Here is a 144179-nt window from a genome sequence, read left to right as displayed (position 1 = left end):
TTTTAGCCTTGTACTCCTGTCAAACTTGAGATATTATAGCAAGTAACCAGTGCCGCCATTCCAGGAACAAGCGTACCAGTGGACCAGTGTGGCAACATGCTTGTTCTACTTTTGCTTTTCAGCATGTCCAACATGCTCAAGGGGAGTGCACTTGGTGATAGTAAGGAGACATGTGGGTCATTCTCATGCCAAGCTTCATCGTCATTTATTTAATTAATGTTGTTTCAAATTCTGGCCCCTGGTCCAAAGGGAGCTTGCAGGCAACCTATAATGTACACACAACGATTTCTGCAATTGCACTTGCTCTCTCTGGGGTATGCCTGCACATAACTGGTGTGGAGATGTTATGACAAGTATATTTTATACTCCATTGTGGTGCAGCTCCAGGGTCAGAAAGTAAAGGGCGAGCAGGCACATCCATCCAAATCTCTGTACATGATATAGATACACCAGATGGATTGTTGACTTCAATATGATACAGTGGGTGCAGGTCAAGCAATACTCCACCATGACCAGGGACAGCATGGACCAACAGAGATGGGTCTTGATTAGATCGTAGGTGAGATCAGTTGCAAGGTGGCTGGACATAAGGCTTATGGATTGTGGCTAGGTGATGCTGAAAAGGGAACACCAAGTGACGTATACATCAAAATGGTGTTTGTATCTCCTTGAACAAAACACCCACTTTAATGAGTATCATGTTCAAATTCTTGGCAAATGCACATTGGTTAGTATTGTACTGGTGGTTGGATTGCCCCTTAGTACTGTTCTCCTTGGTGCGCAACTCTGCATCCATGCTGGAGTCAGGTAACAGGGCATGATGTAATTCAATGCAGTTCAGGTGTTGGAGATCCAGATTGTGACATCACACTGTCCCTTAGGAATCCCAGCAGCAATCCCTCCAAGGCAATCAATCAACCTTGCTTGATCTATATTGAAGAATGCCATACTAATGCACACTGCTGCTGCTGAGATGTTGTTCCAATCCTTAAGGTATTCTGTCTTCTGAGTAGGTGGCCAACTGGCCAAAGTAGTGGCTGTCCTTTTTGCTGATGCCAAGTCCATTGGAATGTGGCTAGGGATCCTGATATGCCTCGGGCATGATTGTGAACTCTTAGAAATTGAGGGGTCAGGTGAAGGTGGTATTTTCTCTATCTCTGTGGGCCATCAGGCTCTTGTAATTGTTGCTTCTTTCATTCAACACAGTAGACCACTGGCTACCAACCTGACAATCTAGTGACTCATTGGAAAGCAGGGTGGTATACTGATCAGAAATAATTTGTAATTCCTGTAATAGTTGAAGCACAGCTACAAATTGTTGTTTGTTGTTTTTCGTGTGGGATGCAAACATTGATGGGGTGTACAGGCTGCGTAACTCCCTGATCCCCCTTGCTATCATCTGCTCCCCCAGTTAGCTCCTCATGTGTTTGTCATAAATAGGTGTTAGACACGTTGAGCTCTCACAAACTGGGTGTTCTGGTTCAGCCTGATGTAGTGATCCACTGCGTGTGCTTTACCAATATTCAAGTCTCAAGTGAAGAAAATGTCAGCCCTCAAAGCAACTGCTTCCACAAGAGATACTCTCTCTCTCTCTCTCTCTCTCTCTCTCTCTCTCTCTCTCTCTCTCTCTCTCTCTCTCTCTCTCTCTCTCTCTCTCTTTCTCTCTCTTTGTCTCTCCTCTGCCCCCCCTCTCTCTCTCTCTCTCTCCCTCTCCCTTGCCCTCTCTCTCTTTCTTTCCAGCAATAAGAAATCAGTTGAGCAGCTGAGAGTTAAAAGGTTGTGTGGGGGTTGGAAACACAAAGTCAGTGAGATATAATGGTGCTTCCTACCCCAATATGCATATATGTTTGGATCAGAGGTTAGTAACTTGGACATTGATGTCCTTCAGCCTGCTTCTGGTATCAGTGATGAGTGTTCTCTGCACCAAAAGACTTCCCATAATGTCTCTACCCTTAGTGCCTCCATTACAAGTCTTCACAGCGTTTGGTGTTCTCTGAGGTGTTCAGGCACCATCAGAATATGTCAGGTGCCATGATGACTTGACCATAGCTGAGATTGGTCCTTTCCTGGTGGACCTTCAGGCAGGTGTTGTGTTTTTGCGTCTCTTCAGAGGAAGGTCTGTTTGCAAGCAGAGTCTGTCGTCAATTTCCTGTGTACTGTGGGCAGGCCATCTCCCTGAAAAGGCGTCCCAGAGTGTCTAACCATGCATAATTTAAACAGATGACACTGGATATTGATTCTTCGTGGTGCACACCAATGCCAGTGTGTTTAAGGTTTGGATTCATGAGTGTGACCAATAGGGCCATGTTAAAATGTACTTGAAGATCGAGAATTTATCTGCATGCATCATCACTGAATCCATTGTTAAGCACTCTAGTGGCTTTAAAGGCAGGTCCACTAGATATTGCAGTAGCATGACTAACATGTTATGGTTATATGTGACCCACTGGGAGGCTCAGGGTGGAGCCAATGAGCATGTCTGGAATTTTGCTGCTGCTGCACAGAGTGTTATTCAACTTTGTGCTAGTCGCTGGTCTGATGTTGTTCTAACAGATCTACTGGAGATGCTCTAGTGTTGGTCTTGTCTGTGTTGTCTTCTAGTGCTTGATGGACTTGGCTCCAGGATTGTAGTGTTGCTCTTGGAAGGTGTCAGCTTTCTTGGAGCCTACATGTGATCCAGAGGATTCACGTATTTTTTCTTCACAATCACTTTGGGGATTACAACAGTGTAAAGGCTCTAGATGGTTCCAGGCTGCTGGACTGGGATGCTGACTTCTCAGAGTGATGCTCTCCCTCTCAATGGTGGGTAGAATGGCTATCTTGCCAACACCTGTGCAGACCTGCTATGATGGTAGTGTGCAGGTTAGCATGGGTACAAGTCTCTGGCTCCTGAGCTTGGTGGTAAAATGGGTGCTCCCACTCTCTGGATGGCAGTGCAGCACCACAGCCTCAATCCATTGTCTGCAAAGGGTTCTCACAGAATGTTTTCTAGTACTTCCTCTTCTTTATGAGCTGTTGGAATTCTTTCAACTGTCATTTGTGTGACTCAGGTGGCTCATAAGTTGATATAACCATTCTTCTTAGGTAGGATTATAGATGTGATCTCAGACCCCCAGGTGAAGCAATGAAAGTGTATCTGTAATAGCACACTCTGTGCTCATTGCACACAAAGTGACACGTGTCCTCCTGAACTGGGATGCACCCACCACGTTACACTTTCCAATTGACAGATGCTAGGGTGTTTGTAAAAGCAAGAATCTCATCAGTGGTAGCATAATGTGGGACCTATCTCACCACATTGCCGACCTCTGAGTTGAGTTCCAGAGCTTGCACCCGCTGCTGGACACAGCACTGTGCTGTGATGTGGAACAGAAGTGGTAAAATTCATAACAAAAATGGAAAACAAATAAAGAAATGTAAGTGGCACATCACTGTGTAAATTGGAGACCCATTATCTAACGTCCATCCCTCTAAGTGCAACGAATAGTCCTTTAATGGATATCATGCCAGAGGAGGAACTAGTAAAACGGCGCTCTGTGTGACACCCAGTGACAGTAGCCTGTATCGTAGTAATGCTACAGTACACATATTGCACCACTTGTAGGGCGTTCCTGAGTTCTTAACTTCCCATTGACAAGGGCAAAGTATGTTAGGACTTCTAATGGCAAAGAAAGGGCTTGGTGTACATGATAATCAAACTGCCTTCACCTGAAATGGGAGAATGGCACAACCGCTAGCGTGCTCCCTTCACACATACACAATTTGATTGAGAACACAAGTGCTATTGAGCATGCAAAAAGAAATATACTCGACTCCAGCTTAGACCATAAACATGCCCCTTGAATATTTGATTTTCTTTTTGAGTATTTCAAAACCTCCGGGTAACACATAAGCTGCTCAGACTCACAATGCGAGGCACTAACTTCACAGCAATATAAGAAGAAAGATCTATGCGATAAGAGAGCATCTTTCGATGGCATACATGTTTTCATTAAAAGAAATGGCTATAACTAATAGTGAACTATACAAATGATTACATTTTAGTGTTATATATTGATTAACTGTACCACCCATTGCCTGGTTCTTTTGCTGAAATGCACATGGGGGTCTGCTATAGCCTTCTGTATGTTTTATTTTTATCATAACTTTCTGTTTTTGAAAAATAGCTAAATTGGCAGTCTCCCAAAAACGGCTATTCTGAGAGCACAGGGCTGGTCCCCGCTCCAACCCTGTGCAGGGTGAATGAGTGGGGTTGGTCAAAAGTCACCATCGCCGGTACACCGGAGACCGGTATGCAGACTGTGTATCCTAACTTCCTATTTTTGGAAAAGTCGTACAATTGGCAATCTCCCGAAATCGCTTATACTGATAGCACAGGTCCAGAACCCACCTTGTGCAGGGATGAGTGGGTGTGATTGGTCAGACTTCACAATCGCCAGTACACCCCAGACTAGTATGCCAACCTTTGGCCAAAATGTGAGCCCACCAGTTGTTAAGGGGCTGGAGCCAACGCCCAACATACAAATACACTTTCACAAATTACATGGCCACGGTAGTGGCCATGTAGTTATGGTTAAGTTGCTGTTTCCATAGGAAGAGCACTTTTTGGGCGGCTCATAACTTCGCTCTCCCTGGACGAATCCTCACCAACCTTTTCAAAAAAAGTATTTGTGTCACTCTGAATTATTTTGCAAAGTTTGGTGAGGATTCGTCCAGGGGGACCAAAGTTAAAGGGGGGGTCCCAAAACTTTTTTTTTCCCATAGACATAATGGGAAAAAACTTTGCTCACGCCTACAGCCCAAACCGCTGGACGGATTTACACCAAATATGCAGCAGGAGCGGCGGCTTGGTCCCAAAAGCGTGCTTTGCTTTATTTGGTGTAGATCCGTCCAGTAGTTTTAAAAAAAAATGACAAAAATGTAAGTGAAAAAAATTAGTGATATCTGTGTTCGCTTCGCGGACACACTTCCCTGTTCGCTCCGCGGACAGGACGGTGATTGGGCAAGCAGCTTGTGTGATGACCGCGGACATCTGACGTGCTCTCTCATTTGATGCGTGAAAGCGTGCAGTGCGTCTGGCTTCAGAGACGCCCGCCATCTTTGTTCCTCGCATGAGAGGCTTTGTATCCCGCCTGCACAGTAAGTCCCCCACCCCCGCTCATGCCTGTGTCGGTCTCCTGTTCCTCCCACCCCTGCTCATTTCCGTGTGTCTTTCTCCCTCCCGCCCACCCCCCGCTCCTGTCCGTGTGTCTGTGTGTCTTTCTCCCTCCCGCCCACCCCCCGCTCATGTCCGTGTGTCTTTCTCCGTCCCGCCCACCCCCGCTCATGTCCATGTGTCTTTCTCCCTCCCGCCCACCCCCGCTCATTCCCCGCTCGTGCCCCGCTCATCTCTACCACCCCCCACCCCCCGCTCATGCCCCGTGTGTCTCTCCCACCCCCCGTGTGTCTCTCCCACCCCCCGCTCATGTCCGTGTGTCTCTCCCCACCCGTCGCTCACACCCCGCTCGTGTCCGTGTGTCTCTCCCCACCCGCCGCCCACCCCCGCTCATGTCCGTTTGTCTCTCCCCACCCGCCGCCCACCCCCCGCTCATGTCCGTGTGTCTCTCCCCACCAGCCGCCCACCCCCCGCTCATGTCCGTGCGTCTCTCCACACCCGCCGCCCACCCCCGCTCATGTCCGTGTGTCTCTCCCCAACCCCCGCTCATGTCCCGTGTGTCTCTCTCCCTCCCCCCACCCCCGCTCATGCCCTGTGTTTCTCTCTCCCCTTCCCCCCACCCCCTGCTCATGCCCCGTGTGTCTCTCTCCCTCCCCCCCACCCCCGCTCATGCCCCGTGTGCCTCTCTCCCTCCCCCCACCCCCGCTCATGTCCTGTGTGTCTCTCCCCCTCCCGCCCACCCCCCGCTCATGGCCCGTGTGTCTCTCCCCGCCCGCCGACCCCCCGCTCCTGCCCCGTGTGTCTCTCTCCCTCCCCCCACCCCCGCTCATGCCCCATGTGTCTCTCTCCCTCCCCTCCACCCCGCTCATGCCCCGTATCTCTCTCCCCTTCCCCCCATCCCCCGCTCATGCCTCGTGTGTCTCTCTCCCTACCCCCTACCCCCGCTCTTGCCCGTGTGTCTGTCTCCCTCCCTCCCCCCCACCCCTGCTCTTGCCCTGTGTGTCTTTCCCCCTCCCGCCCACCCCCGCTCTTGCCCCGTGTCTCTTTCCACCTCCCGCCCACCCCCGCTCTTGCCCCATGTCTCTTTCCCCCTCCCGCCCACCCCCGCTCTTGCCCGTGTCTCTTTCCCCCTCCCGCCCACCCCCGGTCTTGCCCCGTGTCTCTTTCCCCCTCCCGCCCACCCCCACTCTTGCCCCGTGTCTCTTTCCCCCTCCCGCCCACCCCCGCTCTTGCCCCATGTCTCTTTCCCCCTCCCGCCCACCCCCGCTCTTGACCCATGTCTCTTTCCCCCTCCCGCCCACCCCTGCTCTTGCCCCGTATCTTTTCCCCTCCTGCCCCCGCTCTTGCCCCGTGTCTCTCCCCCTCCCACCCACCCCCGCTCATGCCCTGTGTGTCTCTCCCCCTCCCGATCACCCCCCGCTCATGTCCCGTGTGTCTCCCCCTCCCGCTCATGCCCCGTGTGTCTCTTTGTCACCCCCCCACCCCCGCTCATGCCCCGTGTGTCTCTCTGCCTCCCCCAGCCCCCGCTCATGCCCCGTGTGTCTCTCTCCCTCCCCCCACCACCGCTCATGCCCCGTGTAGCTCTCTCCCTCCCGCCCACCCCCGTTCATGCCCCGTGTGTCTTTCTCTGTCTCTCGCCCACCCCCCGCTCATGCCTCGTGTGTCTCTCTCCCTCCCCCACCCCCGCTCATGCCCCGTGTCTCTCTCCCCTTCCCCCCACCCCCCGCTCATGCCCCGTGTCTGTCTTCTGTTCCCCCTGCTCATGCCCTGTGTCTGTCTCCTGTTCTCCCCACCCCCCGCTCATGCCCCGTGTCTGTCTCCTGTTGCCCCCACCCATGCCCCTTGTCTGTCTCCTGTACCCCCCACTCCGCGCTCATGCCCCGTGTCTCTCTCCTGTTGCCCCTCAACCCCCCGCTTATGCCCCTGTCTGTCTCCTGTTGCCTCCCCCCCTGCTCATGCCCCGTGTCTGTCTCCTGTTCTCCCCACACCCGCTCATGCCCCGAGTCTGTCTCCTGTCCCCCCCCACCCCTCGCTCATGCCCCGTGTCTGTCTCCTGTTCTCCCCACCCCCGCTCATGCCCCGTGTCTGTCTCCTGTTGCCCCCACCCATGCCCCGTGTCTGTCTCCTGTACCCCCAACTCCGCGCTCATGCCCCATGTCTCTCTCCTGTTGCCCCCCACCCCCCCGCTCATGCCCCGTGTCTGTCTCCTGTTGCCCCCCACCCCCCCGCTCATGCCCGTGTCTGTCTCCTGTTCTCCCCACCCCCGCTCATGCCCTGTATCTGTCTCCTGTTCCCCCCATCCCCTGCTCATGCCCCTTGTCTGTCTCCTGTTGCCCCCCACCCCCCGCTCATGCCCCGTGTCTCCCTCGTGTTTCCCCCACCCCCCGCTCATGCCCCTTGTCTCTCTCCTTTCCCCCCCACCCCCGCTCATGTCCCGTGTGTGCCTTGTACCCCCCGCTCATGCCCCGTGTCTCCCTCGTGTTCCTCCCCACCCCCCGCTCATACCCCCGTGTCTCCCTCATGTCCCTCCCCACCCGTGCTCATGCCCCATGTCTCTCTCGTGTTCCCCCCACCACCGCTCATGCCCCCTGTTTCCTTCCTTTTCCCCCCACCCCCTGCTCATGCCCCATTTGTACCCTGTTCCCTCTCACCCCCCGCTCATGCCCATGTGTCTCCCATGTTCCCCCCCCAGCCCCCGCTCATGCCCTGTTGTGTTCTTTATACACCCCGCCTTCCCTTTCCATGGTGGCCATCTTGGTAAAAGATTTTCCTTCCTAAACCGTGATGCCGCAGGCGTCCGGTGTAGGAAGGAAAATCTTTTTGTTTTTTTTACCACCCGGCGTTCGACTTTGAGGACATAAGATGTTAGTGGTCTTCATCTATTGAAAAGGATGTTATGGTGACGTTGCACTAATAAAAACCTTTAACATTTAGTTAAAAAAAATGTTACAGGGACGTTATGGTTAAGTTGCACTAATAAAAACCTATGAAATTCAATGAAAAAACTTTGTTAAAGGGACGTTATGGTTCCAAGTAAAACCGAAAAACCCTTGAAATTCACCAGTTATGGTAAGCTAACTAACCATAACTCGCGCCACCACCGTGCACTGCTAAGACTAACACCCAGGACATCAAAGATGACATCACAAATTAATTCACTTTACTATAACCTACATGTTTTTGTACTGACACATATACCCGTTAGTAACACTTAGAATAAACCCTCCTCCTTCTAGAAACATCAATCACAGCATGTTCTTATTTCGTCTGACCAGACTTTATATAGATGCGCGGGAAAACTCAGTTGATTCTTGTTTTTTGCGTCTTGAATAACTAAACAAATTCGACGTGGTTGAAACAGTTATAATTCGTGAGGTTCAAGTTTTTCTACAAGAGTTTCATCCTTGCCAAGTCACTTTGGAGCAAAATAGCGCTGACATACAATTTAACACGACTGTATTAATGTACACAAGGCCTCATAGCCAATGTAATATTTCAGTTTCTTCTTCTTATTTCGACCTATAAATGCTTGGTTTTCTAGGCTTCTTTTAAACACCACACAAGCAGAAAAGCAGAGACATATACGTGTCTATAAGCAAGCGTGTCTCTTCATTCAATTGGTGCAAGGTACATATTGTTTGTTTTTATAAAAAAAAAATCGAACATAAAAAAACGACAAATGCCCAACAAATGTCAGTTGAACACTCAAGAGAAAAATATCGTAGCCGAAATAGTGATGATTTTGTTTGCCCTTTAAAAAGCTGATATTTTATGATGAATAATGTTCACAAACGTTCTAATTTACGACGAGTCAGATTTGCAACATCTGATGAAATAAAATATGAATATTTCCTAGGCAGGATGTTACCTCGGAAAGGCCAGTCTATGTGACTAGTGACCGTGTGACAGAGAGGGTGATTGACAAACTATTGTTCACTCAGTGGAAGTAAAGTGGGTGCTGGTGAATAGTCATTGCAACGTCAGTGGAAAGTCATGTTATACTGCAAAAATACACTTTGCACAGTTCCATAAATCAGGTTTTGTGTCGGCAGTGAAAAGTCACTTTTCAGCAGTGCAAAGTCACTTTAAACCACGCAAAAAAATCCATGAATCTGGCCTATAGTCTCCTAAATAATAGGCAAATATGTATGTTTGCATCTTATGTGGAAGTTAATTTGTGGAATGCTATGTACTAGCTCCTTGTTCTATAGTATTAGCTTCTGGTTACTAGTCATTGCTGGATACCAAGCAGCTGCTTTAAGCTCCTGCTTATCCATTCTTAATTTTGATCCCTGATTTCCCTAACACATTTTCATGATGTCTTTGCCCACATTATATTTAGTTTAGTTTATTTGCTTATATACCATGCCAAACCCGGAGGGATCTGGGCGCTTGTACATGCTTGTACAACAATAGCTACAAGAAGCTGATAATTCAAGATATCAGGACAGGTGAAGACAAAAAGGAGAAATGGTAGGAGAAGTGAATTAGACTTGTGTTACAGATCAAGGCACAGAAATAAAAGAGTCATACGTCATAACTGTGTGGTATTCTTGTCCAGTGCAGGTGATACAATGGCTGAGGGTGGATGCCAGGGCAAATGTATAGAGAACATGGAAAGGTGTCAAGGCTGTGGTCATTCTTGTCTGGTGGTTTAGGTTGTCATCAGGAGGGCGCAGTGTGGCATTCACTGGATTGGGAAAAGAGCCATCATTTTACCTTGGCTGCCTGCACTGGGAAGCTGGATCCTCCAACTTTGGAAATCTTAAATTTAGAGATATTGAGGCAATGGACATAGTTGGCTGTGGTAGGTCTAATGGATTCCGTTCTGGAGAATTTGTCGACCAGGTACCTAGGTGCTGCATTATTCAAGCACTTGTTAGTGATCATCACGGTTATAAAAGTGACCCTATCTTGTATAGTGAGCCAATTGGAGCTCTGTCGGGTTTGTGAGATGTGGTAGGTCTTGGGAATGTTTTGGGAAGCTCTGAGGGCATTGTTATGCAATACTTGTGACGTGTGTAAGTTTCTCTGACTAGTGCTTAAGTATAGAGTATTGCAGTATTCCAATTTGGAGAGTATCAGAGCTCTTGACAGGGTGATGCATATATTAGTGGCTAGGAAAGGTCTGTACACATTTATTAGTTTGGAGGTGTAGGCAGTTGATGATGCAGTTACGCTTACTTGTCTGTGGAGCCAAAAGGAGGAGTCCATGTAGAATCCTAGAGTTTTTGCATCTTTATCAAATTTGATGTTGTTTCCATCAATGTTGAAAGAGAAATATTGAGGACCTAACTTATTAAGTCACTGTTTAGAGCGGACGAGCATAAGCTCAACCTTGTCATGATTTAAACAGAGAACATGCTTGGCCATCTAGGCTTGGATTTTGCTGAAGATTTCATTTAGGTGTATTGAGTCTGAGTGGTAGGAGCCAGAGAGTGTGATCAGTATATGCCAGTATAAAAAAGGTTTTCATGCTGGCTGTGGCCATACATTTCAATTCTGGCTGCACAATATATGCCACTATTTGGATATAAGAACATGCTCATGTTTTCTTTCCACAAAATGCCAGTAATGACACGATAGGAACAAATGTTTACACTTGTTCCACGCATAAAAGGCAGTCACCCACTTAAGAACATGCTCCAGTTAGCTGTACCACTAAAAATGCCATGCCCAAATTGGCTGCATCAAAATGCCAGTCTAGCAACGTAATAACACATTGGGTGCTTCCTTTATCAAAGATGCCCAACACAAAATGCCATGTCACAGTAAGAAATTACTAGACTGCCTGGACCAAAATGCCAGTCTAGCTACCTAATAACAATTATCAAGCTTACTCTATCAAATATGCCCAATACAAAATGGCATACAACTGTAAGAAATGGACAGACCAGTCGCATTACAATGCCAGACTAGCTACATAATAACAGTCATCGTCCTTGCTTTATTATTGATTTACAGGAACAAATGCAATGCTTGCACCCTAGCCCCTGTGCACCTCACACAGACATGATCAATTTGAGTCATGGTATTTTTTACCAGGCATCTATCATTAATGCCCACTACAAAAGCGCAGTGCTTGATCCCTATGCCCCCCAGTGCCTCACGTGCACACAATGTGATTGTGGTCATGTGAGGCATTGGGAGGTGAGGAGGGTTCAGGGGTTCAGCATAGTATGTTTAACTAGGCATCTATCATGACCCCTCCCCCTCCAGCACCTCGCACAGGGAGCTGTTTTTGGCCAGTGGGAAAACAATTGTGCAAGAACAGCTTTTTATAAATGTAGTTGTTACAAAACCCTTTTCCACCACACACACTAAAATCAGCTCCCTGGCCCTGCACACACACGTGCACACACACACAACATTAACACACAGCATGCACTTGTTCATTCACATAAACACATCCTCATACATTTGCTAATTACACACTACACGCGCATACATGGATACACATTTAAATTAACATACACTTTGCCCCAATCCTGAAGTTGTCCCCTAGCCCTCCAGCTCTCGCAAAGCATTAACAGGAACCAGGAAGCAAAGAGCACTTCCTGATTCCTGCACATGCACGCAAGAGCTATAGCACTGATAACAAAGGGTCACCACTCTGTATGTGTGCGGAGGCAGAGAGCACACCCGCGCAGAAACAAACATGCAACTCCCCAACCAGTACTCCCAACTGGCCAATCAAGGATGCGGAAGCATAACGCCCCCGGCTGTGGATGGCCCATTGGACAAGCACCTCTCAGGAACAGAACTATCAAACAGAAACCGCTTTGCCCTTTGACAGGTCAAGACAGCCCAGGAGTGCTTGAGAGTGCTCAGTGTTTAAACAGGGCTTGCTCCTCAGCTCCTTCATAATAGGCGAGGGTGCCGGATGGTTGGTGTCGCCTCGCCCATCATTGATAAGCCACTACTGGCACATCCTCAATGAATCTATGCATTGTGTCAGTGGGGCGGGAGATGAAATACTGTTGACTTTGCAGTCATGTACATGAACTGCACTGTTGGTAAGGCAGTGATTTGTAGCATATTGAGGGATCCATACTAGGGTAGCTCAGATTGTTAAGTGACTGTTGCTGAAATGTCATACATTTTAAACTGGCTGTTAATCTAATGACTTTTTTCAATTCCTTACAAAAAAAGTACTATAAAATGTGTTCGACCAGGGGATGGGTTGGGCTAGTAGCTTGCTCTAAATACAGGGCAAAGGAATTTCTACCGCTGTAGTGAAAATCAAAAGATGACACCCATGAGCCTGCAGTTTAGTTTCCTAATAACTACTGTCATCACATTAGAATAATATTTTTGTGATTAAGCAGCTTGACAAGCATATAACATGTTTAGCAATATACCCTGTGATTAAAATACAAAGGAAGGGGCACAGAAATCAGAGGGTATTTGTGTGATAGTCAGAGAAATTAAACACAGTTTAAAGAAAACTAGTGAATGTAAGTTAAGGAAGCATGTTTCAGTTTGAAAATGCCTTTTTTTCTATGAAAATGTAAGCTAACCATTTTGAAAATAAAAATATGCCCAGCATGTAGGAAGCCTGCATTTAACAGTGAAGGCCCCACCCCAGTGACCTTCATGGCCCATTGATTGCCGTGGTGTTGCTTTCAGGCGAGGAGAAAGGGCACGGGCTACGCAAACAAAGTACCCGGAAACGCATGAATGATGGCTGGGCAAAGGAGCATCTGTATGACTCCTGGAAAGAGTTATTTGCCAGAGGGTGAGGCCGGTCATCCATTACGGGGGCAACGCAGCAAACATGGGGGCAATTGCCCCCAATCCGCCCCTCAATGGACGTCTATGGAGTCACCACGATAAAAGTCTAAAATTGCCAAGGCGTATCAGAGACCCAGGATCGGAGAGTATCCTGTTGTGCCTCCAACATGGCTATTCAGACCTTAGTCGATGAAAAAGGGCAGTGGTGTGGGTGAAATGCAACAGAGGGAAAGGAGAAACGCACATGAATGATTTGTACAGGTGAGAAAGGGAACGGGCATATGGCTGGACATGTTGATACTCTTCCTGCTTAATGGGCCAGTGTGGTTTAGGGCTTCAGTGTAACTTAGGGCTTCTGAGAACGGGTATACCCATGGGTGCATGCTCTAGTGCTTACAGGAATGTAGTGTCATGAGTTAAATAGTCCTCAGATTGTTTTGTGCGTCTAAATCTAAATGCCATGCTATTGAGTGCCGTGGATATGACAATAGTGAGGCCTTTCGATGCTCTGCCTGTCCTCGAAAATGAGCTGTGCCCACGACAAAGGCATGTGTAGGCCAGTGGATCTCTGATCATTAAAATCATAGTTGCCTTCAACTCTCTATTACCAAGACACACCAACACAGTGATTAGTGTCCAGATAAGCAAATGAAGGCAATGCTAGGTAATTCTGTAGTCCTCCGAGGAAAGCATGCTTAATTATTTGAAAACTTGCGAAGAAAATGTCCCAGTTCCGATTATGCATTTTTAAAACCTAATCCATCAATTTCAAGACTAAACAGACCCCGATGTTCTAATTAACTGCGGGGAGGCATTACCGCGCATGGTCCAGCATCAGCCTCACTGCAAATGCTCAACACAAAACTTTGCTAAATATGCTATTACCAATTTCAATTTTCCCTAAATGCTGTAGCAATGGTAATCAATCTAAAAAGCACATGGAAAGCAATTTCAGCTGACGTTTGTGCATGGAAACTTTTTTTCATGCAGGCAAAAAGAAACAAATAAGATGCTAAACCATCATTCTTATATTCACTTGATGGATGGATGGCTAAAGTGTGGCAGTGTATAAAAGATATCCTGGAAGCAAACATTTGAGGTGCATAAATAAAATGCACTGTTTAGATAACATTTCACAGATGTATTTTGTTTACACACTATTGTGTTTTCCAATTAAACATGTACTCCATTGTAATTGCTTTTCATCCATTGCATAATTGAGAGGTAACATGTAGGGGATATTCTGCCAAAAGCAGAACGTTTTTAATTTGGAGAATAAAATTGCTTACTTATTTCGAAAATATGTATCCTGAATGCACATTGATAGTGACCCAGTCATATGGTTGGCAAGACTCACTGGTGTAGTGAGGAAACAAGGCTGGGGAAGGCATATTTATGACAGATCAGAGGCATGTGTCTATAAATTATCTGGTAGTATATATTAAATTGCAGTACATTTATAAAATGAAAGCTATCCATGCAAGAGAAATACTTAAAAAAAGAATGAAACATCTATTGTTTATTGCCAAAATGTTTCATATCTCCTCGGAAAAGAGCAATTAAATCACAATAAGCGGTCCCATGGGATGGCACCCACGCAGGACAACCACGTGTGTGCTCCGTAACCATACCGGGGCAGAACAGATACACATTTGCATATCAGTCTGGCACACTCGCCACCATGCCACTTCCATTCAGGAGATTCTAGTCCAGTCCGGGTTTTAACTCTGGATTTTTTAGCTAATAGTCCTGAGCCTATAATGCAGAAATGCAAGACTACAAGTCCCCAAATGAAAAGTTAAAACTAAGAATGGACTACTAGCTCTGGAAGGGAATGGGACTCGCTTGCATGTATCTGGACAGACACCATAAGGACGCTCAAGCCCGAAAGTGCCTGACTGTGGTCCTCTGTCCTCTGAACAGGAGTCCCAACATCATCTAAGACGTGTGTCTGTCTTGTTAGGGGAAAAGGACATAATAAACTGCTCTTCGCTATGGTGGCCACTTAGGAAGTGAACTTTGCCTTTCATTTTAGTTTTGGCCGTATCACTAAACATAGAATTGTATTGTTTTTCTTTGTAGCTCGGTCTGCAGCATTCTGCTCATTCATTCTATTTTTGTGAAGCTGCAGATTGCTGTTTTCATATTTTATTTTGAGAAGGTGGATAAAACACTGCTAATCCGTGAAATCAGGAATACCAACCAGAATAATATAATGGTCGATGGCATGCAAACATGTAGCAACTTGGGCACAAAGCGTTGACTTAATTTCCTTTACTGGTTTGGGGTAAATCGATCCACTAGTTTTTACAGACATGGGGTTGCCCCTCCTGCTCCTTAAAAACTTTATATACATATATATTGATGTCCTGGGTGTTAGTGTTAGCAGTACACGGTGGCGTGAGTTATGCTTGCTTATCTTACCATAACTGCCGAATTTCAGGGGGTTTTCGGTTTTAATTTGAACCATAACGTCCCTTTAACTAAGTTTTTTCATTGAATTTCATATGTTTTTAGTAGCGCAACTTAACCATAACGTCCCTTTAACAAAGTTTTTTCACTGAATTTCATAGGTTTTTAGTAGCACAACTTAACCATAATATCCCTGACTTCATATACATGTAACATAGAACATACTAACCCCCTCGTGGTGATTTTCATGTCCGTGGACTACCGCCATGTCCGCGGACATATCAAAAATCTGAGCATGGTGAATGTAAATTTAAATATTGTGCCCCATTTCCCCTTTGAAGATGGCTCTGAAAAGAGCCGTTTTTTTTGTTTTTTTTACAGATGCTTGACAGACACCTGTTATTTTGTATTTTTTTTCTTGTTTTTTTTTCTTACTTTACTCCTAAAATCTTTACATAACCTTCTCCAAAGCAACCCTTACATTCCAAAATAGAAAGGCATTTCCTGTAAAAGATAAAGAAATGCCATCTTCTTTAAAATTAACAGCATTACTGGCATCAATATTCTCATTGTTACAGAAGAACATACCAGCTCTAAGCATGAAGGCACACATGCCTCGGTTGAGGACACACCTAGCAATGTTTTGCTGAGGACAAAAAACTGAACTATTGTCCCATATTGCCCTAGGTAGTAATCCAGAAAAAATTACTTTGGCATTTGGAAGGATCTTCATTACGGCTTGAACCAAGCATTCCAAATCAGCCAACAAAGTAGGGGCACTGACGTTGCCCAAATGGAAAGCACCATAGTGCAAAACTAACACATGCGGACTGTGCATCGTGGCCATATCCTCACAAACTTGTACAATTCCCTGTACATTGCAATCAGGCACAGTGCTCCACACCACCTCCACTCCTTTCACATAAAAGTTCTTTGCAACATGCCTGCATTCAGCGTACTGCTGTAAACCATGCACAAACATATCTCCGAGCACCAACACCCTGACTTTCTCCACTTCTGCCATCTTCACCACACACAGTCTCTTTCAACACAAATCCACAACCGGGACATCTGATTGGCTGATCCGTACAGTCTTCTTTCCATGTTGGATTTCCTGGAAAAACCCGGATGTAGCATGCCCTGTCCACGAACAGCCGCCGTGTCCGCGGACGGCGTCCACTTTACTCTCTGTGCCATTCCCTCATTGCATACAGCTAAGCAATCACACAATACGAATAACGTCCTCAGAACACCCCCATTTTGTGAATTTTCGAACATTTCAGGACAATTATCATTTCATTATTCAACATATTAACATTACAAATATTATACTTTCATCTTGTACTCTGCACACAATGCTATGTTTCTCCATTAGTAGCTCAGTATACTAGATAGAACCCCATAATACAATGCTATTTATATCAATGCATCGTTCAAAGCACTAATAACGGTATGATATTTATTGCAATATCCTTGACACTTTTTTTCGCAACATTATAATAAAAATCCCTAGTACACAAATTCCATGAAAAGTACATACACATGTGATGTCATCAGTGATTTCATCAATGACATTTGCGATGTCATCTTTGATGTCCTGGGTGTTAGTCTTAGCAGTGCACGGTGGTTATTTTTCATAGCTTACCATAACTTGTGATTTTCAGGGGTCTTTCGGCTGTACTTAAAACCATAACGTCCTTTAAAGAAACTTTTTTAATATCACGCAAAAAATATACAAACATGGCGTGCAAAAACCAACTTCTACACATGGCTTTACACAGAATGTTGCAAAGTAAGAATTTATGCTCGTTCACAGTGAAGGTCAGCTGCTTCCATTTTTTTCTCGGGCCCCGGAGAGGCTCACGAAGCGGACTATAAGGTTGTATTGTGTTTTGACCTTGACAGACAGAGATTGTGATGAAAGACTTCTCTTGAAGGAGTGCTAAAACATAAGAGAAGATAAGGATGAAATTTATGAAACAAAACCACTTTTATATATTATATCACTATGCGAAAGATCGTTGGCACACGCAGAGTCGTATTTTGGGACTGCACCACTCGTAGACAATGGAAATTGCAATTGTACTGTAAGTAACCCTTTAGATTATTTTATACCAAATATAATTACAATAGCGTAGCATTAAAGAGCGCTTAAGTTGAACTTGTTCGTTGAAAGTGGCATAATGTTTTCTACCGCGCATTATCACCGCCAAATTGATCCCCTGTTGTTTAGAGGGCTCTGAAAAAGGCAGATGACACAGGGTGGGTTAATACAAATAATTTAACCGGTCTATAGGCGGTCAAGCACTCTACTCGCTGTGCAACTTCACTGTAGCCTGTCAAATGGCACAGCGAGTACAATGCTCGCTTTGACATCCGTGCACAGCTTACTAATGCAAGTTCGAATCCCGGCAAGGCCAAACTCAGCCTTTCATCCTTCCGTGGTCGATAAATGAGCACCACACACCGTGGTTAATAATAAGCACCGCTTAGATACCTCACGGTTCTTAGCGCTATATGAATGGGAAAATATTATTATTTTATTATTAACATACTCCGTTGCACTATCTTCGATAGCAAATATTTTCACGCCCTAATAAATAAAATGATGATTTTTAATGAAGATCGGCTGGTGAGACTAATTTATGTTTTTTAAAACAGGTATGTGGCCCCATTTTGCCTATGTCACGATTTACAGACTCCAGCGGACGGGTTCTTCAACTGCCAGGTCCAGGTCCAAATATGCAACTTCATGACTCTCACCATTTTATGGGACAATCGCCAAGGACCAATATGCACTTATGCAGTACTAGCGGCTACAAACAACATACCAACCAATAGGGTGGTGTAATGGCTCGTTTTTGGAGCAACCTTCCGATTATCAGAGCGACCATTTACTGCTGCTTTTATCATAAACCAACAGCCTATCTACCGCAAAGGAACAACGCATGGCTCCAAATAAACTTTTGCTGATCGACAGCAGAGACAATAGCAAATCGCTGAATATTCACTAAACATTTCATGTGAAATAAATGTACTTTACCAAATGTACAATCCTGCTGTTTACTTTTAAACCACAGTTTCATATTCCGAATTGTGGCGCACTGAGTTGTAAGCTGATCTAACACCCTCTGTACCGCAAAGGAACATTGCGTGCCTCAACATGAAATTTTGCGGATCGACAACAAAGACAAATGCAAATTGCTGAATATTCTCTAAACATTTGATGTCAAATAAATGTACTTTACAAAATTTACAATCTTGCTGTTTGCTTTTAAATCACTGTTTCATATTCCGAATTGTGGCGCGCTGTGTTGTGACATAATGTGTTGTCCTCCGGGTTCTGTGTAAAGTCACTTAGGACTGGAGAGGACTGGGCGCGTTTGATGACGCACCCTGTAACATCACGGAGAGAGGCAGGGAATATGAATGCTTTGATAATATCAGGCTTAGGGGCGGGAGATATGATTTAGTGTCGCAAAAGCAAGTCAGCCAGGTCAATAGCGCCAGTCATAGGATTATCACATAATGTCAGCGCACACCAGCCGGATTTATCGTTTCTTTAGTGGACAAAAAGTCGGTTGACGCCCATAGGAAATTGTACTATTAGCGGACAAAAGGAGTGGTCTTAAAACACTTTCACCCTGACAACGAACAATACAAACAACGTTCTCAGAACACCCCCATTTTGTGTAATTGCAACCATTTCTGGACACCGTGAGTGTTCTTAGAACACATTCAACTAGACAGATTACAATACGGACAGCGTCCTGAAGACACCCCCAGTTTGTGTATTTACGAACAATTAAGTACACCGCGAGTTTTCATAGCTAATTTTTACCTTCCTTGCGAACAAAAATGACACATACTCCGTCCTCTAAACACCCCACCATTTAGTTTATTTACAAAATGTCAGAACAGTCGTGTTCTCCGCGGACAAATCGAACGCAACAAAAACGTCTAGCACATAAAAAAACAAAACATTGTACCTATCTCATACTCCCCCACCCTCCCCAAACACTCTTACACACCAACACAGGGCACTAAATAAAAATTTTTATCCACGTTTTACCGCGCTGTACGTGGTCGACGGCGAATACAAGATGGTGGGCGCCACAGAAAATCTGACACGCTCCACGCCCCTTGCCGTCCAATCAGCGAACACGTCACATGTCCGCTGACATGACGCAAGGCCATGGGCCAATCGGGGTGCTGTCCGCGGAGCGAACAGGGAAGTCTGTCCGCGAAGCGAACACAGATATCACTAATTTTTTTGCCATACATTTTGGGCATTTTTTAAAAAAACTACTGGATGGGTTTACACCAAATTTGCTAAAGCACGCTTTCGGGACCAGGCCGCCGCTCCTGCCCCTTTGAAGTTGGCTCTGAAAAGAGCCGTTTTTTTTGGTTTTTTTACAGATGCTTGACAGACACCTGTTATTTTGTATTTTTTTTCTTGTTTTTTTTTCTTACTTTACTCCTAAAATCTTTACATAACCTCTCCAAAGCAACCCTTACATTCCAAAATAGAAAGGCATTTCCTGTAAAAGATAAAGAAATGCCATCTTCTTTAAAATTAACAGCATTACTGGCATCAATATTCTCATTGTTACAGAAGAACATACCAGCTCTAAGCATGAAGGCACACATGCCTCGGTTGAGGACACACCTAGCAATGTTTTGCTGAGGACAAAAAACTGAACTATTGTCCCATATTGCCCTGGGTAGTAATCCAGAAAAAATTACTTTGGCATTTAGAAGGATCTTCATTACGGCTTGAACCAAGCATTCCAAATCAGCCAACAAAGTAGGGGCACTGACGTTGCCCAAATGGAAAGCACCATAGTGCAAAACTAACACATGCGGACTGTGCATCGTGGCCATATCCTCACAAACTTGTACAATTCCCTGTACATTGCAATCAGGCACAGTGCTCCACACCACCTCCACTCCTTTCACATAAAAGTTCTTTGCAACATGCCTGCATTCAGCGTACTGCTGTAAACCATGCACAAACATATCTCCGAGCACCAACACCCTGACTTTCTCCACTTCTGCCATCTTCACCACACACAGTCTCTTTCAACACAAATCCACAACCTCGACATCTGATTGGCTGATCCGTAGAGTCTTCTTTCCATGTTGGATTTCCTGGAAAAACCCGGATGTAGCATGCCCTGTCCACGAACAGCCGCCGTGTCCGCGGACGGCGTCCACTTTACTCTCTGTGCCATTCCCTCATTGCATACAGCTAAGCAATCACACAATACGAATAACGTCCTCAGAACACCCCCATTTTGTGAATTTTCGAACATTTCAGGACAATTATCATTTCATTATTCAACATATTAACATTACAAATATTATACTTTCATCTTGTACTCTGCACACAATGCTATGTTTCTCCATTAGTAGCTCAGTATACTAGATAGAACCCCATAATACAATGCTATTTATATCAATGCATCGTTCAAAGCACTAATAACGGTATGATATTTATTGCAATATCCTTGACACTTTTTTCGCAACATTATAATAAAAATCCCTAGTACACAAATTCCATGAAAAGTACATACACATGTGATGTCATCAGTGATTTCATCAATGACATTTGCGATGTCATCTTTGATGTCCTGGGTGTTAGTCTTAGCAGTGCACGGTGGTTATTTTTCATAGCTTACCATAACTTGTGATTTTCAGGGGTCTTTCGGCTGTACTTAAAACCATAACGTCCTTTAAAGAAACTTTTTTTAATATCACGCAAAAAATATACAAACATGGCGTGCAAAAACCAACTTCTACACATAGCTTTACACAGAATGTTGCAAAGTAAGAATTTATGCTCGTTCACAGTGAAGGTCAGCTGCTTCCATTTTTTTCTCGGGCCCCGGAGAGGCTCACGAAGCGGACTATAAGGTTGTATTGTGTTTTGACCTTGACAGACAGAGATTGTGATGAAAGACTTCTCTTGAAGGAGTGCTAAAACGTAAGAGAAGATAAGGATGAAATTTATGAAACGAAACCACTTTTATATATTATATCACTATGCGAAAGATCGTTGGCACACGCAGAGTCGTATTTTGGGACTGCACCACTCGTAGACAATGGAAATTGCAATTGTACTGTAAGTAACCCTTTAGATTATTTTATACCAAATATAATTACAATAGCGTAGCATTAAAGACCGCTCAAGTTGAACTTGTTCGTTGAAAGTGGCATAATGTTTTCTACCGCGCACTATCACCGCCGAGTTGATCCCCTGTTGTTTAGAGGGCTCTGAAAAAGGCAGATGACACAGGGTGGGTTAATACAAATAATTTAACCGGTCTATAGGCGGTCAAGCACTCTACTCGCTGTGCCACTTCACTGTAGCCTGTCAAATGGCACAGCGAGTACAATGCTCGCTTTGACATCTGTGCACAGCTTACTAATGCAAGTTCGAATCCCGGCAAGGCCAAACTCAGCCTTTCATCCTTCCGTGGTCGATAAATGAGCACCACACACCGTGGTTAATAATAAGCACCGCTTAGATACCTCACGGTTCTTAGCGCTATATGAATGGGAAAATATTATTATTTTATTATTAACATACTCCGTTGCACTATCTTCGATAGCAAATATTTTCACGCCCTAATAAATAAAATGATGATTTTTAATGAAGATCGGCTGGTGAGACTAATTTATGTTTTTTAAAACAGGTATGTGGCCCCATTTTGCCTATGTCACGATTTACAGACTCCAGCGGACGGGGTCTTCAACTGCCAGGTCCAGGTCCAAATATGCAACTTCATGACTCTCACCATTTTATGGGACAATCGCCAAGGACCAATATGCCCTTATGCAGTACTAGCGGCTACAAACAACATACCAACCAATAGGGTGGTCTAATGGCTCATTTTTGGAGCAACCTTCCGATTATCAGAGCGACCATTTACTGCTTTTATCATAAACCAACAGCCTATCTACCGCAAAGGAACAACGCGTGGCTCCAAATAAACTTTTGCTGATCGACAGCAGAGACAATAGCAAATCGCTGAATATTCACTAAACATTTGATGTCAAATAAATGTACTTTACAAAATTTACAATCTTGCTGTTTGCTTTTAAATCACTGTTTCATATTCCGAATTGTGGCGCGCTGTGTTGTGACATAATGTGTTGTCCTCCGGGTTCTGTGTAAAGTCACTTAGGAGTGGAGAGGACTGGGCGCGTTTGATGACGCACCCTGTAACATCACGGAGAGAGGCAGGGAATATGAATGCTTTGATAATATCAGGCTTAGGGGCGGGAGATATGATTTAGTGTCGCAAAAGCAAGTCAGCCAGGTCAATAGCGCCAGTCATAGGATTATCACATAATGTCAGCGCACACCAGCCGGATTTATCGTTTCTTTAGTGGACAAAAAGTCGGTTGACGCCCATAGGAAATTGTACTATTAACGGACAAAAGGAGTGGTCTTAAAACACTTTCACCCTGACAACGAACAATACAAACAACGTTCTCAGAACACCCCCATTTTGTGTAATTGCAACCATTTCTGGACACCGTGAGTGTTCTTAGAACACATTCAACTAGACAGATTACAATACGGACAGCGTCCTGAAGACACCCCCAGTTTGTGTATTTACGAACAATTAAGTACACCGCGAGTTTTCATAGCTAATTTTTACCTTCCTTGCGAACAAAAATGACACATACTCCGTCCTCTAAACACCCCACCATTTCGTTTATTTACAAAATGTCAGAACAGTTGTGTTCTCCGCGGACAAATCGAACGCAACAAAAACGTCTAGCACATAAAAAAACAAAACATTGTACCTATCTCATACTCCCCCACCCTCCCCAAACACTCTTACACACCAACACAGGGCACTAAATAAAATTTTTTATCCACGTTTCACCGCGCTGTACGTGGTCGACAGCGAATACAAGATGGTGGGCGCCACAGAAAATCTGACGCGCTCCACGCCCCTTGCCGTCCAATCAGCGAACACGTCACATGTCCGCGGACATGACGCAAGGCCATGGGCCAATCGGGGTGCTGTCCGCGGAGCGAACAGGGAAGTCTGTCCGCGAAGCGAACACAGATATCACTAATTTTTTTGCCATACATTTTGGGCATTTTTTAAAAAAACTACTGGATGGGTTTACACCAAATTTGCTAAAGCACGCTTTCGGGACCAGGCCGCCGCTCCTGCCGCAAAGTTGGTGTAAATCCGTCCAGCGGTTCGGGCTGTAGCCGTGCGCAAAGTTTTTTCCCATTCAGTCTATGGGAAAAAAAAAAGTTTTGGGACCCCCCCTATAAATTTCCCCCCCCTGGACGAATCCTCACCAAACTTTGCAAAAAAATTCAGAGTGGGCCCTATACTTTCTTTGCAAAGTTTGGTGAGGATTCGTCCAGTGGGAGCGAAGTTTTAAGCCGCCCAAAAAGTGCTCTTCCTATGGAAACACCAACTTAACCATAACTACATTGCCACTACCGTGGCCATGTAATATCAGGCTGCAGAAATGAGAAGCAGCCACTTGTTTTTTGTCCCTGCAAGTAAGATTTTGGTTAAACTCCAACTTTTAACAGTGAACCTTACAAAGGACAACCATCAACACATTTGTTTTTGTATTCTTGATACACAATTAAGACATTTTATTTAACTTGTGAAATACCCCCATGTTCAAAATAAAAGTGTCATTAGCATTCATCCTCAGGAAAGGATTCTTACTTTTGGGTTGGTAAATTAAACCCCATGAAAAACTGGTAAAGGCAAAAGCAACTCCTATCATGTGTTTTTTCTTCACAAAGGAGAATAGCTTGGTCCAGAAATAAGCAAAACAAACCAGGCACAAGTGAAAATTAAGCACTAAAATGTATGTGAAGCACAATGTAGGAAATGAAGCAGACAGGTCAACCACAAGTGAAATACAATTGTAGGAGAGGACTATATGTAATAGGTCAGGTCTTCTTGCAGTTCACAGGTTCCAGAGGTCTGTGTATTCACTTATCTGGAGGCAGAACAGGGTTAACCGTGTCTAGGTTTCTTTTTGTAAAGGCTTGGAACGAACCGTTCAACAATTTGTGCCCCAATGTATGTATGTATTTATTTATGTATGTATTTATTTATGTGTGTATTGTGTGCTTGTTAGGCACTTATACCGGAAGTAAATACTGTTTCAAAGAGCCCACAGGGCAACGAGGAGGGGACAAAGGGATGTGAACCAATTAAACAATGAATACAATGAAATGCATAAAGAAATATTAAATACAGTGGGTGGAGGGCGAACCTACTATGCCTGAATAGTGCTGAAAACCTCATAAAAATGGGACTAGTTTTTAAAGGACATGTCTAGGGAGAAAAACATAATCAGGTAACATAAACCAATGCTTTCAAAAGAAAGACTAATCATGTGGCAGTTTAGCATTGACCCAGAGGTATAAAACGGGGGGAAAAGTGGCAGTAAAAGCCAAAGACCCGGAGGAAGTAGGCATGCATTCAACCACACCATACAAATATAGGGAGACTGCAATTAGGAAGGAGGCAAAACAAGTATTCCCAGTTTTGCAATGTGCTCTGGCAAAGATGTGCCAGAGTTTCTACCTCAAGAGCAGGTGGCGGATGGCACAGGTACTATACACAAAAGCAAATACCAGAAAGAAGGGATGAGGTTGGGTCCCTTCCTTAAGAAATTCAAGAGGAACCAGAACCTTATCAACAAGGTGAGACTATCGTCATCATGAAAAGGACCCATAATGAGGGAGGGAGAAATACCCATTATTGTCAAGAGTGTTAAGTAGAGAATAAGGGGTTATTGAGAGACATATGAGGAATCTGAGAAAACAAAAGGTCATAGAGAAATCTAAAATAAGTTTGAGAGAACTAACTCGACATCATGGAGAGAAATTTGAGAACCCCCAGAGAATCAAAGGTTGTGGAGTGAATTAGCAACCTTGATGTGCTAAGAAATACAAGTGGCAACAAAAAGGACCAAAGTACCTGTGTCAACTAAAGATCCTGTCGAAGACAGAACCATGCATGCTCCAGATGGGGATTGTCCAGGAAGGTATCTGATATTTGTTTGAGTTCTACAATAGAGATACACTTTCCCGGTCACAGGTGTGACCACTTTTGGGAGACTCTCATGAAGCTAAAGGGCCTATAAGAAACAAGTTTGGAACTTTCTTTTGCCCATTAACTTTGGTATTTCTTTGGAAATAATAAGGTCTCCTTGAAGGGATAGGCTCATATGGGTAGGTTGACAACTTGTATGTTAAACAATTTCATCACCTTGAGAAACACAATTTAATGTATCCCATTCTTAAGACTAGTTTGTTAATTATTTATTTTTTATAGAGTATGTTCCTAAGCATGTGTCCAATCTAAGACCTTTTATTGCCAGCATTAATAAAAGTTACTAAAACATATTGGTGTTGTACATTGTCTCATTTCTTGGCATTCACAAACGTGACGTTAGAAGAGGGATTTGAGCATTTTGATATAACAGGACTTACCAAACACTATATAAGAATGTTCAAGTTCACCATTACCCACTGGCCAAATTACCTCTTTGAGCCACTGTAGGTTCTCCTGAACTCAACCTCTTTAATACAGAGGAGGTAACCATTGCAGCTTGTGGTGGGATAAAAAACAGAACTGGGCTTCAGATAAAATTACCAACAGCCATTTATGGGAGGATTTCACCAAAATCCACTTTAGCCCTGGAGCAGTCAGTATATGCAAAGGCTAGGCCTATAGAGAGGTATTATTGATTAGAATTACACATTCTTGTGTCTAATGATGGGCATGATGACTATATCATTGATGTTAGAGACCCTATAGCCCAGCTAATTTGTGAGCCCAAAAATAGCAGAGGTTACCTCTCATAAATACTATCTGAGAGGCCATGTAAAGTTCAGATATACCACAATATTGCTTTACCTGAGGCCAGCCTCAATTTATCATCCCATATCTTAATCTGATATAAATATGTTTGGATCAATTTGGACTTGGATAAAATTGGATTAACAGGACTATCCGACCTATGCATGAGCGCAGAGCATGCCTTCACTCCCCTGAATTCTCCAGAGCAAAGAACACTTCCAAGAAAGTCGTGATTGTCAGCAGACCACAGAGGTGATGATACATGTATATGCTAATTGGTGGGACTCTGTGTTTGAGACGAGCTCACCAGCACCTGGAAGTCCAGTCTGCGTGCTGATAGACGTAGGTGGAAAAGTACTGATGGAGGTTAGACTGCCAACCAATTGTAGGGGACCATGTAATTAAGGGTCCTATAGTTTGTAGAACCAATGGGACGTTGTGTATTTAGTGAGTTTCATAGTGGCCATTTTGAAGGGAGGGCTTAGTTGCCCCTCCTGATTTTAAGAAACCAATTATTCTCACTCACTGTCCCATATTAGTATAGAACGTATACTTAAATATTCCCTTTGACCCTATCACTTTCTTCAATAGGTTTTTGTAGTTTGCCACGTAGGATGGTGTTAGTAAAATGCAGGATGACATCATAAATGACGATTGTTTGCTATAAAAGAATGTTTTTTTTTAATAATGTGCTGAGACATCCGTTGATGTCCGTTGTACTCTCTGTTTTGGATAATTGATATTAATACAGTTATCTTTTTGCCAACTACCTTAGTCATTTCGATTATTGATGAATGAATAAAGTCTGCATCCCCATCGATCTCAAGGGGATTGCTACTCATCTTAAAGGGCTGGAGATCTCCCAGTTCATATCGTATAAGGCTGCCCAAATCTTGGTCTCGAATTCACCCAATCTTCCATATCTCCCAATTCAAACCTGACATCCCCAATCGCTTTCAGAGGAAGACTACTACTGCACCCCCCTATTGACACTCAATCCAGTCCGGAATATGAGGTGGCCGGTATATGTGACTCTCACTACTACAAAGGACAACTTCAGTTTTTAATCGACTGGAAGGGACATGCTCCATTCGAACGCACTTGGGAACCTGCTTCCATGTACATGCTACAGCATGCATCCGACGTTTCCATCGATCATGTCCTTGGAAACCTGGTCCTAATCCCTCACAAGGGTTGCATACTGTCACACTTCGCTATTCTTTATGGAATATGTGGACACTGCGGAAATAGACCATTTCCCGCATTCCAACAAGGCCTCCAATAGGTCTGCGTATTGCTTTCACATTCCGCAGTCTAGCGGTTTTAGAAAATGGCCACCATGGCTCCATCCATAATTCCTTTAAAAATCACACTAAATGTAGCAACCAGTGCGTTGCTAAAAGATTGACTCTTTGCCTCGCAGCCCGTCAACCAGACTGAGTAAGTGCATGTTCTTTCTGTTCTTTCTTCCGTCCTTATCCTTCCCACCTCTCTTTTTTCAATTTCCTCTCTTCCTACTCCCATTCTCTTCGCCTTCTCAGTCCACTCGCACCGCAACCATTTAGTGCTTGAAATATCAGTTTCTACGTTTCCATTATCTTTGGGTACAATTTATCTCTTTAGGCTATTGCCTTATCGATGAAGTCGCGCCACTGTGTAAACTTTCACCAGAAGCATATTTCAATATAAATATGCGTACCCTTATTTCCACTTGCTAAATGTGTTACCATTTACTCTGCTATTCCGTTGCTTGTTAATACGGAATGGTGGTAGTAACATTCACAGCAATATCCTTCTTCTCAACATGTGCATCAGTGCTTCTAAGGCTTCCTATACAAAATGTGCATCAATCACCAAAGGCATCTCTCGCAACATTTACAGCAGCTACCTCCTACACAATACGTGCATCAGCCACAAAAGGCATTTCTGGCAACACGTGCAGCAGTGACTTTCATGCAACACGTGCATCAGTTTAATGCAACACATGCATCTTTGTCCTCTACCTCAACACATGCTTCATTAAACATGTATATCCGTGTTCGTTCCAGCAAACACATGCATCTTGCTTCTGTTGGAAATGTGAGGAAAGACTACCTCTGGTAAGAGTTCTGTTGTACCACTTATCATTGTAAATGCTCATCTTGCAAATGTACTGCTATTGAACTGGATTGATATTCTAATTAAACTTTCGGCCTTCTCCTTCTCCTTCTCCTCCGATGTGCATTATGTGTTCCATTAGAAAAATCATCACCTACCAAGACAATCCTGTATTCTATAGAGTCTGCTGCCATCACACTTGGTCATCTCTTACTGGAAGCCAGTCCCTACCTTCATGGGTTTTCTTCCCCAGGAGGGTTCCCCTGGCCTTACCTCTGCCCCAGTCACACTATCTCAGGGCCATAAGTGAGGTCTGGAAGGCTCCCCTTTTATCGACATCTCTTTGCCTGCAGGTAATCTTTCAGTAAACCATTGCAAATCTGAATGTTATTTGGAAAGCACTCTTAAATTTCATAACATGACCGTCCGCTCCTATTCAAAAGGGAAGATGTAATTTCTGGCCAATTTACCTTCGGATCATAACATTTGTCCTGATATTCATTCTATTTACGAATCTTGTATCATCAAAAAGAGATGATATAGTTAAATTGCCCCTGCATAGCAAATCCACATTAACTACAGGACACTCACTCGACCGATTAATTTTGAACCCAAAAGTATTTAGGTTTGCACATTCTGAATATACTAAATTCTGCATCAGTCTGTAACCAAAATAAAGTAAACAACAATCTGTTTTTTTTATTTTATTTTTTTATTTGTTATTGGCTTATACAAGCCTTTAAAAAAACCAAACAAAAGCTATACACTACAAAGTCAACCTTGTACATTCACTGTCTGTGGCTTCAAGACATTTTTTGCTCTCGTCCTAGAACAAGGTTAGTGCAAATGTCAATTTTTGGTTCTCTCCAAGGAACATCATATGCCACCACTCTTCTGCATTTGTCATTGGCAATCCTGCCATCAGTGGGCCAAGTCATCTCGTTCTTTGTGTTCGGAGTGAAGGGAAAAATAGAACAAGGTGTTTAGTCATTTCTTCACTGGATTCATAAAAACCTGCAATTTACATTCCTCTTGTCCACAGAAGCCCAATTCTTAGTTCTTTCTTTGGTCTTAATCAGATTTACACAAAAGCGCATGTATGAAGATCTTCTCTTGTTGTCAGGAAATAGGGCTAGATAGTTTTGTAGACTATTGTACGCTCTAGCTTCACTAGGTTTGTCTTTCATTAGTTTCTCTGCCCTTCTTTCTTCACCAGTTAGAATCCAATCTAGTTCCCAGATCTTTTTCTTCACCCGATCTGGATTTTCTTGAAGTATTTTTAAGTCTGTTTCATACATTATAAGCATCTCCTCGCATCTTTTACTCCACAACGATAGTAGGCACTCTGGATTGCCACTAAACAACGATCTGTTTTCCCTCGGTCAGGGAATTGCACTCACTCAGACTTGGGATCTCAGAAAATATTGTTAAATCATTACTGGGGTTTAAACAGACTGGGAAATTATCGCCCAGTGTGCTGTAGACCACTTGATTTTTTTTGTACCAGTTTGATCTAAGCCGGCAATATGCTCTTGATAAACTAGGGCCTTATTAGGTATTATTAAATTAGAATTTCGCAGGGTCATACGTTCATCAACATTCTTTATAACATCTACTTCTGGCCTGCCTTAATTAGGCAATAAGCCCTGAAGTGGCAATGCCCCCCTGGAAGGGGATTATTGCTATCAGTACCCCGGCCTGTAAGACAGGGGTACTAAAAGCATTTTCTTTCTGTTCCCGAAATGCTTCAGCATTTCGGAACAGAAAAATAAAAGTAAAAAATATGGCCACCGGGAACGGGAAAACAAAGGCAGCCATTGATAAAAGTAAACAAAAAAATGGCTGCCATGGAAACCGGAGAAAGGTCTGCATGTAGCCCCTTCTCTCTTTCCATGGTGGCCATTAAAAAAAGTTTTTAAAAAATGGCTGCCATGGAAAGGGGTGAAGGGACATGTTGTTGTCCCTTCTTCCTTTCCATGACGGCCTGTTGGAGCTCGGGCGATGATGCACTGGAGAAAGAAGTGTTCCCAGTGCATCCGCTCCTGAAATGGACTGAAAAGAAGGTAAGTGGGGGTTGGGGGCAGGGAGTGAATTCTGTGGATGGGGAGGAGGGCAGGGAGAGGGGGAAGACCACACTTACCTCATTCCACAACAGGGGAAGATGGTGGCCTCCAGCTGTGAGGCGGCTAAGAGTGGGGGGATTACTGCTGGTAATGCCCCCATTCCGGGCCTCTTCATTGGCTGAGAGGCTGCCACCTCCCTGCCGGGTACTATATACTATAAGGTTTATTACTTTCAAAACTAGGAAGGCTGGGTTGGTCACTCGTTCCAACTTCCCTTTCAAAAGCCTGATGGATGGACACATTAGTAAGAATATCCCTCCTTTTCCTATCACCATGTGAAATCTCACTAGGGTAATAGGCCCTCAGATTTTCTGGCTTGTACAGCTTGTTTTAAAAGCCTCATTTCGGGAGAGAACACTCGAAAAAGGCTGCTTAATCAAACAGTGTCCAGACATTTGGCCAAAAAAGAAAGTTCGACAGGACAAATGGTCGACACCATTTGGTTGAAAGCCAAATGGTCGAATTTTTTTTAATTTATATATATATTTTTTAGGTTTTCGTTTAGGGAAAAAAAGGGTTGTTTAGAAAAAAAAGGGAGTTGGGGGGACCCCCCCAAAAAAAAAAAAAAAGTGAAAATACAAAAAATAATTATTCGACCATTTGGCTTTCGACCAAATGGTGTCAACCATTTGTCCTGTCAACCTTTTTTTTCGACCAAATGTCTGGTAACCTAATCAAACAGCACCCAGCCATATTATGAAAACTATGTGGAACAATTAATGGCTCATTGGACAGAGACGGGACAGAATCATTGGTTGCCTTTAAAATAGATGGGGGAGCAGTGGGCATTAAGCTAGCGATTTTAGACAATGGTTGCACATAACATTCCCCTCCTCAAAACAAACCTATTTAGCGTCTGTTTGTATCCCTATATCCATTTTAGTAATAATACTTTGTTAAAAAAATCCACCTCCTCTACCCAAGGGTGGACACATATGCTCAGAAAAATGTAGGCTTTCAGCACTTACAACTTCTCGATTCAAAATTGCACTACTTATGCATTCCTCAATAATCAAGGCCATTACTGGAGGAACTTGTTTTCCCCCCGTTTGAGCCATTTTCATGGACTGCAATCGTAAGGTTTTTTAAAAATTTGGGGGAAGAGACACTTCTACTTTTTACACATTTTTGATTTTTGGACTTCTTCTGTCTACACCCAAATTGGTTGATGTTAATACCATTTGTTCCCATCCCCTCAGTAGATGTTGTTATTATAACACTTTTGGGTAAAACAGGAAGAGCCCCAGCATTCATATCTTCAATAATCAACTAAACCTCCTCATGTACAACAACAAAATCAGTTAACAGAGAATTAACTGATGTCAACTTCACATGATTCATCACAAATTAATATGGGGGCGTTATTATGGGCATTTGGACCTAATTCACCAGGAGGGCACACAATAACAGGATCAAATCTGGAAATAGTTTGCCCCAAATTCAATCCCAGATCTTCCACTTTAACATTAATTGCACTTAACATCATGGCATGAGCCTTTACTTTGCTCCAAATGTTATTGTATAGATTGACAAAAGAACTCAGCACCATATTAACTGCAGACACCGTGGGTGACGTAAGACGTTTGCGCTCATCAACCTCCATTAACATATGAGGAATAGCACCCTCATTCTGGAAATCATTCTTGTCCTAGGGTTTTAGGGATACATCATTTCCTGCATCTTGTTCCCAAAAATGAGTCATCAGTAGGAGACTCAATGAAGTACGCGTCACAAGTTTGGTGAACCACGCGCTCTGCTTGCTACACAGCATTCCATTACCTCAAATCACTGAGTCTGCATACTCAATGATGCTTAAATCATTCAAGTCATTAATTTGCATGCAATCCAGTGTGGTGATCCCTCTTATTGGTACATCAGATTTAATTTCAGTACTAGTGCCTGAAGACCTAGGAAAATAGTCAGTAATCATCTGACCAGCTGCAGGTGATGAGATTGGCTGAAGTATAGATTTCTGCACCTTGAAATTCATGTTTAAAGATTGAGACCTTCTTCCTTTAGAGCGAGACTCGATTCAATGTGCAGTTAAGCCTAAAGCCACGGACCGGGCATTGAGCACTGCCTTTGATCACCAAGGTCATGCATAACGACAGCAACAATTTCCTCTTCTTGATGAGACGGAGCATTTGCTTTTACAAAATCACATAGTGAGTCACTGAGATTAAGACCTAAAGGAGCACCACTTGTAGAAACTCCCAGCTGATTAAGGCAGGTGGGTCCAACTGGCTTCTCAAACCAGTGTAAAAGCCCTTCAGAGGTAGAGTCTCTGTGTATTGTTGGTACGGAATTAAAACATATAAAAATAAGTATGAATGTGGAATCCACTGTCAACATCCTACTGGTATATAGACCGCCAACTCCCGCTGCAGACTTCCCCACTCATTTTTGTACTCTCTTACTGCCTAACCTTAAACTGGATACCAATTTTGTGGTTCTGGGCAATTTTAAATACTGGTTGGGCTGTGCTGAAGATATCTAAGCCTCTAAGCTGGAAGATCCTGTGTCTGGGTTTTGAGAAACTTGTCAGAATCCAGACTCATAACAAGGGGAACACATTAGATTGGGTTGCCACTGATAACATTAAAATAACAGATCTAGCAGTTTTATCCTGCCCTGGTCAAATCACGTGTTTGTTCATTTTACAATAGTTAGTGATAAACCTCTTAGGACTAGAGTAAAAGAGAAAAAAGAGAAAAATAACATCTTAGTAAGGAACTTTAAGAAATTAACCCCAAAGGCCATGAAACCATGGCTCTTGCCTTTGGCTATTGAGAATACTAAAATAGAGACAGCAGAAGATATTATTAATCTAAATACGCAATCCCTACAGGAAGCTACTAATACCCTAGAACCTCTCAAAACCAAACAGATAGTTGAAAAAAAGGTAATGATTGGTTTACCCCCAAACGTATAAAATAGAAAGCAATCAAAATTAAATATGTTCATTTCTGGGGATGATCTCAGGACATCCCAAGCAAGGAGGCATATAAGACAGCTGTGAAGGATTATAAAATAACAATCATATCTGCCAAGTAAGATATGATTAATGATAGGATATATGAATCCCATTCTGAGGCCAAAGAACTCTTTAAAATATTGAGAGAGTTGGAAACACATTACCAGAAGAGTACTACTACACTGGTGAAAGATGGCACGTGGTGTACTTCAATTCAAGATGCCATGTGGTGTAAGCCAAATCGGATTAAGAAAGATATTGAGTTAAAAAGGCAAATATCAACATGGTAACTGACGTTTGTGATTTGGTGATGCCAGTGCAAAAACCACTGCATCACCAATTTAATATAACTTCTGTTTATGAATTTGCACTGGCAAATATTATTGACCACTTTAAACCTATGAGTTGCAAGGGGGACCCCTGCCAGAAATGATGATAAAGTCATGTTCACCTATCCTGATCAATGCCTTATGTAAATTTGTTAATGCCTCCTTTGCCGAAAACCATGTGCTTGCAGGGATTAACAATGCCTAGATTACTCCACATTTAAAGAAACCCGGACTGTGTCCTAACACAGCAGTCAATTACTAGCCTATTGCTAACACACATTTTTTTAAAAAAAAATGTATATTGTGTGGCTTACATCCAGGTAGCCGCTCACTTGAATGAACACATGATTTTAAACAAATGGCAGTCAGGTTTTAGGCTAGGCCATGGTATGGAAACAGCGCTTTTGGACCTTAACTCCTGACTATTGGATTCAATGGCTAAAGGTTGAGGAACCTTACTCATGCTGCTGGATTTGTCTGCAGCCTTCGACCTGGTGGAACATGCACTATGATACTTTGTAAGCACTGACCTGGTCTTCAATATGGTCAGCAGCTGAAGCAGAGCTGACAGCCCAGAAGGCTCTTGAGAGCCTTCAATCACAGAAGTCTGGGGAACCCTCCGGGACACCAGCAAGGGAAAAAACCCTCTGTGGACTAAAAACCTGGTGGTCAGTCAAATAGTCGGAAAAAAAAGTCGAATAAAATGTCTAAAAAAAAATATCGAAAAAAAAGTTGAATGTATTATTTTTTATTTATATGTATTTTTTGGGTTTGGTCAGTAAAAAAAAGGGGTAAAATAAAAAAAAATAGAAAAAAGGGGGGTAGGGGAGAACCCCCTCATTTCAAAGAAAAAAAAGTATTGAAAAAGAAATTCGACTTTTTTGTGACTTTTTTTTCTATATTTTGACTTTCAACATTATTTTTTTCGACTAAATGACTATAAACCTAAAAGCCCTTGCAGAGTTTTAGTAGCCTTTTGATCGTAGCAGCAGGAAGGAATCTGGAGCTCGGAGGAAGTTGAGGAACAGATCAGGAGAAGAAGAGGAATATTCACGTGAATCCAAGGTAAGTGGAATTACGGGAAGTGATGGTAAGTGGAAGCCAGAAAGGAGAAATGGGAGAACGAGGAGGGAAACCTGTGAGAAGGCTGAAAGGGATGAGAAGGGAGGAGAATGCCGCGACCGGAGCAGCACAGGCTCCGTAACCAAGGAAAGAAAAAAGGAATACAGGTTAAATAGCATCAAAGCTCACAAAAACATGAAACAACGCATCAGTTTACCATTCCTCTCACCTTATGAAGTGGTGCTGTTTCCTACTTCTGCCATCACTGCCAGTAGTAGTGGGGCGCCATCTTGCGAGAAGCCTAGTCCCTTGCTTGAGATTCCAAAAGAAGGAGCAACTCGTCACCATCTTGGATGTAATACTGTATAACATGAATGGTATCTTTTGCACTTATGCCACAAGGACCAGTTTTAACGGGGGGGTGTTTCCTGACACATTACTGGTCACCAGGTTGAAGGAAGTTGCCCACTTCCCAGATAATTCTCTGCTCTAGGTCACTTCTTTTCTGAGTGATAGATGGTGCAGGGTGTGCATTAGGGACTCTCAGGCCATACCAGTGCAGTTGGCATTTGGTGTTCCACAAGGAGCTTGCCTGTCTCCCTCTCCATACAATGTTTTTACGGTACAGCTTTTTAATCTTCTTGAGAAAAAAGGTGTGGCTTTCACGAACTATGCCGTTGACACACAATGTGTCATCCTGCTAACAGGTATATACTTGGAGGATGAAAGTACTATCAGCAAGTTTTATGACCTCATTCAGACTTGAATGATACAGAATGGGCTAGCACTGAATAAGGAAAAAAGTGAACTGATGGTAATGCTTTTTGAGCTATCCAAGGTATTTCCAGTAAAAGTTCACCATTGCACATGTCCCAGACAATGTCCCTGCCGATATACAAACTTTTTAGAACGTTTTGAGCCGTTTCTTGGTGTCCGATGTGTTCGCGACCAACGCGGGTGTCCGTGAAGTGCGCACCTGCACCCCTATAAAAGGCCACACCCCAGAGCTGATCCTCATTCTGCTTTTGGAGTTCCAAGATTTACAACAGGACAATTGTGCAGGTTGCTGTTCTTGGTTCCAGGTTCCTGGTTATTAACCTTCCGATCGCATCCCAAATTGCTTCTGCTGCTACTGCCTCGGCATCAGCACCCCCACCCCCTCCACCACCACCACGTCCCCAAGGGGGAGAATGCAGAGGAGAGGGATGAAGAGGATGAGGTAGTGGAAGTCCATACTACTAGCACTCATCATGAGTCTTGGGTTTGGTGGTTATTTACCACTGTTGATGCAAAGGAAAAAGCTGATGTGAGCAAGGTGATCTGCACTCAGTGCCACATGGTGCTGAGTCATGGCAAGCCTGGTTTGTATAGCTATGGTACTACATCAATGAAGCAACACCTAAAGTCATTCCACAATCGGGCTATTCGTAAGGTTGTACCTTGCGATGAACCTAGTAGGTTGAGTTCCTCTGAAGCACGCTCTGTTTCCGCTCCTGTCACCACAAAAGACACTCCTGTGGGAAAGTGCATCCCTCCAGCTGCCTCACAGGCCATCCATGATGCTGTTGACCCTTACCTTTCGAAGGTCACAATATTGTGCATGTACTGCGACGCAGTACTCTGCAGGGGAGAGAACCTTCAGTGTGCTTTCAAGACTGTGGTCAAGGAACATGAGAAGGTCTGTGACCTACCTCAATAAGGCCCACCCTACATCTTCTTCTTTCCACCTGCCCTTTCTTGTCCCCATGGTTGGTGTCCCTTCTTTACCGTCCTTTCCCCTCCATTCCTTGTGTGTCGTGTTTAAAAAAAAATACATATATATATATATATATATATATATATATATAAATATATATATATATATATATATATATATATATATATATATTAAACAGAAGAGAGGCCACGGACCTCCCTCTCCGTGGACCCAGTGAAATCCTGCAATCCCAAAGGGAAGAGAAAAAATATATAAAGCTCACACGGAATAATAGGAAGTTATTTTAATGATGAAAAACTGCACATAATGTGCAGAGCAGACGGCTGGGGATACAGCAAAACAAACAGGGGCAGGACGCCTAGGGCACGGCCCGCTTACAACGTGTTTCACGCTCGACTGAGCGTTTCATCACGTAACACAACCAAGGACAAAGACACAGTTAAAAAAAACATGTAGTCCATCATCTATGTCAATTGGGATAGAGGTGCTTCCAGTGACTGGTTCAATGGCGGCCATGTTGAAAGGGAGAGTCGGATCTTAGCCAACAATGTGACAATTATATCTCTCTCTTTAAATAAAGAGCAAAAGTACCCCCAATAAGCAAATGATCAAATTCCAAAAGAATAGTCATATGAGCCAAATCCCTTGCACCCCAATTTCCGACATGTGTTACTGGTTAAAAACAAGACATCACAATACATATTTGATGATTAAATGAGTGCATAGTGCCCTTGCATAAATCAGATTGCATTTTATAAGAATCAGTCAGTCAATTGTAAAACAGGCTAAAAAGCCACATAATACCTTGTACAATATGGCTTTGTGCAAAGACGCAAAATAGCAGCATAAGTATGTACAATATGGCTTTGTGCAAACAAGCAAAATAGCAACATAAGTATGTGCAGGATTGCATATATCATATTGCATCTTATAAGAATCAGTCAATCAATTGTAAAACAGGCTAAAAGGCAACATAATATCATGTACAATATGGCTTTGTGCAAACACGCAAAATAGCAGCAAAAGTATGTACAATATGGCTTTGTGCAAACAAGCAAAATAGCAGCATAAGTATGTGCAGGATGGCAAACATTGCATCACATTCCTAACAATGATATGTGCAAAAAGAGCAGCATTTCAGTTCCGGTGGCTGGGTGCCTGCCAGTAGATCATAGGTAAACCATAGATCTTGTATAGAAATTGGAGCACGAAAGCATGTACAATATGATCAGAAACACAGTCCTGATAATAAAATACAGGGCAACAATAATGTATACAGATCAATCAAAGAACATTTCATACTCTAGTCAATATTGACATAAAGTGCAAGTGCAAGCAAATCAAGAGCAGCATGAAAATGTGCAAATAGGCAAAGTCACGTAGGCAACCACAATTAGCAGCAGTCTGGCAGGAAAATTGGCAGATTGTATTGTGAGTCCCATAGATGTAAACTTTTATAAGCCTGACTGAATACCTGAACTGAAGAAAACTAATTTGGAATAACCATATACTAGACGCACGAAAAAATGTATTGTAATCAAGAAAAACAACCAAAGAAACCAAGTAACCAAGGTGGAGAGGGTGACATAGAGCAACATGTTATTGAACACCAGAGACTACAACAGAAAAATAAACAAAATGTGCCAAATGTCCTCCTAGGTCGTGGATACAGCAGCTTAAAAACAAAATAAAAGCCAATCCCAATTACAAACCATAATGGTAATGTAGCCACCATAGTGGTAAAGAGAAAGGGTGAAACTTGAACACAGGTCAGGGACTAATCAGTGAAATGAAAACAGCATTTTTATCCCAAAGAAGAAACGATTATATATAATGAAAAACACAATCCCGTCAACTAAATATAATAAAAGCGGATTAATAGAGGAAGGAAAACCAATCCAAAAAACTGTTAGGGGTAAATACTCTCTTATGTACCTAAAAACGTATAAAGCTCCTCGTCGAGATTGTGTCCATTGGGGAACTTGGTGTCCAAATCCAAAATGATTTTGGAACTCTGAACTCTGTCTTAGTTTTAACACGCGATCTCCACCTCTGGGATGGATCAGAATGTGTGCCACAGCAAAGAATTTAAGGAGAGAGAGGTCATTGTAATGTTCTTGCTTAAAGTGCTTGGCCATAGGGTATGCAGGATCTGAATTTTTAATTGCCCTAAGGTGCTGCAATATTCTGAGCTTAAGCTTACATGTGGTACTCCCGACATACCATCTCATGCAGGGACATGAAAGAACATAAACCACAAAGGCAGTATCACAGTTCATTGAATACTTGATTAACTGGTTACATTGGGTGACCGGATGTAAAAAGGATTTACATGCAGTGGCATGAGCACAGGCCTTACATTTAAAACATTTAGTAAAGCCTATGGGAGATTCCATCAATGATTTCATGAGATAAGGATAGGTGTTAATAGGTGACAAAAAACTGGAAACTAGTTTATCCCTGAGCGAGGGTACACGTTTGTACGTGATGGTTGGACGTTTGGAAAGTAAAGGGCATAAGTCTTTGTCAATGATGAGAACCCGCCAATGTCGCTCTATGATTTTGCGGATATAATTGGAGGCATTGTCAAATGTGACAATCAGTCGGGGTTCATCATTGACGGCAGTTCTAGCAGGCTTAATGCCGTACAATAAACGGTCCCTGCATAGTCCGCATGCTTTGGTATAGGCCATTTCTATGATTCTGCGCTCATAGCCTTGCTTGACAAAGTCTGGAGCCGCCAAGGCACAATGATGGTCAAAGGATGCTAGATCTGTACAATTCCTGCCATATCTGATGAATTCACCATATGGAATACTACGTTTACATGACGTAGGATGACAACTTGTTGCATGTAAGGGCAGACCGGTATTTGAGAGTTTTTTGTATAGTGCTGTATGAAAGCCAGATCTTTCAAGGGTCCCAACTATATCTAGATAGACAAATTCAGTCATGCTGTTACACTCTGTGAAACTCAGATTAGACATGTTAGTATTGATATGTTTCACAAATGATTGCCACTCAACTTCGGTCCCCTTCCATATGACAAAAACATCGTCAATATATCGCCACCAGGCGACACTATGTGTGGCAAAGCTAAATGCAAGTAGATCGCTAAGAAAAGTGGCCTCCCACCATCCCATTGTCAGGTTTGCATAGGATGGGGCAAAAGTACTGCCCATGGCGGTGCCCCTTACCTGACGGAAAAAGGAACCCTCGAACAAAAAAACATTGTTATTTAGACAGAAAGACAGCATTTCAAGGATCATGGAACTGTGACTGTGAAAATTCAATGAATGGGTATCAAGGAAATATTTGCAAGCACCCATACCAACTTGGTGGTCAATGGAGATATAAAGGGAGACAACATCAAGGGTTGCTAAAAGCAGACCATCCTCCCAGGGTATGTTAGAAATATGTTGCAAAAAGTCCTTAGTATCCCGCAAATAAGAGGGTAGAACTGACACAAGAGGAAATAAGGTTTCGTCAACAAACTGGGCCAAATGCTCGAGGAGAGAACCACACAGAGTAACAATAGGTCTCCCCGGTGGATGAATAAGAGATTTGTGAGTTTTGGGTAAAAAATAGATAGTAGGTATAGTGAAACAGGATGGAACCAAAAATTTAACAAAATCCTCATCTATCAGGCCAATGTCAACCCATTTAGTACACATATTTTTGAGTTCAGACTTTTTGTCACCAAAAGGATTTTTTGAAAGTTGGGCATAGCATAGTCGATCCTTGAGTTGATGATTGGCCTCCGCCACATAATGTACATAATATATATATATATAGCCTTTCACGGTTTAAAAATAGAAGTGACAAATATTAGTGCAGGGCCCTGTGCTCATTTTTTGGGAGTGCTGCCCTATCAGAACCACTGCACCTTTCTATGGGAGTAATTGGTGGCTCTTAAAAGAGCCTTTTGGTGCTGTTTTGTTGTGTTTCATGAACTTCAAATGGTCAACACCTACTGCAAAATGGATTGCTGTAAATCCAAAAAAGGTTGCAATGCATTTTGTATATTTCGCAGAAAAATCTGCTATACTTCATCTCTGCGAAAAATGTATGTACTATAAAACATAATGTTTTCATTCTGAAAAGAGGACATACCAACATCTCTCAAAAAGGCACAAACAGCCTTGTTAACATTGTGCTTGGTTTCTACATTTGGAGTTTGTATACATGTCCATGACTTTCCCAAGTCCTTCTTTCATTGCAAATTGCAAAGGGATTCCAGACACATGTCCTAAACTGTTCCCCCCACAATGAATAATAATGTCTGGATGACGCTGTTTCACCAAAGAAGCACAGAGAGGTACTAAATCCACCCACTTCATTTCACGCACTCCATGCCAGTTCAATTCCACATGAGAGAATCCAAGATGTGCAGCCACTCCACAGCGATATGCATGCACCTCCAACCAATTTATCCATGAATCTCCCAAAATCCAAACAATCTGCTTTCTGAAACACACAGCCATAGATATCTGCTCTTCTCTCAGGAAAAAAACCTACTGACAAACTCTCTCCTTACACAACACACCCAGTAAATCTTATTAACCAATCCCTTGCACTTCTCAGTCTCATTTGCATGCCTCTCAACCCCAAAATCCCTGTATGTAATACGCCCTGTAGGTGTCTGCAGACAAATGGAAAAATATGAACGTGAGGAATGCAAATTTAAATAGTGTGCCCCATTTCCCCTTTGAGGTTGGCTCTGCAAAGAGCCTTTTTGTTTTTTTTTGCAGATGCTTCAGAAACACCTTTTAGTTTGTATTTTTGTATCTTTCTTATTTTCCTCCAAAAATCTTCACATTAGCTTCTCCAAAGCAACCCTTATGTTCCAAAACAGCGTGGCATTTCCCATAACAGATAAAGAAATGCCATCTTCTTTAAAATAAACAACATTACCAGATTCAATGTTCTCATTATTACCAAAGAACATACCAGCTCTAAGCATGAAAGCAAACATGCCTCGGTTGATTGCACACCTAGCAATATTTTGCTGAGGACAAAAAACAAAACAATTTTCCCATATTGCCCTAGGTACAAAACAAGAAAAAAAAACCTTGCCATTTGGAAGTATTTTCATTACTGCCTGAACCAAATGTTCCAAATCTGCCAACAAAGTAGGGGCACAGACTAAGCCCAAATGCAAAGCACCACAATGCAAAACAACTACATGTGGACTGTTCACCCTGCTCATATCTCCACAAACTTGTACAATTCTCTGCACATTAAAACCAGGCACAGTGCTCCACACCACCTTCACTCCTTTAACATCAGAATTGTTTACCACATTCCTGCATTTAGCATACTGCTTCAAACCATGCTCAAACATATCTCCAACCACCAACACCCTGACTTTCTCCACCTCTGCCATCTTCACTACACACTGCCTCTTTCAATACAAACCACAACCTCAACATCTGATTGGCTGATCTCTACAGTCCCTTTTCCATGCTGGATTTGCTGAGAAACCCCAGATGTGGCACGCCCAGTCCACGGACAACCGCAGTGACTGCAGAGCACGTAACACTGGGGCACCCCTTCTACCCTTTCCGCATCATCCTCTCCACCATTTCCTCATTGGCTACTGTTAGGCAGTCACACAATCATCCACCAATCACATCCAAGAACTCTACATCTAACTCTATCATCACAGATCAGCACTTTAGCTGTACTATTGATCACTATCTGTACAATTCGGCTGTGACTGCAAAGGACGTATTAACAACAACTACAATAAAACTCCCCAAGATTTCTACTTACAGATTCATGCACATCCACATGCATGAACACAGACTACAGGTATGAATATTTTCTACATAATACATGTACAGCTCTTCTAGGAATTCAATACATCCCTGGAGCATTGCGCAATGGCAACGTGTGCGCCTTGGAAGCAAGACGACACGAAGCAACACAGGATCGATCTCCGGGTCCGTGCTTAGAAACCTCTGGGTGTTTAAGCCCGTTATAAATACGCAACTAAGACAAAATAATTACACAACTAAAAAACAAACAATTCCTGTAACAGTGCCCCGATGCCCGCGGGCTGTGTGAGCGCTTTAAAAATGTTAAATACAATAAATAAAAATATAAACAGAGTAACTGCCTCTCACATGTATAAACTGTAAAATGAACTTGCTGTCACTTCTCCCATCTGCTATGATGAAGTGTCAATTGCAAACCTTTCTGCTCTCCAATTTTATTTACACACACACCTATCCAAAAAAAAAAAGATTTCATATTATAAGATGGGAGATATAACAGTATAATTATGAAAAAGAATGTCCAGTGTGTTATAAAATGACACACAGCCAGGATGAGTAAATGCATCTTCGTTAAAGCACACACACAGACAATATCATTAGAAAGGCTTCCAGCTCAAACAACACCAAAGCCTCTTTATGAAAATCTTCTGCTTTATTTTCCACACCTTCACACATGCATACATTGCATGCTATTCTGTACAGTACGAAAACACTAGTACTACAAATACAAAAAAAAACAACGCCTACATTATCAAAAGTGCTATAAACACGCATATTCACTAACTTCTTTCTTTTACAATTGCAGTGAAGACCACTCTCCTGAAAAGCAGCAGCGTCTAAAGTACGAACAAGGACTTAGAAGAAACCTACTCTATCCATACAAAAAAGTAAGTACAATACTAACAAAATGTTCTAACTGTTATTCACACACACTAGCATTTTATTATTTTAGAACAAACAAGTGTATTAACCCTTTACCATTAGATGTAGTATTAGTTCTTCCGCTTACCAGTTGCATACTTTATATTGTGATCTGAAGCCCAGTATAGTAACACACAAATACAAGAATAGCCTTCCCAACTTGATGTAGCTGCCCATTGCACAATCACACAGCTCCACAATCATCCTTACCATCATACTCAGACAATCATGCTCAAAGCACGCATACACTGCACAACAGCCCATCCCACACTTTCTTTTTTTTCCAACAGACCCCAAAGAATGCCTACCAAAAATAAACTAATGATCCATCTCTAGCAGATTTTGTACAAAAAGTTCAAACAAAACAGCCAATACAGTCATTAAGCGAAACAAAACAAGCTTCCAGTACAGAAACTTTCCCTCCTCTATCAAAATGTAAAACAAAACAGAAAGTGATTAACAAGACTTCAGCTACCACTACTGCTAACACTGCAGCTATACATCTTGATGTAGTGACAAGTAACCATACCAAAAAAAGTATTTTACAAGAAATGTTCCGCCACAGAGTCCTTCAGAACCTTATAAAAACAGGAGACAAATCAGGCACAACCCTTAAAAACTACCGTAGAAAATGAATCCTAGAAGCTCTCATAGACAGTGCAATCCTTCTTAAAAGGAAGTTATTTATTTTAGTTTTAAACAAAATGAAACCACTAACAAACTAACTATTAAACTACAAAAAAAGACTTCTCAATAAACAGAACATCAACAAAAATAGCTTCTTAAACATCTGTGGAGGTGAATGGGGTCACACCACGAGCACAGAACCATATTTTAATGAAGAAGCATATAAACAAAAGCAAACAAACCCAATGCCATAATAGCAGTGGACGAGGGTATGAAAAACGTAACACCATTATGGAACAAAAAACTCTGCTCACACAAATATCCCCAGAAAACTCATTATCACCTCTCCATTCTACTGAACCAAAACGTCTAGTATATAAATGGCCGTGCACATCAATGTGTAACATTGCAAAAAATCTTTCAAATCTTTACGCCAGTTCCTCAATCAGTATGTAAAAAGCAAAGACAAATTCAAAATGAAACTACTACAAAATATGGATGCCTGTCCAGTGTGCAAATACACAGGACTACAAGGACATTCATTTGCCTGCATTTCAGGACCAATTTGCAAAAGCTCCTTCCATCATAACAAAATGATATCAACACATCATTCAAGAAATCTGGTCCATAAACTCTACTATGCTAAAAGTCCTGCTTTAGCACTAGCCAATTTAAATAACAATCTTCTACATGGCACAGCTAAACAACTACTCGAAGAAATAGAGCATATCCAGAGAAAATATTTTGGAAGTGAAAACCACTTACAAAATGCAATAGCTTTATAACAAACTAGCAACTACTGTACAAATAGCAACCTTCTATTCAACACATACAAAAAGAAATAATAAAGTTTAAAAGTACCTCCGCTGAAGTGCCTAACAATGTGTGTGTGTGTTGCGGCAGGACTTTTTTGTAAAAGTAGCGCAAAAACTGTAGACATAATGTACAAAATAGTAGACAATGAAGATTCCAAATGGTTCCAATTAGCTCTCTAGCTTATAGCAGAAAACAAATACGGCATTACTGACCCCTTAATACTTGCAATTACTGCACTGCAAAAATTGATAACAACCAAACACCTCCACGTGCTATCACAAATAACTTACAATTAATACCACTACCAAAATCCCTGCAACAACTAAATTTATGTGAGAGCATCATAATTGAAACAGTGCACCCATTTCAAGCAATAATACACCTTAAACCAAAAACAGCAAAATTACCTCCCTCTGAATTAGTGAAAGGCATTTGTGGCAAAGTAGTTTATTTACCATTAGATCTCAAAGAAAATGTACACACTCTAGCAGTGCAATAGCCAATAGATCAATATTTAATTTTCTTAGTAAATGGCATACCTATAAAAGACAAAAACATTTGGCAACAACTCGTGGACTTACATAAAGTTAGACAAGCCCTGCAATATCTAAACAACAACAATGATTTAAAAAAAAGAATTAATATTGAAGAAAAACTGAGAGAAACCATTGAAATGATTCAAGAATTACAAGAAACTGGTCAATTTCAACTTTTAAATCCTGTACAGAATCTAATATTTTAGACCATCATACAATTCATCCTTTACACTCTAAAGACACTATAGATGATGCACTGGAAACATACCAAATGCTACAAGCCAAAGGATCGCCAATCATCATATGGGAAAAAAGTATAGTAGCACAGGCCTTTCCTCTACACTTTTCTAATGAAAAAGGAGGAAGGTACGATGATAGATTCACACAGATAACAGCATCACAATATCGCTCTTTACGAATGTATTCGGACGACCCCAGATTCAGAAAAAATGTGGAATACATATTCCACCTTCTCTTTGAAAGTGAACGAGCAACTCTATGCTATGGAGTTGCACACACATTAAAATCAGGTACCCATTTTTAAAATATGTCAGCTACGCAATTATTACAAAAAGTGCATGGTAAAAAAGAATACTAGTTCCGACGTCACAGAGATGTACGCTGTATGATAAGAAACCTTGGCCCACCTACTTGGTTTGTTACATTAAGTTGTGCAGAATATGCATGGGAAGAGTTACACGATTTCTTATGCATAGCAAACAAAAACAAAACAAACATAGATATAAAAACACCAGGAGAACTTTGCACTCTAGATCCTGTAAATGCATCAAGATAGTTCCATCATTGCTTCATTGCTATGCAACACTTTATTTGTAATAAGACTGTTCCTCCCCTCTGAGTTAATTTTTGAGAAAAGAATACCAAGCCAGAGGAGCACCACACATCCAAATGCTATTATGGATTAAAGATGCTCTTAAATTTGGTCAAGACAGTGATGCCACTGTTTTACAGTTTATCCAAAAATATGTCACTTGTGAAATTCCATCAGAAGCAACAAATAGTGACCTTCATGCTTACATTTTACAATTTCAAAGACACAAATGTGGGAAATATTGTAGTTGCAAATACAAAAACAAATACAAAAACAAAGGGAAATACTACACCAGTGCTTATTAGGTTTCCCTAGACCAGTTACAGAAACAGGTGAAGTGAACAACTTCATGTCTTCAATTAGACATAGTGCTAAAGGTAAATCACCTAAGAACACATATTACATAAAAAGAACAGAAGAAGCAAAATATATCGATGATTACAATACAATTGTTGCCCTCTTATGGAATGCAAACATAGATGTGCAGTACATTGCAGGCAATTCCACTGCAGTTGCACAATATGTTACAGCCTACTTAACCAAAGCAGAAAAAACAGAACTTCAAGACTGGAATTACCTATCATCGGACAAAACACTGTCTTAGAAATTGTAGAGCTTAGGCATAAAAATGTTCTCTTATAGAGAATGTGGCTGCTATGAAGCTGCAGACCATTAAACTGGTACTGCCTTGTATGGACAATCTTACAATATAGTATGGATAGGTCTTGGTCCTGCTAAATCTAGAAAAAGACATTTTGAAAAAAAAATACTAGACACACATTACCCAAACAGGAGAACCACTCTGGAAACCATGTGTCTCTACCATGTAGCCCAAAACTTCACATACAAAATAATATTAAACCAGATGAAAAGAAAGGTAGATACAGAGTTGTAAATTGTGACAGCAGCTTACTGAAACTTACCAAAACACAGGTTAATTAATCATATCAAATTGTCATTAAAAACTCCTCAACATAAAGAACTGTATTACATGTCCATGCTACAACTTTTTAAACCATGGAGAAAAGAAGAAGAGTTACTGGATACATAGGACTCCTATGAAGACACTTTCAAAGCAAATGAAAGCACTATGACAGACATAAACTTCACACAGTACCAAACAAAGTTGCACAATGAACAGCAACACGAAGAAGAACTCCAGGCCCAACTACAAGTGGACACTCCCGACAGTAGTATACCTTCTGTAACAGGAAGCCAAGAACCACTTGGATAGCCACTAATAGCAAATGAGGCTGAATTTTCCATGACAGAAGTAGAAAACACCATGTGTGAGTATAAACAAGCTACAGAAGACTTTGCTGTACTGAAATCACAACTGAACAATGAGCAGTGTAGCATTTTCCAAGAAATAACAAAACAAATTAAACATGGTGTGCAACATGAAACTAAAAACTGTACCTGCCAAGACTACAAAACCATTACTGCTATATGTGAGTGGTGAAGCTGGTTCAGGCAAAACATTCTTAATCAAAATTGTCAGCAAGTTCCTCAACAATTGACAAACAACAAACTGTCAGCTGTTGTAACTGCCCCACAGGTTTAGCTGCCGACAACATAGGCAATGTAACTTTACACCGATTACTACTACTTCCAGTAGAACACCAAAACAAATTAGACTATTACAAACTTTCCACAGAAGCTGCAATGGAACTACGTAGAGTTTTAAAACAAATGAAAATGCTGCTAATAGATGAGGTGAGCATGGTCTCAAACCTAATGTTGGCTTTGATTCACCTCACATTACAAGAGGTCCTCAAAAAAGAGCTCTTTGCAGGAAACCACATTATTGTTTTCGGAGATTTTCTTCAATTCACACCAGTGAAAGCTGAACCTATTTTTAAAAACTAATGCACAAACTGTGCTGTAAAACTCTTGTAAGCATAGGAAATGTCAACCTTTGTCAACATTTCCAATACAGAGAATTAACAGAAAACATGTGCCAGTCTGCAGACCTCACATACGCCTCCATTTTAAAAAGTATTAGAGATGATGTACTATCTCAAGAAGCACAATCAATATTAAAAACCAGGCACATCAATGAACTCTATGGCCATAACTCATGTGCTACTGATGTCATGGAAAAATGTGCACACAAAAATGTCAAGTGTATGTCCTGGATGCCAACTCTTTCAAGCTGTTCATAATTCAATGAAACAATGTTGAAAAAAGAAATGCAACCAATAATTGAAATTTGCTCCACAGATAAACTGGACGTACATAGTATGACACTACCCAGGTGTCAACAAGCCAAAACAAGACTAAATACCTTAGAAAACTCTATCTCCAACACAGCTGGTTTGGAGAAAATATGAAAATTATCTTTAAACTGTAGAATAATTCTTAAACTTTACCTTGACGTGGAGCAAGGACTAGTTAATGGCACAGGCATCAACACGTCCACCACAGGAAGGCAGGCGTAACCGTCCCCGCGCACAGGATAAAAGTGCATGCAAACAACAAACAAGTATATACAGCTACAATGAATGCACCATTTGTCGCAGCACTGATCGTGGGACACCGCAGGAGGAGGAGAATAGCCAGTGCCTGCATCCCCCCCCCTCCCCCAGACTAGCATTTTTGGGAAGCATGACGACCAGGTCTATGGCAGGTATAGGTTTCCACCTTGTATCATCCTAGACCTGGTCAGGGAGCAGACTACTACCATAGTGGGGGGGTCTCACAAAATACGCAGTCACGCTGCCTACACCAGGTGTTGGGAATCATGACTGCGTGCCCCTCAGTCCGCAGGCACATATACATGCCCAGAACACTCACAGAAAGGCAGGCCATGGTCCAGGACTTTTATAGGGTAGCACACTTCCCCAAAGTGCTTGGTGCCATAGATTGCACTCATGTGGCCCTATGTCCGCCTAGGGCCACTGAGCACATCTATCGAAACCGCAAGCACTGGCATTCCATCAATGTGCTGGTCTTATGAGATACAAAGGGAATCATCACCTCTGTCTCTGAAAACTACCCTGGCTCCACCCATGACAGTTTCATATACAGAATGTCCGCCCTGAGCCGGGCCCTGGAAGCTGGGCAGCATGGTGACACATGGCTACTAGGTGAGTACAAATGCCTGTTCACATGCATGCATGTAACACACAGACAAATACACAAACCCTAATAATCACAACCATTATCACCACCCCAGGGGACAGTGCCTACCCTCTGAGCAACCACATGATGACGCCAATCCAGAACCCCACCACACCACCCCAGGTAAGATACAACGCTGCACATATTGCAACCAGGGACATAGTGGAGCGCTCATTCGGAGTGCTCAAGTCACGCTTCTGCTCCCTTGACCGCTAAGGCGGGCAGCTACCATATGCCCCCACAGTACTGTGCAGGATCATTTTGGCAGTATCTGTCCTGCCTAATGTTGCAACACGGCAGGGTGTACCGGTGGACATGGTTGTGCCCCCAAATCCCCAACCACAGGCACAGGCGCTGCCCATGGGAGGGGATAGGGCACGTGGCGAGGCAGCCCGGACCTGGCTTGTGGCCACATTTTTCACCTAAACTTCCACCCCAGCGGAGTGCAGACAGGCCTGGCACATACCAGGTGACAATCGGTGATGACAAAGAGACAGTCACTGTCACAACCTTACCACCCTGAGAATGTTGCCATGCAAGTGCTACATTGTGTGCATCCCTAGCTACTTAAACCTTAACAATCCTGTGTGACCAAAAGGAACACATGCAAGATGTGTATCACACACCCCCGCAAAACAGCCCATGACAATCCTTGGTATATCACCCAAACCCTCCCAACCCCCATCACCCTTGTCTCCTACACATTGACATGGCAGGCAATACCAAAAGGCCAACACATGACCAATAAGATCCAAAGTGACATGTGATAAATGGAAAGTGGCTCCAGACAATGACGCCTGACATGGAATCACATGAAATGACTGACCAACAACCTCCCACACATACCAAGTAATACACAAATGCATTTCACCAGTCGTGGCATGAACATAACACTGAATGCCTGTTCACATGCACATTGGACAAGGCAAAATCCCTACTCCTGAACCAGTGTGCTGTGTGTGTCTCCTGCAATGTGTGTAAATAGGGTCCAGCCCCTCAGAGGCCACCTTGACTGGCAAAAAAAAAAAAAAATCGCAGAGAACTCCAAGGAAACAAACCCACAAACCATGGAAAAAGCCTGTAGGCAATCAACAACACTGGAAGAGTCTCCAGTTGATGACTTGAAGTAACAGAAAATGTCCAAGCACAATGATAAAACAACCAAGGTAGCACAGTTCAACAATGCCACAACAGGGTGGGTACCATGTTCGATACAAAATATACAATGATGATGCACCAACTGATGGGTAGTGTCACAGCTCCGGTGTCCAGGCGCAGGAGTGGCACAAACCCACCACCCCCTCCGTGGTCTGGGCGCCTGCAAGGTCAAACTTACACAGGCCTCTGAGTCCCCGGTGGGGAAGGAGGGCCAGGGATATGTTGTTTGGACAGGCATTGGTATTCAGGATAACCGGAAAGAGGGGCAGGAGAGGGGGGTAGGATTGTCAAGGGAAAGTAGGGAAAATACAAAATACAACTATTCACAATAACACATGCTCAATCAGACAAAACATGTTCATCATGCCCATTGTACCAAATGAGTCAAATGCAAGCCAAAGAGAGACTTATCTCCGAGGTGAGTGCTGGCCTCCTACCTGTGCACACTCAGGTCCGGTAACAGGAGCAGTTCAATGCTGCAAAGAGAGTGTGAGTTACTAATCTGTGTGTGTCTACAACACAGACACACAACACCCCAAATGCCCCAAAGTATGTGACTTCTCCACAAACAAACACTCTTGTCTCCTGCTTTGTACCCATACATTAGCTTGCCCCCGTGAAGGTCCATACACTGTCATTGCAGTAAAGCAGGCCCACCTGGGCGCGTGGCAAATGGAAGGCCAATGCATCAAGAATCACACATCATACAATGGTCCCTGGGTGAGCAGCTAGACGTGTATAGCGAGGTGCGACTCCAGTACAAGTTGTGTTCTGGAATCTGCAGATTGAAATAGGTAGTGCACATGGCAATTTGCACATGTAAATGATATGCACTGCACACGAGTGGGTGCCTCGCTGGGTGTCCCTGTGCGCTGCTTCATTTACTGGCTAGGAATGCTACTGCGCCAATGAATCTGCTTCTATGGAGCAGGGTGGACCGGAGGATATGTGCGCCAGCCCCTGCGTGTGCCCCTGACAACTTGGTAAGCAACTTGCCATTTGTCCCCCAAAGCATTTTAGCTGTACTGTGCGCTTCAACAACAATATCTGTCCTAGTTCCCCATCAGTGGCGCTACTTAGCATGCATGTGCAAGTGGCCTGGTGGAAGCTTGGCTGCGGTGTGGCCCCCTTTTGATGCTCACCTTGCCTGGAGCTCCTGGAAACACGTCTGCTTTTGTTGGCCGTCTGAGCACAAGCCCTGTGGCACTGCTTGCGCACACATGTGCATGTCTGCCCCACCGAACGTGGCCATCTGTATGTCGAACAATGGCCCATGTCTGCTGGCAAAGGTGGTCTGGAGACTCATTCTCCTGCAGAAAGGGCACAAAACATATAATTAACACAGGAAAGTTCCCTGTGTGTGTCTCTTCATGCTGGTTGTGACTGGGCCATGTCAGACACCTACATCAGAATTCCTCCCACTATCAGTGTGACTTTGACAGGCAAAGGGTGCCGGCCACTGTCTACAGCATGAAGTGCATGAAGCACATGTACAGGAAATAAAATAAACATACAGCACAATGTATGTCAATTAATGGACACATCAATCATGAACCCACCCTATTCTAATGCAGATATGCTGTGGATAAAACCCCCACAATCCCCACTAGGGGTGTTAACACAAGTAGCATAGCAGCAGACAGGTCACAGAAATGACAGTCCAAAGCCCTTGTGTAAATGACTGTAACACCGAACCATCCTTGCGAGCCCATGGATAAGGGAAGCAGGAGTGGCCTATATGAGTCAGGACCCCAAGCTGCAAACACATTCACAAGACAAGCTTGAAGGGCCCAGCTGGAACAGACAGTGATGCTTTCAAAATCCACAAAGAACCACACTGTCACATGAACGCACAATAGACAAGCAATTTTAAACGGTATTAACTAATTAAACTAACTATAAAAAAGCTACATTACCTAATTAAACTTCCTATCAAAAACAATGTTAACTAACTAAAATAAATGAAAAATCAAAAATGGCCACATACGACCCAGGGGGGCACCCAGGAGGGGGGAGGTACAGGGTGCAGCTCAACACCCACATGCGATGATGTTGAGTCAAAAAATAAACCTCCATGAGCTCAACGCCTGCACAGCCCGGTCTGTGTGGGAGATGTCTCGTTGCCTGAGTCAGCCTCTTCCTGAAAAGGTAGACGTGGTACAGGAAACTGACCACGCCTAGGCACAGCTTGCCTCTCGTCGGCAGCAAGTCTACCGGACGGGTGATCCTGGTTCTGTGCGGTGATGACACGTAGGTCAGCATGCAGAACCTCTCGTGATACGCATGCTTCCTGGTGCAAGGTAGCACGTGTAACACAGAGTTCTTCCTGCGTGGCCTGGCTCGACAACCGATGCACCTCCCGGTAAGCATATAGCTCAGCCGAGATGGTACACTCAAGCTGCACAAACCTCTCCTCTGACCGCTCCATCTGGGACATCAAGAGGATACCCAGAGTGGATCTGAGGGATTCATACTCAGCCCTCAGAGCCTCCATGTGTGCCTCTGCATGAGCAGCAATTGCTTGATGCAAAGACAATATTTCAGCCTGGCGTGCCCTGTCTGAGGCCGCCATGCCCAGCCTGAGCAAGCAGGCCGTGGACTGTGTCGCCCGCTGCTGGAGAAGCATCTGCCTACCAGGGGGGAGCACGGATTGGGCCACATGCTCCATGCTCTTAGCAATGTTTTCTATAGCTGCCCCCTGGAGTTCTGAATTGGCAGTCATGTCTTGCTCTAACTCAGTATACCTCAGTGACGCGTGGCCATCGCGTTACTGGGCTTGACACCTGCGGGTCCCAAGGACCAGCCGTCCTTGTCGGGTTGGCACCGCCCGCGCCTGCAGGACTATATGCCCCCGTTGACGTGATGTCCCAGGAACATCAGCGACTGGTGTGGAGGGTGACCCTGCATCCCGATCCACCACAGGCGGATGTCCCACCACCATCTGGGCCCTCAGTGCAGGTGTTGCGGACAAAGGAGCATCCACATCAGAATCACTGACCCCAGATGAATGGACGAGATGCACATCCAACTCGACATTGTCGTCAGAGTGAACGTCCGGGCTTGACTCATTGCCTGCCACAGACAAGATGGTCTGTAACACATGTGGGTTTTCACGGTCTACCATCCCACGACCCCCACTTGTGCCGGGTTGCTGGTGTGATAGCAAACCTGTGTCTGACATGGCAACACCATCCTCTGGCTCCATTGCGTCATCATCTGGAAAGTGGAGAAAATTCAAATTAGTAAACATTTCAGAAGCACATAACACACACACAGACATCACACAGACTGACAACACATGAAGCACACATGTCACACACAAATGTGAACCTGGCATGCATGCAAGGTCACTTTGACATAGCATCAGGGACTAGGCATGTAGAACGGTGTAACATGGCTCAGAAGTGGGTTGATGCAGTGCAGGACATGTGTACGTTATCCACTATCTACATGAACAAGTACATCATGATGTGCATCAATAGACTTGAAGGCAGTGCAAGGGCAAGTCCAGGCATCACGTGCAATGTGCATGCAATGTGTTGCATGGATACAAGCAAACCCCCCCCCAAGTGAAAATTTAGGGATGCATTGCATGGCAGCGAAAGGGCGACCAGAGACATGTGCATTGGCAGACAGTGCTGTCTAGCATCAATTGCATCATCTGAGTCAACTGACAACACAGCAGATCATGATGGGACAGAAAGCAGGATATATGATGACCCCTCAGTAGTATAGACATGTGTGCAGAAGCCCCTACATCAGTTGAACAGAGTCAGTGTGCCTGAAACGGGGGGAGACTGTGACACCCTAAACATGTGTGTGGTGCAGGACTGAGCCAGAGTGGGCATGGAATGGATGATCAAAAGCAAAGAAATGTAGGTCATCCTGGACACGTATTACAATGATCATCCAGTCAAGGACACATATGGGCATGCATGGAATACACATGGAGCATGAATGGGAAATCATGTGCCAACGGAGCATCTGGAATCTGCACAGTCTAAGTGAGACAACCGGCATGAAGTGCAGAGGATGTACACCACTGCATGTGTCTGGCAGGTTGGCTGGTGGAAGTTTGCCTGTACACAGGAGTCTTGAACAGGTCATTGCAGTACACCAACGTGATGCACACCTGTGCAATGTTGAAATTGGGGCACAGGCTTGGTGGAGGGGCGAGGGAGCATGTCTACATGGAGTACCCGCATGCATGCAGAGGACACATGCACGTCAGTCATGCAATGACATAGTCCCAGTGCTGAGAGGAAACACACCCCAGGCTACATGCAGAAGGGCCATTGAGCTGGAACATGGACTGTAGGGGCAGCTGGGTGACTAGCATGTGATTAGGGTGCAAGTGTAGTAGTGAGGACAGTCCCCGTCTGCTCTAAATGTCCACTATCCTGCACAGCAGGCACATATCATAGAAGCACTGCATTATTTGCACATGAGAACCGTGTACACCTGACATGATGTGGCAGTCAAGCACAACACATCACACAAGCAAAACACACATGTCGTCGACCAACAGGCAACAACACTCACTGGACGGGGCATCAAAGTCCGGCATCTCTCCCATTCCTTCGACCAATTCTGTTGGTATGAACTCCGCAACGAGTGCCTCGTGCGTAGTGAGGTCTTTCTCCTCAGGTGCTGGCCCACCGCCAGTCACCAGAGTCATGTTGTAATTTGAGGCACGTTTTGCTTTAGTGCTGCATTTGAGGTAATTCCAACGCTTTTTGCACTCTTGCGCTGTGCGCACCTCATGGCTGAATGCACTCACATCATCCGCAACTTGCTTCCAGTGGGTATTACGATGGGCAGCCGTAGTTTGACAATTCGTCCCCACTAGCATGTCATGGTTGTGTTCCTGCACGTAGTCCACGAGGACGTCCAGTTCCTGTTTGCAGAAAGGCTTCTTCCTCGACGTGCTGGAGGCTGTAGCTGTGTCTGGTGTCCCAGCCTCTACTGCTGGTGCAACCTTCCTCCTCTTGGACGCTGGTCTGGACCCTGGCTGGCAAATGCCCCCCTGATCAGTATGGGCAGTGTCGCTGGTGGAATGAGCCGAGGGAGTGGCAGGTGGAACATGGAATGAACCCCTGACTTGCATCAGTGGCTGCTGGGTGCCCTGGAATAGACCCTGCACAGCAACATCCGCAGTGCCAGGGTCATTGACCGGGACTGTCCTGGTTGGTAGACTCACAACCGGGGTTGTGTCGGCTGCATCTGCCCCTGCACTTGCCAACAACTTGCTGGTCGGGGCAGCAGATGACATTGCTGCCCCAGGTGCTGCCCCAGGGACACGTGCCTCGGTCAGGGCAGCCCTGCGTGCACCTACGGTGTGCCTCCTGACCACCTGGAATTCTTTCATGGACTCTTCAAGTGCCAACGCAGCATGCACTGGCAGACCCTGAGCCTGGGTGGTGGTGTCCACAGCTGCACCTGCAGCTACCACTACCCTTGGTCCCGTGGCAGTCGATGAAACAGACTGCCGGGTCACATGGGCGCCAGTGTCAGATGCAAGAACTGCATCTCCTGGAGCCGCAGGGGGTGGTGGCATGACTGCACCAACATGTGGCAGAACATCGTGCCGAGCTGGTGCACCCCTGCCTCTTCCCCCTATGCAGCCACCCGCAGTGGGAAAAATAGCGTTCGCAACTCACCGTCAGACTAGCGTGATAATGAAAACCACGCATAGACAATACCCCCGCCAAAAGAATAGATACGTCCTTGATCCGCTGTGAAGTTGCGATGGCACGCAAAACAACACGAAGTAGCAACACACACGTCGGTCTCCATGAAAGGCACGTTCAGCAAACTGCCGGGACACGCTCACCTTTAACCTGTGCTGAGGGAGACACGTTCACGTCATTTCTCTTATGCGCTTAGGCCCTTTCCTCGGATCACACACATTCACACGCGGACGTGTCTTTTTTTCACGTGCTGATTAACTATGCACCCATCACAAGGGGAACACCCGCGCGTAACGTTACAGATGCACTTACGCGCTAAGGGCCTTTCCTCAAATTACACGCTGACGTGCCGTTTTTTCATGTGCCAAATCACTCTGTATCAAGCTGGCCACGTGACAACACACGGAAGACCACGCTCCTGCCAGAAGGCCATTTTCCTGCCCCCCAGAGCCCCGAGCAGTCTCCCACAAGCCATCTGCTGCTGCCTGCCTGCCTGCTGCCACCGTGCCCTGCCATTTGGTACCTGCACATCTGCCATCTGCAGGGGTCCAGTTGCAGTGACCACCCGTGCTGGAACAGAACTCCCGACTGGTGTTCCATCACTCCACAGCCCAGCCCCAGGACCCAGTTGCCCACCCACACCTGCCTCGGGGTTTGCCATGTCCGACACAACACCTTCCGGCACCAGTGGCAACCCCCAGCCAGAGAGGCAGAGGGCTGCCAGCTTCACTTCCGAAGAAGTTGGCTTCCTGGTGGAGCGAGTCCTGGGGCAGTATGATGCCCTCTTCACACCATTGCGTGCCGACAAGGAATGGCAGAGGAGGATCTGGCTGGTAATAGTGGGTGCCATCAACGCGGAAGGGGTGGCACCCCACAACCTGAAACACATCCAGAGTGCTGGGAGGACTACAAGTTCAGGACCCTCAAGAAGGCCCGGCGCCTCTTAGAGGCAGAGGATTCAGTGGGGTGCCGGGGCCAGCTTACCAACCAGCAGATGAGGGTCCTGGAGCACATTCGCCCAGTGCTTCGCCACCAGATCCTCAGGATGCAGGCCCGTCTGGAGTCAAGCGTTAAGTGGCCATGCATTGCTGTGTGAAACAGGGCATGTTGCAGTGTGCTGGTAGTCAGCTACTTGCCTGTATGTGTGACATTGGCCATGTATGGATGTGTGTGTGCAGGGACATCATGGTGCTGCATGTGAGACCAGTCATGCGTGAATCACATGGATGGTGCATATGTTACAATGCTACATGCGGGGCAACATGCAGAATGCACACATGAATGCATGCCTGTCTCTGTTGTTGAACATGGATGGGGTGTGAGAGATGGGTGCTGCTGTCAAGGACATGTATGGTGTACATGTCTATGTGTCTGAGCAGCATGTGTGTGACTTGTAAACGCCATGGATGCATGACACATGTCGTTGACTATGTTGTGATTCACTGAGGCAGCCTAGTCATCCTTGTCTCCACTGTGTCTGGGGTGTACGAGGCCAGATGGATGAAACTACAGTGATGTGTGTGCATGTGATCAGTATGAGCCATGATGCATGTGAGTTTCGAACCACCATCATATGTTTCAGCAGTTCTTTGGACATGAATGCAAATGTTCTTTTCATGTGCCATGCCTGTTACTGCATGTGTGTTGCCTGCACTGACCCATCTGTTGTGGAGGTACATGATGGAAGTGACGTTTGACAGTGCCACTCATGTGCTATTGCTTCCTGTCTAGGGGACTATTGTACAGTACCCTGTTGCTTGTGTTCTATGTCTCCATCTACACTGTGGCGAGTGAAGAAGAGGGTGGAGAAGCCGCTGTGGAGCAAAGCAGCGGGGATGCCTCCACCGGCCGGCGACACAAGCCCAGTCACCCTCCCAGGAATTACCATCATCCAGGAGCAAGGGGGCTGGTGCCACGTCTGCCACTACGGCTGCAGCAGAAGGGGTGGGTCAGGCCCCACAGGGGCTTGCAATGGCAGAAGACGGTGTGGAGACGTCCAGGTTGGTGGTTTCCACAGATGAGGAGGAGGCCGCTACTGAGCCGCACATGGGGCCTGGTGGGGGTGGTACCACTGGTGAAAGTGGTGCAGTCCAGGGGCAGGAGGCAGCACAGGTCACCCCAGCAACTGGACCCCAGCAGTTGGAGGATGTGCCGGCAGCATCGGGCAGGGCACGTGCACGACGGCGCCAGTGGATTCCATCAGCCTGGATGCCGTCATGCTGGCAGAGGCAGTTGCATCAGAGGCAGTGGCAGGCTCAACGTGGGAGGCATCATGGTTTAGGGCCATCAACATCTGAGGGGCAGGCATCGGCCGGAGGGCAGGAGGACCCTGAAATGGGTGTGTCTTCTGTGTGGCAGCGGTTAGGCCAGTGGATAGAAGCAGCGGGCGGAGGAGGCACTGCTCACAATGGTCAGGACGGAGAACTCCATGCGCAGGGTGCTGAGGCGGGCTGAGTGCCTCGAGGGAATTCGCAGGGAGTTGGAGGTGGACCTGGCGTTATCCCTGCAAGACCTCGGGGCCAGCGAACAGGCCTGCCTCCAGGACGTTGAACAGGAGTTTGATGATGCCCTGGCCCGGGAAATCAACAAGTGAGCCGTGGGACTTGTCCGCCGCCATTCCATATAGTTAGTTAGTGTTAGGTTTCATTTATGTTTTTCTTTCATTTTGGGCACTTGGACTATGCCCCACCTTCTTGTAGATAGTTCTTTATTAGGTAGTCTTTTTTGAAGGTTTCATTTCAATAGTAGGACCCTGGATTTGTTATCTGTATACAGTTGAACAGTGGATTTATCATAATTTCTTTTTTTTATTTCACCATGGAGCAATGGATTTTACTTATTTCTTTCACTTTGGATTTACTATGTTGGACTGAGACTTTGGACACATTTTCATTTGGATTTATTTGAATTCTGATTTCATATATTTTTTTCATTTTGGGACATGCTGCATTTTATTTCTTGTTCCATTAATGTGTGTTTTCATTTAATTCCCTTCATTTTGTGTTCAATACATTTTTGTTTCATACTTCAATGTGTGGTATTCTCTCATTGGTTTCATGCATTTCACGATGTGGGTTTTCAATTTCACTGTCATCCATTGTGATGTGTGTGACGGACATGTGTTTATGTACATACTTGCCATTTGGGTTGCATCATGTAATGGGCATTTCAATGTGGGGTGGATGGAATACTTGGTTGGTTCTTTGGGCAAGGGTGGCGTGCAGTGGAATTTGGGTGGTCGTAAGGCCCATGATTATGGATCATGATGACGTGTTGGGGGGACATGAGTCGGGGCCTGCTGGCAGGTGCCCCCCACTGCTGGCTGGGTGGGAGTGCAGGGGGACATGAGTCGGGGCCTGCTGGCAGGTGCCCGTCACTGCTGGGTGGGTGGGAGTGCAGGGGGACATGAGTCTGGGCCTGCTGGCAGGTGCCCATCACTGCTGGGTGGGTGGGGGTGCAGGGGGACCTGAATCAGTGCTCACTAGGGCTTGGTGAGATGTGGGCTGGCTGGGGGGCATGCCCAGGGTGGATGGGCTACCTGCGGGACATGGCCAGGGCCGATGGGCTGCCCGTGGGGCATGGCAAGGGGTGCAGGGTAATCCCCTGTGGTGTGGGGTGCCTGCAGGGCCTGGGGATGGGGGAGAGGGCACACCTGGGAAGACCCCCACGGCCAATTCACGTGTGAAACTCCTCGCGCATCCCTCAGAATACATGTACCCCTCTCGCGCTAGAGAAATCGCATGTGGAACTCCCCGCGCATCCCCAGAAATACATGTACTTCGCTCGCGCAGCAAAATCACATGTGAAACTCCCTGCGCACCCCTCAGAATACACGTACCCGCTCGCCCAGTGAAATCGCATTTGAAAATCCCTGCGTACCCCCAGAAATACACATACCCCGCTCGCCCAGCAAAATCGCATGTGAAACTCCCCACGCACCTCTCAGAATTCATGTACCCCGCTCGCCCAGTGAAATTGTGTGTGAAACTCCCTGCGCACCCCCAGAAATAAACGTACCCCACTCCCCCAGTGAAATTGCATAGGAAACTCCCTGCGCACCCCTCAGAATACACGTACCCTGCTCGCCCAGCGAAATCGCATGTGAAACTCCCCGTGCACCCCCAGAAATACACGTACCCAGCTCGGCCAGCGAAATCGTGTGTGAAACTCCTCGCGCACCCCCAGAAATACACGTAACCCACTCACCCAACGAAATCGCGTTTGAAACTCCCCGCGCATCCCCAGAAATACACATACCCTGCTCGCCCAGTGAAATCGCGTGTGAAACTACCAGCGCACCCACACAAATACACATACCCCGCTCGCCCAGCGAAATCGTGTGTGAAACTCCTCGCGCACCCCCAGAAATACACGTAACCCACTCACCCAACGAAATCGCGTTTGAAACTCCCTGCGCATCCCCAGAAATACACATACCCTGCTCGCCCAGCGAAATCGCGTGTGAAACTACCAGCGCACCCACACAAATACACATACCCCGCTCGCCCCGTGAAATCGTTTGTGAAACTCCCCGTGCACCCCCAGAAATACACGTACCCCGCTCGACCAGCGAAATCGCATGTGAAACTCCCTGCGCACCCCAGGAATACATGCATGCAGCCCACCCTCAACATTCCCCACAGGCAGCCCATCACCCCAGTGCATGCCCCACTGGCTGCCCACACCACAGAGTTTTACATGCGATTTCGCTAGCGCAAGAGGGGTACGTGTATTCTGAGGAGTGCGCAGGGAGTTTGCCACACGTTTTTGTGGTTGGGGGGCTGTATGCTGGTCCACTGGCATTTGCGCCATGTACTGGATTTGTGCGCTGTTTATGGTGCACAGGGCAGGGCTGGGGACGTAGCTGGCGCTGCTGCAGGGTCGCTGCGCCACTCTGCGCCACTGCTGGTTTTGGATGTTAAAATCCATGAATATGCCGTGCGCTGAAATGGGTTTTGGCGCACGCAGCTGGCGCAGACTGCCGCACGCGCACACTGTGTGCCAGCCGCGTGCGCCACTTGTGCACCGAATTCTATGAATTACCCCACAGTCTTTAAAGAAGGCATGAGCTATCTAGCACTATCACACTTACGTACAATTGACAGGCTATTTCTAATCAACTTTGATGCAAGTAAAGTAAATGCAGATATTCCATGCATTCTAGAATACAATAGGTTGTGTTCACTCTACACCCCCATCAAAAACGTATCCTGTTCCACAAAAAGCAAAACATTGTAAAAAAAAACTACTTCAAACTGAAACGATACAGGATATCACTGCAATTCATCTAAAGAAAAAAAAAAAAACTAATACTTCATTAAGTACTACAACCAAAGAAGAATCTACTGGTCAAAGTAACTCAACTACTTCTTCAAAGAAGCAACACACACTCCGAACAAATGACTTTGACACAGAACTGTCAGGTCCAATCACATTTTCAAATACAACTGCTGTAAATTTCTACGCAAATGTAGCAATAAATATTCTATTCCAATTGCCACCAATTATTGAGAACATTTACTTACAGAGTACAGACCAATTGTGTTTGCAAATGTTGGTCCTTCATAAAAATGCAACCAACAATCCTGACAACACGTAAGGTTTTCATGGAATAAGACAAGAATTGGACTACAGTAATGGAATGGTCAAATTCACTATAAACTCACAAGAAGATCCACAAGAATTCCTAATGTACTTACTAGAAGTACTGGAAAACAAAAACATACCTATAAATGAAATCTTCCAAATTTCATACATGTGGAAACATACATGCACTCTCTGCAGCCATGTGGCACAGGAACAAGTCCCTAATAAACGTTTTGTGTATCTATCCATACCTAACTGTGAATCCATTCCATTTCAACAACTTGTCCAAAATGCAAACCATGGCAGATTATGTAATACCTGCAATTCAGATAATCGCTCCACCTTACAAATACAGACACATGGTAAATACATAATAGTAATGCTTTTATGTTACAATGCAGATGGTACCAAAAACAACAGTAAGCTGACTGGATTCACACACGGTCAAGTATCACTTGGTAAGAAAACATTCACAACAATAGGTATAATGTACCACGCAGGAGCCACAACCAATGCAGGTCACTACACTGCATATATGAAAAAGAATTATGGATGGTTTGAATGTAATGATTGTACCATTACTCTAAAACAGAGATTACCAGCAAATCTTGTAAATGTTTGCTTAATATTCTTAAAACCAAAATTTAATATGTAATCTGTGTATGAACATAAGCAAAACTTCAACTTCAAAACTGTGCACAGTTAAAATACGCCAACATGTATCTAACTGCCCCAAGATTCTGCAACAAGCAAACACATAAATAAATCCACTAAAATGTAACAAGAAATACACAGTTAGAATACGCCAACAGGTATCTAACTGCCCCAAGACTCTGCAACAAGCAAACAGATAAATAAATACCACTAAAATCAAACATGTATCTAACTGCCCCAAGATTCTGCAACAAGCAAACACATAAATAAATCCACTAAAATGTAACAAGAAATATACAGTTAGAATACGCCAACAGGTATCGAACTGCTCCAAAAAATCTGCAACAACCCAACATATACATGAATAGCATAAAAGTAGAAATAAACTATTAGAATACGCCAACAGGTATCTAATTGCCCCAACAATCTGCAACACGCCAACAGATAGAAGATTAGCAAAAAACAAGAAATACACAGTAAATCAATGAAAGAAATATATTGTACCACAACATAGAAGTGTTTTTTTTTTTTTAATCCAGCATGGATTTTTTTCCCACAGACCCAATGATTTAGAAAACAAACACAGAAACTGAGCAAATTGCACAGTACACTGGTTTGAACTATAGTACTTGCAAAGTACTAAATATGAGGGTAAATAAAAATACAGAAATGTCTATTATGCATTGCAATTACTCATTATGAACTACCTATTCATATGATTTATTCTTTTATCACAGAGATCGAAAAAGTATGTCTGGTCCAGTTACCCATGTCATAAAAAACTGCATATAACCACAAAAAACTCAACCAGTAAGTACAATGGACTCACAAACAACGCTGCATGACACACCCATTGAAGCAAACACATAACCATAAACCACATTCCAAAATGTTTGTTTCCATGAGTGTCTTATGCTGCACCACTTGTTTCCAAACACTACAACCTTGACTGCATAGGCTAGCCAAAACTTTTCATACAGCCCTAACAAAGGAAACAGTAAGTATATAATAATTAAACTCACAAACACAGCAACATAATGCAGCCATGCAAACAAACACCTCACCAATATATACAATCCAAAATGCCTAGAGTCTTCAATATCTGAACGCAATCTAACAAACAAACAAACACACATCATCTCTCTATCCTATAAACACTATCACACTACTACCACGCAGTACTCACATTTTGTAATATATATTCCCTAAGGAGCCCACATAACACAATCAAAATGTTTGGTAGCATATGTGTGTCATGCTGCGGTGGTTGTGGCCAGGGCCTAGAGTCTTGACTGTGGTGTGTGGGCTGGTTATAGGGGAAGTTAATTACAATCAATGCTCTACTAACAACCCAAAACCAACATCATACTAAAGTAAAATAGCTAGTAGTGCATTTATTATGTCCGCGGACAGCCGCGAAGACCGCGGACATGGCGAACACATTAGGGTCACCTGCCACCTAAACAAATACAATATTTGACCCATCTCTTTCTCCCCAACCGTCCCCAAGCACTCCTGCACACCAACACACTCCCCAAAATTGCATTTTGCCTCTTTTTGCCGCTGCTTTCTGATCCAAGATGGTGTGCGCATCGAAACAATGTGACGCACATCACGCTTCACGCCTCACTCCAGCCAATCGGCAGATACATTGCGTGTCCGCAGACATTACGCAAGCCGATTAGCCAATCAGTGCCTTGTCCGCGGAGCGAACAGGGAAGTGGGTCCACAGGCACACATAGATATCACAAATTATTTTGCCTTACGTTTTGGTCATTTAAAAAAAAACTAGTGGACAGATTTACACCAAATTAACAAAAGCATGCTTCGGGACTAAGCTGCCTCAGCTTTCACAAATTTGGTGGAAATCCACTACACGGCCACTGCCGTGGGCCGTGTAATATATATATATATATCTATTTCGCAAAAATGATCACACAATGAACTTGTGTGCCAATAGGTAATGGGATGAAAGGATTGGAGATTTTGTGTAATATGGCATAGATATTATATTTACATTTTTGTGATTATGTTACAATTTAAACATGTATTTAAATTTTACACTGTGTCCGTGAATAAATCCATTCTTTTGGGTAACACAAAAAGTTCACTGCCCTATAGTTAAGATGAGTCAGAGTTACATAGAAAATCAAAAAAATGAATCATTAATAACTTTTGACTCAAGTGACAGAGTTGGCCGAAAATGTGCAGACATTTATCTGCCCCCTGCTCTCCCAGACTGGAAAGTTTAGGAAAGATTCTTTAAAAAATAGACCAGTTTTAAAGAAAACAAAAATGATTGCACTTATCACCTAGTCCCATTCATTTCCCCAAAGACAAAAAAAGGTCACTGGACAGGTTTGGACCATGTTTAATACAATTTGGGCATGAAGAATTGACTGCCAATCCATTTTTGCTTTGTGGTTATTCTGTCTAGTTCCCTTTTATATAATTTGATGGAGAAAGGGTTGCCCCTTTCTCAAAAAAAATATATATTTATCTGCCCGGTTACATTGCGTATATGCTTGTTTAGGGTGTTTAAATTGTACAGCCACCATCTTTTTTTCCTCGATGCGAGTTATAGCTGCAGTTATACACCAGTTAACACCCCAGGTCATAGAAAAGTAAAGTGCATAGCCATTTGCAGGTCAAATAACATACACATGCTGTTAGGCTAGATGTGGGGGGAGGCAAGAGGACACCAAGTGATATATGGGAGTTGAAGGTGAGCTAGGGACCAAATATGCAACATGAGGCTCAAACATTTTTCACATTACCTTGGGTATAACAGGGGATATAACTACAGCTAACCGTCATTTCAACTAAAACAAAGTCACAGAACAGACGAGTGTTGGGGAAATGGGAGAGGGCAGGAGAGGTGAGGAGGCCCTTAGGGGGTGAGGGAGCAGGACAGAAAATCACTTATTTTTGTTGTTGCCATTTTTTCCAGAAAACTGCAGGTATAATGACTCCAAATAACAGACGGTATCTGTTTCTTTGTAATGTACCCACGGTTGTCAAAAATAAAAGATATACAAACAAGAAAATTATATATTTTCGCAGCTACACTGATGTCTGTTAGGGAGAATTCTCTTATAAGGCTAATTTCCCAAACCTATTGAGTCTCCCAGCAGCTTTGCTGGATTTTTGGGGTTTGTTTTTTTCTCCTGCTAAGAGTGAGACTCTTTTCCTCCCACTCTTAGGCATGATTTGAGTGTCTTTGACTCTTTGTGTGCTTATGGGCTATGGGGTTTTCTTTGTACTCCATAGGGTGTCATCTATTTTTTATGTGTGTGTTACACAGCACCCTCAGTGCAGTAGCACAGGGGTGTCATAGTGACCCCCAAACATAGACTCCATAACCTGGGACTGACTATTGTCTGCCAGGGCATGTAAAGTCACCATTGACTTTACTAGTCCTAAATTGTGAACAGAACCAGTACACACCATCATATTGTGGAAGTACTGGAAGGGGTTTATTATATTGCCCCTGGGTCTGTTTTCAAGGGGGCACTGTCCAGTCCCCCCTTGTCGAGTTTCTGGCTGGTGGCAGTGGTTACCACGCAAAATATTCCACCGGAATATTCTCTATGTGATTTTTCCGTTGATTTTAAACGCACCACGTTTTGGTGCAATGTTAAAGATACCGCTGGTGTATTTATTTAATATTAAATTCACGGTAGGGTCTTTTTGCCAGAACTCTTTTCTAAAATGGCGTTCATGTCCGTCTCTGTAACTCTGACCATGGTCAAGCCCATTGTTCAACCTTTTGGCTGGCTTCTCCACAGAAGCCCTCCAAATGGTGCCTCTCTTTCTGGGTTCCACAGGATGGGTGGGGAGGGGATTTGGCACCCTGGACTGCGTTGCCTTAGCAACTCAAGTCACACTCTGTTTTGATTGGGCCAGTGGTGAGCCGCCCATCTCACCACTTAGCATGTTTGAGTGACAGCTAGGCTGTAGAATGGGGGTTTTTCTGCATAAAAGCAGGGCCTTTGGGACTGGAACTTCAGAAGTCGCCACAGGACCTAAGAATCCAAAGAGGGAAGAAGCTGAGCCATCTGCAATGACGACACCACCGGTGGAGCCCTGCTCCAACAACCTCACCACTTTCTCGACGACAAGAGAAGATCTTCTGCTGGACGAGTCTTCTTCCTCTGAGCTTGTGGGACCAACCAGTTTGCCCTTTTCACCTTCCAAAGACGTCTCTTAGTCGAATCGCCCGTGCCAAGCACCCCGGCGGCCGGTTAGCCAAGCTTCACCACTTTGACCGTGAATAAAAGGAACGCTCCTTTTATTGACGAACTCCGCGGCTGGTTTCATCCCTTTTCAGTGCTCGACTCCATGTTTCCTCCTCGACGAGAACCTCTCTTCCCCTGATCGAAAAAATGAACTGCAACCACTGCCAGGAACAACTGCCGCCACTGGAGCTTCCTCTCTCTTTAAGGTACTGTGTCCCGCCTGGCCTCGCTTTCTTTGGTTTGCCCAAGGTGACCCTTAAATCCTTGGCTTTCCAACTGGGTTGGCCCCAGACCTTCTAACTTTACCTTCTTGAATCGCCCCAACCTCTTTTGAACATTCTGCAAAGACTTTTAGTGCATTTTAAACGTGTGATTCTGGGCACATTTCGCTTTGTTCCATTTAAAGTGGGTCTGGCCTATGAACTTTGACTCTACAGTGTATACTGCCTTTATTCCCTTGCTGAGAACTCCTAAAAGTGCTGGGACCTGTTTTATTTCTATGCTCTGCCTTTTTCTCTCCCTTTAACTTAACTATTGGAGTGCCATCTAGGTTACGCGCTTACATCTGTTTTAACAAATCGTGGTGTTTTAACTCTGACTTGTCTAATAGTTATCAAGGGAGGGGTGTATACTTTACCTGACTGTGTTTTAACTTGCTTTTGATTTAGAGTGCTAGTATATTGCCTAAAGTGTGTTTTAAATAAATAATTATATACTTTTTATACAAAGCTCTGGTCAGTGTTTGTTTGCTCTACTGTGTTTTTAGCCCTATTGTGTATATTATATATACTGCCCTACTCTTCTTGAGAGCGGTCTGATTGCTCAGCCACAGCTACCAGGTAAATCTGGGTAGTGCAGACTGCTACCAATTGGGTTTACTGCTTACTCCTGTAGTCTTAAGCGTTTTGCTGTGTTCCCCAAGGGAACTGCACAGGATTCTGCCTAACAATGTCAGGGGTGAAACATATTCAGCCATCGTCTAAGGCGATGGACAGTGGCTTGGTAGAGTTTTAAACGGCTGAGGCCTGGTAGTATCGAAAAATATAAATTGGGCATGGTCGAAGGCCATGGCTAATGGAACATTACTGTTAAAAAAGTAGAGAGTAGGCACTGCCAAAGGTCACAGTGTCAAAAACAAATTAAGAGTGGGTATCACTTAAGAACATTACTAGGGAGCAAGGATTGATTTAAACGATACAGTGTGCACAGCCTCAGGCCATGGCCGAAGGCCCAGTCAGTGGCCAGTTCGTTTTTTCAAATATACAATGGGCATGGCCACTGCACATGACCATAGGCCCTGTCCAATGGTGCCCAAAAAAATAGAGTGGTGCTAAAAAAGTAACATTAGGTATGGCACCAAAACTATACATTGGGCATGGTCGAAGGCTGTGGCCAAAGTCCATGGCCAGTTGCGTGAACAAATGTACAGTGGGCATGGAAATAAACTATGGTATAAAAAAATCTTGATAAATCAAGTAAACTTAATGCAACAAAACCCTTGAAATTCTGTTCTTTGGAAAACTCAGAATCGGCTTAACTGGGTGTGTTCCAGTTGCAAAGCCCAAGAGTACTGTAACAAACATGAAGGTGTCTCACCCGCTAGTCCCCGGGGATCTGTTAGCCAGGTGGCCGGGACATGGCCATCGCTATTGGATCCAGTTTCTGGGGTTGGGCCAGAGCAGGAGGATCACAGGGATGAGGGGTCTTAGGGAAGTGGAAGTGTGACACTGAAGGGTGAGATGTGGTATCCCTTGCTTGATACCTAATATCAGGGGTGCCTCATTAACCTACAGCTTTACTGGCTTCATCCTCCTTAGTTGTAATCCTCAATTTTCCTGTTTCAATCCTAGGTCTCCTCGAGAGCCCTCCCTGCTGACCCTTTGTTGAGCTGGTTGTGCAACCATCACAGCCACCTGGATTTCTCGACCAGCCACTTCACCTAGACCACACTCTGAGCAGTCAGGTAGGCTCTCATCCATTTACTCTGTTTTTAATTCACTTGGGTCCTTGTGTTTTGGCTAATTATATGCCCTTTTCACCAGATACCAGCCCCTGCCGTATCTCTAAATAATGTTCTGAGCCTGTACGAAAGACAGCAATAGCTACTCCTTAGTTTCAAGATGCCACCGGAATCCTCTGCTGGTAGGTCTCCTTCTACAGTTTTCTTACCCCTCCTTTTCGGATGGTCACATTTTCTACACATTTTAAAATATCCTTTTTAACACCACAGGTAAACCAAGCTTTTACACCAATTGTCCACTTGTACACTACTCTGCAAGTCCTGACGACAGTTTGGTACCCACAGTAATTGTTGCCTCATCATTGCAGCACCTGTGGTTTCCAAATGTTGTCATCTGAACCAGAAACACTAAATATAAGTGTCGACAACAACTGCGTACCTCTATTGATAAAGCAGCATACAAAATGTGCACTTGATTGTTACTAACTCACCAGACATTTTTCTTGGTTTTCCCTGTTTTCTTTTTTTTTCTCCAAACAATTTTGTTGCCTAGGTCTCCTGCCTGAAGTTTAATTGTCAAATCTTTAATTAAACTTTGTTTATGACACTGCCTTTGTGATCTTTGGATTTGCATATATGTAACCTATACTAACTGTAGGATAGGTGCACCTCCTGCGCGTCTATGAAAGGAGTAGCTGTTGACTCTCTTCTTTATCGTGTTATGCCCTCTGAGTCAAATTGGAAAAGATAAAGATGGTGTGTGGAAATAGTTGCGTTAGTTTTCCCAAGTCAAGGTTTATCATTAAAGTAAGGGACAAAACTTGTACATTCCCCAAAACTATGCCTCCACAATGAATTATTATGCCGTCTGGCTGCCCTGTACTTCTCAGACAGAACTTGGAACCAAAGCATTCCCCACAATCCAAACCATTTAACTGTAGAATCTCTCCAACCAAGGTCCATGTTAATATTTACTTTCACACAAAAAGCTAGTAACCAAAACAGCCAACTGTCTCCAATCACCCACAGCGTTTTCAAACCAGCCATGAAATCTGCAGTCTTTCTCTGTTTCTAGGAAACTGATTCCTATTTAGAATTTCTAGAAGTTGGTATGCGCAGGTATGTATGATATGTGTGCTTTGGAATTTGTATTTGGTTCATGGTACTATTGTAAGTATCTGTGGCTATCCAGTAGCCACTTAGTGCTTGTCGTTGCTAGCTGTGGGTAGATTTGGACCCCTGTGCAGCCGCAGCTATTTTAGGGCAAATGGAACGTAGTGTGTTTATGGACATGTGGTACCATGGCTATCCAACATTTTGGGTGTAGTAGCATCATAGATGCAATGAGTTTTTGGGAGATTGGGAGAGACCAGGGGAGTGGAGGCAGAGCAGTATGTGTGTTCGGGACACTTCTTTCGAGTTTGAGGCAGTGGAAGTAAATGTTTTAATTTGTAGTTTTTGCAAATAGCTCTGGTTAACAGCAAACGTCCATGAAGGAATTTTGTATAACCACATCTGTAAAATAGCATGTGCGTAGGTGCGTGAATGGTTTCCGTCATTTTATTGGTTGTGCCAGCAGGCGGGGTAATATTTATTGGGAACAAATAGATTTCTGTGAGTTGTATTGTTTGTAATTGGTTGTTGTTACTTTTCGATTTCTGTAGTTGTCTGTGATAGGTTGTGGTGAAAATGTATCATTCATTTTAGTAGTTTTATTTGTATATAGTCCCCTATTTATGGTATTCATTTGGAAAAGTATAAAAGCCACCATTTTCTGTAGTTGCATCCTTTTGATTGCAGAACTCTGCCTTTGTCTATGGCAGGAGTGTGTGTGATGTGAACGTAAGTGTTATTCAATATTTACATGTTTGAAGGTTTATTTGCAGTGTTGTGTGTGTTAGTTATATTAATTACTGATATCAGATGGTGTTTATTATCTTTTTTTACATCTGCTATGATTGTGTGGCATGTCTTATTTAATGTATTTTGTAACTTTCACTAACATGGACCTACAAAATTAGATTTGTCATTCAATAGCATTTATATGTAGGCATTTCGTTTTTGTATTCATGTTAGTGAGGTTGAAGGTTTATTTGATTGTATTTGTTGTACTTGTAATGCAGTTTCAGCTATGCAGTACTCTTAGCTGTTTTGACATTTCTGTGAGGTAGTAAAATTGATGATGTTTTGTAAGTTCATTTTAGCCATTTTTTTTATTTTTGTATTGTGTTGTAGCTTTAATGTTTTCATTATCTCAGTGGATTTGCACCAGATGTTGGACAGTTAACTTCTGTGAAAGTTCAACCTATATTCAAAACATAGTGGTAGTGCTGGGGATGGGAGAAGCTCATTTATAGACAGTTTTTTAAAAAGCCTTCTTTTTGAACCTCTCTAGCATTTCTGATGATTCCTGAAATGGAGTGCTGTAGGTGTTTCAAGTCTCTGGTTGTTGGTGGCAGCACCTTTAATGTGTGGAGTTTGATTCTGCACAACTACTGCTCACACCTAGCGTTTTAATGCTTGTTTTTAATACAAGTTGGATTTTATTTTCCCAATGATTAATACGTGGAAAGAGAACAGCAGTGCTGTAGGCACAAATGTTGTATCTTATATAGTGCATGTGATGAACTGATATGAGGGTCATAAAAATGTGTGTATTAAGTTGTGTTTCTTAAAGTGTGTGTGTTGTTTAACTGATTATGTTTCCTTTTTTAAATAAAAGAATATTATTATGATTATTTAAAACATAGATGAATAACCATGGCTACATTGTAGCCCAATGTGCTGTTGCATATTGAAGGCACGGTTAACCACAGCAATGACTGGGGACTGTGGTAGATGTGGTTCATTGATCCATACCAGAAGCTACAAGCCGCAGTGTGAAAAAAAGTACTCTGCTTGTACCTGAAAGAGTCCTTTCTAGGACTGATCTATTATGTATATATTTATAAAAAATCTATGTGACTTTCTCCTAAGGTTTAATATTGTAACTACGGCTAGAAAAATAAGTCAATGAACTCTAGCCACCGCTATGAGTAAGGAGTTAGTATGTACTTTACATTATTCTTTTTTACTATCTCCTTTGTTATTCATATTCTATGCTCAGTTACTTAAAAAACATACAATCCTATAACTGTGGCTAGTGCAAATGGAGCGCAATTGGTATATTTATTATCGTGTTTTGAGTAGCAATGACTGGGGGGAGTGTTTTACCAAGGCTATACCAGACCCACCATTATGTAGCTGCGGTTTTAAAAAATGTGGTGAAAATGTTTGTAAACGGTTATTGTAACATTTGAAATACTTTTTGTTCATTAATAATACATATAACTGTACATACTTGAAAAAAGGAAATAAATATGCAATCAAAGTTTGTTGAAAATATGATAAATCTTCTTCTTTAGCCCAATTATCTGAATGTTTACTGTCCATGATTTGTCTTACATTTTCAATGTCCTTTTTGATTGATTGTACTTGCTTTTGAACATTAATTAATAGTTGTTTTAACTCTTTTAATGATTCCATGTTTAGTTTTGTGGGTACTTCTTGTGGTCCTTCTTCGTGATACTTGAATGACTTCTTCGTCTGTTTGAAATATTTCAAAAAAGAGAGATATAATACTCTTTAAAAATATTTGTGTTCATTGTATAGACATGTGATAATAGGTAGATAAAGTATATGTGTTTGGTGACTAATATTTGTTCCTGAAAATATTATTGTTAGTCTCATTTTACATAAATATAAAGAATGGACTTACATAATCCTGAATGTGGTGTATTTTCTTCTAGTTCATTTTCTTCAGCATCTTCTTTTTTAATTTCTTCTTCTTTAGGATAATTGTCCACCAGCCATTGCATGTAGTTTTCCATTTTAGTGTGGTATAACGAAATACTACTTGTCACTTCAGATATTAGAATTAGCAATTGAAGGAAGAGTACATAAGGAGAGAAGGTTGAATGTTTGTATTTAGTTTCTGATTAGTTGTTCATTGTCTGTGTGATAGGTGGCTGAATTGATAAACCTATCAGAGAATGTATTTTTGGGAGCGATGTTTTTATATGCAAATGCACTATAGATTATACTGTATCATTGTATTACGAGCTTGTCTGCAAAGTACATTTCTATTAATTGTATGTGTGTGCTGTAGTTGTAGGAGATTGTGCTATTTTTGGTGTTATATTTATTGTTTGATTGAATATTTCAAACATGCAGCCAATTTCAGAAGGAGAAGATTTTGTAGGAAGACTATGGAGAATTAGAGAATTATGAGAATGGGTTCATAGTGATGTTGAGGACATAGGTGATGTGTTGTCAAAGCATTGGCTTGCAAAGTTGTTTTGGATCTATAATATTATTTTAATTTATAGAGTGTTTGAAATGAGAGGTTTATGTTACAATTGTGTTGAAATATTTTTGACAAGGAGCACAGATTATATTTTTCTCATTGGGAAAAGAACATTAATCATCCAAAGAAAGAGCACAGATAAATGTTGCAAGATTTCTATATTTGTAATATAGGTGAAGAGTATTTCTCTGATTGAAAAGGAAAACACCTTTGAAGCCTTTTTTAAAAAATAGCCGTGATTACGGCAGCAGCCAATGAACATTGTGCCCTGTCAGATTGATTATAGCCACGGATATCAACAAGCCAATGCAATGTTGTGTATTTTTGGCTGGTGAAGCCACATCTGTGACTATCGCCTTAGCCACGGGTATGTTTCTGTGCATTGATCATGTTGTTTCATTGATTTTACACTACACAATTTTACATGTGCTCATGATTCTATGCCCTCATACGCACCTTTATGTTGTTTGAATTGTCGCACCTTGTCAATGTTTTTTGAATCTGTAAACATGTTATGGGTAGCCGCGGCTATTGGCAGTTGACTCGACCCGCGGCTATGAACGGTCTAATCATTAGTTGTACTTTCCGGCGGGTTTTGGTAGCCACATGTCTGAACCTGCTGATTGTACCCACAGTTATAGCTGTTTGTATTTTGGTGCAGTGATCATATTATTTTATGGATAGTTTAGCACAAATGTTTACATGGGTTTCTGTTTGGATGTTCTGATCTCAAGACATGTGTGATTTAAATTTGAAAACTTTGCAATATGGGTTTTCCAGCGCATTTGAAAAATGTATGTGTACCTGCGTCTATAGGTGTGTCTTTGTTGTGTAACCAGGGTTATGGCCAAAGTTAAGTAATTTGTTGAATTAACATTAAGAACATGGTTTTATTTAATTGCTTTTGATGATGTTCTACAAGTATTCTTTGGAAGGATTGTGTTGGGGTTTATTGACTGTTATAGGCTGTAATAAAAATGTGTTGGGCATTTTACTTGTTTGCTTTCTACAGTCCTCTTTTTGTGCTATTGATTTCTGAAAGCTATGAAAGTGACATTTTTGTGAACTTTTCACATCTGATTCCAGAACACAGAGTGTGCACATGTTCTGTGTTTGGCTATTGTGAACATCTATTCATTATTTGGAGCAGCTGAAGGTGAGTGATTGTGTGTTTTTCTATAATTTAATATATCTATGAATTGTTGTATTTCTAAGATAAATTAAGTATGTGTAGGTGTCTGAATTAGTCAGGTTTATAAGTATTGTTTGGCACATAGGATTTTCCATGTTTGAGTTAAGTGTTTTTAGGAGGGTGATGAAGCAGTATTGCATGTTATGCTATAGGTGGGGGCTATCCAATACAGAGCTTCCTTTCTACAACAAGCTTGTAAGTAGCTGTTTTATTTTTATCATCGTGCTCCCTGCCGTGCTGCCTGTTCAAAGTTATGATATGTCGGAGTCGCAGAAAGTGAGCAGCTTAGTACAATTTGCTACTGGCCTTGACAAGGTTTAGAGCATGAAAATGAACAAGCAGCAAAAAATGTACTTTGCACAGTACCACGAAAAAAAGGGAGGCAAGTGTGCACATAGCCCGCATCCAAAGGGCTCTTTAACTGCATCCCCAAAAATAGAGAAACTGATGGGGGCAGATGCCCATCAAACTAACATTTTTGGTTTTCTCTTTCCAGCACCAAAAACAGGAGTATCCAGCTCTATTGACTTAGCGGCCATAGTTGGCAACCCTAATGAACTATTAGTCTTGGTTTTTTTACTATTGACAACAAGTCACTTTTAAACATGTGCTTGGGTCTTCAGCGGGACTCCAACGGTGGTGGAGTAGCACCTAGTGATGGGGTTTCCGGGTTTGACAACGTTATTGGTACAAATCTATCTGCAAGCCCGGATTTCTGCAGGCTTGCATCGACCATGGATTACTACAACTCCTCTAGTGAGGATGAGAGGATTTTACTATTGAAGGCCTTATGCCATGCTAAAGCCATGGAGGTTGAGCACACTCAGACATTTTCTCTTATGTATATGAGTAAATTATATGAATACACTGGAGGCAGTACATACATTATGTTTCGGAATTGCGGAAGAACGTGACCTAAAATGTATTCTGGTCAAGGTGGTAGATATCATGTTGGATTTTCAACACGCCAACGTACCTAATGACATTATATCAGGAACCCCTACTACCAAGGACATTTGCATCATCAATACTGATATACCACTTGAGCCCATCAGGATTAATAGTAACAACTCTGCACAAACTATTTCCTCGATTGTGTGGCCTGGTAAGCTTGCTCCATTGGTAGTTGAAGAGCAATCCCAGGCTCCACTGCAGAGGTCTACTGAGGTTCAACCCTGTTCATGAAAATCGAGGAGGAGGAAGCAGCTGTTAAGTGTTCCCAATCACTTTCAGTAACAGTCAGCTGTGGAATTGATGACTGGCACTCTGGCATCACTGCAAGACAAAGCAGTGGTCTCTAACAGGAAAGTAAATCCCTCAGAGAGTATTAGGATCGTTAAAAACCAAGGCGATGGCACCACATGGGAAGTTCTCTTGTGGGGACCATTGGATTGATGGTTGTTAACAAATGAACCTGCTCCGGGGGAACTGTGCTCCCGTCATTAGAGTCTTGCAATATCATGCCTTCATCTAGTATCTCTGACCCTAGCACCTCTTTGTGGCACACTCATATGGGCCCTGGTTACCCCTTGGTTCCAGATGCACTGGGTGCTGCCTTCCCATCTTGGTCTATTCAGGTCCATGCTAATGAAGGAAGACATCATGCGGACACCTGTTTACCAACTCAAATGTTTTCAACTAACGGTAACCCAGCACGGCTTCCCATTGGAAAATGGGTCAAATTATCCGAAATTAATCCTACATATGAAGGTACGTTTTTAAAATGTTCAAATGTAATAACTTTATGGTCTATGATTCAGAAGCTCACTGACTTAAGCAATACAGACATGAGGCACATTGAACTTCCACTTATGGGAGACACTTATAACTGGATTTTGAGCAAATTTGTCTTTACGGTGGTGGTCTTGCTGTTGTGTTCCTGTATTGCTGAACTAAATCATCTGGGATTTGAACGTACGGTTTGCACAAAATATGTGGCAAACCTGGATAATGTTGTTGGCCACAATGCTATTATTGTGAATAATTGCTGCATTTGGGAACCTCTGGCACTGCAAGGTCTTGTCTTAGAGCATCATTGGTTCACCATAAATCGCTTTCATCAGTGCAATTATGAACGATTCAGTGGTTCCCACACACATTAAAAGTGCACAATAATTGACCTAATTCAAAGCAGAAAGATTTAAATTAGCTGTGCTGGAACTCTAGAGGTAACAGCTCTTTCCTAAAACATCCAGATGGGATCGCATATGTTAATAACTGTGATATATTTTTATTGCAAGAGACCTGGCTTACAAATCTTCTTCATTTGTATGGATCCAGGCTTTGCATCGGGCGGCCACCCAATCTCCAGAAGGTTAGCCGAAGGGTGGTTTAGCAATAGGTGCTAGAACACATATAGATATTAAGCTTTTGCTACTGATTCCTAATCATTGTATGTTCTTCCAGTGGTTATATAATTACCAGGGAACGCAAATCAACCCATACTTGTAAAACATTTTTATATACCAACAGCAGATTATGTTTCAGAATTTGTCAAAATCTTCCATATTATGGATCATTTGATAATTGATTGGGAGGATTTGTGTCCCATGGGTCTATTAATCATAGCTGGAGACTTTAACACCCATCTCTAAAACATCATCCTATAATTAGGGCTACTTCTGATAGTCCTATCAGGGAATAAGGGAATATGTTTATTCTTTGCGTTGCCTGAAGTGAGGTGTTTTTATACAAGTACATGATTTGTTATGTCTGAATGGCAAAGAGCAAAATGTATCTTCTCCACACACCACATGGTCCAAAAATGTCTCTTCATCATGTTTGGATTATGTTTTTGTGGACCAGTTTCTCTGGAAGCGTTTTGGAGATTTGGACATAAATCACAATTTTTTTAGTGTTTCTTTAGTGATCATGTGATACTGAGATGGTCTAGGATGTTAGTTTAGCATATTTAACTAGTATATATGGGCAATATGATCACCATTAATAATCAGCTTAACCACATTGGGTTGTCTGATTAAAACTTTTTAGTTTTTTCTCTATTCATGGGACTGCCATCCTTATTTGGTTAAGTAGTAACAAGTGAAATTTTTAGATTCTTATAAACATGTGGGGGAAATATCTATCCCTAAGTCAGAAAGTAGAACGCTCCTCTGACCCCCGTATTGGACTACTTGATGTGTAAATACAAAAAAAAGAAAAGGGTGTACCGGAAATCTAGAATTGCTAGCCAACATGACTGAGAGCTAACGGATATAGACAGAAGTAATCAGCTAAGTAAATTGTCCACTGGTTATAACAATTGGGTTATAACTCTCAAAAGCACACTATCTAATGCCAATTGGATATTTGTATTTAATTTTCTCAAGAGCAACAATAAAAAAATGTTTTGGTCACTCATTAGAAAGTACTCCTTTGGGTTACTAAGTGTGATGAGGCTTGGTCTCTGAAGTCGAGTGGGTGACATTCATCTTTATTATGAAGCCACTGGTCCATCTACAAATTGTTTGCCGCCTATCTATGAATATGGTGGAGCCCTTACTTTTGATTGGCTGTATTTTTTGCTAATTTTCAAAGATCTTAAAAATTCAAGAGCACCTGGAACAGGTGAGTTAGTCAATGCGGTTACTAGGTATTAGGTCTAACCCAGAATTGTGGTTGTGCATTCTTTTTGACATGTATGCTGAAATATGGAGGTCTGGCAACACTCCTCAGAGTTGGAGAACATCCGTATTGTATAGTAGTATTTAAGAAGGGGCCAAAAAGTATTTCTTCTAATTATCAGCATTTGGCTATGTTGGATAGCAGCTCAAAGATATTTGCCTCGCTGTTATATATAAAAAAAACTAAAACGTAATGCTTGGGTACAAACCAGATACCTGTTGCACAAATGCCAAACAGGCTTTCATAAGGCTTATTCTACAGCACCCAACATCAGTCCATTACTAAATGTGATTTATAAAGCCATTGACTTTTTCAAGGCTTTCAACACAGTTAATTGTCTTCAACTTTGGTCAAAACAGCTGGATTGGGACACTGACCCTCAATAACTTTATTTTATTATGTCTTTATATTCTGACACTTCAGTTACAATCTGCACCAGCCAAGAGGGGCAGTTGACCCAATCAATAGCCATGAATGTAGGCCTAAAGCAGGGCTGTGCACACATTGTATTTAAGTTATATATCTCAGATATGGCGCAGGCCATTAGTCTGGTTCAAAGTTTCCACCCTTATATTGGTGGTGAATCCATCCCATGGCTAAGCTATGCGGATCACACCATTGTGTTGGATCACACACCCATCAGTTTGCAACACCCGATCAAAGTGCTGTCCCTTTATGCCAGACAAAATAATTTAGTTATAAATATCAGTAAAACAAAAATAATGGAATTGGGCACTGGACACAAGAGCTATCCTTGTTTTACTTGGATAATTAACACCAGTCCGATTCGGGTGGTAGATAACTATTCATATTTAGGTTTTCCTATCAAATTCTGTCCGAGTAATAGGTTTTACCATGATTTCTTCCTACCTAAGATTTTGATGATGGTGTTAAGAAAATCTATATCTAGACATGGTGGTTACAGCACAGACGGTGCGATTGAATCTACTGCACATCCATTGTTCCAGGGATTTTATATGGAGCTGTTTTTGTGCCGGAAGGTAATACCAAATGGCTTGAAATTTTGGAAAGGAAAATCTTAAGGTCTGTTCTGAGAGTGCCTCAATCAGTACCATTGGAGGCACTTAGGGTGGAACTGGACCTTCCTTCATTAAGATCGGCATGGTTGATTCAACAGTGTAAACTTGCATCTACTATGCTTTTAGCCCAGCCCGGCTGCCTCAAGTCACTTGTAGCTAAACACCTCTCACTTGCCTCGACAAATGTTTTTATGGCCGACCTTCAAGGCACTCTTATTAGGCATTTGGAAGCCACTGGAATGACAGTGAATGAATTATTGGATAATCCTAAGGGTTTACAGACACTAATAAACAAAATTGCTCTTTCGGATTATGACAGGGCTCAATCAAAGCTGTCCTAAAAAAAAGTGTATAGCAGGTACACAACCCACAGCTTTACACCAAATCTACCTTGTTCATATTTGGTTAAACCATGTGACATGCAATTAAACAGGTTCATCACTTATTTAAAATTTCTATTTTCCCCACTAGTGAACATTTGGAAATATGGACTGGTATACCTGATGAAGACAGATTGTGCAGGTTATGTAACTTGACTGTAGAAACTTCATGGCATGTCCTTACTAGTTGTCCATTTATGTCTGAAATATATAATAAGGGCTATTTTCGAGATAAAAATAATGAAGAGTTTATTTATACTGACCAATTTTGGAATAATATATATTGTGGCAAGTCTGATGTAGTTATGGTAGCAACTTTTTATGTTTGAAAGGATGCAGTGTGGCTGATTGCCATGAAAGCAATTGATAATTAAAATGTGGTATGAGTTTAGGGTGTATTACCTATTTTAACAATAGATCCTCTTTCTAACTAATTACAAATGTTATTAACAGTATTAATATTGTTCAAGATTAAATTAATTTTAGAATAGTGTAATGTAATGTATTTTATGTATGTGCTTAAGGTTCCTGCACAATTAAAACAAATAAAACATGTTATGCTATGGTATAAATATATTTGCAATTAAAGGTTGTTACTGACATTGGAAGATGTGATATGAATGGGTGTGCATATGAAATCCTAGTGTCAACCAAGCAGCAAACCAGTATCATTGACAAATACTGTGTGAAAGCAAAAGAAGATATCTAGGCTGAGTACCTTCAAAAGGAAATACACCAAACGCAGGTTATAAAGATACACAGATTTTTATTCAAAGTAACTGAACAGTTTTCAAAGAAACAGAGTATTGGATAGCTATCAGGCCCTCAGTTCACCACAGTGAATAGCAGCCCGTTCGGTGTGGGAAGTGAGTGGGACTGTACATCAGAATAGTCACACCTTTTATACACTCCAAAACATGATGTTCAACCCACTTGCAGGTTAATGAATCTCGGATCTAGGGTTCATGCCGAGTTTGCTTCTTATTTATACAGCTATACGTTTAGGGGTTATCCTTAATACATTCTCCAACAAGTTACAATAGCAACAGTGTGTCTTCGGATTTTGCGTTTGGATTTTGCACATCTCTTTATACAATATAGTAAAACAAGTGTTCACATAAGATGCTCAAACAGTATTGTGCACGATATACGTTCATGGATTAGTCTCGTTGGCGCAGGTAATCATCTATGCACAGGTCAACGAAGGACAAGGTCTCAGTACATAACCCTAACATTTGGCCTGCAGGCGGTTTAGACATTAGCTTGTACACAGAGGTCAAGACGGCCATGTTTTTTGATTGATTGATATTTTATTTCTATTGCGCTCGTACACAAGTGTTTCAGAGCGCGACAAGGCAAGGGAGGGGAACAGGGGAGAACAAAACAGCGATCTTACTAGGCCCAGTGACATTGAGAATGCGCAAGTGCATGGGAGAGGGGGGAAGGGAAAAATGCATGGAAGGGGGAGAGGTGGAAAGTGCGAAGCAGAGGAGAAACAGATAAATAAGAATAAATAAATAATAAAGTCAACAAACAGTGGTAATGCAGCCAGCAATTTGCAAGTGCTAGGTTTAAGGCAGCAGACAGGGTAGGTCTGATAAGTGCACGAAGAAAAAGGGGGGGCTGTATGGGTACAGATACAGACCCCAGTGCAAGGGGTGGCCCAGAGGCAGTGCGGGAGGGTGACAGGTTGAGGAGGTACCTGAGCCCAAAAGATATAGGGTGGCCAGGTGCACGGTGCCAAGAGAGAACAGATCAGCAGGGGAGATGGGGAGTGAAGGCAGAAGAAAAGAGGAAGGTCTTGAGGTGCTTCCGGAACCGGAGATGGTTCTCCTCAAGTTTTAGAGTGGCAGGGAGGCTGTTCCAGAGGGAGGCCCCAGCTGAAGACAGAGATCTACCCCCAGCTCGTTTCTTAGAAAAACGACTGACCATGAGTGAGTTGGAGGTAGAGGAGCGGAGAGCTCGATGGGGAGGTATTTGCGGAGGGATAGGTGAAGGTATTTTGGACCCAGGCCCCAGAAAGCCTTGTGGACAATGCAGAGGGTTTTGAATTTAACCCTTGCATCCACTGGGAGCCAGTGAAGAGATTTCAGAGCTTGAGAGATACGATCCCAGGGCTTGAGGCCAAGGACAAGTCTCGCAGTCCTGTTCTGGATTAGTTGCAGAGGGCGGAGAATAGAGGCAGGTAGATTTAGAAAGAGGCTGTTACAATAGTCCAAGCTAGAGAGAACCAGAGCTTGAGATACCATGAGCTTCTGGTGGAAGGAGAGGAAAGGCAGAGTACCTCTGAGGAGGTGCAGTCGGAAATTTGACTTTTTAGAGACCTCAGAGATGTGGGCGGAGAAGGAAAGGGTGGAGTCAAAGATGACAATGAGGTTCTTAGCCTCGTAGGTGGGGGTAGGAGGAGGGCCAAGGGAGGCTGGTCAGAGAGTGAGGGAAAAGGATGGTGAAGGTGTGCCGATGAGGAGGATCTCCGTCTTGCTGGCATTCAGACAAAGATCATTGGTGGCACACCAATCTTGAATGGCAGTTAGGCAATCAGAGATGAGAGAGAGAGAGGAGGTAGCAGAGGGAAGCCTGAAAATTAGTTGAGTGTCATCAGCGTAGCACTGGAAATTTGAGCAGAAAATGGCAATGCAGTGGGCAAGAGTTGCCAGGTATTGGTTGAAAAGCCAGGGCGAGAGGTTAGACCCCTGGGGAACACCACAGGTAGAGAGGAAGATAGATGAAAGGAAGGACCCAAGTTGGACCTGGGAGGGTCGATCTTAGAGGAAAGAGGTCAGCCAGGCCAGAGCCTGATCAGTGATACCCAGGTTTTCACGGAGACGGTTGAGCAGGATGGTATGGTTGACTGTGTCGAAGGCAGAAGAGAGATCGAGGAGGATGAGGACAGAGGGAATGTTAGAGTGAAGGTTGGTGAGCAGATCTTCACAGGTGTTTAGGAGAGCAGTTTCCATGCTTCTGGCAGCTCTGAAGCCAGACTGGTGGTCATGGAGACAGCCAACAGACTTGGAGTGAAGGTTAAGCTGAGAGATGGCCAACTTTTCCAGGAGTTTGCCAAGAAAGGGAGTAATGAAATTGGGCGATAGTTAGATGGACAAGAAGGATCAGCTGTGGGTTTCTTGAGAAGAGGATGCACAAAGGAGTGCTTCAGAGGGGAGGGGAAGGATCCAGAGGCAAAGGAGTGGTTGCAAAAATCAGCAAGGGCTGGAGCGAGGGTGTCAATGTGGTCCTTGATGGTTTTAGAGGAACAGGGATGAACCTGTTTTGAAGAGGCTTTCATAGATTGGACTTGTCTAGCAACCTCGTCAGGGGTGAAAAGAGGAAAGGACGAGAAGGATGGTGGGAGGGTGGCTAAAGGAGGGTCAGCAAGCACAGTTGGAGAGGGAAGAGGAGGAGTGTGGGTGGAGAGGGTGGAATGTTACATTCACGACGCTGTCCACCATCTTAGAACACATGGTGACTTTAGAGAGAGTGTCAAGATCTGAGTCTACCTCCCCTTTCTCCTCACCTGACTCTCCTGAGGTGGATCCTTGACGGTCGGTTTCGGTCTTCTGGGGTTTCTTTTTAATCCTTGCACCCTTGCCCTTGGGTGCTCGAACCTTCTTTTCGTGTAGGTAAGGTCTGGCCCCTCCGGAGGCCACCTTGACAGAGGCAAAGACCTGTCCTAGGGGAACCCCAGGGGGCCAGCCTCCAATCTAGGGAAAAAGCACAAAGGCAGAAAAAACCCTATTTCATAGATGGTCTTGATGATGAGTCAAAGAGATGGCACAGATGTTCTGCAACTCTTGTCGTGGGATCCAGAGATGTGAAAATACAATCCAAGGGTAAAACTAGATAAACTTCGCAGAGGCGAGCGAAGCAGTAGCACAGAAATGACTGAGGATACAGAATCAAGTAAGAAGGGTGCTGCCGAGCTGGCAGCGGACGAAAGACAGCAGAAAAGAAGTAGCGGAACACGGTGCGAAGAAGTGGCACCGCGTTCAAAAGGTAGGAAGTCGAACCAAAACTGCTGGGTTGGAAGTCGAGCGGATAGGAAGGCGCTCTAAGCAAACGCAAGTAGTGTTGACTGTTCAGAGCGACAGCGACAAGTTAGAATAGGGTGAAAGTAGACTGGGAAACAAGGAAGGCAAAAGTAAGAAGACGGTAACACAGAAAAAGGATAGATAGGTAAAAGAGGAAAAGAAACAAGCATAGTTCAGGCTCGCTACGGGAGGGCTGTAGAAGGAGCAGAAATCACGGAACGTAGAAACGAGTAAGCAGCACTCGGAGCGTTGAATGAAACAGCAACAGATACAAAGTGCCGAGCAGGGGGGCGGAGCCTGCCTTTAAAGGCACCGCGCCATGTTGGATGAGGACTAGAAAGATCCTCGGGGTCGGAACTTCCAGCAACTCCAGCCTTTCCAATCCTGGTTCCTGACAGAGAGAATCTAAAATGGCGGATGAACCTAAAATGGCGGCTTACACAGATCTAAGGTCAGGACCTTCAAACGCAAATTTTCTCGCAGAGCGACTTCGTCATAGGCCAAAATATATAAATACGATCTAGAGGGTATAATATGATTTTCCTGTTCGACAAACCCTCCTTTTGGCCTATGCCAAGCGCTAAACTACTTCCAACCACTTTACGAATAATTCCACATCTCAATGTCCACACACCCTGAATCACCATCGGAGCTATCAATTGCCATTAGATTGGTAACCAGAATTTCTTTCAGAACATATTCATTGGAGTTGTTGTCTGGGGTGTATACCTTGTGTCCTAACATACCCATTGCCTGTGCAGAACATCCCCCTAGCATCAAACATATACCAGGAATACACTGTATACAGCAACAAACGAACACCAGAATTCCCAAAATGATCAGCAAGACCGAAAATACCTTCCAACCCCAAAATCGCAAGAAGTCCCAGAAACAAGCGCTAAGATCACAGTTTCCCTTGGGAACTTGCACTTCTGAACTTAGGACATGCAGATTCCATATTGCCTTGAAGATAGCTGGGGAGGAATCTGGCACAAAAACGCAGCAAGCGGACCCCACTAATTTAATACCCCTCCACGTTCAGCCAGGATGACATCTAATGCCATCCAGTTCTGAAGTGATACTAACCTTATTGCTTTCTGTTCTAGAGTCATATTATAGAGTATGTTAGTGGTCCGGTTGATGGGTCTCTCCAGTACTCTCGCTAGTCTCCTGATATCCTCTGAGTTCAGTATTTGTCCCCAAAATGGTACAAAGGATTTTGCTACGTCTCCCAGAACTTGTGCTGGAGTGTCACCATTCTCGTCCTGCTGTGGACGAGACTTTGAAACCTCTACAGTACTGGCTATGAATACCCCGGGTAACAGGATTCCTAAATAACAAGTTCCCTGCCAATCCCTGGGTAACCATGGAAATGCTACATTACCACAGATAAAGTAGACAGGTTCAGCTACATACAAAGGTCTGTCTTCCCCAGTCAAATTTGCAACGTTGGCGCAACCTTAAAAATCACCCATTGACTGAGTACCATTCCTCTGCATGCAGAAAGAAACTGAATCGGGGCTATGGTTAACAGTGTAAGAAGGACGCGTGGCATCCTTATTGCCTATAGGAGCCATTTTAATGGAAATCAAAGATTGGAAAGGATAAGACAGTCTATCAGAAGGCCCAATAGAAGCAACGTTGAGCTTACTCCTATTTGCAAAAAGCGAGCATCCCAAGGAAGTCAAAACACGATTTTCAAACTGATTCAAATGAGTCCCATCGAAGTTCCCTGAGATGCTATTGTTCCAACGACCAAAGAATAGTGCTCTAAGAGAAGCATAGCATGCAGTTGTCAAAGCTAAAGGATGAATATACCAACCTAGCCCCTTATCCCCATGTTGTGGTAAATGTGAGCAAACCCAACAGTTGGACCTATTAAAGATGGCATGTGTAGCATTCATGATGAGTAATAGCGTGTTGTTGCAATATCTCTGTCTATGCTGAGAATCCCTAGGAGACAGAGTGTGCAGATGCACGAAAGGAGTAGAAACAGTAGGTATATTTTCAGTCGGTAACAAATTCTCGAGCGGATGTACTTCTTCTAGATACCAGAAGCCTAAAACAACGACTATTATAAAACCAATTAACATTATCAAAAAACAGCAATACATTTTCGGGCCCATGTTACAGACTGCCCTTATTCGCAGCTGGTCACACGTTCACTTATCAGTCCTGTACGAGCAGTAGCAGTGGCAGGCATTGTAATATTCAAACCAACACGCCAATGTTTTTAGCTGGCGACCTCTAGGCCGAGTGTCTTCTTAGTTTTTCCACAAACCCTAGCCAACAGAATCCCTGTGTAGACAATAGATCGGGCCAAAAAGACAAGCCCTTGCTGATTTTCCTCGATCGCACAGCCGAACCGCGCAGTAGGTCTATTTCCTAGGTTGCAGATCGTACCTCGTGATTCCGGGTACTGAGTGATATGGGAACAACGTGTCATCATCAAGAATATCAAGAACAAGAGAGGATGCAAGATCCAGAACAACAGCTTCCGGAAACAAAACTGTTGGAGAGTGTGGAGGCAAAATGGATGTTTCCCCTGGCCCCACGGGCTCAGGGAGAGTCTCCGACGCACTCTCGATGCTGTTTACTGCTTTGGGATCGTTGGTTGCAGTACTGATGAGGGGTTCTGTTTTTTCTGTATCGTATGGCACTGGGTGTGGAATCTTCTTGGTGTGCATCGCATGGATCCAATTTTTCCTGCCAGCCACCCGCACCGACGTCTGCGTGACCAGCAGGACTTGGAAGGGGCCCCACCACCGAGGTGCAAGGCAAGAGGATCGCTTGAATGCTTTTGTCAGGACCCAGTCACCTGGCCGTATGCTGTGACCAGGGCCCTCATATCGTGCAGGTAAAGCCTCTCGCACCGGGTTATAAATCAAATACAAGTTTTTAGTCAACTGGCTACAGTAATCTGAAAGAAGTACATTTTCTACATTTCACAAAGAGCAACTTTTTGGAAGGTTCCAGATATTAGCAGGCCTCCCCATAACCACCTCAAAGGGAGAGAGCCCAGTCTTAGTTTGAGGGGTTGTACGCATGGATAACAACATGGTCGGTAAGGCGTCTGGCCATTTTAGTTTGGTGCCGGCACACGTCTTAGCAAGCTTGTTTTTGATGATGCCGTTGTGTCTTTCTACTAGTCCGGTACTCTGAGCGTGTCTGGCTTAATGGAACTGTTTATCGATCTGTAATCCCGCACATATCTGCAGAATTACAGGAGCAATAAAATGTGCACCATTGTCCGACCAGATGACTCTTGGTAGCCCGAACCTTGGGAAATATTCTTTTAACATAGTCTTTGCAGTATTTATTGCTGTAGCGTCTTTAACAGGAAAAGCCTAAATCCATTTGCTACAATCACAAATGACAACTAACACGTACTTCAAATTATGACATTGTTCCATTTCAATAAAATCAAAGTGTATAACCTCGAAGGGACAGAAGGTGGACCAAAACTTCCCCTAGGAGTTGGCGTTCCCTTTCCCACAGTATGCTGTAAACAGATCATGCAGTTTTGAACAACAGGTTCAGCTACCTTAGAGATTTTGTTATTCAAACATACACTTTCCAACATTTTTGTAATCTTGCTGTCACATATATGTGTGGGACCATGAGCCATAACAACCATCATCATAATGTATGCATCAGGAAGTAGCCATTTCCTTTCGCTCTGTCAACCCAACACCCATCATCGTCAAGTTTCCCCAGGCCCTCAGCCCATTTGCTAGACTCTTCTAATGTGGCATTGGCTTGGATATCACTCATGGAATCGATACCCTCATCCATAGTACAGGCATTTGTGGCTTCCTTTGAAGTATACATGTCTGAAGAGAGATCAGTGGCAGTCTGTTTAGCTATCTGGCCAGCAAAAGCATTCCCTTTTCCTATATCATCTATAATCTTTTGATGCGCTGCGCATTTTACAATAGCTAACTGAGTAGGGACTGCAAGCGCTGAGAGTAGCCGTACTATCAGGGAGCCTTGCTGGATCTTTGTACCATGTGAAGTTAAGAACCCTCTTTCTGATCAAAGTCTCCCAAAGTTGTGAACCATCCCAAAGGCATACTGACTGTCAGTGTATATATTCATGGTAAGCCCTTTGGAAAGTTCGCAAGCTCGAGTCAATGCTATAATCTCTGCGGCCTGCACGGAGTTATGCGTGATTCTCTTGGTTTGCACGACCGTGCTCAACATAGTGATTGCATAAGCAGCTGTGGATGTACCATCCGGAAGTTTGAAGCAGGAGTCATTGCAAAACAGCTCCCCTTGTGGATTGTTCAAAGGAGTTTCTTTTAGATCAATTCTACCCTTTGTCTCTTGTTCAGAAGTGTAAAGACAATCGTGTGACTCTTCGTCACTGCAAGCAGTACCTTGCGGGAAAGGTAAGAGTTCAGCCGGATTAAGAACACAACACCTCTTAATTTGTATATGTGGTGCAAACAAGATAAATTCATATCTTGTCAACTGTGCGGAAGTGAGGTGTTGCGTTTGAGTTTTGTTCAGTAGAACATCTACAGAGTGAGGTACCATCAGGGTTAAAGCATGGCCTAGGACCATTCCCTCACTCTGTTTTACGGACGCAGCAGCAGCAGCGACAGCTCGCAAACATCTTGGCAAAGCGCATGCTACAGGATCAAGGGCGGAAGAAAAGTAACTGCACTGCCTATTCTTCCCTCCATGCTCCTGCATTAACACAGCCAAAGCACATCCATCACATTCAGGCACAAACAACAAAACGCCCTTTTCATAATTTGGTGTGCTCAAAACCGGTGCCGAGCACAATGCAGTCTTGAGCAAATCAAATGCACGCTGGTGCTCCATGTTCCACGGCAATGGCGAAGAAATGCCCTTCTTCATCAGAGCCAACATCGACTTAATCGCTAACGAGAAATTAAGGATCCACTGCCTACAGTAAGAAGCCATTCCTATCAAGGCTCTAACTTCTTTCTGCGTATTTGGGACAGACATGCTAGAAATGAGTTTTATCCATTCAGGCGTCAATCTTCTTCCCTCCTTTGACAGGAGATAGCCTAAATAGACGACCTCCTGGCAACAATATTGAAATTTCTTAAGCAAAGCTTTATGTCCATGTTTAGCCAGGTGAATAAGCAACAACACAGTACCCTCCTTACAAGCGCTCTCTAAGTCAGCAGCTAAAAGCAAGTCATCAACATATTGAAGCAGTGTACAAGTAGAGGGCAACTCAAGGGTATCAAGTTGTTCTTTCAGAGCCCTACTGTAGATGCTAGGACTTTCTGTGTAACCCTGTGGTACGTGGGTAAATGTGAAGGAGCGACCCCTAAGGTGAACGCGAACAAATATCTACTGTCCTTGTGTATAGGAATACTAAAGAAAGCATTCTTTAGATCTACAACACTAAAGTGAGTAGCTTAAGCCGGAATCATAGTCAATATCGTCGTCACATCAGGCACAATTGGAAATTGTGGAGCGACGATCTTATTGATGGCACGTAAATCAATTATGAAACGAAAAGGAATCGCATTATCGCCTTTTTTGTACATGGGCAGAATCGGACTATTGCATAAACTACCTGCATTTTCCTCAATCACCCCTCGATGTACAAAATCGGAGATGATGCATTTCAAAGCTTGCTCCCCATGAACTGAAATCTTATACTGCAGCATGTGCGGCAGCTTCACTCCATGTTTCAAAACTATTTTAACATGCTCAATTTGCAAAACACCGACATCATTGTCATCTACTGCCCATAAACACTCCGGAACATCACTACATTCCGGCGGCAAAGGTCTAGTCAAGAATTGAGAGACAGAAAGTTGCTGTGGTGAAATCGTCAAACGCACTCCATCAGAAGAACAATGAATTACCACATTTAACTCCTTCAAAAGATTCAACCACAGCAAATTCTCTCCACAATTTGAAGTCAAAAGGAATGGACAATGGTCCATAAACGGACCCAAAGAAATAGGTACCGGCGAAGAAACCGGACCGACAACTGGTGTGCGAGAAAACCCTACAGAAACATTGGTTTGCCCTGACAGTGGAATGTTTGGAACCCGTGAATGATCAATGGAACACTTTTGTGCCCCTGTATCTATCAAGAATAGATGTTTCCTATTTCCCACTAACATTTCAACGTAGGGACCTTTCTGATTAACGGGAATAGGCGTAGGTTCCAAACCCTGCTTCGGGCATTCCCAACGAAACAGAATATCGTCAAAGGAAGTTCTTCAGAGAGGTAAGTGGCAGAAGCATGGTAAAATATGTTTCTAGTATCCACACTTGGTGCCTGATTATCCTGTGAAAAAGGTTGCTGTGAATCTTGTGAAAACTGACCTCTACTAGGGCCCCCTAGACCCAGGCGACCTCTGGGTCGTCTACCCATATTCCCAAATGTATTATTTGACCTCTGTTGGAGGATCGGGCATTGTGCACGCCAATGACCCTCTTGCCTACAATAGGCACACTTGTTTATATTTACAGGACCCAAGGGCACATTTCCTTGTGGAACATACTGACCTCTAGTTTGTGAATTACCCCCTCTAGGGCCTCTAAGTATTTGCTGTAATAATACTTTTCTCTTTAAATCACCTTTTCTCTTTTCCACTCTTTCTTTTTCATTATTGACACGATTCTCATAGTACTGAGCCATGTGCAGTACTTCTGATTGCGACTTTGCTTGCCAAGCGCTCTCAGAAGACATAATTTGTGACTGGATGTCTGGCAACAATCCACGCACAAATTTGTCTACAAATAATCTTTTCCCAGACTATGTGCCTAAATCTTGTCCACTGAAATCCGAGAATACCTGTTCGAACCGATTAAAGAAATCGGTAGCACCCTCAGACTTCCCTTGGACACAGGCGGTAAGCTTGTCCCAAATAAGTCTCTTCTCAGGAATTATAGTTTTCAATTTCGCAACTATTCTGTCAGGTAAAGTTAGTATCACCTGAGGCGGTCTATCGCCAACTGTCCTTTCTCCATCAAGTCTAATTATGTTAGCCCATGTATCTCCTAGTCCTGGTACATCATCTATAATCCTAACCTGTTTCCACAAATCTACGGGAGTACGGGAAATAACAGATCAATATCACTTAAAGTGAATACTCAGGATTGCAAAACAGACTTTATTTCTTTAGAACCCTGTCAGATTTTTCCTAATGTAGGGAATAGATTGTCTAATGGTGTTCACTTCCTGTCTTGAGAACGGGACGTGAACAAACTGAGACACATAATGTGCAGGTATTTCCTGGGCAGCTGTACCCGCTACAAAATTCGGGGGGATCTCAACTTTTGGGACAAGTGTCAGGGGGACCTCTCTCATAAGCAACTGAGAAGTAGGCAACTCCGAATGCTTACTAAGCAACAGAGCCAAATCGATTGCTAAAGCAGCCGAAGAAGTGTCAAATGAAAAAGCTCTCTTGTAAATACTTAATAACTCTGCTGGACAACTAATCTTTCTTTTTACACACTCATCCTGTAGGTATTCTACCATTACCTGTATCACTTTCCTCTGCATTTCTAGCGTATACTGACTATACGTGTCATATACTTCAACTGGAGTTATCAACGAGTCTGAGATCCATCTAATCGCGTCCTTCATGCACATTTGCATTTCCTCAGATATCAATTTGCGACAAGGAAGGAGCCGTTTCTGCACATACATACTATCTCCATCTTCATCCTCATTCTGTAACCTTTCCAACTCTTTTCTATACTCAAATACCCTCTCAACATGCTATTGTACCTTCTCCGCAGTGTTTCTAGAGAACCCTATGGTGTTCAGATCCCTCAACCCTTGTGGGAGATCTGTATTGTTAATCTGTCCCACATTACACACAAATGGATCCCTAATCCCTCAATGAAAACATTTTTCTCAGGAAAATTGTCCATATTAGAAAGTGTGGCAAAAACATTAGCTTGATCATCCTTCTCCATACAATACTTACCCCACGCAATCAACTCACATTTCTTCTTTGGAGGTACAGTATTGCGAGTGACAACCGCAGGACCACTTGGAAGAGAGAGAGTAGGCATGTTCAACAGAGGTGTTATCACTGGTACAACAGGAAAGAGCAGAGGAGCAGGTGGAGGAGCAGGTGGAGGAGCAACAACAAAAGGAGGACCATTGACTGGAGGAAGAGCAACGACAGGAGGAACGATAGGGGCAGGACGAGTAGCAGGAGGAGGAACAACAGCAGGGAGAGGCAAAGCAGCAGGAAGAGGAACATACAGAGGTGGCGCAGTGGCACCAGGCCTTCGTTCATTTAACAATTTATCGATAAGTCCATCGGAAACATGAAAGTCTTTAGAAGGATATATTTTCTGGATACCAAGTGAGAAAGCCCTATCGATATTCCTAGCCGACTTAGACTGTTTATCTTGGTCATACAACAACGCTTTTTCGGTGATCGTTTTATGACGGCACGCATGTTTTTCTCTACTCTTAAGCTGCTGCAAAGCTTCTTTCTTCCAATTCTGTAATACGTCAAAGGCTGCAGGTCTAGCCTTTTTCTTTAATAATATAGGTTCTAAGTATTCAATACGAGGAATTTCAAAACGACCATTGATTGGCCATTGAAGTTCGGACGCATGTCTAGTTTGTCTGTGCCAAATATCATTAAACACTATACTACCAATGCCATGCTTACAGTACATAGTACAAGCGGGCACCCCTCCTGTTGCGCCGGATGGCTAAATTCCAAAGATTGTCTGTCACTGCAGAATAATGCCCTAAAGCAGGCAGACAATTTCCCAGGCATGTCAGAATACCAGTGTTACCTGGTCAATAATTGTACTCGCGAGTGCAATGCTCCAAAACAAATTATCAGGGTACTTAAGAATCGGGTCACGACTCACCTGATCAAGCCTAAGGAGGTCCGATCGGATTTCAAAGATTTTCTAACAAATGTTACCTTGTGTTTGGTGATTTTGGCAAATCTGCCCGCCTCGATATGTGGACCCTCGTCAAGATGCCGACTCGGACTGTGTGCTCACCGGTGAGGTGTCGCTTCTCATTCAGAAAGGGGGCCCTTTTGTCACCGTCCGATCCCGGTCCGATAGCTGTGTCAACCTTCAATGAGCTGGCATCAATCTTGAGGGTCCCTATTCGGGCGCCGTCTGTGAAAGCAAAAGAAGATATCGAGGCTGAGTACCTTCAAAAGGAAATACACCAAACGCAGGTTATACACAGATACACAGAGCTATATTCAAAGGAACTGAACAGTTTTCAAAGAAACAGATAGCTATCAGGCCTTCAGTTCACCACAGCGAATACCAGCCCGTTCGGTGTGGGAAGTGAGTGGGACTGTACATCAGAATGGTCACACCTTTTATACACTCCAAAACATGATGTCCAACCCACTTGCAGGTTAATGAATCTCGGATCTAGGGTTCATGCTGAGTTTGCTTCTAATTTATACAGCTATACGTTTAGGGGTTATCCTTAATACATTCTCCAACAAGTTACAATAGCAACAGTGTCTCTTCGGATTTCGCGTTTGGCTTTTGCACATCTCTTTATACAATATAGTAAAACAAGTGTTCACATAAGAGCTCAAACAGTATTGTGTATGATATACGTTCATGGATTAGTCTCGTTGGCGCAGGTAATCCTCTATACACAGGTCAACGAAGGACAAGGTCTCAGTACATGACCCTAACATTTGGCCTGCAGGCAGTTTAGACATTAACTTGTACACAGAGGTCAAGACGGCCATGTTACATTCAAAACGACACTGTCCACCATTTTAGAACACAGGGTGACTTTAGAGAGAGAATCTAAAATGGTGGATGAACCTAAAATGGCGGCTTACACAGATCTAAGGTCAGGACCTTGCAACGCAAACTTCCTCGCAGAGCGACTTGGCCTAGGCCAATATATATACACACGATCTAGAGGGTATAATATGATTTTCCCGTTCATCAACTGCAGCTCTGTATGTGCTTTGTAGTTGGATATTAAGGTGTTTTCGTGGACCCTATATTGATGATTTACTACTGTACTAGAACTGCAGACATGTTTGAATGTGCCTTTACATTTGAGAAGTTTTATGAGGCAGCGGACCTGAAGAATTCTAACTTGGTTATGATGTTTGACAATGTTCCTTTGCTTATTTAGGAGCTTTGTGGATTCTGCTAGCTTACTGGGAACATTAATTTGAACTGGAACGTTTGGAGTGAAAATGTTTTCTCTTGAGGAGTGGTTTGGGAATTATACTGTGAAGTTATGGCTAGAGTATTCCAGGTATAATCAAAGTATTTGGCATTTCAGGCAAAATATACCAGGTAAATGGTTTGTGAGAAATTATGAAGCTAAATGAAGAAGTGGGTAGTGTCCTACAGTTTGCAATTCACTTTTTATTCAGTAATGTATAACATGTGTTTGACCGTTTCTTTATAGGCATGAGCTCACAAATGACATGATTTATGAATATATTTCTCTTAATATGTGCATACCTTTTTATGAATTGTTAGGTTATGAAAGAAATGGGTACTGTGCTGTATAAGATTAGTTCACTTTTCATTTAGGCTTATCATTCAAAAAATGTACTGTGCCAACCACGGATATATTACATCCCTAGAAATGTAATGCCCTCCTAGTTTAACTCTACTTTTTCATCTAATTTACGCTATATGAGTTGCTAAATAGCATCCCACATTATTCGAGCACTTAGAGGAGAGGTCTCTATGGGGCATTCTTTTATACTGCAGTATTTCCACTTCCATTTAACAGCTAGTAGTAATTTAAAATAGTACTTAGCAACCACATTTGGCAGTTTCACAATTTGCTTGGACATGGTGTACGTTGCAAGGGCAGGAACCTATTTGGGTTTGATGCTATGTAATCTCATATGTTGTTACACAATGCACTGACGTTAGGAGATGTAAAATGAATAGCGGTGCATATTAATTTGTATAATTAAACAAGCAGCATACATTGACCCTTGGGTATTGCTGCTGTGTTTCTGCTTTGAAGTTGGATAGCCCACTCTTCACTATGATCCCATATTTGTAACTACATTTGTGTTAGATGTGTGGGCAATTTTGAATGTGGCTTTAAATATGACAAGTCGTATGATGGACTGCAGCTGATGAATGCTAACTTGGTTTTGATGTTGGGAAATGTTTGTTTTTGTATCTGTGGTAATTTATAGATTCTGCCATGTTACAGGGAAAGTTAATTTAAATTGGTAAGTTTCCAGTGAATATTTCTTCTCTTTAGAAGTGGTGTGGGAATTGTACATTGAAGTTATGGTTACAGTATGTCAGGTATTACTGAAGAAATGTGTAGATGCACTCGAGCCCTTAACTTGTGTGGCGGGCTGTTACCTAAAGGGTCGGCTCAACACTTTGGAGCATATCACATTGATAAGAGCATCACATTCCTTTTGATCCCAACAGCACCACAGACAGTAACATCACTGAAATAAAAAGAAGTGTAAGATTAATGAATACCATCAAATGTCCTCAATTACATAATGTTATTTTAGCTATCATATATGAATTAAGTAGTATGCTGTTGTAATATACCATGAACAATTATATGTAACACTTTATAAAACTGAGATATGTATATACACAATATGTGTGTCCTATGTATGTATTTTACGTCAGCATTTATTTGTTGCTTGCATTGCCACATACAACGATTTACATTTAATTTTATGAAATCAAACTCATTGTTAGTTATATGTCAATTGCCATTTGAAATGTTTTTACAGTGTAAATTTCTCCCGACCAACAGTGTTTCTATCTGTGATATTTTACCTGTGTTTATGTACGTTTACATTAATGTGTTTTTTGGTAGTATACAACTACCTCATAGTTTGAATTGTCAGAAGGTCAAAAGTTCACATTTTGGAAGGGCAGTGATTGGAGTACTAAAGCAGGATAGCTTTAGTCTAATCCTCGGGGGACTTGTACCCTTAAAAGAAAGGGTTTAACACCCGTAAAGCAGATTCACTCTGGAAGTACACCCGAGAAAACTCACTGACCATCTTTCGGAAAGTCATACTTTCCAAAGCCATCAGCCTGAGGTGAAGAAGGATCTGTCCAAGTCAGAAGAGAGATCAGCCCCCTATCCTATCCGAGAACACAATGGGGGTGACTTTTGTTGTGGGCAAGGACCTGCCATTCTGCACCAGATTCTTATAAAGCTGGGAGCAGACCATGAATGGAACCATCCTGTCCTCGAATCTCTCTTAATTGGCCATCTGAAGGACTAGACCAGCTATGGCTCTCTTTTCTGCCACACCGAACCATTCGCACCAGGTTGACAATATAGCTGGCTTTTCCACTCCTCTATCAATTAGAACAATTGCTTGCACTTTGAACGCTCAACGCTGCATCATTACCTATCTTTTCCCATCACCTATTAGGCCTGAATCCCAATCCAAACCACTGAAGAGTCACACGCTGACTTTGGATAGGAGTTGCAACCATGGTTAATCCTGGCTATTCCTCGAATGGCTTGCTCACTGACCCACACATTGACGCCTCCAGATCACCATTCCGATGCCCGTTTCCACCAACTGGAACCGCTAGATCATAATGCATCGGCCGCTCGCAGCAGTTGAAGCCTAGCTCGGCTTAGCCCTACTGCGAAGAAACCCTGGAACTGCCCCATCTAGCATTGCTGAAAGTCCCTCCTTCAACTGAATAGTGCAACTGCATTTGTGCCTATTCAACATCCACTTGCTGCTTGTTCCCACATGATCCAATGTGGCCAACTGAGCTTGATCTGCTCGCATCAATGTTCGATACCCGGCTGGACCTCATCAGCCCACCAAAGAAATGAAACCAGGTACTGTTGAATGCGAACTTCCCCCTCGGTCCACTGGGTCCTTAAGACTGTGTAGGTCACCTCAGCAACTTCTTTCACCTAGGACGTGGCCATTCCTTGGTTGGTATTTGCCTATCACCCTTTATTAATGCTCAATTGGCTACTTTCTATAGTTTATAGCTTCCTCTCTATTCCTCCACAAGGGTGAATTTTTGTACAGTGTTTTTTTATTTCACAGTATTGCAGATCGTGTGTTCAATTACTGTATGTACATTTTTAAATCAACCTTTACCTTTATTTTGGACTGTGTGCCTGTGTTGTTTGGGTCACTACTGGATCACATTCACCCACCCCCGTAAGATAATCACCCTCCCTTGGCCCACATTACCGCAAAGGGCGAAGGAGGTATATCTCTTAACTGTCCCTGTTTTACTTTTATGATTGCATTTGGTTTTGGTTTGCAGACGTGTGAGGGTTGAGTGGCCATTTTACCCCTACTCATTCTTGGACTCTTGCAGAGGTGAATCCAATTCGTCACACCAGGGGTCTTGTTTAAAAATTGATATTGTACTGTTTCCTTAGTGAAACAAGTGAAATAGGGAAGCACTTTAAGTGCAGAGAAAAATAATTCTGTGACGTAAGGGATTATCTATAGGGCTTTTATACAGGGTTTGAATATTTTATGGTCACTAAGCTTGCATCGCTCTTATTGTGGTAGTTGCAATCTCAGTCGCAACTGAGGGCCCAATTCTAAACTTGGTGCAGTGAACATGATAAAGAGCACGATTCACTGCGCCAAATCAGGACGCCCAGGCTCCACAACTATTATCATGTGGGCCTGAGCATCGTTGTAGTGCATGACTGTGCACCATCAGCATTGTGACTGTTTTTTTATTATATTTGTTGCAGGATACAATGTTGAAGCTGCTTAGTTTGGCTATATGAAAGTGTCAATATACACCCTGCACTGCAACAAGGCTTCTGGTGGCACTCCTCCACAATACCGGCACCAAAATGGTATTGTATATGTGCGCCACTTTAGCGCACATTTAAAAGTGGAGGAGTGCCACAAGGAATACCTGTCATAAGAGGAAGGTTACGAATGTGGTGTTTGCTAGGTTGGTTTCCCACCCATTCTAGCGAAGGGCACATATATTCAGAAAGTGGCACATTCATACCGACTTCAGAAGAATGTGCACCTTCAGAATAGGTCTTAAGTACCAAAAAGGTTGTTAACGTTTTAAGGGTCGAAGTACCAGTACAGGCCTTCTCGTTCGATCCAAGGTAGAAAGGGTTTCACAAAGCGACAGCAGTGCAGAGGAGCAGTCCTTAAGCGGGTCACCAGCGATTCCTGGGTTCAGCCTCGTGTTTGCAGGATACTTGGCTCCTGTATTCCTTTGTTCGTGAGAACTCAGGAGATCGACCTGGTAGTGACGTTTCCAGTCCCCTCTTATACACAGTTCCCCTCATGCCAAAACGGAGGGGACCCAATGGGAGATCCACTCATAAAACACTCACACCATCTGTGAACCTCATAACGGACCACGGGGGTCCCAGGCATTCACACTACCCTAGACTCTCTGGCGCCCAGGATGTGTATTGGGACCAGACATCCCAGCCCCCATCCTGGAGGCACACACCAGGCCTGTAGAAGCCCGCGAATGCATCTGTGTTTCGCGGGAAAGTCTACATGCCCAAATAAGGAAAGCCCCAGGTCGGCTCGCCCTGGGGGAGGTGAAGGGGGCAAGACGGTCAGTGGACAGGCCAAAGAGTCTTGTGGTCTGGCCATTTTGGGAGCCAGGCCACCATTTTGGGCTAAGCGCGAGAAACACGCTTAAAACGCCAAAAGGAGCTCAAAAACACAAGAAACGATTGCTGCCACCAATCCCGTCCGTGATTCGCTTGCACCGTTCATTTACAATCCAAAGAGAGTGTCTAGGGCCTGTAGAAGACTAGAGACCCAAGAGAGCAGTAACTTAGCTTACAGTGCCCTCTTGTGCCATGTTGCACGAAAGCTGCAACATGATAAAGAAACTATGGAAAACGTTTCCCAGTACTGACTGTCTTAAGGGCATGTCAGTTTCCCCGTAAGAATGGAGCGAAAGCCCAGAGGAGTGCGGCAGAAAGCTGCACTTCTCTGGCAAAGTCTAGATCATGGTGAAAACAACAGCAAAAAGTTTAGGGGTTGCCACATGGAAGGAAAATTACCGACAATTAAGAAATCTTTCCTAACACTCGCCCCTCCCAGACTATGGACAGGGGGAACTAATCCACCCCTGGATGAGTCTCGTGTTCAGGTCGGTTAAACATTCTCGAAAACCCATCAGCATTGCTATGTTGGACACCTGGCCTATGCTCAATAGTGAAGTCGAAGCCTTGTATACTTATGGACCACCTAATCAACTTTGGATTCCCTCCCTTCATGTTCATTAGCCACTTTAAGGGCTTATGATGAGTTTGCACAGTGAAGTGGGTCCCATAGAGGTAGGGCCTCAGCTTCCGTAGGGCCCACACAACAGAGAAACATTCTTTCTCCACTGTGGACCATCTGAGCTCTCTGTCCTTAAGCTGGCGACTAATAAAACCAGTAGGGTGTTCCTTACCCTTCTCATCTACTTGCGATAGTACAGCTCCTATCCCAGTGTCAGAGGCATCTGTCTGCACAATAAAAGGTCTTTGATAATCAGGGGCCCTGAGGACAGGGGACCGGCACAAGGAGTCTTTTAAGCCATTGAAGGCCTTCTCACACTCGTTGGTCCAAGTTACCTTCTTGGGTTTCTTCGGAGTGGTGAGTGCAGTAAGAGGGGCAGCTATGGTGCCATAGTCTGCCACAAAGTTCCGGTAATACCCCGTGAATCCTAAGAAGGCTCTCACTTGGGGCTGTGTAGTGGGGGTAGGCCAGTCTTGTGCTGCTTGTACTTTACTGGGAAGAGACTGTATCCTCCCTCTACCTACTTCATGTCCAAGGTAAACCACTGAGCCTTGACCAATCTGGCATTTACTAGCCTTTATGGCCAAGTGTGCTTTCTGAAGAGCCTGGAGCACAATCCCAAGGTGTTTCACATGATCTTCCCAGGTGGCACTGAAAACTGCTATATCGTCCAGATATGCAAGACAGAATTCGTCCAACCCATTCAACACATGATTCACAAGCCTCTGGAAAGTGGCAGGTGCATTTTTCAACCCAAACGGCATTATCCTGAATTGGTAAAGGCCGTCTGGAGTAGTAAACGCTGTCTTCTCCTTGGCATGTTCTGCTAAAGCTATTTGCCAATAGCCAGCAGTGAGGTCAAACGTGCTGAGGTACTTGGAGGCACCCAAAGTTTCCACCAGCTCATCTGTTCGAGGCAAGGGGTGTGCATCTGTCTTGGTGACAGCATTCAGAGCCCTGTAATCCACGCAGAACCTCAATTCAGAAGTGCCTGCCTTTGGAACCAAAACCACAGGGCTGGACCAAGGACTACTAGAGGGTTCAATCACCCCAAGGTCTAACATCTTGTTGACCTCGGTCTTAATGTAAGACCGTACTTTGTCTGACATCCTGTATCCCCTACTTTTGGTAGGTACACTGTCTCCTGTGTCTATGTTATGTTTGCACCAAGGTGTCAAACCAGGCGACTGTGAAAACAGGGGGGAAAACTGCCTAAGCAAACTTTTCACCTCAGCCTTGTGATTAGAAGTCAGGTGAGGGGCCACTCGGACACCGTCAAAGGAGCTATCTGAAGGACTGCTTTGGAACAGGTCGGGGAGAGGTTCAGACTCCTCTTCCTCAACATCTGAAGCCAGTAGCAGTGCTGCGATTTCGACTCTTGGGACGAAAGCCTTCGGCCTATTTATGTGGAACACTTTTGGAGCCTGTCCAGGCCTTCCAAGGTCCACTAAATAGTTAATCTCACCCAGGGGCTCCACTACTGTGTAAGGGCCTGACCATTTGTCCTGTAAAGCTCGAGGCCTTATGGGATTCATGATTAGGACTTGCTGACCAGGTGTAAAGTTGATGAGGGAAGCTTTCTGGTCGTACCAATGTTTCATCAGCGCTTGTCCTGCCTTCAATTTATCACTAGCCAAGCCAATCAGAAGTACCATCCGTTTTCTGAGCCCAGCACATAATCTACTACGTTGGTAGTAACAGGGGGAGTGGGCATCTCCCATCCCTCTTTGACTATGGCTAAGGGTCCCCATAAAGGATGACCGAACAGAAGTTCGAAGGGGCTGAAGCCAACACCCTCCTGTGGTACCTCTCGGTAGGCAAACAGTAAGCATAGTAAAAGAAGATCCCATTTTCTTCTCTGAGGTTCTTTCAGAGCCCCAACATGCTCTTTAATGTTCTGTTGAAACGTTCCACCAGACCATTGGTCTGGGGGTGGTATGCAGAAGAGAACTTGTAGGTGACCCCACATTCTTTCCACATAGCCTGTATATACATTGACATAAAGTTGCTGCCTCTGTCAGACACAACTTCTTTAGGGAAGCCAACCCTAGTAAAAATGGCAAGTAAGCTTTTGCAACTGACTTGGCAGTTACAGTTTTCAATGGGATGGCGTCAGGATATCTGGTAACATAGTCGACTAGCACCAAGATAAACCTATTGCCTGAGGATGTCTGTGGGTCAAGGGGACCAACGATGTCAATCCCTACCCTTTCGAATGGTATTCCCACAACTGGGAGTGGTACCAATGGAACTTGGATTGTTAAGCCACTCTTACCAGATAACTGGCAGGAGGCACAACTCCTGCAGTGACTTTCTACTTGCACCCCCATCTTGTGCTAGTAGAAGTGCATGGATAACCTTTGCTTGGTCCTCTTAATACCAAGGTGACCAGCAAGGGGCACTTCATGCGCCAGCTGCAGGAGGAAGGGTCTTACAGCAAGGGGAACCACCAACCTCCTATGGTCTCCTTCTGTAGACGCTGTGGGCTCACTATACAGGAGTCCACCTTCCCAATAAATCCGATGCGTCCCAGGAGGTTCACCCTCAAGCTGGGAGCAGGCCTGTCTCCTTAGGCTTTCCAGAGATGGGCACTCACGTTGGCCTTTACTGAATTCTTCCCTGTCAGGACCACCTTCTACTAATAAGTCTTTTTGTTCCGGATGGTCGTTGGGGTCAAATACTTCAGGCATCGCCACTTCCTCGTCAGGCCCGGGATATTGACCAACTTCCTCCACCGCAGTGGTAGGAGAGTTCGGGGGAATGCTCTCTTTCCCTCGTCTTGACTTGCTTACTCCTTTCGCCTTGGGTTTCCCCTTCGGCTGGGGCGGCGTATTGGTCTTGGCCAATGCTGCCCCTGTTTGAGACCGTGTGCAGGGTCTGTCGGCAGTGTCTCCTACGAGCCCTAAAGCTCTGAGATCATTGCCTAACAAGACCTTTCCTGAGACGTTTCTCTGAATGCTCACTGGAATCCTGACTGCTGTACCATTTAAAGTAAGATTTACAGGTATTACTGGGAACATGCGAGGTGGGCCGTCAGCCAACTTAGTGGGCATCAGAGTAGCTCTGGCAACTTCCTCCGAGTCTACCAAGGTAGAATCCACTACAGTTTGACTGCACCCACTATCCCTAAGAGCTGGAGTATCCACTCCATTGATCAGCACACTGTCTTTAAAGTAGTGCTTGGTATTATCTGGAATCCTAGCATAAGCCTCTGTGACTTTAGGCTCCCAGGAACCCAGGGAAACTAAAACTACCTCAGCTTATATCCCGCTGGGGAAGGAGTCTGGGGAGAAGGATGCTCCTGCAATCTCTTCTTCCTCGTAGGAGGAGAAGGCCAGATTAGCGGAGTGGACCCCCAAAGGTTTATCCTTACACCGGGGATCCCCCTTCACGTGGTCAGTTGCTCCACAAGCAAAACAAGATCCATTGGGTCTGTTTACATAGGGAGGCTTATTGTAACCAGAGTTCTGTTTTGGAGGCTGACCTCCACTACCCTGTGAGTTCTCTTGTGTCTTACCCTTATTTTTCTTTTTGTGGCCCTTTTGAGAAGAAGATTTATCAGATTCTCCACCCTCCTTATCTTTGGACTTTTTCCCTTCCTCCTGCTTACCAGGATGAGTTTTGTCCTTATGGGACACTCGATGTGACACCCATAAATATGTGGCAATGGCCAGCTTCTTAGGATCTATCTCCTTTGAATCGGCCAAATGCTGCTTAAGCTGCGGGGAAGAAGATGCAAAAATATGTTCCAGCATGGCAAGACTTATCATGTCTTCAAAGGTTGAAACCTTATCACCTTCGACCCAGCCAGTCAAGTTTTTGTAAGGATTCGGTTACATAAGATACCCAAGCACCACCTTCTTTTTTCTTATACTCTCGGAATCGTTTTAAATATTGGGCAGGAGTCTTTCCAAACTTTAAAATGAGAGTTTGCTTTAACATTGCGAAATCCGCTCGCTCAGCCTTTGACATTTCCATAATAGCACTGCAGCCAGAATGGGGCAGTCTGCTGAGTAACCAGGCAATCTTTTCAGCATTGTCAACTTGTTGAACTTCACATGCATACTCAAACGTATTCAGCCAGTCCATAATGTCATTATTTTCCTCATACACACTGAGCAGATCTTTTGGAAACCGTGGATGAGAGGAGGCCCCAGACCCATGTCCAAGACCCTTGGATCCATTTGCAACCTGAAACTTGGCCAGTTCCAACTGGTGATCCTGTCTTTCTGTTTTTCGGCCTGTTTGATTCTTAGATTGGTTATGTTGAACTCAAGATCCTTCTGCCTAAACCGCAGCTCTTGCTTCTTGAATTCAAGCATGGCATCCTCATCGTCACTGGCAGAGGAAACATTAGACATTTCATCCTCCCTTTCCTCGTGGTCGTGGTGGATCAGTGCAGCGGCAGAACCGTCGGTTCTACCAGTGAGAGCAGCCCCACCTCCTTCCGCACTGTCCTCAGAAGTTATAGCATCAAGATGCGCTTCTTGCCACGCCACGATTCTTTGGATCATATCCAATTTGGTGCCTTGAGAGGAGACACCTCTCTCTGCACACATCTTTTTCAATGTTTCGGATTTAGAAGCATTTAAAGTTAACAAGGTATTTGTTTCCATACTGTTAGATAGGACTATGGCCTTTTAAAAGTTATACTACGACAATTCACTACGTGTCCTGGTAGGAATAACTTGAAATGCCTTCGCTCGTGTGCAACACTGGATACCCTCAGTCGTATCCCACCACTGTACACCAATTTGTTAAGACGGATTTCTGAACTCTGTCCTGGATTGGCAGAGGTTCAGAAGGCCAGCCTAGTTTCTTGGAACAGGGTAACCTCTGGACAAGCCAGACCAATCAGGGTAGCGATCGCGGCGGTCAAGACTAGGTCTCAAGAGGGGTGAGGGTGACTGAAAGCCCGCAGTGAGCACACAAAGCAAGGACACTCACAAATTACTCCACGCAGGTGTTATATAAAAAATATATACACATTTATTACAAGGCCTTTGTAACATTGACCATAGCGAGAAATCACAATAAAACTCAAGTAAACCAACACATACCAAACCAATACAATATATATACAAATACCAACGAGTCTAACAAGTAGACGCACGAAATGTGTAGACCACCTAGATGGGGAGGAAAACAGGCAGTGCGAATAATAATTAGACCCAGTTCGCCTTCAGAGGCACTTAACTAAAAGGAAGTCCAAGCCCTACGAAGAGTGGAGCCTTGTGCTCAAAAGTACCTGCACACGCTGGTGCCAATGGGCAAAAAGGGGAGTCTCTTCGAGGGAATCAGGCAGTTTAGTTCGGTGAACAAATGAAGATGGACAGAGCGCTGCGACTCAAGCGCAGCCTCCACTGTGGGCAGAAGCAGAGCGCGAGTACGGGAAGGCGTGCTGTTAGACACAGCGGGGAGAAGCTATGGGCTCCTGCAGGAGGGCGACCAGTTCCTAGCGATGTTATTCACCGGTCCCCGATGCAAGCTGACCCAGGCTTCTCCGTGTCAGTTCCAGTGCTGGCAGGTTCAGATAGGAGCAGGGGACGTCTCGTTCTCGTGTAGATTCCGCAGCAGCAGAAGTTGAGTTGGGGGCGTCCCAAACGCAATGAACCCGCACAGTTTGGTACCATAGCAGGGCAACGGAGCGGCCGTGTGTATTTCAGCCAAAGGTACACTACTCACTTCAGACCTGGGAAAGCCAAGTGCACGAATCGTGTGAGAGTGACAAGGACGCGTAATACCACACAACCTGATGGCGGTTACAGAGCAAGACTCCTGGGTAGGCTGGTCAGTCTGCTGGATGGCCCAAAGACACTTCCGAAGGCTTACGTGCAGGAGATGGTGAAGATGCCGAGAATAGTTGTTCCCACTATTCCAAGGGTCGAAGTACCAGTACAGGCCTTCTCGTTCGATCTGAGGTAGAAAGGGTTTCACAAAACGACAGCAGTGCAGAGGAGCAGTCCTTCAGCGGGTCACCAGCGATTCCTCGGTTCAGCATCGTGGTTGCAGGATACTTGGCTCCTGTATTCCTTTGTTCGTGAGAACTCAGGAGATCGACCTGGTAGTGGCGTTTCCAGCCCCCTCTTATCCACGGTTCCCCTCGCGCCAAAACGGAGGGGACCCAATAGGAAATACGCTCATAAAACACTCACACCATCTGTGAACCTCATCACGGACCACGGGGGTCCCAGGCATTCACACTACCCTAGACTCTCTGGCGCCCAGGATGTGTATTGGGACCAGACATCGCAGCCCCCATCCTCGAGGCACACACCAGGCCTGTAGAAGCCCGCAAAAGCATCTGTGTTTCGCGGGAAAGTACATGCCCAAATAAGGAAGGCCCCAGGTCGGCTCGACCTGGGGGAGGTGAAGGGGGCAAGACGGTCAGCGGACAGGACAAAGAGCCTCGTGGTCTGGCCATTTTGGGAGCCAGGCCACCATTTTGGGCTAAGCGCGAGAAACGCGCTTAAAATGCCAAAAGGAGCTCAAAAACACAAGAAACTATTGCTGCCACCAATCCCGTCCGTGATTCACTTCCACCGTTCATTTACAATCCAAAGAGAGTATCTAAGGCCTGTAGAAGACTAGAGACCCAAGAGAGCAGTAACTTAGCTTACAGTGCCCTCTTGTGCCATGTTGCACGAAAGCTGCAGCATGATAAAGAAACTACGGAAAACCTTTCCCAGTACTGACTGTCTTAAGGGCATGTCAGTTTCCCCGTAAGAATGGAGCGAAAGCCCAGAGGAGTGCGGCAGAAGACTGCACTTCTCTGGCAAAGTCTAGATCATGGTGAAAACAACAGCAAAAAGTTTAGGGGTTGCCACATGGAAGTAAAATTTCCCACAATTAAGAAATCTTTCCTAACAGAGATATTGCGGGATGCAATGGAACACAGCCTTTCACCCGTTGACAAAACAGGAAGTGCTATCACATAGCATTGTACACTACAAAAAATATGGTTACGATATCGCTATAATGAGATGTGCATTTCATACAAGAATGGATCGCCATATGTATCGTTAAGATCAGTGTATTTAGGCCCATATTACCAAATTACTGTGAATGCAAGCAGACGTCAATGACCAAATGATATTATATAGCAATTACGCTTAAGCGCTTTATATAGAAAAAATATACACCCAATATCACCCAACCTGTGTTGGTACTCATTTATCGACCTCAGAAGGATGAAAGGCTGAGTTGAGGTGTTTAAGAACAGACTAAATCAGTGACTCACCCAGTGTGCCTGAAATAAAACTTTAATGAGTCTACATATTATTGTATAGAATTCCAAAAAGACACATTATTTGGTATTCCTAAACTTTCTTATTTAGGGTCTTTGTTTTCTTTTTTTAAGGGGCTTTAACAAGAAAGCCAGCCACTCCAGAACTAAAGAGCCACATGGTGCTGGCCACAGCCCATGAGCTTACATTACAAAAAAAAAGTATTTTTTTCTTTTTTTTTCTTTTTTTTTCTAGAGGTCGCAAGGGTGACCACAGAGGTCGCAAGGGAGACCTCAGAGGTCGCAGTTGGGACCTCTGGCGACCCCTAAATGACGTCCTTGAGGCAGCGTGGCAGCAGCATGAACTGTGCTTTGTGTATTGGGCATTTTCTGTTTGTATATATTGTTTACCTATCGCTAAAATTCTATTTTAGTTGTACGATCTCCAGGTCTCCATGTTATCACTGCAAAGCGGCCCGGGACCTGCTTTGGGCAGCAGGGTCTTTAGGTTCAAAACTCTGATACCAGAGTATTTACTTTTCCACCGGCCATCAGCCCGGGATTAAAGCCGGCGAGCCATTCACATTTTATTGTCCCCTTTTTAGCATGCACTTTGTATTTAAATTAAATGTTTACTGTCGTGGCTCCCCCCGCAGACTCTTGAGGGGCTGTATGCATGCTATATTCACAGCGCTGTCAAAGAGTGCTTCAGCTCTTCTTCGCCCGCGGGGCCCAGGATCAGTGTTTGCATAGCGAGGCCTCTTCTTCCTGAGCTCTGACACCGGATCGATTGAAAACCTTTGCTAGCAGCAGCCCGGGTGTCTCTGCTGGATCTCTGTGGGGGTTTGGCATTCTGATACCATTGCTTATACTGGAAGGGATGGGAGGGGCGGCTCCACCGCCGGCACCTGGGTTGGGTTTTTTTTCATTTTTTCATTACAGAAAAAGGCATTTTTTCTAACTAGAATACAATTACTCGAACATTTCGAAAAGCCTATTTCGGCAGCATTTTCAGTTCTGATATCCCCTTTGTTTTGCCACTTTCCCAAAGTTTGTGCAGACATTCTCGGTTTTTGAGTTCCTCACTGAGCCCCATGACATTTTTTATGTTTCATGCCACCCCTGATGCTTAATCTAAACGCGTTATAACAAATGCGTGTCAGAATCATTCAAAATCTGTGCGTGTTCCAAACGGTCAGGACGTGGTCCTCCTTATGTCACACGTCCCTTCTTCAACTGTCCTGTGTTACAGTTGTATGTGTTCCTTTGACGCAGTACAGACTGTGTTTATCAAACCCTGACCTGCTATGTTTTATGCATCAGGGTGCACTGTTCTCAATATTTTAAAGTCCAATACACCAGCCTGCATTTTCAAACATTACACACAATGTGTTTTCCACAAAATACACTAGCAGTGTTAGTTGTGGCAAACATTGTCAGGGTTCACTTGATATCACTCAAGTATAAGGGGTTACAATGTAAGATTAATGCAATCAGACCCCTGAAGAAAATTATACCGCATTATACAAAACTAAAACACCACAGTTTTTCCACATGGCTTGCATGTTCTGGGACTTAAAATTGGATCCCCTGTCGGATATCACTTCCTTAGGAAACCCTACTCTGGTAAAAATACCAAGTAGATCCTTAGCCACAGCGTGATCCGTCACAGTTCTCATAGGTATGGCTACGAGGTATCTTGTAGCATGGTGTACTACAACCAGGATAAACCTGTTCCCTGAAGATGTGGGAGGGTCAAGGGGATCAACAATGTTGATGACCACCCTCTCAAAAGGAACTCCCACCACTGGTAGAGGCAACAGAGGTGCCACATTATTGGCTCCACTCTTCTCAGAGGTTTGGCAAGTGTGTCAGATCCAACAGAATTTGTCAAATTCTGAACCCATCTTAGGCCAGTAGAAGTAGAGGGAGAGCCTTTCCTTGGTCCTTTTGAAACTCAAATGACCAGCCAAAGGTATCTCATGGGCCAACTGAAGGAACTGGAGTCTGTTGGCAAGGGGCACTACAATTATGTTGCAGTCCCCAGGGATAGACTCAGTCGGTTTACTGTAGAAGACGCCATCTTCCCAGCTTAACCTATGCTTTCCAACTTCTTGCCCATCAAGTTGGTTAGCAGCCTTTTGTCGAAAACCTTTGAGAGTAGGACACTCTCTTTGTCCTCTGCTGAAATCTGCCCTTTTGGGTCCAAGTTCTGCCATTAAAGACTACCGCTCAGGATGGTCAACAGGGTCAAAATCAGTGTCTTTTTCCAGGTCTGATTCGTCAGGAACTGGCTCAACAACAAATGGTTGTACCTCACACTCTGCTTCAGCAGGTGGAGGACTCACAGGTGTGACCTTGGACAATCTTGGGGATGTGCTTGCTGGTAGCACAGGGGTGCTATCTGACTTTTTCCTTGAGGAGGTCTTGGGTTTCCCCTTTGCCTCATTCTTTCTAGAAATAGCAGTCAGCAATTCCTCTGGAGTGGGGGTGATAGTTTCCTCTATCAACTCCTCTGGAGAGCCTCTCAATGGCCTCTCCCTTTCAGGCCTAGTGAGCTCCTGTCTCCTTTTACTGGGAGGCCTGGGGGTGCTAGACACAACGCCAAGAGTTTTCAGGTCATTTCCCAACAGGACTCTCCCAGGCACTTCACTCTGCACACTAAAAGGTATTTTGACAGTCATATCATTACCCTGGATGAGAGCTGGTAACTGGGGAAGCATTTGCATAGGGCCTCCAGCTAACTTGGTGAGGCGTTTGTGTGCCTTAGCAACATCCTTCACCAAAATGATTCATCCACCACAGTTATGCTGGCTCCAGTGTCTCTGATGGCAGGAGTCTCCTGACCATTCACAAGAACACTATCTTTATAATACTGTTTAGTATTATCTAGGATGGAATAATAGACATCTAAATTATGTTGTTCCCACAAGCCCGGGGACACTAAAGAAACACTAGCTGAGACTCTCATGGGTTCATCTGTCAGGATTAGTCAGGCGAGTACAAAGGCAGCGAATATGGCAAGGGAAATGTGCACACAGGAACAACGACTCATGTATGCAAGAACCCAGGAGTGCAAATAGAGTGTGACATCAAAACCAATATATGAAAAGGGATGTGGGGTAAGCACCTGACCGCGAGGAAAGTCGGCAAGCGCCTTACCCCCAATTGCTGTTACAGGTACTGACAGCGCTAAACCCACGTGGAGGGCAAGCAATGACAGGATCTGTGAACTAACACTCTTGATGGTATTAAATAAGGGAACTAAAGAACTGTACTCACGAGGACGAGATAAAGCTCTTGAATGTCAGCTAGCCCACGAATCCTGTTGATGAAACTGGGACCCCGAAAGGCTAGAACAGCAATGGGAGGAAAACTAAATACCTAAGTTGGAATAGTGATTACAAATTAGTGAGGAAAACATAAGCATTCACACAGGAGCTAGCTACAACCGCACACCACACCTAATAATCAAATGGGAAATAAGTGCAGAAGTGCAATGGAAAACATGGAATGGATCCCAATAGAAAGTAAGGATCAGGAGCAGGGAAAAACGAAATAACCAATGCAAACTTCTCCCTACCCCTCCAAGGAAAAGACAGGAAGCTAATCTAAGAGGAAGGCTAAGGCATACGGGTTTACAGCAGCAAAGGACAGAGTCAAAGAAATATAGAACACAGACAAACTGGGTTGCATCTAAAAGGGGAAAGCACTGAGAAATGCTGCCTGCAAACAGAGGAAGACAAAAAGGGAATCAAGGGAGCAGAAATCAATTAGCGGATGAATCCGAGATTCAGGGCGGAGGAACAAGAAAACAGGAACTAGGAACTAGGTACAAAGGCAAGGAACAAGGAACAAGGGACTAGTCACAACAGGAACACTGCAAACGATGACCAGCGCTGGACTGAAGTAAGACTGAGGCTTTTAAAGCTGCTTAACGAGCACACGCCTCAGGTGTGCTGATTGCTGCACCTGCAGCCACAGCTGTTGCCTATCCTCCACCCAACCTTGTCCTGCAAGGGTGGAGGTGGAGCAGTGGGCCAGGCATTCTGGGAAGCATAGTCATTTGGTTAAAGAAGCATGCTGGCTGCCAAAAGCCTGGAATGGATCCGGAAGGGAAGTAGCTTGGAAAATAGGTATTTAGCGCTCCCAATTCATCACAGCACCGTAGCATAAGGTTCGGAGGAAAGGTCCAGTAGGGAATATACCCCAAATCATGCCCCCAAGTGGTGGGAACGGGAGCGAAGGGAGCGAGTCGTGACATCATCAGCCAGTAGGCAAAACTTTCCACTTGCCATAGGTACTTCTTCCTCTGGGGAGAAGGCTAAGGAGACAGTGTGGATCCCTGAAGGTTTACCCTTACATCTGGGAAACCCTTTCACATAGTCAGTTGACCCACAAACATAACATTTCCAACATTTCTTGATGAATGGGGGTTTGTTCTGACCTCCATCTGGTTTGGATCCAGATGGTACACTAGCATGATTCGTTTTCCCTTGTGGTTTACCCTTATGTTGCTGTTTGTGGCCCTCTTTTGGATTGGAGGTATTAGAATTCTCCTTGTTATCTTTCTTTGGCTGCTTTCCCTCATCCTTCTTCTGAGTTGCCCCAGAATCCTTGTGAGTAGCCCTGTTGGCAACCCACAAGTCAGCAGCCTTAGCTAACTTCTTGGGATCTATCTCCTTAGAATCAGCCAAGTGCTGTCTGAGCTCAGGAGAGCATGCATCATAAATTGACTCCAAAATAACAAGATTTCTCATACCCTCATAAGTGTTTACTCTGTAACCCTTAACCCAACCATCTAAGTTGTTCAAACATTTACGAACCCAGGCAGCCTAAGGGGTACCGTCATGCTTTTTGAATGTCCTAAACCTCCTAAGGTAATGGGAAGGGGTCTTCCAAAATCTAGCAATTAAAGCTAGCTTCACACACTCATAATCCATCCTATCCACCTCCCCCAACTCCATCACAACATCAGATGCAACAGTGGGTAGCCTAGAGAAGCCAGGGAAGCAACAAATTCCCTGTAAGACCTTGAATCCTATGGTTATATTCAAACATTGCCAACCAATCCAAAATATCAAGATTAACCTCAGACATACCCACAATTCCTTTAGGCATACTGGGTCTCTTAGGACTGGAAGACCTAGAAGACTCTGGGAGAGAATCATTTTCGAGAGATAACCTTTTCACTTCTAGTTCATGATTCAACTCCATTTCTCTAAGTTTAAGTTCTTGGTGCTTTTGTTCAGTTTGAGCATTTAAACGTTTGAATTCCAGTTCAAGCCTCATCTTTTCTAGAGCAATGAATTCAGGACTGAGTGTAGGACCTGATGGGGTCCCAGTGGACAAAGGTTGAGGTTGTTGAGCAGGCAAGGGAGCAGTGAGGCCTACATTAGGAGACACATTTGCTTGCTTTAAATCTTCAATAATAGACACATTATCATCCTCATCATTTTCCACATTTGCTGGAGAGTCAGGCATTTCAGACCCACTCCCCAGACTTTGGTTCTTCAACTTCAACAACTTTTCAATCAATTTAGCTGTTTTGCCTTTGGCAGAGAGGTTCCTTTCTCTACACAGATTTTTTAAGTAATCCACAGTGTAACTAAGGAGGGTCTCCTGACTGTAGCTTACCATATCAGACATGATTAATATTGCTTTTTAGTGATGTTAGCCTTGTGGTTAGTTGATCCAAGGTAATAGCAGCACTCTAAGTATACTTGATCCTCACCACTGTACACCAGTGTTAGGCAAAATTATATGCAGTACCCTTTCAGAACACCTCACACAATTAAGACTATAAGTGACAGTACAAATTCACCTTTGTTGCAAGCCTGTTCTACACAGTAAAAGTGGTAGCAATGGCTAGTTACACAAAGGACAGCAATTACTATGATTCAAACAAGCACTGACTCAAGGTTTCTGAGTAAAAGAATATACATCTATTTACACATCAGTTGTATAACATTTCACTAAAGTAAAGCAGTTTAAAAATCACACTCTTAATACACCACACCACTCCCAATAGGTTCCAGACAAGTTAAGCTCACAAATGAAGTGGGAGTAAACTGGCACTCCAGAAATTTAAAAGGGAGGGAAATACAAAGTTAGGCAGAAATTGAACAGCACCAACAAGTAGGTAAGCAGGGCAATCTAGAAAGAGGAATTACAGTGATCAATTAAAAAAGGATTAGGGCCAAAGTAAATAGGACAAAAGTTCTTTGCTCAAGATAACACAGCTCAGGGTAGTTCGCGGTTAAGTCTTTGCTAAGAGTTCTGGGCGAAGTTGGTCGGCAGAAAAGTTAGTTTAAAGAGTAGAGAAGGACGAGCCCTCAGATTGGAGAAAGATTTCAAACCCTTTCACAGCAGCTGAACGAAACGAAAAACCGGATTTGCACAGTACCTTTAAATGGAGAAGATGCTGTAGCTGAAGCAGATGTTCCTGGTAGTTCTTGCAGGCTCACAGTTCCTGAGGCGACTGTCGGACAGACACAAAGTAGAAAAACTGGTGAGTCCTGCACTACCCAGGGAAGAAACCAGCAGCAGAGCAAAGCAACAAATAAAAGGTGCGCTCCTTAAAACCCAAGCAGGGTCCAACCTTCCTGGCTATCCAGCCCACTGTAGTTCTCTGTACAGCAAATTCGACCAGAGGAGGGAGCCCTGGCTTGCAGTTTGGGTGAACTGGTTGGCCCCACCAGCTAAGGGGAAGAGGATTCCTGGAGGATCTTCTCTGTCATTGGAGTTCGAGGATTCAGACCTGCAGTAGGGCTTCACAGGGTTGTTCAGTCATGGTAGGGGTCCTCTTCCGTCAGCTCCTCGTCAGTTCTTTTGTTCCAGTGGCGACTCTGCCTTTCCAGACCCAGCACCTGCTTTTTCTGCAGTTTTCCCCCATTCACACAGCCTGGCTGTCAATCACACAGCAGGATTGGTGTCCCGCCGGGACAGTCACCACAGCCATTCAGTTCAGGGAATCCTAAACCCCTCCCTCACATCCTGTCCCCCCAGACATAAAGGCGCCTAAGGAGGGCTTCTGCGTAGAAGCCAGCAAAAAGATGGTGAACAAAGGAACCAAACCTGGTTTGGCGCGCAGAGTAAAACACGAGAAAGACTAAACCCAGCTGGAGCAAAAATAAAACATATATGGTTTAACGGGTTTAAGTTCGAGGCTACCAAGATAGCCTAAAAAGAATATCAAGGTTATTTAAGATAACCGCTGTAGGAAAAATAGGGTAGTTACCACTGCCACCAGCCAAGTCTTGATGAAAAGGGAGTGAAACAATGTTCCAAGAGAAACAGACAAAAAGGGATAAGTATTAACCCTTTCCAGTACTCTATGTATGATAGGGTGCACTGGGTCTGTGATTTTACAGAGGCTAATAAAGTTAATGGTAACTTTATATGTTCTGGGAGACAGTAGTCAGTCCCAGAAAAATTGAGTCTGAGTTGGGAAGTCTAAAAGACAACCCTGTGTCACTGCACTCAAGGTGCTGTGTAACACACAGTAAAAAGATGATGCCTGTGGAATAGGTGAGGCTCCACAGTCTATGGACACAAAACGGTTAAACACACACAGCAAAACACATGTAAGAGTGGGAAAAAAGGCTCACACTTTTACCAGGTGAAAAAATAAATCCCAGACATCCAGCAAAGCTGCTGAGGGACTCAGTAGGTAATAGACATTAGCCATTCTGGATAATTCTCCCTAACACACACGTTTGCCTGCCTGCTAGGTGGGACCTTGGAACCTTTAATACGGCAACCCGGCTTCATTGAGCTTATATCCTAAGGCTGGGAGGATAGCTCTGGGGCAATGTGTTTGCCTTGAAAACAAATTATCACAAAGCAACACAGTTTCAAATCCTGTTCCTGTATTAAGAGATGGGTCTCCGGTAATACCAACCTAAAAAATATTAATTATACAAGGGATGGTGGGGGCAGATTGTGTGTTTTTCTGTTTGTTATCTAGCTGGTTAGATCAGACATTCATGTGGGGATGGCATCAGGCTCCTGAAATGAACACATTTAACTTCACCACAAGCCTCCCTGATACTGTTCAGTGCTTGTGTGTTAGCGTAAGTCAATTGCATTTCTAGCATACTCCACGTTTTGATGTTATGTGACTAGGAGTTTCCAATTACCAGCTTGAATAGGTATTACATCACAAGTTTATATATGGCGCATCATGGCAAATTCCTACTGCTTCTTAGCGCTCTAACACTGTGTTTGTAACTACCAAATTTGATGGTATGCAATTGATCAACTTTATGAGGATGAAGGGCATCTTGAGATGTACGATTGGAACGTGCAATCTGACACAGGTGAGCGTTTAACTCACTCACTGAGCCAGCGACTTCAATAGGTTGTTTTTATCAACGTTGCAATTAAAGTGAAACATGTATTACCATAGCTATCCGCCACTCTGTTTTGCCCTCTTCTTTCCCTTTTCAATACAAAACAACACCTTAATGTTATCACGTTTATAAGAAGAGTGCTTTGATTTCATATTGCTCCTGCTTCTAAGCACTATAATATGCGTTATGCTAGCATCAATAATTCCAAGAATAGGCATAGAAGACATTAGTGTTATTTTTACAGCTGTGCCTATAGCTCTCTTGAACGTCAGATCAGACATGCCTGTTTTCCAAAGCAGCTTTTTTGCTACAAGGAGATATTTACGAATCTCATTTTTATACTGGCATGTTTGAAGCTAAATGAGACTGGGTTATGAATGGATTGGAGACTGCGTTATGAATGGACTGGCAGTGAGAGGATAGCGTTTACATGCAGCAAACTGGGAACACAAATCAGAATGTCGTCAATTTGCACGTTGTTCTTTGCAGATAGGGCACGCACACAAATGCTGAGGGGCTCTTGTATTATTTATTAAATAGCACTTTGCCTTCATCAATATCTAGAGATGCCTGGAAAAACGACTCATGCTCTTAATGTGCTGCTGCCATCAGCGTGTGGTCCTCTGTGAACGGGTACTCTAGTGACCATCTTATGCAAAGCCTGTTTAGGACTCCTGCGTCTGGTCTTTCTGCGCATACCCTTTTCTTGAAAGCTGTTAAATGGGACCCAGACAATCAGAGGTCCGTTATTTGCTTTACCCAGTGGCAGAGCCTATTCAAATTGTAGAACCGCCAACCCGTTGCTCTTTCAGTAATGAGTGACCTTCCATGTCAGCTGTTTAGCAACGAGGTAATGTCTTGCATGATTGGAAGTTAATGCCTTACCTCTTCCTCCTTACACGACCACATTTAGCATGATGCAGAACCTAATATGTTCATTATTATTTAGTATTCAGCTGTCATAGCTGCAGCTTGGAAAGACAGTACCTGTTTGATTTGCTCACTGGGCAGCACCCATCATTGGAGCATGGTCGTGTATGCCTTTTTTAGTCAGGAGCTTTTTAACAAACATAAACAAATCCTAAATTGCTTTAAAGTCCCATGTTTTTTAGATTCCTTGTATGACTACCTACAAATCCATCACATTGTTGTATCCAAGTGAAAGGCCAACATAAAAAAAAACATCAGAAAGGCATTTCTGCATGATCTAGTAACATCCCCTAACAAGCAAGCGGCAACACTTTACTTTTATCAAAATCCACAGTTCCACTACTTTTATTTTCCTTCACTTCGACCACTGCTCTCACATGGTAACAATTATGCTTGTCCTGGTCCAGGATCCAAGAAAATAACTTGGGTATTCTTCCAGAGTTTGTAGCCCATTTTCATTTATTTCACAAGCAGATTGATATATTCCCATTTGCACACCAGGGAACTCATACAGCGCCAACTATAACTAAAAAGTTTACATATACACACTGCCATCAAAGGAAATACTATGGCATTAAAACCCTGTTCCAAGGGCTGGAATGGGGGGGGGGGGACAGCCCGGCAGCCCAAGTTACCCCTGTGTTCCAGCCAATGGGATACCAAAGCAGAAACCGAGGGTGTTAAGAACAAGTATTGTCATTCATTGAACTGGACGCTGCATGCGTTCCATTCAATTAATGAAAATACTGATTCAAAATAGCCATTATTGTTATTGATGGTGGCGCTCCATACGGAGCACCTCTTCTATGACCATGGCAGCCTGAAAAGGGAAGATGCAATCAGGTAAGTGGGAATGGGGAAGGGGGTTGGGATATTTTTAAAAACACGTTGCAGGGGGGTTGAATATGACAGCCTGCGGTAGGGGAGGCAGCATCCGGGTTCTGTGGAACGTGGGCTGAGGTTTTCATCGATTGATCCACGAAACCTAATTGGCTGTGCTCCTCAACCCAGGTGCTGATGAATTATAAATATAGCTTGAGTTTTTAATCACAGGCACTACCCCCTAATACTGAGTGGAGCTACACATGCCAGCTAAAGTCATATGCAATATACTTTAAATAATGAAATCATCAGGTGCTGCTACCATATGCCAAGTACCATGTCATACAGCCAGACATTGCTGTCTTATCACATGGCCTGCTGTATGGGGTGTTTAGTTATGGTTAAGTTGTACAACTCATAGAAAGATAACTTTTTGGGCAGCTTATAACCTTGCCCCCCCTGGGCGAATCCTAACCAACTTTGCAAAATTATATATGGCCCACTCTGAATGATTTTCTGAAGTTTGCTATGGTTTCGTCCAGGGGAGGTGATGGGTCGGGGGGGGCACACCATTTTTGAATTCCTCACAGACACAATGGAAAAACATTATTGCTTGTGCCTGCAGCCCAAACTGCTGGATGGATTTTCACCAAATGTGCGCGAGGAGCGGCAGCTTGGTCTCAAAAGCGTGCTTTTTTTTTTAAATGGACAATAAGTAGAAATGAGTGATCTCATTTCCTGATTCAGAGTCCACAGACATCTCTGGACCAATCAGGGAGTGGCTTGGTGTCTGAAAACATCAAAGACACACACTGATTGGATGTTGAAAAATGTGAGCTACATCAGATTTTTTTAAAAGGTCGCCTTGTGGATCCTCTGACAGACGCTGTAGTCTGAGGACAGCACAGTGAGTGAAACATCTGGAAAACATATTTAGGGTTATTTTGTAGTGAAAAATGGTCTAGGGTGGGAGAGTGGAACAAAATTAATAGGGAGTTGTTGTTATATGTGGATAAAAGTGTAGCATGTACCACCAAGTCCACGGACACTGCGGTAGCCTGCGGACCTGCATGTGCCATCCGGGTCTTTTAAGGATGCCTGGCATGGAAAGACAACATTGTGGGACTATCCAAATAGGTTTTGTGGGTCTGGAGGAGAAGTTGAAGTTTACAGGAGTACAGGGTAGGAAGTTTATTCTTTGTTGTGCTTAGTAAAGATGGCTATGAAGAAGCAGAGTGTGTGGATGGTGGGAGATTCTTAGATCCATTCATGAAAGGTTTATGCAGAATGTCATGGCATCGTGGGACTGTGAGGTGTTGAGCCGTCCTGTTTTCAAAGGCTCACTTCTATGGCCCCTGTCAGCTTCCCTGTCTGCTTAAATGCCGCTAGATTAGACTTTCTGCCACAGCCTAACACTCTGTGAGGCTGCTACCCCTGGATGAATGGACTACTATGACTCTCTTACCATTTTCTGCATGGGTTAGTTCCCTCCGTCTTGATTTCCCTGTACTTCCTTTATCGGCGGGTACTCTCAGCTCTACCTGTTATGTACTCTTTTGAAGCTGTTTCTGTACTCACCTTTACCATTCGACTCCCACTTTAAATTGCTTAACTACTGGGGCCTCATTTAACTTGAAAGTCAAACTTTGGCTTGTATTTTGCATTTCACTTTGGGCATTGAGTGTAACCTGCTAGTCCAGTGACTGTTTTTATACCACTGTACTTGCTAACTCCTCCCTCTGCCTCCTCTCTTCCCACTTATGGCCCGTCTCACTAAATCGGAAAGAAGAAGTTTAAAAAGGATACCTTGGCCTCCAACCCTGGTCTCCCTATCGCTGATACCTATATCAGTGCCTCTTCCAGTCAGACCCTTGTAAGTGATTTCAATCCGGCACACACCCAAGTCAAAGCTCAGCATGTAGTGCACAACTGAAATCCTTATTTATTTTTGTCTAAAAGTTCAATATTCTGAACGATATACCAGTCATATCACACCCTTCTCCTAGAACCCCCACGCCCCGGGTAACACTGAACCAGGAATCAGGCCGGTTTGCAAAGGTAAACATTTATTAATGTATTTTAAAATGTAATCACAATATGTTTTAATAGATGAACAACAATCACCAATGGGGTGACAGAACACTGAATAATATGGTTTAATACACAAGGAGTGAGTAATGAGCAAAACAATTGCAGCACAGAAAATAATACTTTTGTGTTGGTTCAGATCATATAGCTCTGTGGTTAGCAGTTCTCCCTGCAAAACCATTCAACCCCCCAAAAGGCAATGTAAAGAGATAGGAGGAGAGAGCAGGTATTCAGGAATGGCACAAATCAAACAGAGTATCAGTCCCACTTTCCCCCTTTCAAACACAAGAGAAAACTAAATTGACTGTCCAGCTGTCAGAATGGCTTTTAAAATTGTCTTTAGAATGGACTGGGCAAAACACCAAATATGGTAAAAAATGCTGAAATTGTTATAAATTCCTATGGGAGCCGCTTTGGATAGTTGCACACAAGCACAAGCAATGATGTGGTCAGCAGAAAACAATTGAAATCTTAAGGTCCAACTCGGAAGCAAGTTAGAGCTATTTTACACGTGTAAATCTTTCAAATTTTTCAAATCGCGGCAAATCTTTCATTGCGGGATATTCGCGATAATGGGAGAAACACACTGATAGTTCTATGGATAGCTATGGATGTTGGGAACAAGTAGGAGTTGACATTTTGTTTCTAGCACAAAAACTGAGGGAGTTATGGAGGTTTTAGTAAAGGTCGTTTTTGTAAAATAGGCACGAGAATTGAAAACAGAAATGCACTTTTGAGAATGACAAATGTGTTTGCTTACACTATGAAGAAGCAAATTACACACAGGAATGTTACAGTTACTGGATCAGGGTGACCCACCTGATAAGGAAACTCGACTTCTCCAGATGAGAAACAGGTCAGCACAGAGATAGTTCTAACAGTACTGGTTCTGAAGGAAAGATAGGATAGGATGGGTTGGATAGGGATAATACCAGGCAAAGAAACTCCTAACAATACTGGTTCTGAATGAAAGATTGGATGGGTTGGAAATAGGGATGAGACTATGCAAAGTACAACTGCTATGTGACACAATTCTTCCCATTTAAACTCACTGGATATGTTTTAAATGGGACCGTCAGTCTGGTTACGGATTGGGTCTGGGCTACGAAAAACTGCACATCAGGCACGGGACTGGATCCTCTAGGCCAGTCACTGGATTAGCACAGGATCTGCTCTCCTAGTCTGTGGGTATTTGGATCGGCTGGATGGCGAGTTCCTCAGGCAAGCCTAGTGGTGACAAGCCAGAGAATTTCTGGATACTGGTTCAAAATGTCCTTCTCACACCACACAGTGCTTTACTGAGTGGGGAGAATACATTTGAGGATTGGCGCCTTGCTGGAAATCAATAGTCTCTATTGCTGGCAAGAGATTTGGCATCTGGATCTGGAAGAATATTTAGAGCTGGATGTAGAAAGCTGGATCAGAGTGCTTCACCGGAATCAGGAAGGTGGCTGGATCTGTCTGTCTCTATGTGCTCTCAGCTGTCTCTATTTATGCCTTAAAAATGACATCACAAAGGAGTGTATGGGCTGGCTTAGCTAAGCTTGCCCCTGTGAAAGGTGATTGGGTCAGAGTCTACTCTCTGACTTGAAAGGAGGAGAGAAGCAGAGTGTCAGCTTTATTGGTGTAATTTTATGATGCTAAGAATCCACCCCAGCCACTGGAACACAAAGTCTAATGTTGGCAAAATACATATTTACACATGTACAACCTCTATAAAAATCACATACCCATACATTCAAATCTGTGGAATCAAAAACACAAATAAAATCTATATTCCTTTTTGGCAACAATCATGTTTATGTTTGCTAATTCAGCAGACTTTTGAGTTTTAGGTCATTTTAAAGCTGCCTTATTACTCCTCTGACAGCTGTCATTCAGGTCGCCCCGGGTACTGCACCCAGATTTTGGCATAGAGGCTGTCAGTTTTCAGATTTTGTATTTTTCACAATGTTTCATTTTAGCACCAGGCAAGATTGTGAATGTTGAAAAGTTTTGTGTTATAGGCATTTTGGAGTGTTTGGCAACAAAGCAAATGACAATTGTAGGCACATTTTTTGAGTTTCCCTTGCAAAGTGCTGCTTCTCTCTCTGCACTCTGAATGCTGGTTATGGAACCCACTCGCACATTTCTTCAGGGTGTGCTCCATTCCACTGCACACGCACCATGGGTGGCAGGTTGTGCATCCCTCTTTTTGAGTGCTGAAGCAAACGGTTTTTGTGGGTTTTTGTAGGTTTTTGGCACGTACAAGGGTTTAGCGCCATTGTTGCTGTTTCTTTCCCCATACTGGAAGGGTGATGCCGCATAGCATAGTGGAGTGGGTCAATACATCCCACAGAGCCCCCCTCCCGACTTGATTTTAACCGCCTGTCAAGGGGAAGTCGGGAGATTGGGATGTTCTTTTCTTTTGTCCAGGTGGAGAAATTCAGCTGCTTCTCCCATCAGTGATGAAGCAGACACGCTCTCCTCGCCGGTTCTGGTCAGGAGTATGGACCGGCACTCTGGGCTCCTTGGGTCTTTCCTCCCAGTCCCAGAGTGGTCCTCCTTGGTAATCCTTTGGCTCGTTCTTAGTCGAGATGCTAGAAGATAAAATAGAGCATGGCTATGGATATTTCCCCACTACTGTGTCCACACGTCATATGGGGATGTCAGCAGTGGGAAGGACACTTGCATTGGTAATACTTGTCACTATTCCCCATCTGGGTTTCCGGTTGGTTACTCCATTTGGTGCAAAGTATGCCTGGGATGGCAACTCTTTAGCTGATTTATGTGGACCCACTTCTCTTCCCTTTCTGACAAACTGCCCTTGGGGATGCAGATTCTGTAGGTAACTGGTGAGATTCTGTCCACAATTTCAAAAGGGCCCCTCCAAGTTGGGAGGAATTTGCGTTGTTTGGCTTGGTTCCTTTGGAAATTGTACAAGTAGACCCGGTCTCCTACTTGGTATTCCTTTTTAGTTGTCTTGAGATCATAGTGGGTCTTCATACTGCAGATATCTCTAGATTCCGCTGAGCATAGGCAAAAGCATGTTGAAGGTGTTTTCTCAGATTCTCAACATACTCATGAGTTGTGGAGGCATTTATCAAGGTCTGTTCTTGGGTTCTGTAGAGCAGATGCTGGGGTAGTACCACCCTTCGTGCAGTCATCAGCTCAAATGGAGACATTTTTGTTGCAGAAGAAGGGGTATATCTGATGGCCAACAGGACAAGGGGTAATCAAATGTCCCAACTTGGCCCAGAATCTGCCACACACTTTTTTAATATGCTCCCAATAGTTTTGTTGTACCTCTCATCTCCACCACTAGAGGACTGCCGGTAGGCAATGTGTAGTTTCCTTTTGACCCCAAGTATCTCCCACATCTTTGTCATCACTTTGCTAGTGAAGTGGCTACCTCGGTCTGACTCGATACTTTGGGGTAGACCAAAACGCGAGAATATGTGATTGATCATCAGGGCAGCTGCTGTTTCTGTCTTGCAATTTGGGTCCGGGAGACATTCCACCCATTTAGTGAAAAGGCATGTTACGGTCAACATGTACTTGTTCCCCCTAGAGGAGCGAATCACGGGCCCAGTAAAATCGACTTGCAAATCTGACCAAGGTAGTGTCATCCCCCTCTTTTGGAGGGGAGCATGGTGTGTGAGTGATGTTGGTTGAAATTGTGCACACACAAGAAACCCCTTCAAATATTGGTCGAGGTCCTGCCCCATGTGTGGCCAGTATGCAACCTCTCGCAAGATTTCTAATGTCGTATGAAACCCCCGATGACCGACAGCGGCCGCATCATGGGCGTGATTTAGCATCAGGCATTGGAATGAGGTGGGGACCACCCACTGGTCATGGCCAGCTATGAATCTCCTCACCAACAAACCGTCTTGGATTCGGAACATTTTTGGACATTTCATCAACACTCTGAGGTTCTCTTTCCCAATGTAATTGGTATCCGTCAGGTGAAAGTTCTCAGGGTCCTCAATGTGTTGATAAAACTTGCCAATTATTGGATCCCCTTTTTGAGCCGTAATCAAATCAGCATCTGGGGTCTCCTTACTCCATTGTGCAGTTGAGAGTTCATTGTGAGCGTTTGTCTGGGACCTAGTGATAGCAGTAACCTGGATTTCCCCCAACAGGGACTCGATCTCAAGTAGATCCCCTTGGATTGCTCCGGTTTTTGCCAGCTGATCAGCTAGGTCATTTTAAGTTTTGTCTGGTCCTTTTGCTTTAGAATGACCCTTGATCTTTTTCCAGTAGATGGTCATCCAATTCGAGGTGACCAAATCATCAAAATTTGTATTAATTTTCCATGTTTTAAAGGTTTATTATTAGCACATAGCTTGCCTCTGGTTTTCCAGTTAACCAGGTGCTCCACGAACCCGTTCCGTACATAATCTGAATCAGTGATTATGAGCAGTTTGTGGAGTTGGTGTTGGACAGCAGTGAGGGTGGCTTGATGCACAGCCGTCAACTCTGCCACTTGACTACCTCGGGGACTTGTACCCAACGGAGTGTTTTGGGGCATCATTCACCCATGCATTCCCTACGCCGGCCACAAGTTCCTTTTCCCCGTTCTTGTCATCATGGTAGGAGCACCCATCCCCATAGACCATGGGCATTCCCTCACACTGGTCTTCTTCATAGACTTTGTGTGGCGAATTAATGTATTCTTCCATGTTGTCCTTGATTTAAAACTTTCATCTTCAAGACGTTTTTCTCTGGCACAATCATGCAAGTCAGCCAGACCTTCTGCGAGGGGACTCTTCTTGTTTTGGCCATATCTGACCTCCACAGGAAAGCCTTGCATTGACAGAATCCAGGAAGTAATTTGGGAATGACTCACATTTCCAGCCCGGATTCTGTCAATTTGAAGATATTGCAAAGGTTGGTGTGGAGTCTCCACTATGATGTGTTCCCCCTCGATAAACGGGCGGTAATTCTTCAATGCCCACACCGTTGCCAGGAGTGCCATTTCACAATCATTGAATTTTTCCTCCACAGAGGATTGGTATAATACTGCAATTAAGCATGTATTTGAGAACTCTGTCTCCAAGAAGAACTCCTTGTTTTTGACAGGGTAAGCTATGCAAGGGGCTTGTGAGATGCTTCTTTTGAGTTGTCTTACTGCCTCGGCTTGCTCTGGACCCCACTCCCACTTGACCCCCCCTTCAAAAGATGGATCAGGGGTTTTTTGATCTCTGCGTAATCCTCAATGAACTTTCTGCTGTAATTAGTTAGTCCAAGAAGGGTCCTTAGTTCCCGCAGAGTTGTGGGGTCTTTTATTTTCTGGAGTGCTTCTCCTTTCTTCTCCTGGGGACAGAGACCTTCAGGAGTTATCTCATGCCCCAAGAAATTGACACGGGTTCTACACCACTGTGTCTTTTGGAAAGAGAGTTTTGCTCCGGCAGCCTCAACTGTGTCAGAACATAACGGATCTCCGCTATGTGTTACTCCACAGTTGAGCTTTTGATTAAAACATCATCTACATAGGCCAGGTTACCCCTTTCACCCAGGTCGGGCATGGCCTTATGCAGAAAGATGTTAAACTCATTGCCAGAGTTGATGTATCCGAAGGGAGTCCGGGTCCAAGTGTACTGCTGCCCACCAAAAGTAAAGGTCAGCTTGTATTGGTCCTCCCTACTGCCAGGTACAGTCCAGTACCCATTGGTCAGGTCAATTGCAGTGAATACATTTGACCCCTGGATCTGGGCCAGCCCTTGTCAATGTACGGAAGAGGCCATCTGGAAGTATGGACCCGTTTGTTGAGCTCCCTTAGGTCAGAACAGAATCTCCACTGGCCGTTCGGTTTCAAAATCCCCAGCACCGGATTATTGAAGGTGCTGTGGACTGGACAAATTATCCCACAGGACTCAGGGTTCTTAAGTATTTCAGGAAGGGACTCCATTGATGCGAGAGGCAAGCGATATTGCTTCACAAACACTGGAGTCATGTCAATTTTGGTTTTGCTCCAGAGTCTCGCAGGCATCAGCTAGGTTGACTCTCTCTTCAACCATCTGCCTGAAGCCCGGAAAGACTTCTGGTTTGGCTATCTCAGCGGCCTCCTCCAGCTGGATGGAGAAGTCCCTGGTCAAAGTATTGACTTGGACTGATGGCTTCAGGTGGGGAAGGCAGTCCTTGTAGACATGAAAGATCACCTCATCCCTCCTGAAGTCACAAGTCACATCTTCCTTACCATAAGGGCAGGAAGAGTACACCAGGAAATTCCCCCCATGCCGGGTGAAGATCCTGTCTGGTGTTGTGTCATTGTCGCTATTACTGTCAAAACAGTCCTTGGGGATTGGTCCTAACAGTTTGTTACCTAAATCTATGGAAAAATGGTGGTCATCAACTGTCATTCCCATAATGGTGCCTGCGCCCAGAGTGATACTCTTTAGGTCGCTGATATCCACCTCTATTGTGGTGTTGGGTTTACCCCAACCCTTGCTGTTGGAAATGAGCATTGAGATGAACATAGGTGTCCAGATTTTTCAGTTTCTGTCTTCTTTTAATTTTTTCTTCCAGTGAGAATTGTCGGGTCCATTTTGGGATGGTGAATTTCTCTCCAATCTGAATTTCAACTGCATATGGCAGCAGTTGAGCTGACCGAAATGTTTTCTCTGGTTCATCAAAGTTCATGGGATTGTCCGCTAATCGGGACCAGGCTTTGAAGTTTATTAGGTCCAAACTAATGGCAAAGCGATTGAGAATGTTGCTGCCTTAATAAAATGCAACAGGGACATCTCGCATGACCCAACAATTATGGACTATGCTCTTGTTGCCTATGGAAAATTTGAGCATACACCTGCTAGGCAGGAGATGTTTAGAACTGGGTGTTTCCAGGTCCATTTCCCATTTGTCTAACCATTTAAATGTGGGAATGGCTGGATCTTTTGGGAGTTTGCGGAACATGGCCTCGCTGATGAAGCTCTTACCGTTGTTCACACACACTCGGGCAAGAACAGAGTCCTTCCCTTCATTTAACTGAAAAGGGATGAACAACTGCTCTCCAATTTTCTGAATATCAGACAAGCTTTGGGCTGATTCCTCTTCATTTTGGACTATACGAGTAGGATTTTCTGATTTTGAATTTGTATAGAATTTCAGAGTGTTTCCTTACAGTGTGGAATGCCGCCTTAGACTGGAAGGAAGGTTGATTTTCAAAAATAGAGAGGCCTCCCCATCACCAGTTTGTTGCCCTACTGCAATTATTGTCATGTCTGGGATTTGGTTATTCTGGAAGTGGAATGCAATTTGGTCAGGTTTCTGTTCAACCATGTGGCATGTGTCATTTAAACTATCATGGTTGACGCTATGTTTCAATTTTATTGGTCAGTTAGTCTGGGTCCAGAGGACCTTGTTTACACAATCTATGAGGGGAGACAATCTACGCAGGATGTCATTGCCTAGTAATCATGGTGTGCCCTCACAACTATGACCGTGTGCGTCACCTTGTGTCACCCAATTTTAATGTCTAAATCCGCAGTCCCCTTGACAGGAATTTCCTTCCCATCAAAGTTTTGAAGTTGTCCAGGAAGAGTGGTGAGAGGGATTTGGTATTTCTCCCCCCTTCCCCAATTCAGCTGATCAAAGACACTTATTGACAGAAGGCTGGCTTTGACCCAGTGTCCACCAGTGCCACAATTGCACATTGCCCCCATATTTGGACCGGGGCATAACGTCTTCCCTCCTTTTCCTCAAGGCGGCAAAGATAATGCACATTTTTGCCCAATTGGTGGGTTAATTTCTTGGCTTTGGATTTTGACAGATGGATGATTTGGGCAGGATTTTGTTTGGGATCTTGGGAACCTATAAGAAAAAGGTGGCAATTGGATATGGGGGAAGTTTTGGCTCCCCTGGTTCTGATTCTGGGTTGTCCCCCACAGCCTCTTTTTGGAGGCAGTCACCAGAATTGTTTTGATCAAGGGGATTTTCTTGCTGGTCATTCTGGGTTTTGAAGATGGGCTGGACAAATTATCCCACGGGACTCATGGTTCTTAATTATTTCAGTAAGGGACTCCATCTTCGGGGCATAACATCTTCCCTGTCTTGGTCCCCACATCTACCCAGTCTTGATCAGGATCTCTTGGGACCCATTTTCCTTTGGGAGGTTTTCCCCCATCCCTGAAGGAGAAGATCCTTTTCCCAGAATCCTCTGAGGACCCCTCTCCTTCAAATTGGAAGATTTGCACCTCCTCCACAAAATGGGCCTTTTTAGGCTCTTTATTTCTCCTACCCACCGTCTGTTCCTGGGTTTGCAGACTTTCAGGGGCAGGAGATTCTGGTTATGGTTCCTGGCTTTCCAGTGGCTTTTCACAAGTGGGGAAGGAAGCTTCCTCTAAGGCTTTACACCCCCCTTCCCCTTGTGCCTCCTCCGTGGGAACCGGTGGGTTTTCGGGGTTCTTCCCCCGTCATTGTTCTGGAGCACAAGACCCTTGATTTGAGGAGTTCTAGATGCCATGTTCATTGGAGGCTTTTGCTGCACCCTCAACGTGCGACCCAGATCCTCTGCCATGTTCTGGACCTGGCTCTCCAGTTGGGAAACCCGCTCTGGCTCCTACGGGGTCCTCTGGTCTACCCTTGGTTGATCACGGGAAGGGTAACTATCCCTTCTCCCATAATACCCCTGGTTAGGATGGTTTTGGTACCCCTCCACCCTTGGCCTACCCTCTCCCGGATTGGAATGTCTGGGCTCAGGAAAGTGGGTAATGAAAGAAGGGTAGTTTTGGGGGTTGACGTTTTTAGCGGGTACCGGGGAAAGAAATGCAACCCGGCATTTGGGGGATTACTGCCCTCCTGGGGAAAGTGAGGAGGGAAGTTCCCTTGGTTGGCAGCTGCCTGGTTGGATCCCCGCCCCCCCCCTTGGGCTGGATGAGTCCACACATAGCCCAGGATGGGTTTGTTGCCCTTCTAGCGTGGGCTGATGTAATCAGGGGAGTTAGGGGTCCCATTTGTGGGCTTACCTCCCTGACTCTCTGTTTGGGATTGGTCCCAAGGGCCTTCTGGCCTGGGGTTGGTAGGATTCTGTGCGGGAATGTTTTTAGGCCCCCCCATCTCCAGATCTAAAATGGGGGCAACCTTCACCTCTGCCACTTTAGCAGCAGCAGGGGTGTTGGTTGGTTTTGGACTTTTGTTAGTATTTTTTACTTTCTAGTGGCTTCTGCACTTCGTAGATGTGAGTTGCCTGTTCAATGATGCAGTCTAGGGATCTTTTCTCATGAAAGTCCCTCATTATCTGGGTCTTCATGTATTTAGGGAGAGCATGAAAGAAGGTGTTGACAAACTCCCTACAGTCAGTGCGCACCCACCTGGTGGTCTGTGCAAAGGCACATTTCAGTTCTTGGACAAATTCTTGTGGGGCCTGGTCATCTCCACATTGCAGGTTGTAGATTGCCTTGCGGGCCTCTTGAGGGTTCCTATGAATTAAAAAATGCTTTACGATGGCCACCCTAGAGGTGGACCATCTTGAATGGTTCTGGTTCTCCAGCCCCGCAAAGAAGCTGGAGAATTCAGGTGAAAATGTCCACTTGACATACTGAATACAGCTTTGGCTGTCCTTCAGGTGGAAAGTTTCCATCATTTGCTCAAAAAATTGAAGGTGCTCCCAAACTGAATATTTGCCATTTTTGTGGTAGGGCATGATGATGCTCCTAATAGTTTTCATTTGCTTCAGGAGTGCTTTCAGCAGAGCCCTCTTAACTTTGTTGGCCTTTTTAGTTCTGGTCACCCTGGTCCACTCATCCTCTGACTCAGAGGCACTGCTACCAGAGGTGGCTGTCTGATCTTCTAGGCTCTCCCTGATTCTGCGAGCTTGGGAATGGCTAGCCTATTGGGACCTGTGGCGCTCAGCAGAGCCTTCTTACTCTCCCCTGCTCCCAGGATTGGCTGAGTACCCCCCCCCACCCAGATCCTAGCTGGGAAGAGGTTTTTAAAATGCTCTTAGTGGGCCGAGTCTCATGGAATACCCCACTAAATTTTACTGACTGATCTCTAGATAGATGATATTTCTGAGGATCCAGTTCTCTGATTCTACCCTCACTGGAGTCTCCCTGATCAGAGAGGCTGGCCCTAATATTTGGAAACCTGTACATAGATGTCCGCCCATCCATTTCTGGGAGGTGCTGACCTGTCAGTCCCATATTTCCCATTATGTTGAAGTCTACCATCCCCGTGCCCTAGGTTCATATGAGCCAGTGGACATGGGGGAGGCAGAGTCCATGGAAGTGAAGGGATTAAAGCCCATGATGCCAAGGTTCCTGAGGTTATGCTCAGGGGTTTCTATCTCCCATATTACCTCATATCTTTCAGCCCCTACTCCCTGATGACATGCCAGAATCTGACCCTTTTGTTGCTCTATTAAGGCCTTACTGGTTTCTATGAGTTGTTCTTGCATGGCTATCTGTCTATGGAGCCTGTCATTCTTTTCACAGAGAGCCTCATTGTCTCTCTGTGCTTCCTGCCTAAATTGGGAGCATTGGGCCAATTTTTGATGCAGGAGACTCACCTCCTGAGTTTGGTACTTACTGTTCTGATTATTCTTTTCCAAGGCATCCTCCACCCGCCTGGTGTACTGTAGTAGCTTTTTGTAATCCATTTTGATTTTACCAAGTTCCTGAAGGGCCAGTTGATGTTCTTCTAACTTTGTTTTTAAATGGCTGACTTCCTGGCCTAGGGCATCCCTCTCTTGACATAGAGTTCCCCTCTGCTCAGCCAGGTCGGCCCTTTGTTTTCTAATGGAATATCATTTGTGGCGCTCCTCATCAAAATCTGTTTGAGTGTGGAGATCCTTCACTATTAATTTATTATTTTCCTCCTTTAGTTCATCAATCTGACTTTCTAGAGCAATTATCTGCCCTGCTCAGGCTCTATTATAATGTAATTGCTGCTCCAGCTTTTGTTGGCTCTGTTGTAGAGAATCCAACCTTTCTTGACACACTTTTTGTAGTTTCAGTACCTGGGCATCTTGCTCTGCATTCTTTTGCAGTAAGAGCGTCAGTTCTTCTTGCAGTTTGGTGGCATACTGCCTAGCCTCTGTTTCAGCTTCTTGGCTACTCTGGAGCCTTTGCTCTACAGAGTCCAGATTAGTCTGGATTTTCTGCATTGCTTCCCCTTGCCTCTTTTCGAAGTCTACATGGTCTGCATACTTTTCCTGTATGACTCCTATGTGGAGGTACAGGTAGGCCGCTATTTTGGCAATTTTGCACTGCTTCTCTTTTATTTTAGGGGTCATGTACAGATCACTTAGTGCTTGATGTAATGGCCCCTTGTCCTGCCAGATATTAAGGTTGGTTTCAGTGTCATCTTGTTTTATTCCCTGCAGCCATACCTGTTCTTCCTGTTCTACACATTCACCCCTGACAAACAATGTGTGCAGTATGTGTTCCCTTGCAATATTGTTTCCACTGGGGTCGCCATTCCGGAAATATTAATTTCCTTCCGACTTATCTCAGGGTTACTTTACGTTTGTAAACAGGCCCAATTATGTCCTACCCTGCAATTAACACCTCCCTGTTAGTTTATGCTGAGGGGAAGGCCCTCCTTCTGGGAAAAAACTGCTTTCCCAGTTTTTTCAACTTCAGCCAAGCTAATTATTTCTTACATTTAACGAAACCCACATTTGTTGCATCACATACAAACACATTTATTTCTTGGCCTTCAAATCTGTGGAATCCAAAACACAACTAAAATCTATATTCCTATTTGGCAACAATCCTGTTTATGTTTGCTAATTCAGCAGACTTTTGAGTTTTAGGTCATTTTAAATCGGCCTTATTACTCCTCTGACAGCTGTCATTCAGGTCACCCTGGATACTGCACCCAGATTTTGGTATAGAGGCTGTCAGTTTTCAGATTTCACAATGTTTCGTTTTATACATGAATTTTAGGACCAGGCAGGATTGTGAATGTTGAAAAGTTTTGTGTTATAGGCATTTTGGAGTTTTTGGCAACAAAGCAAATGACAATTGTAGGTACATTTTTGGGTTTCCCTTGCAAAGTGCTGCTTCTCTCGCTGCACTCTGTTTGCTGGTTATGTAACCCACTGGCACATTTCTGCAGGGTGTGCTCCATTCCACTGCACATGCACCAGGGGTGGCAGGTTGTGCATTGCTCTTTTTGTGTGCTGAAGCACGTGGTTCTTGTGGGTTTGTGTAGGGTTTTTGGCGTGCACAAGGGTTTTGCCGCCATTGTTGCTGTTAATTTCCCCATACTGGCAAGGTGATGCATAGCGGAGTGGATCAATACATCCCACACCCTCACTGACATCCTCTTTGTTGTTCCTTCACCGGTTCTATGGACCCCCCATATGATCTCTGTTCTCTGCCCTGTTTCTTCCTCTCCCGTTAATGATGACACTCGCTGGGAAGTCCTCATGGCTTCTTTCGACTCCTCCAGAGTCATCCTTGATGTCTACCTAAATGGCACTGTCATGGTCAAAGGTCATAAGGCCAATCCCTTCCTCTTCGATAGGCAGTTCCCTTGCCTAATCAAATTTCTTTCATCTCTGGCTGACCCTGCCTCTCATTCCTTGGCTACCTTTCCCACTCTCCCCTCCTCCTCTGAACCTCTTCAGGCTATCTCCACAGCTCCGTAAGGTGTACCTCTGATTTGTACCCCTCCCAGAATCTCTTTAAGGTCGGCAACTTTCTTCATCTTGCCACACTCAACTCTCAAACTGCTTTCAAACACTCGTCTGACATCTGCCACCTCTTTGAAGAACTGGACCTTGGTGTACTTGGTCTTACTGAGACATGGTTCATGACCAGCTCTATCACAAGCTTTAACTCTCTCCTCCGTGATGGCTACAAGATCCTCTCCGCACCCAGATCCACTGGGCCTGGAGGGGGCATATCCCTGATCTTTCCTGAGTGGTTTCCTGCCACTATCATTCCCACTCAGATTTACTCCTCTTTCGAATGCCTTGTCTGCAGGCTCTCAATCTCTCCTAGCCACTCTCTTCCTGTTGCTACTCTCTACTGGCCCCCTGGGCAAATCACCCCTTTTCTATCTGAGTGGGCTGACTTCTCCTCATCCCTCCTGGCCTCAACCACTCAACTCCTCCTCCTTGGTGACCTCAACATCCACCTTGACTCACCCTGTACCTTCTCTCTGCTCTTTTGCAACCTCTGCGATGCCCTCTCCCTCTCTATCCTCCCTTCTTGCCCGATGCACTCTGCAGGACACACACTCAATGTCTTGATCTCCTCTGGCCTCCCCCTCTCTATCCTTCTGACCACTCCTCTCTCCTGGAGTAAACAGTGCCTTCTCTCTTCTCATCTCTCACACCCTTCACCCCAAGCCAAGCCCTCCCCAACACTGCCACCTACCTTCTCGGACATCTGACCTATGAAGCATGTGTCAGTTGAGACTTTCGCGGCTACCTTCTCTCCCCACCCTCTTCTTCTAGCTGACTCACACCTGGACACTACCTTGTCCCTTCTCTACTCTTCTATTTCTGCTACTCTTGATGCTCTTACCCCTGTCATGAGGATCCACTTGCAGTCCAAAGCCAAGTACAATTCCTGGTATGACTCTGACCTAGCTACAATTAAACCTAAGTGTAGGGCGGCTGAGAGGAAATGGAGGGCTTCTTGTTCAACCTCTGACAAACCGGCCTGTCGCCTGCTTCAAAGGCAAAATCGACTCTCTGTCCGCACCAAGAAGTGAGTCCACATTCAAGCCCGTGTCTCTGTGGCATCTAACAACTTGGCCAAACTCTTTAAAATCGGCAAGGAGAGTGCCAACCCTTCTGCAGTCTTTACCCCTCATCTTGCCTCCCTAGCTCTCTGCAACGCCCTTGACTCCCACTTTATCTCAATAACCCAGGACATCGTGTCTACCCTCTCCCTCCTATTTCCTCTCAGTCTGTGCTTGCTGACCCAATTTTAATCACTCCCCACCCTACTTCTCCTCCTTTCCTCTTTTCTCCCCTGATGAGGTCACTAGACAAGTCTGATCTATGAAAGCCTCGTCAAAACAGGTTCATCCCTGTTCCTCTAAAACAATCAAGGACCACATTGACACCCTTGCTCCGGCCCTTGCTGATTTTTGCAACCACTCCTTTGCCTCAGGTTCCTCCACTCCCCTCTGAAGCACTCCCTTGTTCATCCTCTTCTCAAGAAACCCACAGCTGATCCTTCCAGTCTGGCTAACTATTGCCCAATTTCCATTACTTTCTTTCTGGGCAAACTCCTGGGAAAGCTGGCCATCTCTCAGCTTAACCTTTGTTCCGATTCTGTTGGTTGTCTCCATGACCACCAGTCTGGCTTCAGAGCAGCCAGAAGCATGGAAACTGCTCTCCTGAACATCCATGAAGATCTGCTCTCCAACCTTGACTCTAACATTCCCTCTGTCCTCATTCTACTTGATCTCTCTTCTGCCTTTGACACGGTCAACCATACCAACCTGCTCAACCGTTTCCATGATAACCTGGGTATCACAGATCAGGCTCTGGACTGGCTGACCTCTTTCCTCTCTGATCGAGCCTCCCAGGTCCAATTTGGGTCCTTCTTATCATCTATCTTTCTCTTTACTTGTGGCATTCCCCAGGGGTCTAACCTCTCGCCCTGGCTCTTCAACCAATACCTGGCAACTCTTGGCCACTGCATTGCCATTTTCTGCTCCAATGTGCAGTGCTACTCTGATGACACTCAACTCATTTTCAGGCTTCCCTGGCCACCTCCTCTTCCTCCTCCCTCATCTCTGATTGTCTAACTGCCATTCAAGATTGGCGTGCCGCCAATGATCTTTTTCTGAATGTCAGTAAAACAGAGATCCTCCTCATCGGCACACCTTCACCATACTTCCCCTCACTCTCTGGCTGGCCTCCCTTGGCCCTCCTCCTACCCCCACCTGTGAGGCTAAGAACCTCAGGGTCATCCTTGTCTCCACACTTTCCTTCTCTTCCCACATCTCAGTGTTAGACCAGAAACAACCCTATGGTATGTATAGTATGTTGGTCAGAAACCAATCGCATCATGTGACAAACATCGCAATTGCAGAATGGTCAATGTAACCAGAGGGCGTCCCTTTTGTGAAATGCCGGTCATTTTCTTTTTTCTTTTCTGTCAAAACGCTTTGCAAAATGTATTCTATGCTTCAAACTCACACACGGTGCAAGGCCTTGGCCTGAATGCTGAAATACTAACACAGACAGGAATGTCAAACTATGAAGAGATATATTGTTCTTCACTCTCCCTAAGTCCTTGAAGGCGAGCAGAAGCTGCATCTAATCAGTAGTCCAGTTGCCGGCCTGTCTAGCAAACGCTGTAGTAGAATGCAGTTAAAACATGAATTGTATTAATCTAGTGGTACTCCTTAGCGGAGAGTGGTATTTTCTGCTTCAGAACTGTCTGACCCTTAGCTCATGAACCAAAACACACAGATAATGTGCTAAGGATTGTTTCTCTTCTACAAACATCATATCTTTGGTGAACTAAGAGCTCTATGTTCCCCTTAACAGAAAGCTGCCTCTGCTGCTATTGCTAGAATAACAATCTTTAGACAGAATGAAGAGTTGTCATAACGTGTCATATTTGTCACTACTATCGATCACCGAACCCTAGCCTGAATGATACATTTATGGGCGGATCAAATTGCCTTTGTAGAGATTGTATGTTATGTATATGTATTACTGCTTGAGCGTTGCTCACTCTCTTGCGTCTCACGAGGTCTGGGAACACACATTGAGAGACGTTGAGACCTAGTCAGCCGACTGAGATACTTTGAAAATAAACCAGACTTGTTTGGAAATTGAACCTCATGTCTGTTGTGTCACTAGTGTGTATGGTTATTGTGCCTTAGTTTCCATATGCAGTCTTTATGGCCTAGCATCAGAGGTCTCTAAAAAGTCACATGTCCTACTACACTACCTCAGAGGTACTCTGCCTTTCCTCTCCTTCCCCCAGAAGTTCACTTTCTCCCAAGCTCTGGTTCTCTCTAGGCTGGACTATTGTAACAGCCTCTTTCTAAATCTCCCTGCCTCTATTCTCTGCCATCTGCAAGTAATTCAGAACAGGACTGCAAGACTTTTCATTGGCCTCAAGCCCTGGTATCATAGCTCTCCAGCTCTGAAATCTCTCCATTGGCTCCCAGTGGATGCAATGATTAAATTCAAAACCATCTGCAGTGTTCACAAGACTTTCTGGGTCCTGGGTCCAAAATACCTTCAGCTATCCCTCCGCAAATACCTAACTCTCAAGCTCTTCACTCCTCCACCTGTAACTCCCTCAGGGTCAGTTGTTTTTCAAAGAAACAAGCTGGGGTAGATCTCTGTCTTCGGCTGGGGCCTCCCTCTGGGACAGCCTTCCTGCCACTCTAAAACATGAGGAGAACCATCTCCAGTTCTGAATGCACCTCAATACTTTCCTCTTTGTTTCTGCCTTCGTTCCGCCTCCCCCCTGCTGGTCTGCTCTCTCTTGGCACTGTGCACCTGGCCACCCTCTGTCCCCTGGGCTCAGGTACCTGCTCACCCTGCCACCCTCCTGCACTGCCTCCTGGCCACCCCTTGCACTGGGAACTGTATCTGTACCCATATAGTGCCCCACCCCCATTGCCCCACCCCCATTTTCTTCTTTTTCTGCACTTATTCAGACTTACCTAGTCTGCTGCCTTAAACACAGCACTTGCCACGTGTTAGCTGCACAGCCAATGTTTATTGCCTCTATTATCTATTTATTTTTATTTATTACTTATCTTTTCTACGCTGCTCCGCACTTTCCACTCCCCCCTTCCATGCACTTTTCCCCTTTCCATTTCCCATGCACTTGCACATTCTCAATGTCACTGGGCCTAGAAAGATCGTTGTTTGATCTCCCCTGTTCCCCTCCCTTGCCTTGTCGAGCTCTGAAACACTTGTGTACGAGCGCGATACAAATACAATTGCTTATCAAAATATCATATCTCTGATACTATTGGACTGGGTGAAGTGGAAGTTTCATGGTATACAGATTGTTTCTTAAACTGGGTAAATTTATTACCATTTTGTGAGAGTGGACTCACTTTAAACGTCCAGATATTATTATTGTGCATTGTGGAGGCAATAGTTTGGGCTATGTGACTCCAGGATCTTTGCAGTTTGCCAAGAAGGACATTTTCAGAAGCCTAATGGAACTGTTTCCAGCTGCAAAGATTGTTTTTTAAATCAATCAAAGACAAATATGGAGACACCCAAACTTTATTTGTCCTCAAATGGAAGAAGCTAGACAGCATGTCATTAAAGGGGTATGTGCTTTTTTAAATGCTTTAAGAATGGCATCTTTTGACAATGAAAATATGACGTTGGATGGCGTAAATTGTTTTCAAGGAGATGGAGTGCATTTGACTGATGTCGGAAATCAGATTTATCTTCTGAATATCCAAAATGGACTGAAACAATATTTGTGAACTCATGACATATGTTGTGAAGTATTTATTTAGTAGTTGTGGTAAATAAACAACACAAACATTTGTGAAAGTAAGAAAAAATTATTAAGTACAGTATAATATCTGTTAGTTCAGTATGACAACCCCAAATACATTTTTTTAAAAAAAGGTTCTTTTCAGAGGCACCATTTTTGAATGAAAAACAAGTTGATTGATTTTAATTCCCCCACCCCACGCCTGGGATTTTCTAGGTATCCGGGGACTTTCATACTGTCCGTGGACTATGCAGACTGCAAAAGGTCCTGTGATTTTTATTTTTAGTTCTATTTTTTAACTGAAAGGTGGGTCTTAAATGAACGTTTTTCTTGTCTTTCTGGCTTTTAGATTTTTTGAGGATTTCATTTTTTTGTATGAGAGACAATGAAGCAAGGTGGGGGAGGGAGGGGAGGGGCACCAACCACAGATACAGAGGGTCAGTTGGGCAGGGGAAGATGTTGGGCGCACCTTAAATCTAAGGTCAGTGGCAGAGTTTCTCATGCTCTGCTACCTCAAAAGCACTATGAAACAACAGCGACGGGTGTCCGTAGATCCCGGTGAGTAGGAGAAGCAGGGTGCATGTGCAGGTTGTCCATAAATGGTGTATTGTCTGCGGAGTAATTAAAAGTGCGTCATGCAAAACCAGAAATGCCTGGACAGGGCACGGTATTCGCGGACGCCCCATTGCATATACGGATCATCCACACAGTTGTGATGTCTGAAGACTATTAATTGGGGTTTTATAGAAACAAATAAGAATGTATTACACAGTAATATAAAAGGTATGTATAGTAGAAAAAATACATGTATTTATGAAAGGGATGGGGTATTAGAATGGAAAACATAAATGGGAGGGTTGGAGGGAGAGGAAGAGAAGTTTCATCAAAGTGTCTTTGATTTTTGTTGTGTGAATTTGATTGGGGTGATTGCTGAGGGAAGGGGGACAGTTACAAGTAGGACAGTGATAATCACCATTTCTAATAACATGATTTCAACATCATTTAAAAAGTAATTTAAAGTCATTGCTACGTTCAACCAATTTTGAAGACAAGACCTTTATTTCAATCTACACAGTTGGTGTATGGTATTGTAATTCTGATTGTTGTGCATAGTTAATCTTTGGTGTAGTTTCTTCATGTAAACTATGTACTATGATAAAATATGAAATTATTATTTCAATGAGCTGTCCAAAAATTGCATTAATTGTTTATATTGGAAGATGTATTGTTTAGCATTAGTGATTTCATCTTCACTCATTTCTTCTTTGGGAAAGTTTTCTCCTAGCAACTGAAGTGCTTTTGTCATTTCTGTCAAAATAGGAAATGGTGATATTTGCTTATGTAAAATGTTTATAGAATAAATGGTAATCATATCATTGGTTAAGTAGCTTACTTAAAGAAGGAGTATTTTTGGGGCAGCTTATAGCTTTGGTGCCGTTCGGCGAATGGTCAGCAAACTTTTCAGAAAGACGCATGCTGACTGGATGTTTGAAAACGTGAAGTGCCTCATCATTTTAGAAATGGTCGATATTTTGGATGGGTGGATCACAGCCTTTGTCCGTGGACAGCACTGCGATGAAAAGAAGTCTGGAAAATACATTTGGGGTTATTACGTGGATGAAAGAGGGATTGGAAAGTGTGGGGGAGTGGAATAAAGTTGAGATAAAGCTATTTTTATGGGTAAATAATGCTGTACTGGTGCTGCCGTGTCTGCCGTTACTTTTTCTGTCTGCAGAGGTTATCGGGATTGGGGCTGGTGGGGTGGACCTGGGTCAGTCTTGTTATTTAAAGGTGTATCGTATATACTTGTTATATGGTTTCATTCAATTGTGTTGGTGTGCGACCAGTGGCCAGATTCGTGGGGGTATAGCCATAGGCTGATCCTGAAGAATATGGCCACTGGCTTCATACACTATATTAATATGTGTATAGGTATTATAGGTACTATGACGGAATATACCACATGTGTAATATGGCAGGAAGGATACAATTGAAGTGTATACAGTATTTATGATTGTAGTACAATTGAGGATAGTGCTCCTTGATCTTTCCTCTGCCTTTAATACGGTCAACCATTCTATCCTCATTAAACGGCTACATGATAGCTTTGGCATCAGGGACCAGGCACTGGACTGGCTGACTTGTTTTCCTCACTAAGCACCCTTACCAGTTGCAACTGGGCCGTTTCTCCTCCACCACCTCACTCTCTACCTGCACCATCCCCCAGGGTTCTATCCTATTGCCCTTGCTCTTCAAAATATGTCTCGTCCCTCTGGCTCATCTGATCTCCTCCTTCTCTCCTCATTTACAGTGTTATGATGATGACACACAGCTGTCCTTGAAACTTCCCTGTACTACTATCTGCTCCCCGTCTTTCATCCCTGATTGTCAGAACGCCAACCAGGCATTGTGTGCGGCTTACGATCTTTGTTTCAATGCCAGTAAAATGGAGATCCTTCTTATTGGGACGCCTGTGCCCTGTTACCCTCCAATCCTCTGGCGGCTCTCCATGGGCCCTCTACCCTCACCATGTGAGGCCAAAAAACGTGGGGTCATCTTTGACTCCTCTCTCTCCTTCACTCCTTAGATCTTGGACCTTGTCAAGAAGGCCCACTTTAAGCTTCATCTCCTTACAGGCATTCTTCCTTTCCTCACCTCCCCCCTCTATCTCAAAGTCTGTAGAGCCCTGGTCCTGTCTAGGTTGGACTACTGCAACAGTCTCTTCCTCAACCTCCCTCTTTGTTTCCTACACCCCCTTCAGCTAACCGAGAATACGTCTGTCAGACTTATCCTTGGCCTCAAACCCAGGGATCGTATCTCTGGAGCCATGAAGTCTCTACACTGGGTCCTGGTGGCTTCAAGGATGAAATTGAACACCCTCTATTTTCGACAAGGCTGATTGGGCCTGGTACTTCTCTACATCCAGCTTTCCCTACCTAAATACCTGCCGGCCAGAGTCCTTCTGTCTTCTGGCTCCAACTCTTTGCAGGTCAAATGCTTCTCCAAGCAGAGCGTGGAAGTTAGATATGTTTGCTCGCCTGGCTCCTCCTTTCCCCTCAGACTTGAGCTAGATCTTCTTAAGTTCCAAAAACCTCTCAAGACACTCCTTTTCTCCTCTTCATTCCATGCACCCCCCCTTGCTAACTCTCCACCTGCCTCTGCAACTGGGGCCTGGTCCCTTCAGAGCCATACAGGGATCAGACCACCCCCTAGCAGTCCCCCCAGGATCGTTTCCCCGGACTTGCCTAACTTGGTCTTCCCTGTCCACTGCACTCCTCCTGTCTTTCCGCCTTTCCCCTAGAACTTGCCACCCTGGCCCACCCAGCACTTGCCCACCCCCACAATTGGGGGTACCCACTCCTTCACTTCTCCCTCTTCCCCTGCCCCTGCACTTTCCACCTTGTCATGCACTTGCACGTACGATTGTCACAAGGCCAATATAACTGGTTTTGGTTCTACCTTTTTTGATTCCCATGCCCCCCACCCAACATCTTGTCTTGTTGGCTGGGAAAAAAACCCGTGTATAAGTGCCATAAAAATGTCCAATAATTACTAAATAAAATAAAAATTGTGAAATGGCAGTTGGTGTGTGGAAGTTTATCATGTTGATAGGGTTACATCTAGACTTTTTGGAAGTGATTGGTGGGTGGATGGATGTATGAATGTTTGAAAGCAGGCAATGAGGGAGTGTTACACACATAAAAATAAAAAGGTTGGACGGTCTATCCTGTGCGATGGTGTGCACATGCCATCTGAGTCTTTTAATGATGCCTGGGCAGAAGAGAGGACTGCGAGACCGTGGATAGCAATCAAGGTGCATAGATTATTTTCATTATTGTGTTCTTGAGAAAAGTATTTGTAATTGTTTCTGTCCTTTTTTCTTTTTCTCTAGTATACAATTGTCCATTACTTCCAATAGCATAGTGCAAAATGCTAATGAAAATGTTGGAGAATCTTATTGATATGGAATCTATAAAATAAATGTTTTGTAGTTCTAAAAAAGGAACCTTTTTTGTTTTTTTGTATTATATTTATAGTATTTATATAGTATGTGTGGAGGGAAATAAGGGATGGGGCACCAACCACAGTAGGGCAGGTGGACAGGGGAATGTGTTGGGCGTGCATTAAATCTAAGGAAGGGAGCAGTGTTTCTCATGCTCCTTGTTTACAGCCTCGAAGGCACTTTCAATCCTCTCCCCCCTGAAGAGTGGTGCCTTGCAATTTACACAGAGTACTGTTGTCTTGGAAAGATATGGATAAGCAGCCTCTTTTATAGCTTGTAAGTTATCTGGTGGGATTGTGTGCACCACGGGAGTAGTCTGTGTGGTGACAGTATTGGTTGATGAAGATGAGGTAGACGAAGGAACCCTACTACTTTCTGAGAAAGGAATAGTCTTTCTGAGAGCATCACCGTGATTGGATTTGGTGTGGTGGCACATGTATATGGTCCTTAGGAGTACTGCCCAGGTTGTCCGTGACTGAGTGTAATGTTGCACTCAGTGTACAGATTCAGTGCCTCATCTTCCTCATCTATATGTATAGATTCAGTGAAAAAACGTTGTTAAAGGGATGTTATAGTTACAAGTAAAACCAAAAACCTCCAGAAACTCACTAGTTATTGTAAGCTAAGCAACCATAACTCACGCCATCACCATGCACTGCTAACCTTATAACTCAGGACATCAACGATGACAACACAACTGCTATTATAATTTAAAAATGGCATCAGCCATAGTCATTCCTCCTCTCCATGAGCCACCACCAGCAACACTACCACGATCACCACCAGCTGGAGGGCCTGGACAATGTAAAAAGCGCAATGAGGATGAAAAGAATCAAGAGACCAGGAAGATAAGATAGAGGAAATCCCTACCTTCAGCATCCAGAGAGAATCATGGGTGTGGTAGTTATTTACCACTGTTGAGGGTGTACCAAAGACTAAGGCTACCAAGGTGAAATGCACTGAGTATACTCCGCCATGGACAACCTGGCCAATACTCATATGGGACCACCTCCATGCGCCGTCACACCAAATCCAACCACTGCGATGTTCTGGGAGAGGCTGTTCCTTTCTCAGGAAGACTACTCCTGTGGGGCACAAGACCTCAACAGCTACCTCGCAAGCCATAAAAGATTCGGCTGATCCATATCCTTTGAAGACAACTGTGCTCTGTATATACTGCAACACACCACTCTGAAGGGTGGAGCAGTGTCAAAGTGCTTTTGAGGCTGCATTCAAGCAGCATGAGAAACACTGCCCCCTACCTTAGATTTAATGCATGCCCAACATCTTTCCAGGATCTCCTGCTACTCCATAAGACGTGTTTGCTGCCCCATTCCCTTACTTCCCCCCCCCCCTTATTTCCCGGCCGCTCCTGCAAAAATATAAATACAAATAATTAAAATAAAAAACACCAATTAAAAAAGATGCCTTTAGGAACCATTTTTCAAAGTTAAAAAATGGAAGTAAAAAACACATTATATTTTACATTTTTCTGTAAAGTAGTTAGACTCCAAAGGATTCTCCAAAACTCCCATTAGCATTTTCTACTATGGTAATGGAAACAATGAACAATAGTATACTAGAGAATGAAACACAGAAAACATTTTCTGTCCGAAATACTTTTCTCTAGCATACTTTTCTTGGCCTACGTCCATTCCCCCAAGAATCTGGCCACTGGCAACAACCACCACAGTAGATTTCAACCATATAACAAGTACATACAATACACCTTCAAATAAGAAAACTCAACCAGAAGCCCAACCATCCATATAATGTCAGCGGACAGTAAGAGGTGACCACAGACTATGGCGGCACCTGCACACTCCCTTTTCACCTAGAAAAAACAGCTCCACATTATCTTCATTCCACTCCCAAACCCTTTCCATGCCCTCTTTCAGCCATCAAATAATCTCAAATGTTTGTTTACTGTGCTGTCCACGGACTACCATGGTTACCATGGTGTCCACCGACTGGGCAACATACACAGCCACTTTTTTGAACTAGAAAATACAGCTCCCCATCATCTTTATTCCACCTCCCCACTCCCTGCAGCTCCTCTTTCGACCACCAAATAACCCAAAATGCGTTTTCCAGACTTTTTCCCAGCCATGCTATCCACGTACACCAGCGGCTATCTGAGGATCTAAAATGGTGAATGATTGAAACAATATGCACCTCACTCTTTTGAGCATCCAAACAGTGGGTGCGTGCAATGTCTGCAAAAAGCACACTGCCCCCTAATTGCCCAGATGTGACAGGAAGTGAGTCTGTGGTCTGTGGACCGGACCCAGATATCACAATTTTCTGTATCTACTTTTTGGCTTTTTTAAAATAAACTACTGGGTGGATTTACATCAAATTTACAAGAACATGCTTTCGGGTCCAAGCCGCCACACCTGGCAGAAATTTTGTGAAAATCTGTTGGGTCTGTAGGCATGAGCAACATTTTTTTTCTATTGCGCCTATGAGGATTTCCACAAATATTGAGATCCCCCTATAATTGTGCCCCCCCCCTTTTGAGGGGGTCATTTACTTTTTCTGCAAAGTTTGGTGAGGATTTTTCTATGGGGGCTATGTTATAAGTAGCTCAAAAAGTGCTCTTCCTATGGGTTGAGCAACTTAACCATAACTAATACATTTGAAAAGCTGTTTGTTTGTTGGTTTGTTTGTTTATTTGTTCCTCATTCAATTTCACACAATTCCACCAATCTGCACCAAATTTTGCACAGTTACCTGTTATGACCGTTCAGATGTCACTGGCTAAATTACAGGCAGACACCCCACCCTTTAGCCTGGATTTCAGCCGCTGCACACATAAGACTGTTGACTGGAAGCAGCAAAACATCAAGGTAGTTGTAGTAGGACCAGTCAGAGCACATTTCAAGCATCTGGAGGCAAGCAACAGAACATCCTTGAAAACCATGTTTCAAGGCCCTAGGATGCACCATTTTTGAGATATCTGCACTGCAATGAACGCAGCATATTGCACCATGCCAGGGTGAGGAGACAGGTGGGGAGAGTGCACAGAAGGTACCATTATGCTGCAGTACACCAATTCTCCTCTCCTCTCCACGACTGTTCTGTGATTGTCAACAATCGATGAGAGTGTTCATGTCTGTCTACAGAACACGTGCGAAGTAAGGGCACTTTTTGCAAGTGCCACATGTATCAGATACAACACATATATTCATCTGATTCCAGACACCATCTTACAGATATAGGTAGTACCACAATGTGTTGAGTGAAGCTTCGTTCACATGCATGGTAAGTATTTGCTATGCATTGCCTCAGATGTCCGGTGTAGGCTATGCACAGCCTGGTCCCCAGGTATTGTGATAATAGACTGTGGGCTGCTTCACATGCACAGTCACTACCATCATGTACAGACAGCCTTACATGTCAGAATGCTTCCAAATGTGACCGGATATATCCATGGCATGTCCAGGTATTGGCATTTCATTCCAAGTGCAGCCTAATAGTCCTGGGTATTTATCTCACATGCCAAAGGCAGCCTACTTTGCACCGTTAATGGTATCATAAGTGGAGTGTGGCACCACAAACCCAGTTGAGTTGGATGTTTTTTTAAGTAGCATATTTTTCAGTAAGGTTTGCAGGGGTGGGCCATCTCATGCTCTCCCTAGTATGTGACTGCTATGCCCCATTCCTATCAATCTTTAAATCACAACTTCTTTCTAAGTGACACTGCAGCTGTTTAGATCATTGACTGAATTAAAGCAGTTATTACACAAAGGCAAATAACTTTCCCAAGGTCAAGACACGTGATGTTTGAGTAAAAACGGAACATGTGTGGCGCACATAATCTAGGCAGAAAGGGGGAAAAACTCTACGAAAGAAAATCGTTTGTGAATACATTGTTTTTAATGCCAGTGGTACAGAGTGCGCTCATGATGAACACCGGAGGAATAGAGTTGTGTATTTTTTCAAAAGATACAGAAATTGCTCAAAATGACAAATTAACACAACACGCAGGAAACTGCTAGACAGAAGTTGCCACACCACTGTCCACCTCCAGACACCTTCCTGGTCTCCTGCTCCACACTAGTCCCCCCTTATTCCATTGTTTTAAACTTGTATAGAAAGACAGGATATAGATTTTACTGGTGCAGCCTGCTGCTGCCCTATGATTAAGTTCTGCAGTTCTACACCCAATAACTAATATGTGACTTGCTAGTGGACCTCTGGATGTGTTCCATAGGAAAGCTGCTAGTCCTCAAGTCCTCGACTCTGCCTCTGACATGCAGGCAATTCAGGCCATCTCCAAGTCAATGGTGATGGCCTCTTAGATGTCGCTGCTTATCATAGTTGCTCTGCTCTCTCGTGAACAAAGAATGCCCACGCCCTTTTTCTGCGAGCCTCCAATAGGAAAAAAGAGTACAGAAAAACACTGGGCTTGCTGGCAGTTTGGGGCCTATTCTTTTGGCACTGGAACCGAAAAAAGCGCTTACAAATCTGGATTTAGAAAGATAATGAGAAATACTGGGGTAACACACAGAAATGTTTGACCCACCCCAAAGGGGTCCCACTTGGGAAACACGCGCTCCTCCCTCATTTGATCTAGAGTGGCAACAGGAAGTTTAGTCCTCCCCTGCTTGAAGTCACTCTGCATGACTAATAGCACCTTCTTTGTCTTGTCACACATCTTCAAATGATTGCCCCATGCAGTGGATGGCTGCACTACAGGGAACTCTGGAGATTTCCGGGTCAGCCTCTACCCCATGTGCCTCTTTTTTGTGGCTACCCCAGTTTTCTGCTCCTCTTACCCTCTCTCCCAGTCACATACCCATGTCCTTCCATTTCATCTCTCCCCATCCCTGACATTCCTTTGAAGCAAATTGATGTATTGTCAATTGGTTAGTGCCTTCTTCCTCACTGTTAATACATGTTTTATATTGTTCGTGTTATGGTTGACTCCTTGTTAATGCCTTTACATGGACATATGTGCTTTAAAATTCACTATTTAGACCCATGTTTCCAAATGTTCTTGATAAGAGAACCCCCAAGCTCTGCTTAGTGGAGTTGAGCTTTCTTGCACAATGTAATCTCTGAGACCACTTTGAAATCATCTTCATGACCACATTTGGTTCCAATCCAACCCTGCCTCCATATGGCCTTTGACATCTGAGGCAAGATTCCTTCTTAAACTGTCGTAGT

Source organism: Ambystoma mexicanum, chromosome 5p, assembly GCF_040938575.1.
Source record: "Ambystoma mexicanum isolate Mex_15411 chromosome 5p, UKY_AmexF1_1, whole genome shotgun sequence".
NCBI classification, from domain to species: domain Eukaryota; kingdom Metazoa; phylum Chordata; class Amphibia; order Caudata; family Ambystomatidae; genus Ambystoma; species Ambystoma mexicanum.
Note: the sequence above shows the minus strand (reverse complement) of the source record.